The sequence below is a fragment of the Nannobrachium achirus genome, assembly GCF_963921795.1.
Source record: "Nannobrachium achirus genome assembly, chromosome: 21".
Lineage (NCBI taxonomy): Eukaryota > Metazoa > Chordata > Actinopteri > Myctophiformes > Myctophidae > Nannobrachium > Nannobrachium achirus.
The window spans coordinates 5,418,217-5,562,395 of record NC_137828.1 but is presented as its reverse complement, the minus strand read 5'-3'; the positions used below and the strand labels follow the sequence as shown (position 1 = coordinate 5,562,395).

Below are 144,179 nucleotides of genomic sequence, written 5' to 3'. Positions count from 1 at the left end.
GAGACAGCGTTTGGAGGGGCGGAGTTGTGACTGGTGAATTACGATGGAAAATATGAACCCTTGTTGTAAGAACAAAACAAAGTTGTCCTTTAAGCGTGAGACTATGATATGTGCTTGCTATTTGTTATGTCCATCAATTGAATACCAAGGACTTCCAACGTAACCAAGACTGTAAAAGGACTTATTTGGGATGTTCTTTTTAGGCAGGGTGGTTAACCCATTCAGGCCTAGAATTATTGACTGCTTTAACTATTGAAACATAGCAGATATACAAGCTCACAGCGCGGCACCGAGTGCCGCGCTGCGAGCTTGTAGTTCATCAATGTCAAAATCATGAGATTTTTTTGCAAATATTTGAATATCTCATTTTTAAAGTGAACATTTGTAACTCAAATATTTTGTTCTGGGGGGTCCCTGACAATATTTTGAGATGGAGGTCCGTGGCCAAATACATATCGTTGTGGGGGTCCTTCACATGAAAAGGTTTGAGAACCACTGACATAGTAGTCTCTCAAGAACAGACTAACTGAGCTCCAGTTAAGTGAAAAGGACCTTTTCTTTGACGATGGCTGGCCAGATTGCTGACATAGAAAAATCGTTTTTTCAAAAAAAAAACCTTAGAAGGATTCAAAAGACACTTATAGAATCAGGTCAAAATTCTCATTTTCACAATTTTCCAAAAACAGCAGATCTACAAGCTCGCAGCGCGGCACTCGGTGCCGCGCTGTGAGCTTGTATATCTGCTTTTTTTCAATAGTTAAAGCGTTCAATAATTCTAAATGGTAAATGGTAAATGGTGCATTTATATAGCGCTTTTAATCCAAAGCGCTTTACATAGATTGTGCATTACATTCACCCATTCACACACACATTCATACACCGGTGGCGGAGGAAGCCATGCAAGGCACCAACCTACTCACCGGAGGCAATTAGGGGTTCAGAGTCTTGCCCAAGGACCCATCGACATTAACTCAGGGGGAGCCCGGATTCGAACTGGGAACCCTTTGGGATTTATACCCTTCGTGCTCTAATACCAGTTTCTCTACCCCTGAGCTATGCCGCCCCCCACTTTAGTCCTAATTAGTCCTAATTCTAGGACTAAATGGGTTTTTAACTGTACTTGTACTGTACTACATCTATGTATTGACTATAATTGTAATGTTCCCCATTTTTGTCTAATAAAATGTTCAATCACTCAAAGGCACCAAACAAAATGCCAGTCAACAAAGCGGTAAAAAAAGAAGACAATCTTTATTTCAATATTTTTTTCAATCCCGTCATAATAAAGTGAGACAATCTTAATTCAAACCCAATGAGAATGTTTTGGCAGAAAATGGAAGGCAAAATCTATTCTACACAGAACCAAACAAGGCAGGAGGGTGAAGGGAGAGGGAATGGCTTCCTAAATGCAGTTTCACAGTCAAAAGTTTACAGTTGAAAAATACAATAAAATCAACAGGTTGTCATTAAGACTTAGAAGACCTATACTCAGCCAGTGGTTCTCAATCATTTTGAACTGAGGTCCCCCCAAATAGTCATTTTGAACTAGGGACCCCCCACCCCTGATAAATACTTGGAATTGTAGGAATTGAGACATTACATTTAGTTTGACTCGGTTCCACGCATAAATATTGCGAAAATAGCAGATCTACAAGCTCACAGCATCTCACACTGTTTGGCGTTGTGATCTTGTAGATCTGCTACTTTCAAAAATGTTTGCCTCTTTCTGCTATTCTTTGACAATTTGGCAAATGTTGTTTATATTGTAGTTTGTTGATTCATTCGACGCTGTAATGGACATGTCATTATTAGGTCTGAAAAGTATGTCACTTTACTGTCGTCTGGGGACCCCCACAAAAAAAAAAAAAAAACGTGTGGGGACCCCCTGCGGGTCCCGACCCACAGGTTGAGAACCACTGACCTACAAGACCTACTAGGCTACCAAATAAGCACAATGAAATGCGTGATATGAGAGGAAGAAGCAGGGTTGGTTTTTCTGGGTCAAAGGTTTAGAAATACTTTATACGATGGATTCACCTTTACCTGCACAGCTTAGAATTATTGAATGCTTTAACCAGTGAAAAATAGCAGATATACAAGCTCGCAGCGCGGCACCGAGTGCCGCGCTGCGAGCTTGTAGATCTGCTATTTTTGAAAAAGTCGTGAAAATGTGTGCAAATCTTTAAATATATGTATCTTCAAAGCGAACGTTTGTAACTCAAATTTTGCTTCCCGGGGGTCCCTGGAACTAGATATTTTGAGATGGGGGTCCGTGGCCAAATAAATATCATTTTGGGGGTCCTTCACATGAAAAGGTTTGAGAACCACTGACATAAAAGTCTCTCAAGAACAGACTAACTGAGCTCCAGTTGAAGTGAAAAAAAAATAGCAGATCTACAAGCTCGCAGCGCGGCACTCGGTGCCGCGCTGTGAGCTTGTATATCTGCTGTTTTTCATTAGTTAAAGCATAAAATAATGATACACTATAATGTGTACCCGTTCTAAATGGGTTAAGAAAAGAGTAACGCCTCCTTTAAAACATTCATCAGCTTTTGTTAGTCGCTTTACTTTAGAGAGAGAGGGAATCTGTCTCCTAAGCTCGCCTCACCAGGCTTTCTGGGGGAAAGCCTGGTGTTCGTTCACAACAGGCCGTTTGGTTTCCGCCTAAAGCGCGGAAACCACTAGAAGAAGCGGCGTCACTTTAATTTGGTTCCCCCCAGTTTGTTTCCCCAATCCCTATTAAAATGCTGCAGTAGCCTAGTGTAGTCTTGCCAGTCGCTGAGTTGGACTAAAAGATGCATATACAAGATCTACAAGCTCACAACACGTCGCAAGGCGAGCTTGTTGATCGGCTATTTTTTGGCAAAGACATTTGATAATGAGACTGTATCAAGTACGTATATTATAAGTACCTTTTACGATCAATTACGATCTCCACGATACGATTATCGTGAGTGTTTTTTTATCACAATAAACAATAATATCGCGTATCGTCACATCCCCAGTCCTAATGGCTCTCCGGTGACATCATTGACCATTCATTATATAATTAAACACACACACACACACACACACACACACACACACACACACACACACACACACACACACACACACACACACACACACACACACACACACACACACACACACACACACACACACACACCATGTCATGAGGAATCAATAGGAAAAACAAGTCATTTTGGGGGTGAACTACTCCTTTAAGTGAAGATGCGTTAATGTACAAAGTTGTACACCTCTAGAAAAAGAGAACGCGCCGCTATTAGATTCCGTTCTTTCCAACAAGAAACAGGTTCACAGAATAAAAAAAATCACACCCGTGTGAACTGAGCGGTGGTTGTGTGTGTGTGTGTGTGTGTGTGCGCGTGTGTGTGTGAGAGAGAGAGAGAGAGAGCGAATATTGCAGTTGATGCTCAGACTAGACTCAAGAGCACCCTCTCTGGTCACTGAGTGGTAGTTCAGGCTACATACACACATACATACATACATACATACATACATACACGGATACACACACGGCCATGCTATGGAGCGGTCTACCACCGCTCAAAAATAAGCGTCCTGCACAGCTCATAAACAACCTTGCTTTTAAAAGCAATGGCTGGTGGAGGTCTGCGCCCCACGGAGCGCACCTTTATTGTAGTCGGCATACACAGTGTTAGGAATGCCTTTATGAAACAGGGACGGGGCGATGTGAAAACTGCATATCACGATTACTGTGACCAAAGAAATCACCATTTACGATATTATCACGATAATCAAAATCCATTATATCCTGGGGCGGAACATTTGCCAAGAAATAGCAGATCTACAAGCGCACAGCGTGTCGCGTTGTGAGCTTGTACGTCGGCTATTTTTTGGTAAAAGACAATTGATAGAAAGTGAAAAAAAAAAAAAAAATACTATCAAGTACGTATATTATAAGTACCCTTTACCAATTATAGAGGGTTTAAGTGGTACCGGATATGCAGTGAGGCAAATAAAGGTGAATTGATCCCAGTGCATGACGGAGGATGATATCACGATAATTTAAATCTCCATGATACGATTATCGTGAGTATGTTTTATCATGATAAACGATGATATCGCTTATCGTCCCATCCCTATATGTAACAGACTGACCGTGGGAGAGAATTCGTCTTGAGATAATTGGCATGGATTGTAGCGATTCGTTCTTAAGAACGAATAAGTGATTTGTTCATGAGAACGAATCGCAAGAATGAATCATGAACGATTCGCTCATTTATTTCCTTAAACTGTTAATGTTCACGTTCTCGTTCATAATTGCAGATCTACAAGCTCAAGCTAGGTGGGCCATTCACTTAGATCCTCACTCGTTTTCAGAGATTCCTAAAGTACTGTCTGTCACGGTGAATTAAAACCCAAAGAGATATATTTGTTTCTAGTCGCTTTGGTCGCTCTGGTCAGCGTTGGAAAAAAGTGCCGTTTTCACTAGTTTGGGTCCTGGGCAAACATCTAATCTCTCTTTTGGGTCACGGGCTAAAATGTTTGGGAACCACTTGCTGTACAGTATTTAATACTTCCATCATGTAACTGTATTTATTTGCTTTGACAGGAACGTATATCAGATGTCAATATCAGGGAACGACGGATCATTATTCGCCAAAGCACAAAGTGTATGGAACACCAACTCCTAGTCAGGCTACACAGGTCTTAAATGGGATTTAAAAAAGCAAACAGATGTTTATGCCTAGCATCTCTTATAGCGTCCTTAAAACAACCATTGGTCCTCTAAAATAAGTGGAACTACACTCCTATCTATCAAACTGTTGCCACACCTCCTCAATACACACATTTCAAGAAGGCCAGCTTTCTGCTTCCATCAAAGGTCGTCGAGCGGCAACAACTATGGAAAGCACGACTTGTCTCTCGGCACTTTACGTCTCCAGGCAAAAAAAAAAGAAAAAAAAAAAGAAAAAAAAAAAAGAAACGCACAATAATAAACAAGCGTTATTCATTTATGGCAGAAGTTCCTAATTGGGCACTTTTTCACTTGCTGTGCTGTGGACATGGACAGGATATGCAGTATTTATAGGGGTGGGGGTAAACAAAACGTTTCAGTATTTATAGGGGTGGAGGTAAACTAAACGTTTCAGTATTTATAGGGGTGGAGGTAAACTAACAGGATATGCAGTATTTATTAGGGTGGAGGTAAACTAACAGGATATGCAGTATTTATTAGGGTGGAGGTAAACTAACAGGATATGCAGTATTTATTAGGGTGGGGGTAAACAAAACGTTTGAGGCACAGTAAAAACAAATCCTGAGCGTTAGTTTAACTGTTAAGTACATTTAATTTAACACTCAGGACGTTGCCATGTTTATGATCGATGGTTTCAAAAGCAGCGTGCAAATCAATCCGCTTCGACTGTCTATTGTATTGTATAGGGCAGTGGTCTTCAACCCATTTCATATCAAGGTTCTGACCTGTACTGGACTGTACAGTATGCTATTATTGTATCTGAAGAAAATGCATTGTAAAGGACCTCTTGTTTTCGCTGAAGACGACGAAGGCGCGCCGTCTCAGGCGGACTTGATCCACGTGAGACACCGTCGAGCGAGCCAAAGCGAGCGAGTCGCCGTGTCGAGCGTTGGGAGGTCCGCTTGAGCAGACTCGGTGCTGTCCGAGTTGTTGTGTCACGATAGGGACAGAATCGATAATCTTCTGCCCCCCCCCGACTTTATGCACCTCCACGTGGTCCAAGTGAACACAGCGGAGCGCTCCCTACCTCCGGTTCAACAAGGCATTTCCTACGGACACCATAATCGCGTACTGCACAGCAGGTGTCAAGATGGCCGCTGGGGGTCTGGGGAGAAGGTAGTCTCGCGTGGCCAGACTGTCGACTCCCGCGATTTACAAATGCTCCCGTCATACAGTCTGGGACAACAGAGGGCAGGGACGTGCTGGGCCCCTGATTCAGCCCGGGAAAAAAGAGTTGTAGAGGCCCTCATTGTGCGCTATAGAGAAGCGCTGCTACTGCTATTCAAAGATTTACTGTACTGTAGAGTACTGTAGAGAGAGATCTCTCTCTACAGCGCTGCTGCTACTCAAAGATTTGCCATTTCGGATCATGACAAGTGACAAGCCAGTGGGCCGATCTACAAGCACACAACGCCTCGCACCGCGAGGCGTTGTGTGCTTGTAGATCTGCTGTTTTCACTACTTTTGTGCGATAGCCTTGTATGATGAAGCAGGGCTTTGCTTTGCGAAATAATTTACACATTTGAAACTTACAGATACAAGGTTTCTGCCCGACAGTGACGATTTACTTTGTTGGCCACCCAGCCCCCAAAATGGAATGAAGGCTGACATTTTATTTATATTTTTGTCCTAATGGCTGGCCTGGACCGGCCGGGAATGAACCGGCCGTTCGGGAGTTGACCCGCTTCTCTGGTGTTGTTGGTGTTACTTCCATGATGTTTTCAAATGTTTTCTTAAACTATACACGCATAACAAGAATATGCCGCTCGAATGACTGTCTGTACTAGTGTGTTTCTGTTATGTTTCCAATGGGACTACAGTTCCGTGCAGCAGCGGCTACTTCCGATACTCGCCGTTCGGGAGCTGCCGTTCCAGACTCTACATAGCATTTGGAGATTGTGGAATAGTTGTCTGGCTACGCGAGACTAGGGTGAAGGGGGAGAAGGGGGGAGCAGGAGGGTGAGCAAAGATGAAAAAACAAAACAAAAAAAGGAAGCAAATAAAAGAGGTTGATATGTCTTTGAGTTTCATATCACTGGATTTCTTTGACTACTATTCTACAGGTCTAATAACATCCTTCCTCCCCCCGACGTTAATCCGTCTTCTTCTCCCCGGGAGCCTTTTCCTCCCCCGCTGGCTCCTCACCTCCCCCCTCCCCCCAGTCCTCCTTGGCCCCGCCCCCCTCCAGGGCCACGCCCCCCTCCTCTTCCTCCTCGTCCTCCTCCTCCTCTTCGTCGGTGAGCCCCTCCCTCTTCATCAGCTCCATGTCCTGCGAGCAGAGATGCAACAAGGGGAATTAGAGAAAAGAAGATTCATTCATTTTTTTTTAGTGATTTTAACGGTTTTGATTTGCATGCATGCCCCCAGGTTGGACGTGGCAAAATATGTATTTTTAGACACAATAAGCCCATTCCCAAGATGCACCACAATCTTTCATGGGCAGATGTGACTTATGGGGGCTGGTGTATATAGTAACAAAGACATTGCTGGCTTATTGTGTCTAAAAAGACATATTTAGCCACTTGTACGCATGCCCCCACCCACTGAAATCAAAATACTAAAATCGCTAAAACAATAGAAAGCAGTAAATGAAAACATTTTAACACTCATCTTTTCTTTTCTCTAATTGCAATCTAAAATATAGCATATATAAAAATATAAAAAAATAGCAGATATACAAGCTTGCAGCGCGCTGTGAGCTGCGAGTTTTTTCAGGAAGAGAGTTAAATTAATCGACTAATTTCTTAACAGCAATACACCGATCTTAGATGAATTCACCCTTTGTCAAGTCCCGCCCGTTGTCCCACCCCTCTTCTCACCCATTGGTTCCTGTGTCTTGGTGGGACAAAAGTCCTTTCTCTCCATCCACTAACATTGAAATTCAGTTGCTTCTTCTTGTTATTCTATGTGTTCAATTCTCATTTAAACTTGGTTTCAGTAAAAAGGAGCCTCGCAGGTGCAGCATAGTGACTGGGCATGTTTTTAAATGTTTTTATTTCTCCAAAAACTGTTTTAGCAAATTCAACATTAAAAAGGCGGAACCAGGGCGGGACAAGGCAGAAAGAGCCTGCTGTTTGGTCATTCAGGGACCAATCAGAAGGCTGACAAATAGTCAGGGAATTTTAATAAAACCCTGGGAATAAATTCCTTACCAAACAATTTCTTCACCAATGTGTTCGTAAAGGTGTCCAGTAACATATCTAACAAAGATTGAAATTCAACATCCCTAGCAAAATGTTTGACAGCTAGGGTAATTCTGGGTCTCATTCACTTACTATACTCTGTACTATAAGGGAAAAAATCACTCCCATAAATCTGCTTTAAGTGGGGTGTGAGGGGTCTAACTAGGTGTTTTTAATTATTCTGAATCCATTGCAAGCATTTGTTTTGCACGAAAAACATTCTTTGGCCCAAAAATGGACCCCATACACCTTGTGAAAAGTGATGACTCATCACTAAACCATAGTTCTTTTGGGTCTGTTTTTAGCCCAAAGAATGTTTTTCGTGCAAAACAAATGCTTGCAATGGATTCAGAGTAATTAAAAACACCTAGTTAGACCCCTCACACCCCACTTAAAGCATATTTTTGGGAGTGATTCTTTCCCTTATAGTACATTTTGCTAGGGATGTTGAATTTCAATCTTTGTTAGATATGTTACTAGACACCTTTACGAACACATTGGTGAAGAAATTGTTTGGTAAGGAATTTATTCCCAGATTTGACAGTTATTCTGCTAATTCTCCCTGACTAAAAGGGTGAATTGTTATCGTCCCTACCTCTGATCCGTCGTCGGTCTCGGCGGTGCAGATCCCGTAGCACATGAGGCTGATGACGCCCAGCGGCAGACCGAACAGGAAGCAGCCCAGCACCGGAGAGCTGCGGAACACCGACTGTAGAGGAGGGGGGAAACAACAGTGTTAATTTTGTCGACTAAGACTAAGACTAAAAGACTACAAGATTTTTATATTTTGTCGATAAGACTAGACTAGACTAAAACAGTTTCAAAAGACTAAGACTAAGACTGTTATTTGTGTTATTCAAAAGACTAAGACTAAATCTAAGTCTAAGACTAATGGCTGCAAAAATTGATATTGGTATGTAACTGCAATGAAATTAAAGCCAAATACATCTTTTATGTATGGTTTATTTTGAACAAGTGACAGGCAGTAGAAGACAATGACTTATTCAGAGTTATGTGGTTATATTAGGCTAAAAAACGTATCCTAAAAGAGAAAGACTAAAAGTCTGAGACTAATCCCAAAAGACTAAGACTAAGACTAAAATGTTTTGATATTTAGTTGACTAAGACTAGACTAGACTAAAACAATTTCAGAAGACTAAGACAGGACTAAGACTAAATGGTGTGTTATTCAAAAGACTAAGACTAAATCAAAATTTCCTGAAAAAATTAACACTGGGAAATAAAAACCAAAAGGGGAAACAATCAACAACAGAATGGAATGGAGATGCAGCCCTGGCAGGGACGTGCTGGGCCCCTGATTCAGCCCGGGAAAAAGAGTTGTAGAGGCCCTCATTGCACGCTATAGAGAGAGATCTCTCTCTATAGCGCTGCTGCTACTCAAAGATTTGCCATTTCAGATCATGACAAGTGACAAGCCAGTGGGCCAATTACATGAGTTATATTTCGTCGTTGTTGGGTGGAAACCTCGTATGTCCAAAACCATTTTAAAAATGAAAACAGCTGATCTACGAGGCGTTGTGTGCTTGTAGATCAGCTGTTTTCACTACTTTTGTGCGACGGCCTTGTATATGATGAAGCAGGGCTTTGCTTTGCGGAAAAAAAAAAAAAAAGTACAAATTTGAAACTTGGAGATACGAGGTTTCTGCCCGACAGTGACAAATTACTTTGTTGGCCGCCCAGCCTGGACCGGCCCGGGAATGAACCGGCCGTTGGGGAGTTGTCCCTGCTTTTCCCAATGGCCAGCACGTCCCTGAGCCCTGGTTTGTATGTTCCATTCCCATCACACCCTCTGGTCAAACAGACAGCTCTTCCTCCCACAGAGAGATAGAGAGGAGACCACAGAGAATCCACTCCTCCTCCTCCTGTCTTTGACCATGTTCTGTTATGTGGTTTGTTTGCATGTTCTTCAATTATACGTCTTTTGTTGTGCCTCTTCCCCAGTGGGACGCAGGGGCGTCACAAAGGGGGGAGGGGGGGGGGGGGGGGAAGAGAGTGGGACTGCAAGGTGGAGGGGCCTTCATTATTTTATACTGTAGCTATTGAAAAATAGCAGATATACAAGCTCACAGCGTGGCTATTTTTGAAAAAGTTGTGAAAATGTGTGCAAATCTTTGAATATATGTATTTTCAAAGTGAACATTTGTAACTCAAATTTTGCTCCTATTTTGAGATGGGGGTCCGTGGCCAAATACATGTCATCTTGGAGGTCCTTCACATGAAAAGGTTTGAGAACCACTGACATAGTAGTCTCTCAAGAACAGACTAACTGAGCTCCAGTTAAGTGAAAAGGACCCTTTCTTTGACGATGGCTAAACCAGATTGCTGACATAGAAACATAGGTTTTTGAGCGGTGGTCACAACGCTCCTATACGTGGCCGTGTGTGTGGGTCTGTCTGTCTGTCTCCGGGTCTGTAGCCTGCAGTAACCTTTTCTGACCACACATGTTAAGGGAGGGGTGCTGTTGCACGCACACGCACACACACACACACACACACACACACACACACACACACACACACACACACACACACACACACACACACACACACACACACACACACACCACCGCCGCTCAGTTCACACGAGTGTGATTTTTTTCAAAAAATAGCAGATCTACAAGCTTGCAGTGCGGCACTCGGTGCCGCGCTGTGAGCTTGTATATCTGCTATGTTTCAATAGTTAAAGCATAAAATAATGATACACTATAATGTGTACCCGTTCTGAACGTTCCGTGATGTGGTCTGTTTTCAGTACCTCGGTACCTCCTTCGGTACCTCCAGAATAGTATCGTTCTTTGTAAGTCGCTTTGGATTAAAAGCGTCTGCTAAATGCCTAAACTGTAAACTGTACCTCCAGAATAGTATCGTTGCTCTCCACAATTTACACTGTAAGCATTTAGCAGTAGTTTTCAACCTTTTTTCATATCAAGGACCATTACTGTTGGAGCATGGAATTGTGGACACAATCTTCTATGTTTTGGTTCTCAGAGGTTAAATCTCACCAAATGGTGGTTCTGTGGCTAAAAAAATGGTCCTTGTTATGGAGGGGAAAGGAACTGGTTGGAATAACGGCTCTACCCAGGTTGGCAGAGGGAGAGCAGAGCCCAGGATTACAGTTTAGGCCATGGGTCTTTAACAGGGGGTCCAGGACCCCTAGGGGGTCCCTGGGGGGTCCTCAGAGTTACTACAGGGGGTCCTCCCAAATCTTTGAGTGATATAAAGTTTTTTCTCCTTTTTTTTATATTAACCACTTGAACCCTAGTGTCCATATTCTGAGAACTTTAGCCAAAAATAGCAGATCTACAAGCTCACAACGCCTCGCAGAAGAGCTTTAGTGTAGAGAGGAAGAAGAGCAGACTAAGTACAGAGTGAAAGGTTTATTAAGTATTGACGGCTCAAGTGGTTAAATATCTGAAAACACACATTGACAAGAATCCAAAATAAACTGATGATTGTGCTGTCAAACGATGAAACTATATGGAATCTATGAAAAGGTTGTGGGGGTCCCTGCTTCATCTCTCTCTCAACTAAGGGGTCCTTGGCCTGAAAACATTGAAGACCCCTGGCTTAGGCGATTGGCACTGGGTGAAAATAATGGGATACAAAAAAACAGAGTGCTTTACACAGCATAACAGCACAGTTACCATTTCAACACTGCACTGTTTGTTTCCTAAAAACACTTCTCCCACAAAACCCACATGTTGTCGAGGTTAGAAGAGTGGGAGGAGAAGAACCAGGGACGTGCAGAGAATGTTTGAGAGGCAGGGGCTGGGCTGGCATTTTATGCTCCCTCGAGCACCGTCCAATAACGAGCTGTATTAATTCATTTTTCAGTTGGAACTCTGAGAACACATCTTCCTGCTCTTACTTGTGCCACCATTATCATCGCTTTTAGAGCTCCGTTTGTTATAAATCGTATCTTGAATAGAAAGTCCAAAACGTGTTACTCCAAAATATCAAAAGTAGCAGATCTACAAGCTCAAAGCGCATAGCTTGCTGATCTGCTACGCTTGCTGCTTTGTGTGATGCTCTACAGTGTTCCCACACATCTTTACCAATTTATTTCCAAAACTTTTCCAGAATATTTAACCCGATATCCAGGACTATATCAAACATATAATTTTCCGAATGTCTGTCCGTCCGTCTGTCTGAGTGTCCGTCTGTAACAGTGTTTCTCCTCAGTGGCTGGAGCAATTGATCTGAAATCGCATCACCATTAGCATATGAACACACCTGACATAACTGTGAAGCCCGTTTGTCACTTTCACAAATCGTATGCTGTATATTAGCATTTTTCTGGTGTATCTACTATCTATTCTGCATCTAGCATGAGGCATATCTATTCTGCATCTAGCATGAGGCAACATGTTTAACCAGCTGTGTGTGTGTGTGTGTGTGTGTGTGTGTGTGTGTGTGTGTGTGTGTGTGTGTGTGTGTGTGTGTGTGTGTGTGTGTGTGTGTGTAGGCGGGTGGGCAGGCAGGCGGGTGGGCGGGGAGGGGGGTCGTTTGTCTTGCCCTGTTACAGATGTTGTCCAAAAATCATGCAGATCGGTACACAGTATCTCTATAGCCATTAAATGAAACGGGTATTTCTTACATTGATGCTCCTACATATTATCATGCAAGCACCAGTTAAAGTTACTTTCCATCCCTCATATACTGTGTGCACAGTGCACATCCCATAACCCACACACTACACATCATTTCGGAGCTCATATCTTTGAACGGGTAAGGGCTAGTAACAATAATTCAGCTCAATAACGAGTCACTTATTCCTATGCGCAATGTCCAAAGACAGGTAGTGTATGCCAGTGGTTCTCGACCTTTTCAGGCAGTGACCCCCGAAATAATCATATTTGAAGAGAGTTGAGGAATTTTGTATAACGCGGTTTTATTGTGAAAATAGCCGATCTGCATGCTCACAACGCCTCGCGTTGCGAGGCGTTGTGAGGCAATGTCTGCCTCTAATATTTAACAAAATCAATAACCAAAGACAAATGCATAGCTACTTTTCCCAGGACCTTCCAGGAGCCTCGATCAATTCCAAAACTTTTCCAGTGCTGGAAAAAATATTTTTATAATTTCAAATTATTTCCAGGAATTTCATGACCGTGGGAACCCTGGCTCTAGTATGATCGATAGGATGTTAACTTAAGGAAAACACAAAGCGTTTAAAACACAGACATAAAAGGTTTCTGCCCAGCCAGAGCAACATTATGTTCCCTAACCCTAGTGGAGGTTTTAACTCATTTTTGCATACGCGTCCTGCACGATCCGTGCATCATCGTGGACTCTGTATAAGAACATCGAGGCATCCAACACATTATTGCGTATCATTATTTTATGCTTTAACTATTGAAAAAAATAGCAGATATACAAGCTCACAGCGCGGCTGCGAGCTTGTAGATCTGCTATTTTTGAAAAATCGTGAAAATTAGAATTTTGACCTGATTCTATAACTGCCTTTTGAATCCTTCTAAGATTTTTTGATGTTTCTATGTCAGCAATCTGGCCAGCCATCGTCAAAGAAAAGGTCCTTTTCACTTAACTGGAGCTCAGTTGGTCTGTTCTTGAGAGAATACTGTGTCAGTGGTTCTCAAACCTTTTCATGTGAAGGACCCCCAAAATGATATTTATTTGGCCATTTGGCCAAAATATCTAGTTCCAGGGACCACCTAGAAGCAAAATTTGAGTTACAAACGTTCACTTTAAAAAATACATATATTCAAAGATTTGCACACACTTTCACGACTTTTTCAAAAATAGCAGATCTACTCGGTGCCGCGCTGTGAGCTTGTATATCTGCTATTTTTCACTGGTTAAAGCATTCAATAATTCTAGGCCCTAAATGGGTTAATCTAAAATGTAAAACAATGGATTGAGTTGCTTGTTGTCGTGGGCCTGGACTGAGACTGTAATCTAAGCTACACCCATGATGGTGCATCTCAGAGTTAGGGAGGAACCATCTAGTTGGCACACAAGTGAACAATGCTCTAAATGTATGCCTGGTTGCAGAACAACTCTATAGCTGTAGATGTCATTACAACACAGCACTGTTTACATTCCTGTTCCTCCCTCTCATTCACATCAACAACAGCCCTCTCTCCACAGCCTCTAAAGGGGAGCACACACTGGATGCGGTATCGATCGACGCACGTGAAGTGCAGCGCGGTAACCCCAACTGGATGCGGCGCGCTGCCACACAGCACATCCATTTCCCCACGGTGGGGAGAACCATGGGAGAACATGTTCACCGCTAACCTGACTTTCGCCAGATAGTTGCAGCAGTGCGTAACGCTCTGCCTTACATCTGGGATCTCTCGGCCAGACTCTATGTAAGGGGCGGGCCATTTTTTGAATTTCTGGAGCAGGTGATTGGATGTGGCCGTTTCTATCACAGTCTGGGAGTGCCAACTCCAACCACTCATATTGGCCTGTCTGCATGACGTTGCAGACAGGCAACGTCATGCACTCAGGCAACGTCACTCTATTGGCTCAGAGCCGCTCAGAGCCCGCCCATAGCTGCCGCTGATTGGTCCGGCCCGGGACTTTCCGAGTGTTATCAACGCTGGCGGACCGAGCCCAGATGGTAAAGCAATGCAACGCAATGCTGCCACCATCTGGCGAAAGTCAGGTAAGTTCACCGCACGGCAACGCTGGAAGAATAGAACGGTGGCGTATCGGCGCGGCAGGCGAGTTAGTTCATTGAAAATAATGGGGCCGTATGTTTTGACGCGCCGCTTCTGCGTCCGGTGTGTGTTCCCCTTAACCTTAACTGCTGTGTGCCGCTGCTGCTACTACCATCCAGAAAAGTAACAGTTTTGGACAGAAGAGGTTTTCCACCCGACATACTGTAAACTGTATTCTCAAATGTTGCTCCCAAGACAAACTGCAGGTCAAAAGGACAACGCTGCGTTGCGCTGTGGAGCACGCAGAGGCCTGAATCATGCATATTATTCTCTTCAGCGCTCAAAGCACAATCACAATCACCCAAGGGGTGGGTGTGTGTGTGTGTGTGTGTGTGTGTGTGTGTGTGTGTGTGTGTGTGTGTGTGTGTGTGTGTGTGTGTGTGTGTGTGTGTGTGAAACAGGCAGAAAAGCAACAAAAGCAGTGCTTGGACCGCCAGCGTCTCTGTGTTCACTTCCTGCATGCTGGACTCAACCAAAGACGGTAGATTTAGAAAGATAGTCTGGGTCCTTGGGGGGATAAAATGGTCATTTCGTGCAAATCACTCTAAAAGCACCAAGTTTTGCACAGATGTAGCCCAGGGCATGCTCTAATGATTTAGCTAGGGCGTCCGAGTCGGGAATCTTCAGGGTCGCAGTGGGTCACAGCGGCCAAATCAAGTTGGGCTCCCATCGACTTTCTATACAGGAGGAAAATACCCAGAAAAAAGAAATCTGCTTAAGTAGCATGTGAGGGGTCTAACTAGGGGTTAGTCATGATGCTGAATCCATTGCAAGCATTTGTTTTGCTTAAAATAACTTTTATTGGGCTAAAAAACGGCCCCACAAAACAATGGTTTAGTGATGATCACTTTTCACAGTTATGTGGGGCCGTTTTTAGCCCAAGGAATGTTTTTTTTGTGGCCCTAGCAGCAGAATCATTAGAGCATGCCCTGAGCTACATCTGTGCAAAATTTGACGCTTTTAAACTGATTTGCATGAAATTACCATTTTATCCCCATAAGGCCCCAGACTAATGCCACACCAATGTCAAAATGGTACACAGATGGCACACACATGGTCTCCAATGGGTAAAGATCAACTTAACATGATGGTAGACCTAGCACCACATATCAACCTACCATGATGGTACACCACAGATCAACCTACCATGATGGTACACCACAGATCAACCTACCATGATGGTACATCACAGATCAACCTACCATGATGGTACATCACAGATCAACCTACCATGATGGTACACCACAGATCAACCTACCATGATGGTACACCACAGATCAACCTACCATGATGGTACACCACAGATCAACCTACCATGATAGTAGACCGGGCATCAAAGGCCACCCTCTTCACCCTCTGGATGACGCTGTCGCCTCCGTAGGCCTGCGGGGGGCGATAGAGGAGGAGAGAGAAGGAGAAATGAGGAGGATCTTCCAGGTCTTCCATAAAGCTCAGCTGTGAACACCACAGATATAAATAGCTAGATGCCTCGTTCGCCTTTGCAGTTAATTGGAGCGATGTGCAAAAGTTCTTGTCCGGACTTCCTGGAAAAACTAAGGGATCGCTGTCAGTCAAAGTGACTACTGGCCAATCACAGCACGACTTTTCCGGGACTTATCCAAGGACCACAATTCAATTCAACAGAGCCAGTTCCGATGTTGCGCGGCTCAGCTGTTCTCACAGGCTGCGTACGTGAAGACCCGCCCCCACCTGCCTCTGATAGGCCTGTCAACTTCCCTATGTGTGACGCTCGCGGAAGCAATGAAGACGGAAGTGATGAAGATTCCCTTAGTTGCTAAATGCATACGCCCCCTAGCCGAAGGAGGCGTCTACCTTTCTATGTCTATGAGGTCTTCCACCAGTCCTGCGTGCTTCCTTAGCCAATTCCACCACTTTCTGCTGCTTGTTTCATCTGTGTCTCGATGTGCTTACACATTTTTTCCCTACCCTTGACAAATCGCAGAGTATTCACCCGTGCACGTGCACACACACAACTCTTGTAGGATGCGAAAAAGGTCCTTGTGTGTGCGCGCAATCGTCTGTGAGGAAACCTAACCCTTCTAACTGCAACATGCTCCGAGACAGACGTGGGAAGTGTTTTTTTTTCTTTTTCTTAAAAAAAAAAAAAAAAAAAAAAAAACTATGCTTATGGTTGTGTCATGATGTCATCGGTTGACGTCCCTCCGTGTGAAAATACATTTGATGAAATAGAATAGTCAAAGATTGCCTAGAATAGCCAAGAACGCCACCTAGCGTCCAAAATGTGTAAACACGTTCTGGGCACTGAATGGGTCGTTAAGATAAAAGTGATGGATAATATCACAATGAGAATTATTTTGATCTTTTCTTTCGTTGTAGTTTAGAATACAACCTTAAGACCCCTGATCCCTGTAGTTAGAGGTAGTTAGATTGTTTGTATGTATGAATAGAAGTTATAGTGACTCTTGACTTGACATTATTTTACGGAAGTATTGAGTTCTAAACAAAAGGACCAACTTTGGTAATTGGCTTAATATGAAACAAAGATTATTCTTGGCACACATTTGCACTGTGTGAAAGCCATCCCTAGAAGACGCTGTGAGATCTGCTATTTTTCAATAGTTAAAGCATACAATAATAGATAAAATGGTTCCAGGCCAACAGGCTGGCAACGGGCACCGCGTCCTGGGTGAGGCCAGCAGGCTGGCAACGAGTGATGCCTGGCATCATCTGAGCAGGAAGGAACTGGCATGGCTCTGTCTCTGTTTGGTTCCGTTGGCCTGCTTTGTTTTGCCAACGTTCAAAAATAGCCCAGTGCCTTCTGGGAAAAGTACTCAAATATTTTACTTAAGTAAAAGTATCAATACTGCAGTATAGAAATACTCTGTTACAAGTAAAGTCTGGAATTCAAAATGTATACTTGAGTAAAAGTACATCAAAATGTATACTTAAAGAATCAAATAAGTAAAAGTACAAAATGTTCAAAAATAGCAGATCTACAATCTCACAAGATATTGCGATGCTACACATTGTGAGCTTGTAGATCTGCTATTTTCAAATAGCCAATTAAAGGAGTAGTTCACCCCCAAAATGTTTTTTTTTTTTTTTTTTTTATTGATTACTCACAACATGGAGACTTGAGTTCAATAATACCTTTTTGGATTTGTCACATTCCCAAGACAAAAAAAAGAATGATTATAGTAAATTTATCCCCATTGATTCCAGATGGGGACCCAAATGCATTCGGGTCCCCATCCGGAATCAATGGAGGTACATTTATTGTAATCAAATTATTGTCTTTGGAATACGACAACAACTAAAAAAAACACACATGAATTCAAGTCTCCATGGCATGAGTAATCAATAGAAAGAAAAGTCATTTTGGGGGTGAACTACTCCTTTAAGGTATAAAATAGGGCTAAAGTGGTTAATGTATGTTTTATAATATTATAATTTATATCTGCAAAGTAACTAGTAATTAAAGTTTTCAAATAAATGTAGTGGAGTAAAAGTACAATATTTGGATCCGAGATGCAGTGGAGTAGAAGTCAAATTACTGGAAATACCACATCATTGTACTTCACCACTTTTCAACCTATCTTCATATAATTTTTTGGGGGGGAAAATGATGATGTCACAAGACGAACTTCCCACAGCTCTCCTAAGAGACTTGGACCGAGTAGAAAAAAGTTGTGCCATTTTATTATGAACATTAGTGAGGACCTATTATATGAAGATAGGTTGAAAAGTGGAAAAGTCCTCCTTTAAGTAAATGTAGTTAGTTACTACACCACTGCTGTTTGGTTGGCCTGGTCTGTTTTGCCAACGTTCAAAAATAGCCCAGTGCCTTCTGGGAAAAGGGCAGGCGATGGAGGAGGGATTATGGTTTCATATATCTGGGTGACTGACGTCACCCAGATTGACGTGACGACCTTACTGTAAAGGTTGGACCAGGGACGTGCAGAGAATGTTAGAGAGGCAGGGGCTGACATTTCTAAAAAGGGCCTTTGGGTGAAAATATTGAAAATAGCCGACCTCCAAGCTCACAACGCGTCGCAGCGCGACGCGTTGTGAGCTTGGAGGTCGTCTATTTCCAATGCTTGACATCACACTAAATTAAGCATATTAACACATTCCCCGCCATTTTAACATACCTTCGTACTCTACGGTGCCTCTGGTCTCCATAGACTTCCATGTAATTCATATTGCACGGATCATGCACACCCATGCCTAGATAATGCACCACGTGTGTCCACATTGCTCACAGCTTTCAAACAAAAAAATCCGAATGGAAATCCGTTCAGGCATTCATGAGATAGAAGCCATTATGTTTTCCTAAAATGTAAACAAAGATGGCTGCCATGTTTGATAGATGGGGTTGCTATGGGGGTTAAACATGCAATTTCGCGATTTCTATCATGCCTACTACATTTTTTGGGGTCAGAAAAAAAAATTCTCGGGACTATCGGGCCTGGCAGGGAAAGACATTGAAATAATCTCGGGACTATCGGGCCTGGCATGCAATGAGTTAAAGTCAATACTGGAGATGTGGCGTAACAACATGGATTTCTACACAGAGAGGGCAATTCTTTCAACATAAGACGCTGCATTCAAGTTCAGGAGAGTTTGGACAAGGCAATTCTCTTGAATGCTGCCTTCAGGTATGTCATGGAAAGAGGGGGCATTTGCGTTTCTTTCACCATAGTAAAAACTGAATTCATGGTCTGGAGAGGGCACTTTTTACAGACGGATAAAAGGGCAGGGGCTCAAGCCCCCTTTGATGTCTATGTGTGCACATGCCTGTGTTGGATGACTGGACAACGTTATTGTAAATGTTGGACAGGAAATGTTGTGTTTTTATGATCCAGATGTCGGCTACAGGAAGATTAGTGTACGGTGGTGACATACAGTAGCGTGTCATGCAATCCCGCGGGAACGACTTAAAATACACACAGAATTACAGCAGATTATCTACTGGGAAATAGAGGGAGAGGTAATAACGTTAAAACAACACGCGCACAAATCTCCACGTTTGAGCGAGACTGAAAAAAAATACTTACAGCCAGGCCTGGAATTTTGTTATTTTATAAAATTATGTCCTAGCTGTGTTGTCCTTTCTTTGATGGTACAAAGGCCAAACGCCAGGGCAGGAAGGCCATCAAATAAAACAACATTTTAGTCTATCTATACTATAATTTTGCGAATGTCTGAGTGACTGTCTGAGTGAGTGTCTGAGTGTCTGTCTGAAACAGCGTTTCTCCTCAGTGGCTGGAGCAATTGATCTGAAATCGCATCACCATTAGCATATGAACACACCTGACATAACTGTGAAGCCCGTTTTTCACTTTCACAAATCATATGCTGTATATTAGCATTTTTATGGTGTATCTACTATCTATTCTGCATCTAGCATGAGGCACATCTATTCTGCATCTAGCATGAGGCAAAATGTTTAACCAGCTCTGTGTGTGTGTGTGTGTGTGTGTGTGTGTGTGTGTGTGTGTGTGTGTGTGTGTGTGTGTGTGTGTGTGTGTGTGTATGTGTGTGTGTGTGTGTGTGTGTGTGTGTGTGTGTGTGGGCGGGCACGTGGGCGGGCTGGCGGGTGGGCGGGTCTGTTGTCTGGCCCTGTTACAGATTTTGTCCAAAAATCATGCAGATCGGTACACAGTATCTCTGTAGCCATTAAACGAAACGGGTATTTCTTACATTGATGCTCCTACATATTATCATGCAAGCACCAGTTAAAGTTACTTTCCATCCCTCATATACTGTGTGCACAGTGCACATCCCATAACCCACACACTGCACATCATTTCAGAGCTCATATCTTTGAACGGGTAAGGACTAGTTAAAATAATTTGTTGAATTTAAGGGTTAGGGGGGTGATAACCTAATCTGCAGTGAAATAGATACATGATGGTATTTACAATCTGATCCATGCTCAGCCCTGCACCAATCAAAGTCACTGGATTGGTTTAAAGATGGGGACTCGGGGGAGTTAAGATTTCAGAATCTCAACAAAAGACACTTCAAATAGCTGATCTACTGAACATCGACGTGTTGTCAGCTTGTAGATCACCCGCACGTATTTATGTGTCTTAGCTCATTGATTGCCAAGGCCCGAGTTTCCCGAGTTATTACAGTAGTCCCAGGCTGCCACAGCCCGAGTTTCCCGAGTTGGCAGCCATTTTTTTTTTTTCAAAAAGAAAATGTTATAAAAAAAAAAATCTAAAAATGCCTAAAATGTATTAGGCATGATCGCAATCGCGAAATTGCATGTTTAGCCCCATAACAAACACATCTTCCAAAATGCCAAAATGTTTGTTTTGTCTGACTTTGAAGGCTTGTATCTCATGAATGCCTGAACGGATTTCCAAGCGGATTTTTTTGTTTGAAAGCTGTTAAAAAGTACTACACATATGGTGCATGATCTAGGCATGGGCGTGCACGATCCGTGCACTAAAGATTGATCCGTGCACTAGAAATTTAGGAACGTGGCATCCTGGTACTTTGCGGCCATCTTGAAAAGGGCATTCAATGAGTTAACCTGTCTGGTGCCAACCCCGAGTTTCCAGAGTTTGGGTAGTTTTTGAAGAAAAAATAAATAAACATTTCAAAAATATTTTTTTGGACCTCAAAAAATGTAGTAGGCATGGTCGCGATCGCAAAATTGCATGTTTAACCCCCATACCAACCCCATCTTTCAAACATGGCAGCCATGTTTGTTGCGGTGACACGCTTCCTAGTTTCTTCTTTTTACGCACTGATTTTTGACATTGCACTATTAGGTTGTGTTGGTAGTTTCTGAGTATTTTTGCTTTGTTTAACAATGACAGTGAGATACTTGTTTGCACTAACTAGCATTGACTGCTATGGTCTCTTTTGCAAGACACTTCATGTATATATACTTATATATTATTCGCCCCCTCTATTGATGCACCTTCTCTTTATTGGTACTGTACTGCTCTTGTCTTTGTTTTGTTTTTTTCTCTCTTATCTATCTTTTCTTACGTCTCTGTAACTTTGTAAATAACTGTATACTGCTGTGCTACTACTGGACAACTGAATTTCTCCCTTGGGATAATAAAGGTATCTATCTATCTATCTATCTATCTATCTATCTATCTATCTATCTATCTATCTATCTATCTAAAACATAATGGATGCTATCTCATGAATGCCTGAATGGATTTCCAAGCGGATTTTTTTTGTTTGAAAACTGTGAACAGCGTGCATGATTAGGCATCGGCGTGCATGATCCATGCACTATGAATTACATGGAAGTCTATGGAGACCATGGCAACTTGGACCTTCAAAGAGATTTAATTGATAGCAACATAAGTGTTAATATTTGAATTGTTACCTTATGTACCGATTTTATTGTGCAAATAAATGAATAAAACTATGAGAGAGTGAGAGAGAGAGAGAGAGAGAGAGAGAGAGAGAGAGAGAGAGAGAGAGAGAGAGAGAGAGTAGTAGTAAAGTATGGAGTGGAACATGATCAGGACCTGTGCAGATCCGTTCAGAACAGACAGACAGAGAGAGAGAGAGAGAGAGAGAGAGAGAGAGAGAGAGAGAGAGAGAAAGAGTAGTATAGTAAGGAGTGGAGCATGGATCAGGACCTGTGCAGAGCAGAACAGAGACAGAGAGAGTAGTAAAGTAAGGAGTGGAACACGGATCAGGACCTGTGCGGATCCGTTCAGAACGCTGGTGATGAAGTGGACCAGCTGCTCCAGGGTTTCCGTGGGGCCGTCGGGGAGGAAGTACTGCTCGTTGGACGTGTTGAGGATCACCACGGATGGAACCGTCACCTCACTGAGACACACACACACACACACACACACACACACACACACACACACACACACACACACACACACACACACACACAGTTTGTAACCTCTTTTGACATCAAGGCATTTAGCAACACATTAGCGAGTTTAAGCTCGCTACGGCAACGGCAGTGACAACGGTAATCGGAAATGATCCGCGCTCGATAGATAAACCTGCCGTCGCCGCGGCCGCCTCTACTACGGCAGAAGGTCCCTTCCCACGTAGCGCCTACTCCGTCTGCTGCGTGTACGCGTCGCCATGGGAACCAAAGCGTTCAGTGAAAGGGGTGGGAACCCGTCACCGCCGAGGCTTTGCTTAACCATTTTGACCGCTACGGCGATTACGTCATAGCAGCCGTAGTCCGCCTGGCATTGCCGTATTGAAAACCATCTAGCTTAAACTCGCTAGTATTATCCTCGAAGCACGCCTCACTGTTGGATGGGAACAAAATGAGCAACACAATATCAAAGATCACATCGTAACTCACAGGAAGTGACTCCAAAACAACGATATATAACTACATATACCACTACTTTTGTGTGTCAGTCTTGATGAAGCAGGGCTTTACTTTGCAAAAAAAAAAAAGAAAAAAGAAAAACAAAAAAACATGCAAATTTGAAACTTGGAGATACAAGGTTTCTGCCCGACAGTGACGATAAAAAAAAATGTGTTAAAACAAAAAACTATGTTTTTCCTCCCATCTTTTTTCCATTTTCATACATTTTTGAAAAAGCTCCAGGGAGACACTAGGGCGACGCTAAAGAGCCGCGGGTTGCTGACCCCCGCCCTAGGGATACACGTACCCCCATTTGAGAAACGCTGTGATAAGTTAAGGTATGATAAGGTTCTGATAAGGTAAGGTCTGATAAGGTTCTGATAAGGTTCTGATAAGGTTCTGATAAGGTGTATCCAGAGTTTCCAGTAAGGCTAGTAAAGACACACTCACCCCATAATGAGACCGTTGATGTAGTCGTTTCCGTCCATGTGGCCAAACTGGAAGTCTCTGTGGAAGACAATTTAACATTCAGGCATTTAGCAGACGCTCTTAATCCAGAGCGACTTCCATTAAGCAAGGTAACACATCAATACATCAACAGTAGAGAAATAGTCATTTCTGAAAAACGGCCCTGACAAAACTGTGAACAGTGATGACTCATCACTAAATCTTTAATCATTAAAATCTTTAAAACTTTATGGGGACCGTTTTTAGCCCAAGGAATGTTTTTCATGCAAAACGAATGCTTGCATTGGATTCAGAATCCCGAAAAACACCTAGTTTGACCCCTCACATGCTACTTAAAGCATATTTATTCTTTGTATTATTTTACTGTATAGTAACGTCTATGAGAGCCCAACTTTGATGTTTCAGTAAACTATAGGATCATAGAATGCAGAGAGACAGCGTAGCGTCTAAGTAAACTATAGGATCATAGAATGCAGAAAGACAGCGTAGCGTCTCAGTAAAATATATAGAATGCAGAGAGACAGCGTAGGGTCTCAGTAAACTATAGGATCATAGAATGCAGAGAGACAGTGTAGTGTCTCAGTAAACTATAGGATCGTAGAATGCAGAGAGACAGCGTAGCGTCTCAGTAAACTATAGGATCATAGAATGCAGAGAGACAGCGTAGCGTCTCAGTAAACTATAGGATCATAGAATGCAGAGAGACAGCGTAGCGTCTCAGTAAACTATAGGATCATAGAATGCAGAGAGACAGCGTAGCGTCTCAGTAAACTATAGGATCATAGAATGCAGAGAGACAGCGTAGCGTCTCAGTAAACTATAGGATCATAGAATGCAGGAACTGGTGTTGTTGTAGGACCCAAGTGCAGGAACTCAGACAAACGCAGTAGATGAGGATCATAAACTTAGGTTTACTAATAAATTACATTATAGAATACAAATGATACAATTTAAAAGCTCTAATATCTAATGCAACAACTGAACTCATAACAATCAAAGGAGTAGTTCACCCCCAAAATGACTTTTTCGCATTCCTAAGATGGGGATGGGGACCCAAATGCATGGCCCTAGATCGGGACCCAAAATAAGGCCCTGGATGGGGACCCAAATGCATTTGGGTCAGAATCAATCTGGCTAAATTAAGATTAAATTTACCCCCACTGATTCTGACCAAAATGCATTTTGGTCCCCATTCAGAATCAACAAGGGTAAATGTACTATAATCATTGTTTTATCTTAGGAATGTGGAACATACAACACAATAATTATTGAACTCAAGTCTCCATGGCATGACTGACACACAAGGTGTGAGCCAGCACTGAACACACACACACACACACACACACACACACACACACACACACACACACACACACACACACACACACACACACACACACACACACACACACACACACACACACACACACACAGTAACAAACTCAACAGCTCATCACCAGAGCAGTCTCAGCTGGTCCTCACAGGTGACTGCACTCAGGACAATCAGAGTATTTGAGCAGAGCAAGGGAGGAGCAGAGACTCACTCTGTCTGAGACCAACAGTCAGTGTAGAAGGATTGTTGTAGAGACTCACTCTGTCTGAGACCAACAGTCAGTGTAGAAGGATTGTTGCAGTGGACTGAGACTAGTTTGGTTGTCTTCTGAATGCTCCAGAACCAGGCAGGATATTCAGCATTTGGTCAAAGGTAGGTCAAAGGCAGTCTTAAAGGGGAAAACCACCCAATTTCAATATTGAACAATGTCATTAGACGGTGAGCCACTGGGGTTGGTCGGTACCAACTGAGGGGAATAATGCTCATAGTGATTTTTGTCATGGTATACATGTCTAGAGTTAGAACATATGTGATAGCCTTGCACCAGTGGTAGCTTTATGGGTGCTATCATGCATTTTATTTTGTAAAACTAGGCAAAAATTACATGGGTCAATATATGAAAAGATACTACTTAACTCCCCTATACTATATAATATACCTTAGAGGTGTTCAAACCCCAAAATCAATCCAGTTATTTTTTCTTCTATTTCCACATAACTCCTAAGGTATATTAATGACATTGTTCAATATTGAAAATGAATGGTGTTCCCCTTTAACTGAATGCACCTTTTACATAGTTTGACTTTCATTGTCAGTGGAGAGAATACAAGCTTAATTTTGACCCAAACATGTTTTTTAGACAGAAAATGTACAGGAACACAAAACATTGCTTGAATTCATATCAATCTAGTTTTGATATCTAACTGAACCTCTGAAGGCATGCTCAGCACACCAGAACAACCCTATGCTACATTTATTTGAATAACAGCAGCTGAATATAATTATGAAGCATTTGAGTGGCTGAGAAGCCATTCACTTAGTTTTCAATGCTAGTATCCTTAAAGGACAATTTTTTTTCACAAGGGTTCATACTTTAGATTGTAATTAGAGGAAAGAAAAGATGAGTGTTAAAATGTTTTCATCAATTGTTTTAGCCAATCAGGCTAATCAGGGGAGTTTGATTTCAGTGGTTGGGGCATGTGTGCAAGTGGCTAAATTACACCCCTACTAAATGTCTTTTTAGCCACAATCTCAGCAACACTACTCGCCCACATGTCACACCTAACCATGAAAGGAAACCATGTGGTGCATGTAGGGGGCTTATTGTGTCAAAATACATATTTGCCCCCAACCACTGAAATCAAACTCGCTAAAACAATATAAAGTAAATGAAAACTTTATAACGCTGATCTCTTTTCTCTTATTACAATCTAAAATATAAACCCTTTGTTTTTTTTACAAGACTTAAGCCCGTTTGGTGTCTGCTGGGTTCAATGACGTGTCTGATGTTTGTTCATCAGGTGTCTTTTTGGGGGACTTAAAAGAAGGCTGTGAGACACCAACACCATTCCAGAATGAAGAGCTGCTGGGCTGCTGCGCTGCTTCTACTGCTCTGTCTGTGTGAGGCTGCTGGGGCTCAGGGTGGACCAGGCAGCCAAGCTGACCTCTGGACTGAGCTGAAGGAGCTTCGGGACATGGTGATGGAGCAGAGAGGGAAGGCATTGGAGGGAGAAGTCAAAGAGCTCAGAGACAAGGTGGCAGAACAACAGGTGCAGCTGAAGGAACAACAGGTGCTCCTGAAGAACATGGAGGCCAGAGCGACAGCCGTTGAGGGAGAAGCCAAGCAGCAGAAGGAATCAATGAAAGGTAAGGATGGTCCAGATGGAGCTTTAGGAACAGTACAGGCTGAAATGTTTCATATAGCAGTTATAAAGGGATAGTTCTAAGGGGAAAAATCCATGAATTCAAGTCTCCATGGGAAGAGTTATCGGTGGAAAATAGTCATTTTGGAGGTGAACTCTGCCTTTAACAAAAGTCATTAATTTATTATCTGATGATTTATTTTTCAGTAATGGCTGTCAAATTGAGTTCCTGTCAGTCCAGAATGGTTGCCACTGAGGGTCAGGTCACAGACTACCAGACCAGACTAACCGTCACTGAGGGCCAGGTTACAAACCATCAGACCAGGCTGGTTGCTACGGAGGGCCAGGTTACAGACTTGGAGAAGGAAAGTAAAGGTAATTTGAAGCTGATGTTCAGTGGATGCAGGCTGGAAAGAGCAGTGCTGAAACAAGATTTAACCCATTAAAACCAGGATACAGTCGGTGTAATTTTTAGTAATACAGTATACAATACAGTGTCACAATCATTATAAACACTTTAACCATATTTTATATGTTGGTGATTTCTTTCCATACAATATTTCAAATGTGTATTAGTTTAACGCAATGATTTGTTGTATTGATCATATAAAGAGTATTTATGACTTGATATCATTAATGCTAATATTGTGTTTTCAGCTCATGATGCTCTGCTGTCCACCATTGAAAGACGTCTCAATGCTACTGACAACCGCCTGAATGCTACTGACAACCGCCTGAATGCTACTGACAACCGCCTGAATGCTACTGACAACCGCCTGAATGCTACTGACAAACAAGTTCAGGCACTGAGGAGTAAGTACAGTATATTTATTAAACATGATGTTCTAAAATGAAGACTGAATACTGAACAAACATTATAATTATCCCCCCAAAATATCTTTGAAACTAGTAATGAATTGTAGTGAATTTAAAGGAGTAGTTCACCCCCAAAATGACTTTTGATTACTCACACCATGGAGACTTGAGTTTAATAATATTTGTAGTTTTTTGTCGCATTCCTAAGACAATAATTTGATTACAATTAATTTACCTCCATTGATTCCGGATGGGGACCCAAATGCATTCGGGTCCCCATCCGGAATCAATGCAGGTAAATTTACTATAATCATATTTCTTTGTCTTAAGAATGCGACAAATACAACACAATATTATTGAACTCAAGTCTCCATGGTGTGAGCGATCAATAGGAAAAAAGCCATTTTGGGGATGAACTACTCCTTTAAGATCAGACTCCATAGTTAAACAGAACCCCATCCCAAAGCTCTGGCAAACATTGTGTTGTGAGATTGTATATCTGCGTTTTTTTTTGTCATAGATTTGTTGTCGAGGGAAACACTAGCGCCGTTTAACTAGGTATATAATTATACACTAAGGTTTATGTGGATATTAATGGATTTTATTATTAATGATAAATAATTCTACATTAATTAGTATTGATGAATAATTCTACAGTAAGATTTACGTGGTCATTATTGATGAATAATGTGTAAATTATCTCATGATCTCAAGATGTTACATTCAGCTGGTCTGAATCAAAGTAGTGACAGTCTGACCAATGAGATGAAACCACCTGACCTTTATTGAAAGTTAAATTCATGTTTTTTTTTTTATTACAAATATTAAAGTATTACAATGATCGTTATGCTGGTTCTCCTAATCAGGGCAGTTGAGAGATAACAACTATTTCTAAATACTGCAGATAAACCTTTAGAGAGAAAGATCAGATCCTGTTTTATTTCATAATAAAGGAGAAGGATAGAGTCGTTAGGATGGAACGTTTCGATCAAACAGAGCTGAATATTACCAGTGTTGTGGACTCGATCCTTCTCTTTTATTGCCGTTTGTCCAGCACCTGGGCTAGAGTGGATTAATTAATCCATGCACTATCACCCTGTTATTTCATAATAAAACCATTCAAAGACCTCCTATAGTTGAATGTTCCAGCCTCCTCCTGTATGTCACAATGTCTGTCCCACTCTTACTGAACTTAGTCAACTAAGATCCTATTGTAGACTTAGTGAATATTTACTAACTCACACCAGAATGTTCTATGAACTTGAAGTACTGATGCACTATCACCCTGTTATTTCATAATAAAACCATTCAAAGACCTCCTAGTTGAATGTTCCAGCCTCCTCCTGTATGTCACAATGTCTGTCCCACTCTTACTGAACTTGGTCAACTAAGATCCTATTGTAGACTTAGTGAATATTTACTAACTCACACCAGAATGTTCTATGAACTTGAAGTACTGATGCACTATCACCCTGTTATTTCATAATAAAACCATTCAAAGACCTCCTAGTTGAATGTTCCAGCCTCCTCCTGTATGTCACAATGTCTGTCCCACTCTTACTGAACTTAGTCAACTAAGATCCTACTGTAGACTTGGTGAATATTTACTAACTCACACCAGAATGTTCTATGAACTTGAAGTACTGTAGCCACTGTTTACTTTCATCACTTTGTCTTGTTTAAGCTGATAGTTGGATGTAAGCTTCTGTATGGCAAGACAATATATTTAATAGCCTACATTTGATTGTTGTATTGAATTAATGTGTATTGAATTAATGGTATAATGGTATAATGTATGTTTTTATTAATATTCTAACCAATGTGATAATGTTATGTGTTGACAGACAAACCAGAGGTGGCCTTTTCAGCTGGCTTGGGTATTTCTGGTTCATTTACACCATCTAGTCTCAGCACTGTTGTCTACAGGAATGTCATCACGAACATCGGCAAAGCATACAATACATCTACAGGTGGGTTATGATTAATTCACTTTAATGAACTTCATAGAATCAATTAGTTTCATCAACTTACATCTATCAGACAGGTAAATATGACAGTAATGTACATAAACCTTCAAAGTGCGTTACCTATTTAAACCAATAGACTGGATGATGTGAGAAAAGTTAAATGCAGGAGTCTTCAACGTTTTGAGAGATGAAGCAGGGACCCCCACAACCTGTTAATAGATTCCATATAGTTTGATCTTTTGACAACACAATCATCAGTGTATTTTGGATTATGTCAATTTATGTTTTCAGATATTTAACCACTTGAACTGTGAATAATTATAAAACTTGATATTTCACTCTTTACTTGGTCTGCTCTTTTTCACCTCTACACAAAAGCTCTTAGCCGAAAATAGCCGATCTACAAGCTCACAATGCCTCGTGCTGCGAGGCGTTGTGAGCTTGTAGATCGGCTATTTATTTGGAGGACCCCCTAGGGGTCCTGGACCCCCTGTTGAAGACCCCTGATTTAATGCCATTGGTTTCAATTAACAATGATGATAATGTTTATCATGAATTAACAATGATATAAATCAGTGGTTCTCAAACATTTTAATATCAAGGACCTCCAAAATGACCGTGGACCCCATCTGAAGATCTACAAGCTCACAATGTGTTGTGAGCTTCTATTTCTAATAGTCTAATTATAGAATGAGGTTAAGGTATTTAAACTGATTTTGATGCTTTATGAAACATGTTGCTGGGGACCCTGGAACCTCCTCCAGGACCCTGGGAGGTCCTCGGACCCCACATTGAGAACCTGTTTTAAAATCATGTTTTGTGTGTTCTCTCTCAGGTATCTTCTCAGCACCATCAGGAGGAGTTTATCACTTCACATTTACTGCAGCTCACAACAAGTCATCAAGTTATACGTTTATCTATATGTATAAAAATGAACAGCAACTCATTGAGAACCGTGCATACAGTTATGGTGGAACTTGGGGATCTGTATCTAATGGAGTGATCTTAGAGCTGCAGAAAGGAGACAGAGTTTACATGAAGTTAGCTGGTGGGTACCAGCTCCATGATAACGGAAAAACATACAACAACAACAACATGTTCAGTGGTTTCCTGCTCTATCCTATGTAAGGACACTTATTTAGGATGGTTCAGGTTAAAGGAGGGTCAAACATCAATCATTGAAACCATGAACAAAGCATTGTTTAAATGTCTTGACCTTAATGTCTCTCTGTACTGCTCTTTGTTAGACTAAAGCATTGTTATCCTTAATGTGTGACGGTACTGTGATCTTTATGTTGGACTAATAAATCATTGTTATCCTTAATGTCTGACTGTACCTTTGTGCTGTTTACATTTAAAGTATTAAATACATGTTTAATTCGGTATCAGCCTAGACCCACTTAATAGAATATCCTGCATAATTCAAAAATGTATTTACATTTACTGGTCATCTGGATACATATCGGCTGCAGATTTTTGTTAACATGCTTTATTTTATTGCTATTTATGGGATGTATGAATCAAGACTTAAATCAAATGTGGAGTAGTAAGTAATCAAGTATCCTCGACATTCAACATGTTTCCTTACATATTAATGTTATGTCTGGCCCACAGGAACCTAAAGGGATATTTCACAAAAAAAGAAAAAAAAAAAGACTTTGGGTCATTTAATCAGGCTTTTGGGAACACACAGGACAGTGTTTGAATTAATTGCTTGATTCAGTATCTGGATATTTGATAGGCCTATTCATTTCATTTACACACACACACACACACACACACACACACACACACACACACACACACACACACAGCTGAAAAAGCTGAGACCAGTGTTAGAACAACCATCTGTTGTTGCTACATTACTTTGCTCATATTACAAACACAGCTCTCTAACCAACCACTTGCACCACATTATGGTAAACAATGGAAAACAAGACGTCCCAAGCTGGTCAACACTACTGTATGTGCACAGTGTTGGTGACCTTGTTGTATTCATGTTTTTCTGTAAACAGAAACTGAACATTGAACACAGAAAGTCGTGACTCAAGTCTTTGAGAGAAGCTCAACCTTTGAGGTTTGTACTTTTGTCTGATGTTGGAATACAGATTCATCCAAAAGAACAGCATCCCTGAAAACCTAGTGGTGAAAACCTAGTGGTGAAAACCTAGTGGTGGGCCTCAGGCACTTTTTCTATCAATTATTCTCACCCCATGGAGACTTGAATTAATGGATATTTATTGTGTTTTTGTCACATTAATAAGTGAATAATTTGATGAGCAGCAGTTGTAGTGCCCAGGTCCAATACCTGGAGCACGGATGCCGATGGTTGGCGATTCAGGTTCAGACGTGTGCTCAAGAACTGATGTCCAAACGTTTCCATATAGCATATAAATGATATTTATTCACAGTCCAAAGCCCTATACTTTATACTTCAAACAGATACAATAAATAAGCACATGGGGCCAAACGATACAGACCACCAGCCTTACAAAAACACAGTTGAAAAACTGTGTGCTGCCATTAGCAACAGCTGTGCTTGATTAGGGAGTGGTTTAAATACCCTGGCTGTAACCATGGCAACCTTGGCCTGGACCAATCCCTGCAGTGATGTCATACAGTATATAGCAAGTCAGAATGGCTCTTACAGCAGTGGTTCCCTATGGAGACACAAAGGTATGGGGTTATTTTTGTGCGAGAATTAATTCGTATTCGTACTTTGCCTTTTTTTACTCGTAAACATTTTTACAAAAAAAAATTACACGTAAACAAATTAATTTGAAAAAAAATATCCGTAAAAAAAAAAGGTACAAATGTTTTTTTGGAAGCTGCAGTGATTATTATGCCAAAACTAAACAAAAAAAAAAAAATTTCTTACTGTTTTACGAGTTGTTTTTTGGTTAATTCATCACGAATGCTTTCATCATCTGCACGACTACGAATCTCAGTCAGCAGTTAGGAAACTGCCAAAAATCACATGATCGGCAGAGAGCCAATGATGTGAGGCCTGTCCCACTAGCCAATCAAAAGGCTCCGGAGTTGGCATGGCAACCAGCTGTTGCCATGTCTTGTAAAAGTGAGTACTCTGGGCTTTCTTATCCATCATTTTAGCTAATTCCATCACCAGTCCCTATGGAAGTCTAAATGCTCAAAAAATAATACATAAATACTACAATGAAATGAATTAAAATAAATAACAAAATGATATAAATAAAAAATGCATAGTTCTATAGATCTAGGGAGTCATCCATACATTTTCAGATCTATATGCCAATCCCCATGTTAAGAGAAGTACTCTTTGTATTGTACTTCTTTTAAATAAAGGGGCCCCACCACTAAAGATAGGTTAAAAGTGGCAAAGTCATCCTTTAAGCTTTACACATTGTTATCCCCACGACCTCCTTCTTCTTTCACTTGCTCTAAGTTTATCTGTTAGGGAGAACGGGGTAAGATGAACCACGTTGTGCTTATATTGCCCTGGAAGCAAGAAAAAGTGAGATGGCAGTAAATTCATAACGTCTAGACATATTTCAGGATGTCTGCTATCAGTTGAAATTATAAGTACGTGTCTATGACAAAGGACCATAAAAAGTAAGTTGATCCAAGTAAAGGGATAAGTTGACCCATGTGATATTCTAAACTTTAACAAAGAATGTATGTACTTATCAGAAATATTTTAATAACACATGTCCCCTTTGCAAATAGTCCTATTTCCCTTCTTATGGTTATTTAAACCGTAAGAAAAACTATTAAAACCAATTAAATGAATTTTGTTATTCAGAACCTTTTAATATTTGCAATTATTAATACAATATTAAAAACTTCTCTTACGTTAGTGTATTCATCAAAATGAAAGATCATTCAGCATAATTTGAGTAGCAAAGACCTAATAAAAAAAAACTTTTTTATTAGACTTCTTGACGCGCAGCGTATATGGTGCAAAATGTCAGCATATATGCTTCAGGTCCCCGCGGATGGCAACACATGTGTTTATATATCTCAAGACCATTGGTCATATAACTCGGTGTTCTGTGTTCAGATAACCGAGGCCATTCCAATGGCACCATGAACTGTACTAAGACATTTCGGGAAGTTTGGGGGGCCGTGACAACCAGACAGCAAATACATTAGCAAGATATGAATATCTACGAAGAGTAGAGCGTCAACGTCTCTCTCTCTCTCTCTCTCTCTCTCTCTCTCTCTCTGACCCTCGTCTTGCCCTCCGTTGGCTCCCTCTTTGCGCTCCGCGCATGAAGCGTCTCCATTTGGACACGATTTGGCACAGAGAGCCGCACGCGCGAGCAAGGGCGAGAGACCCACACATCGGCCTATATTATATTAGGCCTATAGCCTATATATGATATACAGCTATACAAGTGACTCCTGTGGCACTTTCCTTTTATCTAACTGTGAGCAACTCCTCACAAATAATACACAATGTGCGATCGAGGGAGCGGTGATCAGAAATCAATGAGGGGAGGAGGCGGCCAGAATCGTCAGAAATCTAATGAGAACAGACGGGGGGATTTAACCTTTTATAAATAACTATGGATTTAACCTGCACATAGCTCTATATAGCCTACCACAATGTTTCATTGCCTGTATTTGAGACGGATGGATTCACACCAACAGGGAAGCGTTTGCGGTAGCGCATCGAAACCACCGTTTTTTTGTGGATTTGCATTCGTTTATTCGAAAAAGAATACGGATGCGTCTTCACACATGCCCAACCGCTGTGTATTTTCCAACAATACGTTATAGGATTCGTTTTAATCGTCATAAAACGTGCCTGTGTGAGGCCACATTCTCATAATATAATTCGGTTTAGTCGTGTGAATGGGAGGGGTGAAGTTGCCACATTCTTGCATATTTAATTGATACGTTTGCGCTCACACACATTGTCATCCGAAACAAGGAATCGCAGAGTCCACGTCTGTCCACGGGACATGTATCCAAGCTGCATAATGCCTCCTCCATCTCCCTGTGTTTAATAATTCTTCAAGTTCAACTCACAATGTAACCGCAGGACCCCCGCAAATATTTATCTGCGGTCGACGGTCGTAAACGGGCGATAAAAAAATAAAACCATGCAGCGGCGGGAGGGACTCGCAAAATCTACCAGCAATAAACCAGACAGCAAATAGGCCTACTTTAGCAAGATATGAATATCTACGAAGAGGACAACGTCAACGTCTCTCTCTCTCTCTCTCTCTCTCTCTCTCTGTCTCTCTCTCTCTCTCTCTCTCTCTCTCTCTGCCCCTCGTCTTGCCCTCCGCTGGCTCCTTCTCTGCGCTCCACGGCGCGCGTAAAGCGTCTCCATTTGGACATGATTGCACAGAGAGCAAGAGAGAAAGAGCGCGTGAGTGAGGGCGAGAGACCCACACATCGGCCTATATTATATAATTATATGATATACAAGTGACTCCAGTGGCACTTTCCTTTCATCTAACTGTGAGCAACTCCTCACAAATAATACACTATGTGCGATCGAGTGAGCGGTGATCAGAAATGAAATCAATGAGGGGAGGAGGCGGCCAGAATGGTCAGAAATCTAATGAGAGCAGACGGTCTGGAGGGGGATTTAACCTTTTATAAATAACTATGGATTTAACCCGCACATGGCTCTATATATTGCCTGTATTTGAGACGGATGGATTCACACCAACAGTGAAGCGTTTGCTATAGCGAATCGAAACCACCGTTTTTTTGTGGATTTGCATTCGTTTCTTTGATTCGAAAAAGAATACGGATGTGTCTTCACACATGCACAAACGTTGTGTATTTTTTGACAATACGTTAGAGGATTCGTTTTAATCGCAATAAAACGTGCCTGTGTGAATGCCGCCTGAATGTCGCCTTATACCCAGGGGGCAAACCAGCCTTTTTTTAGAAAAGTTGTCCACCAGAAATATTATCTATGACCCAGTAGGATCACAACCTATATGAAGTCCAATATGGCCGCCTCAATATTAGCCCCTATTAGTTTTAATGGGGGGTGAACAGGGCAAAATTTTAAACTGAGGGATATTTCCACGAAACTTCACAGGTTGATCAATGGTATACAATATGAACACTTTTTGTATTGCAAGTTTCCATGAAATCCAATATGGCCGCCACAATATGGCCGCCATAATGTAAGGACCCAGAAAATGTTGCCTCTAACTTCTGAACCAGATGAGCTAGAAACGCAAACTTGGTGTCTATTTCATGGTGTCTGACCATGGGAGACTCAATGGAGTGTCTGGACCTTTATTGTGCATATTTGCAAGATGGTGGATTCCCAAAATAGAGCTTTAACATAATTTCTACCATGATTGTTGACTGCTTTTGCAAATACAAGCAATATGAATCCATTTGCTAAGATTTATGGCACAGAAGGGGCTATTCTTGAGTTTGCATGTTGTCAAAATGGCTGTAAACGAGATATTATATTTCCTGTCCGATTCTACTGTATGTAGTTGTAGCAATGACTTCAGATAAAATCAGAGACCAAAACAATGTATCTTAGAAATTATTTTTTTATTTAAAAAAAAAAGAAAAAAAAGAGAGAGAATATCTCAATGAAATGAATGCAACTGCCTTTTTGGGTCTTTCACACATAGACATGCACATGCTTTCCAACAACTTCAGCTTCAGGGAAATTATAATGAACACGATTAAAACAGGCTGCATTATAATGCAAATAATTGCTAGTCACTATCACTGTCATGTGTACCTATCCTGCTGCATCTTGTCTCCAGTCCTTGGCAACGACACCCCAAGTAGCATGCAATTCCCTTCTTCGCACATGAACAGTTCTTCTGGCAGCCTTTGATACAGCTACATGATATTGCCTTGTCCATTGATATAGGCCAGGCTGGCTCTGTAGATGGACAGGGGACTGCCTTCCCATGGCGGCAGCATGATATAGGCATCTATATCATGCTGCCACCCACCTCCTAGACCTTCCAGAGCTGTGGGTGAGAACAGAACAGGATGCATATCTTCCATCACATGGTCTCAGCCCTTGGACTCGCACAGTGTCGTGCCCTGCCCTTTATTCACAGCCTGAGTGGCAGAGATACCACCAGCTATCCCTTTTTCACTGGAAAGAAGGCATGGTTCAAGACCAGCATGGGTCTAGATCTCCCTGCACTTCAGGAGTTTGGTGAAAATTCCTCTTATTCCCTCTCAGAGGATGTCAAGAATCAGGCTAGAGACCTCACAATAGCTGCATATGCATCAAAAGCTGACCATTCGGAGGACTTTGACCTGACAAGTTCCTAAATAACCGATCAACCCTGTTGAAGCTGCTGCCACCTACAGAAAATGCCTTTGGCCTGCACCTGAAATGAGCTGCTCTTGCAGCCATAATAGATAAAACTGCACACATCGCGAAGCCAGACATCCCTTGCTTCACTGAATATGGATGGTCTCTCAGTGATGGGAAGGCAGTCCCCTGTACATCTACAGAGCCAGCCTGGCCTATATCAATGGACAAGGCAATATCATGTAGCTGTATCAAAGGCTGCCAGAAAAACTGTTCATGTGCCATCCATCCATCCATCCATCTTCAACCGCTTATCCGGAATCGGGTCGCGGGGGTAACAGTTCCAACTGAGACTTCCAGATTTCCTTATCCTGCGCAACTTTCTCCACTCCCTCTGGGAGTATACCGAGGCGTTCCCAGGCCAGTCAGATATAATCCTTCCATCTGGTCTTAGGTCTGCCACGGGGTCTCCTCCCAGTGGGACATGCATCGAGGACCTTCCTAGGAAGGCGCTCGGAGGGCATCCGTACTAGATGCCCGAACCACCTAAGCTGACTCCTTTCCAAGTGAAGGAGCAGCGGTTCCACTCCAAGTCTCTCTCGGGTGATTGAACTTCATGTGCGAAGAAGGGAATTGCATGCTACTTGGGGTGTCGTTGCCAAGGACTGGAGACAAGATGCAGCAGGATAGGTACACATGACAGTGATAGTGACTAGCAATTATTTGCATTATAATGCAGCCTGTTTTAATCATGTGTTCATTATAATTTCCCTGAAGCTGAAGTTGTTGGAAAGCATGTGCATGTCTATGTGTGAAAGACCCAAAAAGGCAGTTGCATTCATTTCATTGAGATAATCTCTCTCTGTTTTTTTTTTTTTTTTTTTTATAAAAAAATAATTTCTAAGATACATTGTTTTGGTCTCTGATTTTATCTGAAGTCATTGCTACAACTACATACAGTAGAATCGGACAGGAAATATAATATCTCGTTTACAGCCATTTTGACAACATGCAAACTCAAGAATAATACAGGTATAAGTCCCTTCTGTGCCATAAATCTTAGCAAATGGATTCATATTGCTTGTATTTGCAAAAGCAGTCAACAATCATGGTAGAAATTATGTTAAAGCTCTATTTTGGGAGTCCACCATCTTGCAAATATGCACAATAAAGGTCCAGACACACCCAATAATAAAATTAGCTATTCCATTGAGTCTCCCATGGTCAGACACCATGAAATAGACACCAAGTTTGCGTTTCTAGCTCATCTGGTTCAGAAGTTAGAGGCAAAACCTAATATGGCGGCCATATTGGATTTCATGGAAACTTGCAATACAAAAAATGTTCATATGTATACCATTGATCAACCTGTGAAGTTTCGTGGAAATATCCCTCAGTTTAAAATTTTGCCCTATTCACCCCCCATTAAAACTAATAGGGGCTAATATTGAGGCGGCCATATTGGACTTTGTTGTACAAATTGACCGGGTTGTCCATATAGGTTGTGATCCTACTGGGTCATAGATAATATTTCTGGTGGACAACTTTTGATGTCGGGGCAAATGCAGCACACCTTCCTTTGCCCCCTGGGTATTAGTTTGTTCTTGAGAGACTACTATGTCAGTGGTGCTCAAACCTTTTCATATGAAGGACCCCCAAAATGATATTTATTTGGCCAGGGATCCTCATCTCAAAATATTTAGTTCATTACCACCATGATTGGGCAAAAAAGAACATTTTTGAAAAACCTTCTAAAAGTTGAAAATGTGGGATTTTCAGCAGATGTGCTGAATTTCCACAACATTACCTGTCATGTAATTTACATTTTCTTGACAACCAATTGACCAATCCTCATGGGAGTTGCATTTCTGGAATCAGCTCCTCTTGCCCGTTCTGGAGATATCTAGAACCGTTGAAAACGGACACAAAATCTAGATCTGCTACTTTAATGCATTTTCACATGAATCGTGGGCATTTTTGTGAAAAAGTAAATAAAAATGTGAATAAGGGCACTGCGACGTTGAGCAAGTGGCGGCTTAGACGTCTTCGCTTTGCTATTGTGTTTGTTCCAAAAGAAGAAACTTCCTCATTTCATCATTAATCATTCCATGACAATCATTTTGTTCAATGATGTTTGGCCTTATAGATGGAAATGTTTTCTGTGTGTTTCCTGAATTTTTAGACTACTCATGTAGTGTGTTACAAAATCATTCTCTAAACGTCCAAAACAGCTCCGTAATATTTTGCTTGCAGCCCTTGGACTTTTTGTATTTTGCCGAGTGGCCCCTAAGCCATCTTAAGTGCACTTTTAACCCAACCGATTTGGCCACGAATCGGTGGCGGAAGGCAGCGGAAAGCGTCTGTGCAGACAGGGAGATCATCGGCAGGTTTTCGGCAGCGGGTCGGGAACGCTATCGACCAGTATCGACGGAAAACTGGAAGACTGGAATTGCCCAGTTTTGTTGAGTCGCCCCTGGCCGTCGGTAGGATTGAGGGAGTTGTAGAATGGACCATTAGTTTGCTACTGCTGCAAAACCAAGCCAAAATAAACCAGAGCCATTTTCCCATCGCACATTTTTACTAATAGCATATTCACAATCTCAACTCTCAATTTCCTATACTAATCAACTCCAAACCAATGCTAGTAATAGTTGTAAGCACTTTGAGTTCGCAACTTGCTTAGAAAAGCGCTATAAAAATGCAATCCATTATTATTACTAGAAGCTCGGCCGCCCGAGCCAACTCGGGAACAATGTAAATAGGGGATGAATGCCCCGCCCTTTAATGCAAACCCCATTATACCTGTTGTCAAAGGATCTGTTTTGACCATCTGTTTGCGTGTGTCCATTTCTGCCCATATATGGGGATATCTATCTGTCCACGTCCATTTTATGTCCATATATGGAGATCTCTGTAGGACCCGTTTTGACCATCTGTTTGCCTGTGTCCATTTATGCCCATATATGGAGTTATCTGTCTGCCTGCGTCCATTTTATGCCCATATATGGAGATCTCTGTAGGACCTGTATTGACCATCTGTTTGCCTGTGTCCATTTATGCTCATATATGGAGATATCTGTATCTGTCTGTCTGCATCCATTTCATGCCCATATATGGAGATCTCTGTATCTGTTTGTCTGTGTCCCTTTATGCCCATTATGGAGATCTCTGTATCTCTGTGCCTCCGACTGTGTTGCAGACACAGTGCCGGTTCCCCCTTTAATGCAAACCCCATTATACCTGTTGTCATAGGACCCGTTTTGACCATCTGTTTGCCTGTGTACATTTATGCCCATATATGGAGATATCTGTATCTGTCTTTTTGCGTCCATTTTATGCCCATATATGGAGATCGCCCTGGCCAACTCGGGAACAATGTAAATAGGGGATGAATGCCCCGTCCATATATGGAGATCTCTGTAGGACCCGTTTTGACCATCTGTTTGCCTGTGTCCATTTATGCCCATATATGGAGTTATCTGTCTGTCTGCGTCCATTTTATGCCCATATATGGAGATCTCTGTAGGACCTGTATTGACCATCTGTTTGCCTGTGTCCATTTATGCTCAAATATGGAGATATCTGTATCTGTCTGTCTGCATCCATTTCATGCCCATTCGAGGCCGGGCACTGCACTACCTGCTGCGGCGGGGAACGCACGTGCCGAATTTGAAATAGGGAATGAATGCCCCACCCTTTAATGCAAACCCCATTATACCTGTTGTCATAAGAGCCGTTTTGACCATATGTTTGCCTGTGTCCTTTTATGCCCATGACTCATGTGGCGTACGTGATGTCAGAGCCTTTTATGAGGTGATGTCACAATGAGTCAGCGCTTGCGCCGATTTCCTCCGGAACAGCCTGATGTCAACAATCAGCCCGCATAAGGAGATTCCGAACGTTTCGCGCCGGTTCGGGAAAACCGCGCGTCGGGTCGGGTCGAGGCCCGGCACTGCACTCCGTGCCGCGGCGGGGAACGCGCGTGCCGAATCTGAAGCCGGTGGGACGAACGGTTCTCGAGATACGCGGATTACAGACACACAGACACGCAGAGACTTCTCGCATTTATAGATAGATTATTATTATTAAACCAATGCTAGTAATAGTTACGTGTGTTGTATTGGTAAGAGCAGAAAAAAACACAGCACATAGTAAAATCTCCGCTTCCCCTGCCCGATTGCCAGATTATGTGAGTGAAACAAGAGACCAGGTCTATGAAAACAAGCCCAAAAGAAAACGACCAGTTTCACCTATTGAGCTCTATTACATTAGCTATTTTCTAAAAGAATGTTGAAAGCAAGGCCAACTAAGCAACTACACTTCAGAAACAAGCCCAAACCAAAGTAACCCACAACTAGCAACATTATAAGAAAACAGGATCAAAGACGCTTATAACGAGCAGACCTGGCAACACAGTGCGCATGCGCACAACTGCGTACAGTAACTACAGTCGGTGTGCAGTCTGCTGGAAAAAAATTGCTTTGTTTTTTGCCGTTCTTTGCAGTTTGTGAACAGTTAGAAAGAGTGTCCTGTAGTATTTTCGGTGTGGAGGCACCTTTAAGTTGAGTAGCTCTGATCTAGAAAGATATCTATGAAGAGGTTTAATCTGCGTCACGATTCTCTAAAATATTTAGTGGGGGTCTCCTGCTGGGGGTCCCTGTAGTGGGGGTCCCTGTTTCATCTCTCTCAGCTATTAATATCAGGAGAGCAGATTGTTTAACATTCATATTTGAGCCAAACCAATAGGATATTAGTTTAACTGTTTGAAGAATTGTACAGTAAGCATATGCCAGGAAATAGCACCTGTCAAATAAACATTAGTAATAGTCTACAGACTCAAACATAAATAAGACTGAAACTGGTGAAACAGTTAATTGTTTATGCATAAACTTGATGAAAGTTTACAATTGTTTGTACAGGGTCAAAATGTCATCTTTAAATGGAAAATGCCAAATTGTGCCAATTTGATAAACTTTGTCAATGTGTCTCAGTAAACTATAGGATCATAGAATGCAGAGAGACAGCGTAGTGTCTCAGTAAACTATAGGATCATAGAATGCAGAGAGACAGCGTAGCGTCTCAGTAAACTATAGGATCATAGAATGCACAGCGTAGCGTCTCAGTAAACTATAGGATCATAGAATGCAGAGAGACAGCGTAGCGTCTCAGTGAACTATAGGATCATAGAACGCAGAGAGACAGCGTAGCGTCTCAGTAAACTATAGGATCATAGAATGCAGAGAGACAGCGTAGCGTCTCAGTAAACTATAGGATCATAGAATGCAGGAACTGGTGTTGTAGGAACCAAGTGCAGGAACTCAGACAAACGCAGTAGTAGATGAGGATCATAAACTTAGGTTTACGAATAAATGACATAATAGAATAACAATGATACAATTTAAACTCTCTAGTATCTAATGCAACAACTGAACTCAACAATCAAAGGAGTAGTTCAACCCCCAAAATGACTTTTTTTTCCCTATGGATTAGTCACGCCATGGAGACTTGAGTTTAATGTTATATTGTCACATTCCTAATACAAAAAAAGATTGATTATAGTAAATTAACCCCCATTGATTCTGGATGGGGTCCCAAAATAAGGCCCTGGATGGGGACCAGAATGCATTTGGGTAAATTTAAAGTAAATGTACCCCCATTGATTCTGACCAACATGCATTTGGGTCCCCATTCGGAATCAATGAGGGTAAATGTACTATAATCATTGTTTTATCTTAGGAATGTGGAACATACAACACAATAATTATTGAACTCAAGTCTCCATGGCATGACTGACACACAAGGTGTGAGCCAGCATTGAACACAGTAACACACACACACACACACACACACACACACACACACACACACACACACACACACACACACACACACACACACACACACACACACACACACACACACACACACACACACACACACACACACAGTAACAAACTCAACAGCTCATCACCAGAGCAGTCTCAGCTGCTCCTCACAGGTGACTGCACTCAGGAGTATTTGAGCAGAGCAAGGGAGGAGCAGAGACTCACTCTGTCTGAGACCAACAGTCAGTGTAGAAGGATTGTTGCAGACTCACTCTGTCTGAGACCAACATTCAGTGTCTGTAGAGAGGTTTGTTGCAGTGGACTGAGACTAGTTTGGTTGTCTTCTGAAAGCTCCAGAGCCACGCAGGATATTCAGTGATTTTTCAAAGGTAGGTGAAAAACACTCTTTTAAAGGGGAAAACCACCCAATTTCAATATTGAACTATGTCATTAATATAGGCCTACTTTAGAGGAGTTGTGTGGAAATAAAATAAAAAGTTACCCAACTTCTGTGTTGCCTAGAACTGGAGGATTGATATTGGGGGGTTTTGTTGCAAAGTAGACCTACGTGTGATGTCATCACGGTGTACTTTGCAATACAAACCCCCAAATCAAACCTCCAGTTCTAGGCAACACAGAAGGGGGGGAACATTTTATTTCATTGAAAAAATGAGTGATGTCCCCCTTTACTGAATGCACCTTTTACATTGTCTGGAGAGAATGAAGCTTAATTTTGACTCAAACATATTTTTCAGATGGAGAAAATTTAAAGGAACAAAACATTTGTTGGTTTATGTAATGAATTCATATCTAGTTTTGATATCTAACTGAACCTCTGAAGGCATGCTCGGCACACCAGAACAACCCTATGCTACATTTATTTGAATAACAGCAGCTGATTATATGACACATTTGAGTGGCTGAGAAGCCACTCACTTAGTTTTCAGTGCCAATATCATTAAAGGACAACTTTGTTTTTTCAGGGTTCATATTTTAGATTGTAATTGGAGGAAAGAAAAGATCGAGTGTTAAAATGTTTTCATTTACTTCTTTCTATCGTTTTAGCCAATCAGGCTAAATATGTATTTTTAGCCACAATGAGTCGACAAATTCTTGGCAACACTACTAGCCCCCATAAGTCACACCTAACCATGAAAGGAAACCCTGCGCTGCATGTAGTGGCTTATTGTGTCAAAAGACATATTTGGCCACTTAAACGCATGCCCCCAACCACTGAAATCAAACTCTCTAAACTGGCTAAAACGATAGGAAGTAAATGAAAACATTCTAACGCTCATCTATTTTCTCTAATTACAATCTAAAATATCAACCGTTCTTGTAAAAAAAAAAAAAAAAAAAGTTGTCCTTTAAGACAGGTTGGTGTCCGTTGGGTTCAATGACGTGTCTGATGTTTGTTCATCAGGTGTCTTTTTGGGGGACTTAAAAGAAGGCTGTGAGACACCAACACCATTCCAGAATGAAGAGCTGCTGGGCTGCTGCGCTGCTTCTACTGCTCTGTCTGTGTGAGGCTGCTGGGGCTCGGGGTGGACCAGGCAGCCAAGCTGACCTCTGGACTGAGCTGAAGGAGCTTCGGGACATGGTGATGGAGCAGAGAGGGAAGGCATTGGATGGAGAAGTCAAAGAGCTCAGAGACAAGGTGGCAGAACAACAGGTGCAGCTGAAGAACATGGAGGCCAGGGCGACAGCCAGTGAGGGAGAAGTCAAAGAGCTCAAAGAGCTCAGAGACAAGGTGGCGGAACAACAGGTGCAACTGAAGGAACAACAGGTGCAGCTGAAGGAACAACAGGTGCAGCTGAAGAACATGGAGGCCAGGGCGACAGCCAGTGAGGGAGAAGTCAAAGAGCTCAAAGAGCTCAAAGAGCTCAGAGTTACGGTGGCAGAACAACAGGTGCAGCTGAAGAACATGGAGGCCTTGGAGGGAGAAGTCAAAGAGCTCAGAGACGAGGTGGGGGAACAACAGGTGCAGCTGAAGGAACAACAGGTGCTGCTGAAGAACACGGAGGCCAGAGCGACAGCCAGTGAGACAGAAGCCAAGGCCAGGGCGACCGCCAGTGAGAGAGAAGCCAAGCAGCAGAAGGACTTAATGAAAGGTAAGGATGGTCCAGATGGAGCTTTAGGAACAGTACAGGCTGAAATGTTTCATATAGCAGTTATAAAGGGATAGTTCTAAGGGGAATAATCCATGAATTCAAGTCTCCATGGGGAGAGTTATCGGTGGAAAATAGTCATTTTGGAGGTGAACTCTGCGTTTAACAAAAGTCATACTTTTTCTTTTTTTTTTTCAGTAATGGCTGTCAAATTGAGTTCCTGTCAATCCAGAATGGTTGCCACGGAGGGCCAGGTCACAGACTACCAGACCAGACTAACCGTCACTGAAGGCCAGGCTACAGACCTCCAGACCTCACTAACTGCAACCCAGAACCAGGTTAAAGACCATCAGACCAGACTGGTTGCTACGGAGGGCCAGGTTACAGACTTGGAGAAAGAAAGTAAAGGTAATTTGAAGCTGATGTTCAGTGGATGCAGGCTGGAAAGAGCAGTGCTGAAACATGACTTAACCCATTAAAACCAGGAAATCATCTGTGTCATTTTTAGTAGGCAATACAGTGATCATTATAAACACTTTAACCATATTTTATACGTTGGCGATTTCTTTCCAAACAAGATTTCAAATGTCTAGTTTTATTAGTAACGCAACAATTTGTTGACATTTGTATTGATCATATAAAGAGTATTTAAGACTTAATATTATTAATGCTAATGTTGTGTTTATTTCAGCTCATGTTGTTCTGCTGTCCACCATTGAAAGAAGTCTGAAAGCTACTGACAACCGCCTGAATGCTACTGACAACCGCCTGAATGCTACTGACAAACAAGTGCAGGCACTGAGGAGTAAGTACAGTATATTTATTAAACATGATGATCTAAAATGAATACTGAACATTGCAATTATTCTCCCAAAATATCTTTGAAACTAGTAATGAATTTAAGGTCAGAATCCATAGTTAAACAGAACCCCATCCCAAATCTCCGGCAAACATTGAGGTAAAATGGCAGTTCTACAAGCTTGCAATGTGACGTGTTGTGAGCTTGTAGAGCTGCTGTTTTTGGCAGAGATTTGATGTCGAGGGAAACACTAGTGTTGTTTATTAAGAATATAATTATACAGTAAGGTTTAAGTGGATATTATAATGGATTGTATTATTAATGATAAATAATGAATGGTATAATGTATGTTTTTATTAATATTCTAACCAATGTGATAATGTTATGTGTTGACAGACAAAACAGAGGTGGCCTTTTCAGCTGGTTTGGGAAAAACCTTTTCACCATCTAGTACCAGCACTGTAGTCTACAGGAATGTCATCACGAACATCGGCAAGGCATACGATCCATCTACAGGTGGGTTATGATTAATTCACTTTAATGATCTTTATAGAATCAATTAGTTTCATCAACTTACATCTATCAGACAGGTAAATATGACAGTAATGTACATAAACCTTCAAAGTGCGTTACCTATTTAAACCAATAGACAGGATAAGGTGAGAAATGTTTAATGCAGGAGTCTTCAACGTTTTGAGAGATGAAGCAGGGACCCCCACAACCTGTTAATAGATTCCATATAGTTTTATCTTTTGACAATACAATCATCAGTGTATTTTGGATTCATGTCAATTTATGTTATCAGATATTTGACCACTTGAACTGTGATGAATAATTATAAAACTTGACTTTTCACTCTTTACTTAAGTCTGTTCTTTTCTCCCTCTACACAAAAGCTCTTTGCCGAAAATAGCCGATCTACAAGCTCGCAGCTTGTAGATCTGCTATTTTTGGCTAAAGTTCTCTGAATGTGGACGCTATAGGGTTCTAGTGGTTAATATAAAAAGGAGAGTAGAGTTTCTATTACATAAAAGATTTGGAGGACCCCCTAGGGGTCCTGGACCCCCTGTTGAAGACCCCTGGTTTAATGCCATTGGTTTCATTTTAACAATGATGATAATGTTTATCATGAATTAACAATGATAATCAGTGGTTCTCAAACATTTTAATATCAAGGACCTCCACATTGACCCTGGACCCCATCTGAAGATCTACAAGCTCACAATGTGTTGTGAGCTTGTAGATCTTCTATTTCTAATGGTCTAATTATAGATTAAGGTTAAGGTATTTAAACTGATTTTGATGGTTTATGAAACATTGCTGGGGACCCTGGAACCTCCTCCAGGACCCTGGGAGGTCCTCGGACCCCACATTGAGAACCTGTTTTAAAATCATGTTTTGTGTGTTCTCTCTCAGGTATCTTCTCAGCACCATCAGGAGGAGTTTATCACTTCACATTTACTGCAACTCACCACAAGTCATCAAGTCATATGTTTATCAATATGTATAAAAATGAACAGAGACTCATTCGTAACTATCCACTATCCATCCATAGTAGTGAAGGTGAAGGTTTGGTATATCTATCTAATGGAGTGATCTTAGAGCTGCAGAAGGGAGACAGAGTTTACATGAAGTTAGATGGTGGGAACAAGCTCAATGATCAAGGAAAAACATTCAACCACAACATGTTCAGTGGTTTCCTGCTCTATCCTATGTAAGGACACTTATTTAGGATGGTTCAGGTTAAAGGAGGGTCAAACATCAAACATTGAAACCATGAACAAAGCATTGTTTAAATGTCTTGACCTTAATGTCTCTCTGTTAGACTAAAGCATTGTTATCCCTACTGTGTGACTGTACTGTACTTTGTTAGACTAATAAAGCATTGTTATCCTTAATGTGTGACTGTACTGTACTTTGTTAGACTAATAAAGCATTGTTATCCTTAATGTGTGACTGTACTGTACTTTGTTAGACTAATAAGCATTGTTATCCTTAACACGTTGCAAGCCGCGGCAGAACCCTCTGAACAGAGGTAGCGCCGAAGAAATAAGCCATTTATTTACAAACATGTTTTAAAAAAACAAAGCCCACATGATAACAACACGTACTGGAGTGCTCGACACAGCGTACATATTCATCCTGCAGAGGTCGGCGATCTTACTTTGGCGAGGCGGAGGGGAGATCAATTCCATTCGTTTACGTGCGGCGAAGCAGGGAAAGGAGCGATAGAGAAGCGGCGCCCGAACGTGATTGAAACCGCGATCCACGAACAGAGACAAAGACCAGCCATCTTGTTTGAGCTTCTTGCTGAGTTTCAACACTGGGGAGAGGATGAGGCTCCTCCTGGCCAGCCATCCATCCAGAATGTGAGTCAACGGCGTGGCCTGCTGGATATTAGGAGTATCACACCCAGCACCAGAAAATGACTGTCAGAGCATATTAACCCTTTCAGATCGCTCCAAAAAGACACAGAGAAGAATTTCCGATGTTTTTTTTTATTTTATTATAATTTATATCAAAAGTCCGGGAATAGACGGCGTGGCTGATGGGACCCAGTAGGAAGTCCGAGGGAGTACGGCCAGGCTTAGAAGGTGTTAATGTGTGACTGTACTGTACTTTATGTTAGACTAATAAAGCATTGTTATCCTTAATGTGTGACTGTACCTCTATGATGTTTTTAAAGTGTTAAATACATGTTTAATTAAATACATGTTTAATTCACTATCAGCCTAGACCCACTTAACCCATTTAGTTTTATGCTTTAACTATTACAAAATAACAGATATACAAGCTCAGTGTGGCTGCGAGCTTGTAGATCTTCTATTTTTTGAAAAATCGTAAACAAACAAGTCTTTGAATTTATGGACCCGATTCTATCTCCTAAATCTTAATATAGGTTTCTGGAAGAACCTGTTTCTATGTCGGTGGTGCTCAAACCTTTTCATGTCAAGGACCCCCAAAATATGTGTTGTGTGCTGGATTCTAATCAACATTTATAGCCTACATTCAGTGGTGTGAAGTAACTAGGTGCATTTACTCAAGTACTTTACTTAAAGGCCCGCTGACACGCCCCGAAATAATAATAGTATGATACAGTAGGTCACGTGGTCTCTCTGAAAACGCTCTGAAACAGTCTGAAGCTCATGTCACAGTGGAATCTTCCCCTCGCTCCCCAACAACAGCTGACCAGTACAGTAAGTAGTCTAAGTACAGTCAATTAATTTGATTGGCTTATAATTGCGCATTCCCACAAAATATAAAAATATTAACTCATATTTTAAGACGTCCTCGGAATTCCGAACGCAATGGTGTGCCATTCAAGGACGCCGGACGCACCGTTCGGCCGGTATCGCACATTCCCCACCGAAAAAACGGAAAAAATTCAGCATATGCTGAATTTCTAAAAACTTGCCGGAAAAATTCTTCCATACAAAAATGTTATTTGCATTACGATCGTGTCGTCGAAATACATAACCCTTCATCGTGGGATTTCAAAAAGGGCAAATCTACAAGCTCGCAGCGCGGCACTCGGTGCCGCGCTGTGAGCTTGTATATCTGCTATTTTTCAATAGCTAAAGTATAAAATAATTAAGGCCCTTCCACCTTGGGCCCTGGTAAGTCAGTCCCACTCCCCCCCCCCCCCCCCCCTTGTGACGCCCCTGCCCACAGCCTGCAGTCGAAAGCAGAGTTGAAATGCAACACTTTGCGTCGCTACCTCTGTTCATTCAGACATTCAAAGACGTACATTACTTAATCAGTTGCTATTTAACATAACAAATAAGGTGTTTGTAGTCATGGGTTATTGTCGTTTAGGCCAATACAGTCCATTCATATTTAAATTGGTTTGAAACGGCTTTCTGTGGTCCAGCAACCATGGACATGTTCCTTATTCCTCTGCTGTGACCTTATATATTCCTATGTCGTATTGTTATAAAAAGTGTAAAGGTCTACATATTTTTCCAATGCAGATCCAGGCCTTGTTGATGGATTGGAAGAGATTTCGAAGCTCTGGGTCCAAAACGGAATTAATATTTAATGTGTAAAAATCTGCTGGATGTCCATTTAAGTGAATGGTTCCATTAGAGGCGGCTGTGATTCTGGTCGGAGGTCTAGGCGGAGACAGCGTTTGGAGGGGCGGAGTTGTGACTGGTGAATTACGATGGAAAATATGAACCCTTGTTGTAAGAACAAAACAAAGTTGTCCTTTAAGCGTGAGACTATGCTATTTGCTTGCTATTTGTTATGTCCATCAATTGAATACCAAGGACTTCCAACGTAACCAAGACTGTATAAGGACTTATTTGGGATGTTCCTTTTAGGCAGGGTGGTTAACCCATTTAGGCCTAGAATTATTGACTGCTTTAACTATTGAAACATAGCAGATCTACAAGCTCACAGCGCGGCACCGAGTGCCGCGCTGCGAGCTTGTAGTTCATCAATGTCAAAATTATGAGATTTTTTTGCAAATATTTGAATATCTCATTTTTAAAGTGAACATTTGTAACTCAAATATTTTGTTCTGGGGGGTCCCTGACAATATTTTGAGATGGAGGTCCGTGGCCAATATCATTGTGGGGGTCCTTCACATGAAAAGGTTTGAGAACCACTGACATAGTAGTCTCTCAAGAACAGACTAACTGAGCTCCAGTTGAAGTGAAAAGGACCTTTTCCTTGACGATGGCTGGCCAGATTGCTGACATAGAAACATCGGTTTTTAAAAAAAAAACCTTAGAAGGATTCAAAAGACACTTATAGAATCAGGTCAAAATTCTAATTTTCACAATTTTCCAAAAATAGCAGATCTACAAGCTCGCAGCGCGGCACTCGGTGCCGCGCTGTGAGCTTGTATATCTGCTATTTTTCAATAGTTAAAGCGTTCAATAATTCTAGGCCTAAATGGGTTTTTAACTGTACTTGTACTGTACTACATCTATGTATTGACTATAATTGTAATGTTCTCCATTTTTGTCTAATAAAATGTTCAATCACTCCAAAGGCACCAAACAAAATGCCAGTCAACAAAGAGGTACAAAAAAGAGGATAATCTTTATTTCAATATTTTTTTTCAATCCCGTCATAATAAAGTGAGACAATCTTAATTCAAACCCAATGAGAATGTTTTGGCAGAAAATGGAAGGCAAAATCTATTCTACAAAGAACCAAACAAGGCAAAAGGGTGAAGGGAGAGGGAGAGGGAATGGCTTCCTAAATGCAGTTTCACAGTCAAAAGTTTACAGTTGAAAAATACAATAAAATCAACAGGTTGTCATTAAGACTTAGAAGACCTATACTCAGCCAGTGGTTCTCAATCATTTTGAACTGAGGCCCCCCCAAATAGTCATTTTGAACTAGGGACCCCCCACCCCTGATAAATACTTGGAATTGTAGGAATTGAGACATTACATTTAGTTTGACTCGGTTCCACGCGTAAATATTGTGAAAATAGCAGATCTACAAGCTCACAACGCCTCCCACTGCTTGGCGTTGTGATCTTGTAGATCTGCTTCTTTCAAAAATGTTTGCCTCTTTCTGCTATTCTTTGACAATTTGGCAAATGTTGTTTATATTGTAGTTTGTTGATTCATTCGATGCTGTAATGGAAATTTCATTATTAGGTCTGAAAAGTATGTCACTTTAAGTGTGTGGACCCCCTGCGGGTCCCGACCCACAGGCTGAGAACCACTGACCTACAAGACCTACTAGGCTACCAAATAAGCACAATGAAATGCGTGATATGAGAGGAAGAAGCAGGGTTGGTTTTTCTGGGTCAAAGGTTTAGAAATACTTTATACGATGGATTCAGCTTTACCTGCACAGCTTAGAATTATAGAATGCTTTAACCAGTGAAAAACAGCAGATATACAAGCTCACAGCGCGGCACTCGGTGCCGCGCTGCGAGCTTGTAGATCTGCTATTTTTGAAAAAGTCGTGAAAATGTGTGCAAATCTTTGAATATATGTATTTTCAAAGCGAACGTTTGTAACTCAAATTTTGCTTCCCGGGGGTCCCTGGAACTACATATTTTGAGATGGGGGTCCGTGGCCAAATAAATATCATTTTGGGGATCCTTCACATGAAAAGGTTTGAGAACCACTGACATAGAAGTCTCTCAAGAACAGACTAACTGAGCTCCAGTTGAAGTGAAAAGGACCTTTTCGTTGTCAATGGCTGGCCAGATTGCTGACATAGAAACATAGGTTTTCTCCAAAAACCTTAGAAGGATTCAAAAGACACTTAAAGAATCGGGTCAGAATTCACGATTTTTCACGATAAAAAAAAAAATAGCAGATCTACAAGCTCGCAGCGCGGCACTCGGTGCCGCGCTGTGAGCTTGTATATCTGCTGTTTTTCATTAGTTAAAGCATAAAATAATGATACACTATAATGTGTACCCGTTCTAAATGGGTTAAGAAAAGAGTAACGCCTCCTTTAAAACATTCATCAGCTTTTGTTAGTCGCTTTACTTTAGAGAGAGGGGGAATCTGTCTCCTAAGCTCGCCTCACCAGGCTTTCTGGGGGAAAGCCTGGTGTTCGTTCACAACAGGCCGGTTGGTTTCCGCCTAAAGCGCGGAAACCACTAGAAGAAGCGGCGTCACTTTAATTTGGTTCCCCCCAGTTTGTTTCCCCAATCCCTATTAAAATGCTGCAGTAGCCTAGTGTTGTCTTGCCAGTCGCTGAGTTGGACTAAAAGATGCATATACAAGATCTACAAGCTCACAACACGTCGCAAGGCGAGCTTGTTGATCGGCAATTTTTTGGCAAAGACATTTGATAATGAGACTGTATCAAGTACGTATATTATAAGTACCTTTTACGATCAATTAAATCTCCACGATACGATTATCGTGAGTGTTTTTTTTTTATCACAATAAACAATAATATCGCGTATCCTCACATCCCCAGTCCTAATGGCTCTCCGGTGACATCATTGACCATTAATTATATAATTAAACACACACACACACACACACACACACACACACACACACACACACACACACACACACACACTCCATGTCATGAGGAATCAATGGGAAAAACAAGTCATTTTGGGGGTGAACTACTCCTTTGAAGTGAAGATGCGTTAATGTACAAAGTTGTACACCTCTAGAAAAAGAGAACGTGCCGCTATTAGATTCCGTTCTTTCCAACAAGAAACAACAGGTTCACAGAATAAAAAAAATCACACCCGTGTGAACTGAGCGGTGGTTGTGTGTGTGTGTGTGTGTGTGTGTGTGCGCGCGCGTGCGTGTGTGTGTGCGTGTGTGTGTGAGAGAGAGAGAGAGAGAGCGAATATTGCAGTTGATGCTCAGACTAGACTCAAGAGCACCCTCTCTGGTCACTGAGTGGTAGTTCAGGCTACATACACACATACATACATACATACATACATACATACACGGATACACGGATACACACACGGCCATGCTATGGAGCGGTCTACCACCGCTCAAAAATAAGCGGCCTGCACAGCTCATAAACAACCTTGTTTTTAAAAGCAATGGCTGGTGGAGGTCTGCGCCCCACGGAGCGCACCTTTATTGTAGTCGGCATACACAATGTTAGGAATGCCTTTATGTAACGGGGACGGGGCGATATGAAAACTGCATATCACGATTACTGTGACCAAAGAAATCACCATTTACGATATTATCACGATAATCAAAATCCATTATATCCTGGGGCGGAACATTTGCCAAGAAATAGCAGATCTACAAGCTCACAGCGTGTCGCGTTGTGAGCTTGTACATCGGCTATTTTTGGGTAAAAGACAATTGATAGAAAGTGAAAAAATATATATACTATCAAGTACGTATATTATAAGTACCCTTTACCAATTATAGAGGGTTTAAGTGGTACCGGATATGCAGTGAGGCAAATAAAGGTGAATTGATGCCAGTGCATGACGGAGGATGATATCACGATAAATTAAATCTCCATGATACGATTATCGTGAGCATGTTTTATCATGATAAACGATGGTATCGCTTATCGTCCCATCCCTATATGTAACAGACTGACCGTGGGAGAGAATTCGTCTTGAGATAATTGGCATGGATTGTAGCGATTCGTTGTATTGTATTCATGTAACTGTATTTATTTGCTTTGACAGGAACGTATATCAGATGTCAATATCAGGGAACGACGGATCATTATTCGCCAAACCACAAAGTGTATGGAACACCAACTCCTAGTCAGGTTACACAGGTCTTAAATGGGATTTAAAAAGCAAACAGATGTCTATGCCTAGCATCTCTTATAGTGCCCTTAAAACAACCATTGGTCCTCTAAAATAAGTGGAACTACACTCCTATCTATCAAACTGTTGCCACACCTCCTCAATACACACATTTCAAGAAGGCCAGCTTTCTGCTTCCATCAACAGGTCGTCGAGCGGCAACAACTATGGAAAGCACGACTTGTCTCTCTGCACTTTACGTCTCCAGAAGTCTTGTTTTTTTAATCAGGCAAAAAAAAAAAAAAAAAAAACATACGATAGAAAAACAAGCGTTATTCATTTATGGCAGAAGTTCCTAATTGGGCACTTTTTCACTTGCTGTGCTGTGGACATGGAACAGGATATGCAGTACGTATAGTGTAAACTAAACGTTTCAGTATTTATAGGGGTGGAGGTAAACTAAACGTTTCAGTATTTATGGGGTGGGGGTGAACTAAACGTTTCAGGCACAGTAAAAACAAATCCTGAGTGTTAGTTTAACTGTTAAGTACATTTAATTTAACACTCAGGACGTTGCCATGTTTATGATCGATGGTTTCAAAAGCAGCGTGCAAATCAATCCGCTTCGACTGTCTATTGTATTGTATAGGGCAGTGGTCTTCAACCCATTTCATATCAAGGTCCTGACCTGTACTGGACTGTACTGTACGCTGTTATTGTATCTGAAGGAGATGCATTGTAAAGGACTTCTTGTTTTCGCTGAAGACGACGAAGGCGCGCCGTCTCAGGCGGACTTGAGCCACGTGAGACACCGTCGAGCGAGCCAAAGCGAGCGAGTCGCCGTGTCGAGCGTTGGGAGGTCCGCTTGAGCAGACTCGGCGCTGTCCGAGTTGTTGTGTCACGATAGGGACAGAATCGATAATCTTCTGCCCCCCCCCGACTTTATGCACCTCCACGTGGTCCAAGTGAACACAGCGGAGCGCTCCCTACCTCCGGTTCAACAAGGCATTTCCTACGGACACCATAATCGCGTACTGCACAGCAGGTGTCAAGATGGCCGCTGGGGGTCTGGGGAGAAGGTAGTCTCGCGTGGCCAGACTGTCGACTCCCGCGATTTACAAATGCTCCCGTCATACAGTCTGGGACAACAGAGGACAGGGACATGCTGGGCCCCTGATTCAGCCCGGGAAAAAAGAGTTGTAGAGGCCCTCATTGTGCGCTATAGAGAAGCGCTGCTACTGCTATTCAAAGATTTACTGTACTGTAGAGTACGATCTCTCTCTACAGCGCTGCTGCTACTCAAAGATTTGCCATTTCGGATCATGACAAGTGACAAGCCAGTGGGCCGATCTACAAGCACTACGAGTAAGATTTACTGTACTGTAGATACTGTAGAGAGAGATCTCTCTCTACAGCGCTGCTGCTACTCAAAGATTTGCCATTTCGGATCATGACAAGTGACAAGCCAGTGGGCCGATCTACAAGCACACAACGCCTCGCACCGCGAGGCGTTGTGTGCTTGTAGATCTGCTGTTTTCACTACTTTTGTGCGATAGCCTTGTATGATGAAGCAGGGCTTTGCTTTGCGAAATAATTTACACATTTGAAACTTGGAGATACAAGGTTTCTGCCCGACAGTGACGATTTACTTTGTTGGCCACCCAGCCCCCAAAATGGAATGAAGGCTGACATTTTATTTATATTTTTGTCCTAATGGCTGGCCTGGACCGGCCGGGAATGAACCGGCCGTTCGGGAGTTGGCCCGCTTCTCTGGTGTTGTTGGTGTTACTTCCATGATGTTTTCAAATGTTTTCTTAAACTATACACGCATAACAAGAATATGCCGCTCGAATGACTGTCTGTACTAGTGTGTTTCTGTTATGTTTCCAATGGGACTACAGTTCCGTGCAGCAGCGGCTACTTCCGATACTCGCCGTTCGGGAGCTGCCGTTCCAGACTCTATAGCATTTGGAGATTGTGGAATAGTTGTCTGGCTACGCGAGACTAGGGTGAAGGGGGAGAAGGGGGGAGCAGGAGGGTGAGCAAAGATGAAAAAACAAAACAAAAAAAGGAAGCAAATAAAAGAGGTTGATATGTCTTTGAGTTTCATATCACTGGATTTCTTTGACTACTATTCTACAGGTCTAATAACATCCATCCTCCCTCCACCCGACGTTAATCCGTCTTCTTCTCCCCGGGAGCCTTTTCCTCCCCCGCTGGCTCCTCCCCTCCCCCCTCCCCCCAGTCCTCCTTGGCCCCGCCCCCCTCCAGGGCCACACCCCCCTCCTCTTCCTCCTCGTCCTCCTCCTCCTCCTCTTCGTCGGTGAGCCCCTCCCTCTTCATCAGCTCCATGTCCTGCGAGCAGAGATGCAACAAGGGGAATTAGAGAAAAGAAGATTCATTCACGGCTTTCTATTTTTTTGGGGGGATTTTAACGGTTTTGATTTGCATGCATGCCCCCAGGTTGGACGTGGCTAAATATGTATTTTTAGACACAATAAAGCCATTCCCAAGATGCACCACAATCTTTCATGGTCAGATGTGACTTATGAGGGCTGGTGTAAATAGTAACAAAGAAATTGCTGGCTTATTGTGTCTAAAAAGACATATTTAGACACTTGTACGCATGCCCCCACACTGAAATCAAAATACTAAAATGGCTAAAACAATAGAAAGCAGTAAATGAAAACATTTTAACACTCATCTTTTCTTTTCTCTAATTGCAATCTAAAATATAGCATATATAAAAATATAAAAAATAGCAGATATACAAAGCTTGCAGCGCGCTGTGAGCTGCGAGTTTTTTTATTCTAAAATGTTTCAGAGGTAATGGAAAACCTGGCAGAGGGAGGTAAATAAATAAACCAATCTGTCAGGAAAAGCGTTAAATTATCAACACATTTCTTAACAGCAATACAGCGATCTTAGATGAATTCACCCTTTGTCAAGTCCCGCCCGTTGTCCCACCCCTCTTCTCACCCATTGGTTGCTGTGTCTTGGTGGGACAAAAGTCCTTTCTCTCCATCCACTACCATTGATATTCAGTTGCTTCTTCTTGTTATTCTGTGTGTTCAATTCTCATTTAAACTTGGTTTCAGTCAAAAGGAGCCTCGCAGGTGCAGCATAGTGACTGGGCATGTTTTTAAATGTTTTTATTTCTCCAAAAACTGTTTTAGCAAATTCAACATTAAAAAGGCGGAACCAGGGCGGGACAAGGCAGAAAGAGCCTGCTGTTTGGTCATTCAGGGACCAATCAGAAGGCTGACAAATAGTCAGGGAATTTTAATAAAACCCTGGGAATAAATTCCTTACCAAACAATTTCTTCACCAATGTGTTCGTAAAGGTGTCCAGTAACATATCTAACAAAGATTGAAATTCAACATCCCTAGCAAAATGTTTGACAGCTAGGGTAATTCTGGGTCTCATTCACTCAGACTCTGTACTATAAGGGAAAAAATCACTCCCATAAATCTGCTTTAAGTGGGGTGTGAGGGGTCTAACTAGGTGTTTTTAATTATTCTGAATCCATTGCAAGCATTTGTTTTGCACGAAAAACATTCTTTGGCCCAAAAATGGACCCCATACACCTTGTGAAAAGTGATGACTCATCACTAAACCATAGTTCTTTTGGGTCTGTTTTTAGCCCAAAGAATGTTTTTCGTGCAAAACAAATGCTTGCAATGGATTCAGAGTAATTAAAAACACCTAGTTAGACCCCTCACACCCCACTTAAAGCATATTTTTGGGAGTGATTCTTTCCCTTATAGTACATTTTGCTAGGGATGTTGAATTTCAATCTTTGTTAGATATGTTACTAGACACCTTTACGAACACATTGGTGAAGAAATTGTTTGGTAAGGAATTTATTCCCAGATTTGAGAGTTATTCTGCTAATTTTCCCTGACTAAAAGGGTGAATCGTTATCGTCCCTACCTCTGATCCGTCGTCGGTCTCGGCGGTGCAGATCCCGTAGCACATGAGGCTGATGACGCCCAGCGGCAGACCGAACAGGAAGCAGCCCAGCACCGGAGAGCTGCGGAACACCGACTGTAGAGGAGGGGGGAAACAACAGTGTTAATTTTGTCGACTAAGACTAAGACTAAAAGACTACAAGATTTTTATATTTTGTCGATAAGACTAGACTAGACTAAAACAGTTTCAAAAGACTAAGACTAAGACTGTTATTTGTGTTATTCAAAAGACTAAGACTAAATCTAAGTCTAAGACTAATGGCTGCAAAAATTGATATTGGTATGTAACTGCAATGAAATTAAAGCCAAATACATCTTTTATGTATGGTTTATTTTGAACAAGTGACAGGCAGTAGAAGACAATGACTTATTCAGAGTTATGTGGTTATATTAGGCTAAAAAACGTATCCTAAAAGAGAAAGACTAAAAGTCTGAGACTAATCCCAAAAGACTAAGACTAAGACTAAAATGTTTTGATATTTAGTTGACTAAGACTAGACTAGACTAAAACAATTTCAGAAGACTAAGACAGGACTAAGACTAAATGGTGTGTTATTCAAAAGACTAAGACTAAATCAAAATTTCCTGAAAAAATTAACACTGGGAAATAAAAACCAAAAGGGGAAACAATCAACAACAGAATGGAATGGAGATGCAGCCCTGGCAGGGACGTGCTGGGCCCCTGATTCAGCCCGGGAAAAAGAGTTGTAGAGGCCCTCATTGCGCGCTATAGAGAGAGATCTCTCTCTATAGCGCTCTCTCTATAGCGCTGCTGCTACTCAAAGATTTGCCATTTCAGATCATGACAAGTGACAAGCCAGTGGGCCAATTACATGAGTTATATTTCGTCGTTGTTGGGTGGAAACCTCGTATGTCCAAAACCATTTAAAAAATGAAAACAGCTGATCTACGAGGCGTTGTGTGCTTGTAGATCAGCTGTTTTCACTACTTTTGTGCGACGGCCTTGTATATGATGAAGCAGGGCTTTGCTTTGCGAAAAAAAAAAAAAAAAAGTACAAATTTGAAACTTGGAGATACGAGGTTTCTGCCCGACAGTGACAAATTACTTTGTTGGCCGCCCAGCCTGGACCGGCCCGGGAATGAACCGGCCGTTGGGGAGTTGTCCCTGCTTTTCCCAATGGCCAGCACGTCCCTGAGCCCTGGTTTGTATGTTCCATTCCCATCACACCCTCTGGTCAAACAGACAGCTCTTCCTCCCACAGAGAGACAGAGAGGAGACCACAGAGAATCTACTCCTCCTCCTCCTGTCTTTGACCATGTTCAGTGATGTGGTTTGTTTGCATGTTCTTCAATTATACGTCTTTTGTTGTGGGGGGGGGAGTGGGACTAAGTTACTAGGGCCCAAGGTGGAGGGGCCTTCATTATTTTATACTTTAGCTATTGAAAAATAGCAGATATACAAGCTCACAGCGTGGCTATTTTTGAAAAAGTTGTGAAAATGTGTGCAAATCTTTGAATATATGTATTTTCAAAGTGAACATTTGTAACTCAAATTTTGCTCCTATTTTGAGATGGGGGGTCCGTGGCCAAATACATGTCATCTTGGAGGTCCTTCACATGAAAAGGTTTGAGAACCACTGACATAGTAGTCTCTCAAGAACAGACTAACTGAGCTCCAGTTAAGTGAAAAGGACCCTTTCTTTGACGATGGCTAAACCAGATTGCTTACATAGAAACATAGGTTTTTGAGCGGTGGTCACAACGCTCCTATACGTGGCCGTGTGTGTGGGTCTGTCTGTCTGTCTCCGGGTCTGTAGCCTGCAGTAACCTTTTCTGACCACACATGTTAAGGGAGGGGTGCTGTTGCGCACGCACGCACGCACGCACGCACGCACGCACGCACGCACGCACGCACGCACACACACACACACACACACACACACACACACACACACACACACACACACACACACACACACACACACACACACACACACACACACACACACACACACACACACACACACACACACACACACACACACACACACACACACACACAACCGCCGCTCAGTTCACACGAGTGTGATTTTTTTCAAAAATAGCAGATCTACAAGCTCGCAGTGCGGCACTCGGTGCCGCGCTGTGAGCTTGTATATCTGCTATTTTCCAATAGTTAAAGCATAAAATAATGATACACTATAATGTGTACCCGTTCTGAATGTTCTGTGATGTGGTTTGTTTTCAAGTTCTTCAATTACAGGTCTTTTATTGTGCCTCTTCTCCCCAGCGGGAGGGCCAACGTCAGGGCAGGGCACCAAGGGACATTCTTGGATACGGTACCTCCAGAATAGTATCGTTCTTTGTAAGTCGCTTTGGATTAAAAGCGTCTGCTAAATGCCTAAACTGTAAACTGTACCTCCAGAATAGTATCGTTGCTCTCCACAATTTACACTGTAAGCATTTAGCAGTAGTTTTCAACCTTTTTTCATATCAAGGACCATTACTGTTGGAGCATGGAATTGTGGACACAATCTTCTATGTTTTGGTTCTCAGAGGTTAAACCTCACCAAATGGTGGTTCTGTGGCTAAAAAAATGGTCCTTGTTATGGAGGGGAAAGGAACTGGTTGGAATAACGGCTCTACCCAGGTTGGCAGAGGGAGAGCAGAGCCCAGGATTACAGTTTAGGCCATGGGTCTTTAACAGGGGGTCCAGGACCCTAGGGGGGTTGGCCCTCCTCCCAACGCCTCGTGCTGCGAGGCGTTGTGGCCTTGTAGATCAGCTATTTTCGGCAAAGAGCTTTGGTGTAGAGAGGAAGAAGAGCAGACTAAGTACAGAGTGAAAGGTTTATTAAGTATTGACGGTTCAAGTGGTTAAATATCTGAAAACACACATTGACAAGAATCCAAAATAAACTGATGATTGTGCTGTCAAACGATGAAACTATATGGAATCTCTGAAAAGGTTGTGGGGGTCCCCTGCTTCATCTCTCTCTCAACTAAGGGGTCCTTGGCCTGAAAACATTGAAGACCCCTGGCTTAGGCGATTGGCACTGGGTGAAAATAATGGGATACAAAAAACAGAGTGCTTTACACAGCATAACAGCACAGTTACCATTTCAACACTGCACTGTTTGTTTACATTCCTAAAAACACTTCTGCCACAAAACCCACATGTTGTCGAGGTTGGAAGAGTGGGAGGAGAAGAACCAGGGACGTGCAGAGAATGTTTGAGAGGCAGGGGCTGGGCTGGCATTTTATGCCCCCTCGAGCACCGTCCAATAACGAGCTGTATTAATTCATTTTTCAGTTGGAACTCTGAGAACACATCTTCCTGCTCTTACTTGTGCCACCATTATCATCGCTTTTAGAGCTCCGTTTGTTATAAATCGTATCTTGAATAGAAACTTCATAAGTCCAAAACGTGTTACTCCAAAATATGAAAAGTAGCAGATCTACAAGCTCAAAGCGCATAGCTTGCTGATCTGCTAGTCTTGCTGCTTTGTGTGACGCTCTACAGTGTTCCCACACATCTTTACCAATTTATTTCCAAAACTTTTCCAGAATATTTAACCCGATATCCAGGACTATATCAAACATATAATTTTCCGAATGTCTGTCTGTCCGTCCGTCTGTCTGAGTGTCCGTCTGTAACAGTGTTTCTCCTCAGTGGCTGGAGCAATTGATCTGAAATCGCATCACCATTAGCATATGAACACACCTGACATAACTGTGAAGCCCGTTTGTCACTTTCACAAATCGTATGCTGTATATTAGCATTTTTCTGGTGTATCTACTATCTATTCTGCATCTAGCATGAGGCATATCTATTCTGCATCTAGCATGAGGCAACATGTTTAACCAGCTGTGTGTGTGTGTGTGTGTGTGTGTGTGTGTGTGTGTGTGTGTGTGTGTGTGTGTGTGTGTGTGTGTGTGTGTGTGTAGGCGGGTGGGCAGGCAGGCGGGTGGGCGGGGAGGGGGGTCGTTTGTCTTGCCCTGTTACAGATGTTGTCCAAAAATCATGCAGATCGGTAGACAGTATCTCTATAGCCATTAAATGAAACGGGTATTTCTTACATTGATGCTCCTACATATTATCATGCAAGCACCAGTTAAAGTTACTTTCCATCCCTCATATACTGTGTGCACAGTGCACATCCCATAACCCACACACTACACATCATTTCGGAGCTCATATCTTTGAACGGGTAAGGGCTAGTAACAATAATTCAGCTCAATAACGAGTCGCTTATTCCTATGCGCAATGTCCAAAGACAGGTAGTGTATGCCAGTGGTTCTCGACCTTTTCAGGCAGTGACCCCCGAAATAATCACATTTGAAGAGAGTTGAGGAATTTTGTATAACGCGGTTTTATTGTGAAAATAGCCGATCTGCATGCTCACAACGCCTCGCGTTGCGAGGCGTTGTGAGCGCCAATGTCTGCCTCTAATATTTAACAAAATCAATAACCAAAGACAAATGCATAGCTACTTTTCCCAGGACCTTCCAGGAGCCTTGATCAATTCCAAAACTTTTCCAGTGCTGGAAAAAATATTTTTATAATTTCAAATGATTTCCAGGAATTTCATGACCGTGGGAACCCTGGCTCTAGTATGATCGATAGGATGTTAACTTAAGGAAAACACAAAGCGTTTAAAACACAGACATAAAAGGTTTCTGCCCAGCAATAACAACATCATGTTCCCTAACCCTAGTGGAGGTTTTAACTCATTTTTGCATACGCGTCCTGCACGATCCGTGCATCATCGTGGACTCTGTATAAGAACATCGAGGCATCCAACACATTATTGCGTATCATTATTTTATGCTTTAACTATTGAAAAAAATAGCAGATGTACAAGCTCACAGCGCGGCTGCGAGCTTGTAGATCTGCTATTTTTGAAAAATCGTGAAAATTAGAATTTTGACCTGATTCTATAAGTGCCTTTTGAATCCTTCTAAGATTTTTTGAAAAACCCTATGTTTCTATGTCAGCGATCTGGCCAGCCATCGTCAAAGAAAAGGTCCTTTTCACTTAACTGGAGCTCAGTTGGTCAGTTCTTGAGAGACTACTGTGTCAGTGGTTCTCAAACCTTTTCATGTGAAGGACCCCCAAAATGATATTTATTTGGCCATTTGGCCAAAATATCTAGTTCCAGGGACCACCCAGAAGCAAAATTTGAGTTACAAACGTTCACTTTAAAAAATACATATATTCAAAGATTTGCACACACTTTCACGACTTTTTCAAAAATAGCAGATCTACTCAGTGCCGCGCTGTGAGCTTGTATATCTGCTATTTTTCACTGGTTAAAGCATTCAATAATTCTAGGCCCTAAATGGGTTAATCTAAAATGTAAAACAATGGATTGAGTTGCTTGTTGTCGTGGGCCTGGACTGAGACTGTAATCTAAGCTACACCCATGATGGTGCATCTCAGAGTTAGGGAGGAACCATCTAGTTGGCACACAAGTGAACAATGCTCTAAGTTTATGCCTGGTTGCAGAACAACTCTATAGCTGTAGATGTCATTACAACACAGCACTGTTTACATTCCTGTTCCTCCCTCTCATTCACATCAACAACAGCCCTCTCTCCACAGCCTCTAAAGGGGAGCACACACTGGATGCGGTATCGATCGACGCACGTGAAGTGCAGCGCGGTAACCCCAACTGGATGCGGCGCGCTGCCACACAGCACATCCATTTCCCCACGGTGGGGAGAACCATGGGAGAACATGTTCACCGCACGGCAACGCTGGAAGAATAGAACGGCGGCGTGTCGGCGCGGCAGGCGAGTTAGTTCATTGAAAATAATGGGGCCGTATGTTTTGACGCGCCGCTTCTGCGTCCGGTGTGTGTTCCCCTTAACCTTAACTGCTGTGCCGCCGCTGCTACTACCATCCAGAAAGTAACAGTTTTGGACATAAGAGGTTTTCCACCCGACATACTGTAAACTGTATTCTCAAATGTTGCTCCCAAGACAAACTGCAGGTCAAAAGGACAACGCTGCGTTGCGCTGTGGAGCACGCAGAGGCTTGAATCGTGCATATTATTCTCTTCAACGCTCAAAGCACAATCACCCAAGGTGTGTGTGTGTGTGTGTGTGTGTGTGTGTGTGTGTGTGTGTGTGTGTGTGTGTGTGAAACAGGCAGAAAAGCAACAAAAGCAGTGCTTGGACCGCCAGCGTCTCTGTGTTCACTTCCTGCATGCTGGACTCAACCAAAGACGGTAGATTTAGAAAGATAGTCTGGGTCCTTGGGGGGATAAAATGGTCATTTCGTGCAAATCAGTCTAAAAGCACCAAGTTTTGCACAGATGTAGCCCAGGGCATGCTCTAATGATTTAGCTAGGGCTCCCGAGTCGGCAACCTTCGGGGTCGCCACAGCGGCCAAATCAAGTTAGGCTCCCATCAACTTTCTATACAGGAGGAAAATACCCAGGAAAAAAAACTGCTTTAAGTAGGATGTGAGGGGTCTAACTAGAGGTTTGTCATGATGCTGAATCCATTGCCAGTATTCGTTTTGCACAAAATAACTTTCATTGGGCTAAAAAACGGCCCCACAAAATGATGGTTTAGTGATGAGTCATCACTTTTCACAGTTATGTGGGGCCGTTTTTAGCCCAAGGAATGTTTTTTTTGTGGCCCTAGCAGCAGAATAATTAGAGCATGCCCTGAGCTACATCTGTGCAAAATTTGACGCTTTTAAACTGATTTGCATGAAATTACCATTTTATCCCCATAAGGCCCCAGACTAATGCCACACCAATGTCAAAATGGTACACAGATGGCACACAAATGGTCTCCAATGGGTAAAGATCAACTTAACATGATGGTAGACCTAGCACTACATATCAACCTACCATGATGGTACACCACAGATCAACCTACCATGATAGTAGACCGGGCATCAAAGGCCACCCTCTTCACCCTCTGGATGACGCCGTCGCCTCCGTAAGCCTGCGGGGGGCGATAGAGGAGGAGAAATGAGGAGGATCTTCCAGGTCTTCCATAAAGCTCAGGTGTGAACACCACAGATATAAAGAGCTAGATGCCTCGTTCGCCTCTGCAGTTAATTGGAGCGATGTGCAAAAGTTCTTGTCCGGACTTCCTGGAAAAACTAAGGGATCGCTGTCAGTCAAAGTGACTACTGGCCAATCACAGCACGACTTTTCCGGGACTTATCCAAGGACCACAATTCAATTCAACAGAGCCAGTTCCGATGTTGCGCGGCTCAGCTGTTCTCACAGGCTGCGTACGTGAAGACCCGCCCCCACCTGCCTCTGATAGGCCTGTCAACTTGTGATGAAGATTCCCTTAGTTGCTAAATGCATATGCCCCCTAGCCGAAGGAGGCGTCTATCTTTCTATGTCTATGGTGAACACCACCAGTTAGTCCATGGGCCATGCCAGATGTCCTTATCGTATATGAAAGGTGGCAAGGTTACTTATCATTTTTTAGACATTCCTTGGGCCAAAAAAGGACCCCACAAAACTATGGTTTTGAAGCAAATAGTTGAGTTACAAATGTTTGCTTTTAAAACATCTATTCAAAGATTTGCAAAAAATAAAAATAAAACACACACATAGCCTACTAAACATGGATACAAACCCATGAAAATGCAAGTTATTGTCTTAAGATAAAAGTGATGGATAATATCACGATGAGAATTATTTTCATCTTTTCTTTCGTTGGAGTTTAGAATACAACGTTAAGACCCCTGATCCCTGTAGTTAGCGGTAGTTAGATTGTTTGTATGAATAGTTGGAAGTTATAGTGAGTCTTGACTTGACATTATTTTATGGAAGTATTGAGTTCTAAACAAAAAAGGACCAACTTTGGTAATTGGCTTAATATGAAACAAAGATTATTCTTGGCACACATTGCATCCCTAGAACAGGGGTTTTCAAAGTGGGTGACGGGGCACCCTGGGGTGCCGTGACGGTAGTCCATGGGTGCCGCAAGATAATTTGATAATATTTGGAAATTATTTGGAGGAAAAATATTTAGTATCATTTTAAACTTGAAGTACAAAGTTATTTTCAGTCAGTTCTAACTAAAATTGCTGTTATCTCAACGTTTTCCTCACAACATAATCATTAAAATATCGTCACTGTCGGGCAGAAACCTCGTATCTCCAAGTTTCAAATGTGTACGTCTGTTGGCAAAGCAATGCCCTGCTTCATCATACAAGACTGTCGCACAAAACTAGTGAAAACAGCCGATCTACAAGCACACAACGCCTCGCGATGCGAGGCGTTGTGTGCTTGTAAATCTGCTGTTTTCACGAGTTTAGTACACTTTATAGATGTTAAATACAAAACAAACGGTTTTGGACATACAAGGTTTCCACCTGACAACGACGATATGCTATAAATATAAGGTGCTGGGAGTGAAAATTATAATGTAGGGGTGCCTCGGATTAAAACAATATTTATGGGGTGACCTGAGACAAAAAAGTTTGGGAACCCCTGGCCTAGAAGACGCTGTGAGCTTGTAGATCTGCTATTTTTCAATAGTTAAAGCATATAATAATGGATAAAGTGGTTCCAGGCCAACAGGCTGGCAACGGGCACAGCGTCCTGGGTGAGGCCAGCAGGCTGGCAACGGCCAAAAGGTTTGCATCAAGCGATGCCTGGCATCATCTGAGCTGGAAGGAACTGGCATGGCTCTGTCTCTCTGTTTGGTTCGGTTGGCCTGCTTTGTTTTGCCAACGTTCAAAAATAGCCCAGTGCCTTCTGGGAAAAGTAAAAAAGTAAATGTAAAAAGTATCAATACTGCAGTATAGATATACTCTGTTACTCAAGTATTACTCAAAATGTATACTTGAGTAAAAGTACAAACGTATTGGCATCAAAATGTACTTAAAGTACCAAAAGTAAAAGGACTCGTTGTGGAGAATGTCACATTTAAAGTTTTCATGTATAAAAAAAATCTCACAAGCGACACATTGTGAGCTTGTAGATCGGCTATGTTCAAATGGATTACTATAACTAAACACACATAAATGTATTTTTAGTTATAATAATCCAAATCTACAAAGTAACTAGTAACTAAAGTTTTCAAATACATGTAGTGGAGTAAAAGTACAATATTTGGATCCGAGATGCAGTGGAGTAGAAGCAACATTACTGGAAATACTCAAGTGAAGGTCAAATACCAAATAATTGTACTTAAGTGCGTAGTAAGTAGTTACTTTACATGTTGGTTGGCCTGGTCTGTTTTGCCAACGTTCAAAAATAGCCCAGTGCCTTCTGGGAAAAGGGCAGGCGATGGAGGAGGGATTGTTTGGATTATGGTTTCATATATCTGGGTGACTGACGTGACGACCTTACTGTAAAGGTTGGACCAGGGACGTGCAGAGAATGTTAGAGAGGCAGGGGCTGAAATTTCTAAAAAGGGCCTTTGCGTAAAACTATTGAGAATAGCAGACCTCCAAGCTCACGACGCATCGCAGTTTTGAGCTTGGAGGTCGGCTATTTTCAATGCTTGACATCACACTAAACTAAGCATATTAGTCAATACGCATATTAGTCAATACTGGAGATGTGGCGTAACGGCATGGATTTCTACACAGAGAGGGCGACTCTTTCAACATAAGATGCTGCATTCAAGTTCAGGAGAGTTTGGACAAGACAATTCTCTTGAATGCTGCCTTCAGGTATGGCATGGAAAGAGGGGGCGTTTTCATTTCTTTCACCATAGTAAAAACTGCATTCATGGTCTGGAGAGGGCACTTTTTACGGACGGATAAAAGGGCAGGGGCTCAAGCCCCCTTTGATGTCTATGTGTGCGCATGCCTGTGTTGGATGACTGGACAACGTTATTGTAAATGTTGGACAGGAAATGTTGTGTTTTTATGATCCAGATGTCGGCTGCAGGAAGATTAGTGTACGGTGGTGACATACAGTAGCGTGTCATGCAATCCCGCGGGAACGACTTAAAATACACACAGAATTACAGCAGATTATCTACTGGGAAATAGAGGGGGAGGTAATAACGTTAAAACAACACACGCAAACATCTCCATGTTTGAGCGAGACTGAAAAAAATACTTACAGCCAGGCCTGGAATTTAGTTATTTTATAAAATGATGTCCTGTGTTGTCCTTTCTTTGATGGTACAAAGGCCAAACGCCAGGGCAGGAAGGCCATCAAATAAAACAACATTTTAGTTCATTAAAATAATTTGTTGAATTTAAAGGGATATAACACTTTCAAAAAAACTTTTGGTAATTTTATCATCTAATCAGGCTTTTATGAATACCCTGAACAGTTTTTAATTAGCTTGATTCAATATTTAGATATTTGATGTAAATGTTACCAGGCCCTCCAGGCCCAGGGCCTCTCCCCACACACACCCATTGTAACTTCAAACTTAATTTTAACCTTGATAGATTCATTAAAAACACCCATTATTTTTTTTCTGGTGACTCATAATACCATCCTAATACGTGAGCAGACCGTGTTTTTTCCATAACTTTTTTCATTTATTTTTAATAATTATTTTTTTTAATTTAATTGTTTCCATTTTACCAAATAATTATTAAAAATAAATGAAAAAACACGGCCTGCTCACGTATTCGGAGGGTAGTATGAGTCACCAGAAAGAATAATGGGTGTTTTTAATGAATCTATCATGGTTAAAATGGAGTTTGAAGTTACAATGGGTGTGTGTGGGGAGAGAGGCCCTACCACTGCTCCCTGTTGAAAGTGGAATATCCCTTTAAGGGTTAGGGACGATAACCTAATCTGCAGTGAAATAGATAAATGATGGTATTTACAATCTGATCCATGCTCAGCCCTGCACCAATCAAAGTCACTGGATTGGTTTAAAGATGGGGACTCTGGGGAGTTAAGATTTCATAATCTCAACAAAAGACACTTCAAATAGCCGATCTACTGAACATCGACGTGTTGTCAGCTTGTAGATCACCTGCACCTATTTATGTGTCTTAGCTCATTGATTGCCAAGGCCCGAGTTTCCCGAGTTATTACAGTAGTCCCAGGCTGCCACAGCCCGAGTTTCCCGAGTTGGCAGCCATTTTTTTTTTTTCAAAAAGAAAATGTTATAAAAAAAAATTCCAAAAATGCCTAAAATGTATTAGGCATGATCGCAATCGCGAAATTGCATGTTTAGCCCCATAACAAACACATCTTTCAAAATGGCAAAATGTTTGTTTTGTCTGACTTTGAAGGCTTGTATCTCATGAATGCCTGAACGGATTTCCAAGCGGATTTTTTTGTTTGAAAGCTGTTAAAAAGTACTACACATATGGTGCATGATCTAGGCATGGGCGTGCACGATCCGTGCACTAAATATTGATCCGTGCACTAGAAATTTAGGAACGTGGCATCCTGGTACTTGGCGGCCATCTTGAAAAGGGCATTCAATGAGTTAACCTGTCTGGTGCCAACCCCGAGTTTCCAGAGTTTGGGTAGTTTTTGAAGAAAAAATAAATAAACATTTCAAAAATATTTTTTGGACCTCAAAAAATGTAGTAGGCATGGTCGCGATCGCAAAATTGCATGTTTAACCCCCATACCAACCCCATCTTTCAAACATGGCAGCCATGTTTGTTGCGGTGACACGCTTCCTAGTTTCTTCTTTTTTCGCGCTGATTTTTGTCATTGCACTATTAGGTTGTGTTGGTAGTTTCTGAGTATTTTTGCTTTGTTTAACAATGACAGTGAGATACTTGTTTGCACTAACTAGCATTGACTGCTATGGTCTCTTTTGCAAGACACTTTATGTATATATACTTATATATTATTCGCCCCCTCTGTTGATGCACCTTCTCTTTATTGGTACTGTACTGCTCTCGTCTTTGTTTGTTTTTTTCCCTCTTATCTATCTTTTCTTACGTCTCTGTAACTTTGTAAATAACTGTATACTGCTGTGCTACTACTGGACAACTGAATTTCTCCCTTGGGATAATAAAGGTATCTATCTATCTATCTATCTATCTATCTATCTATCTATCTATCTAAAACATAATGGCTGCTATCTCATGAATGCCTGAATGGATTTCCAAGCGGATTTCTTTTGTTTGAAAGCTGTGAACAGCGTGCATGATTAGGCATGGGCGAATTACATGGAAGTCTATGGAGACCATGGCAACTTGGACCTTCAAAGAGATTTAATTGATAGCAACATAAGTGTTAATAATTGAATTGTTACCTTACATACCGATTTTATTGTGCAAATAAATGAATAAAACTATGAGAGAGAGAGAGAGAGAGAAAGAGAGAGAGAGAGAGAGAGAGAGAGAGAGAGAGAGAGAGAGTATAAAGTAAGGAGTGGAGCATGGATCAGGACCTGTGCGGATCCGTTCAGAACAGACAGAGAGAGTAGTAAAGTAAGGAGTGGAGCATGGATCAGGACCTGTGCGGATCCGTTCAGAACAGACAGACAGAGAGAGAGAGAGAGAGAGAGAGAGAGAGAGAGAGAGAGAAGAGTAGTATAGTAAGGAGTGGAGCATGGATCAGGACCTGTGCAGAGCAGAACAGAGACAGAGAGAGTAGTAAAGTAAGGAGTGGAACACGGATCAGGACCTGTGCGGATCCGTTCAGAACGCTGGTGATGAAGTGGACCAGCTGCTCCAGGGTTTCCGTGGGGCCGTCGGGGAGGAAGTACTGCTCGTTGGACGTGTTGAGGATCACCACGGATGGAACCGTCACCTCACTGAGACACACACACACACGCGCACGTGCACGTGCACACGCACACGCACACACAGAGCTTGTAACCTCTTTTGACATCAAGGCATTTAGCAACACATTATTATCCTCGAAGCGTGCCTCGCTGTTGGATGGGAACAAAATGAGCAACAGAATATTAACTCATTGGCTGCCCCTAGATGGAGCCAGAGTTATCCCCTCTGGCTGCCCAGGTCCACCACCATTCTATTGCATCATGACGTCACTTGGTCACATGACCGTAGTCAGGATGTTGTTGTGTAACATACTGTATGGGCCAGTGTAGCATATAGCTGTTGTTTGCCGATCATAATTTGGTAATTTTGCCGCACCCCGCCACAGTTTTAGCCATAAAAAATACATCAATACATCACAGGAAGTGACTCCAAAAGTCCAGTTCCCATGCCAACATGTTCAAAATAAAACAGCATGATGGCAAATATACATTGCTCTCTATTCAATAACAGTTGCACTAGTCGAGGTATTGATGTACCGTAATTTGATTTAACAATTTACAGATAAGCAGGTTTACACAAAGTCTGTGAATGTTTTATCATTGACCATAATACTAAAATACATATTCCCATTTTCTAGGTTTTTTTCACATACCCAGTGCAGTACCCCTGTGTAGCTTTAGGGCAGGGGTCGACAACCCAAATATGTTGAAAGAGCCATATTGGACCAAAAAAAAAACCAAAAAAATCTGTCTGGAGCCGCAAAAAAATTATAAAAGCCTTATATATCGTTGTGTGCTTGCAGATCTGCTGTTTTCACTACTTTTGTGTGTCAGTCTTGTGTGATGAAGCAGGGCTTTACTTTGCAAAAAAAGATAAAACAAAAAAACATGCAAATTTGAAACTTGGAGATACAAGGTTTCTGCCCGACAGTGACGATAAAAAAAAAAAAAACGTTAAAACAAAAAAATATGTTTTTCCTCCCATCTTTTTCCATTTTCATACATTTTTGAAAAAGCTCCACTAAAGAGCCGCGGGTTGCTGACCCCCACCCTAGGGATACACGTACCCCCATTTGAGAAACGCTGTGATAAGGTAAGGTCTGATAAGGTTCTGATAAGGTATATCCAGAGTTTCCGGTAAGGCTAGTAGGGGTCCAACCTATGTTCCCCAGGTTCTATGTTCCCCACCTCACAGCATTAGTTTAGTGAGGTTAGGGTTAGGGTTAGGGGTAGGTTTAGGTGGTAAGAAAGTGGGGAACATAGAACCTGGGGAACATAGAACCTGGGGAATAGAACCTGGGGAACATAGAACCTGGGGAATAGAACCTGGGGAACATAGAACCTGGGGAACATAGAACCTGGGGAATAGAACCTGGGGAACATAGAACCTGGGGAACATAGAACCTGGGGAACATAGAACCTGGGGAATAGAACCTGGGGAACATAGAACCTGGGGAATAGAACCTGGGGAACATAGAACCTGGGGAACATAGAACCTGGGGAACATAGAACCTGGGGAACAGAACCTGGGGAATATAGGTACGGTCCCGGCTAGTAAAGACACACTCACCCCATGATGAGACCGTTGATGTAGTCGTTTCCATCCATGTGGCCAAACTGGAAGTCTCTGTGGAAGACAATTTAACATTCAGGCATTTAGCAGACGCTCTTAATCCAGAGCGACTTCCATTAAGCAAGGTAACACATCAATACACCAACAGTAGAGAAATAGTAATTTCTGAAAAACGGCCCTGACAAAACTGTGAACAGTGATGACTCATCACTAAATCAGTTTTATAGGGACCGTTTTTAGCCCAAGGAATGTTTTTCGTGCAAAACGAATGCTTGCATTGGATTCAGAATCCCGAAAAACACCTAGTTTGACCCCTCACATGCTACTTAAAGCATATTTATTTTTTGTATTATTTTACTGTATAGGTCTATGAGAGCCCAACTTTGATTGGCTCCCACAAGTTTCCAAAGACAAATCTGCGATGTCCCTATAGCCAAAAATGTTCCGTATGGCATATTGGCATAACAATGGCATATTGTTACCAGCTAATCTCCAGCGCTGTTGGCCCGGTCGCTGCCAAACTGAGCACACACACTCCCTGGATGCCAATTCAGAACCTCTGCCCAGCATTTTTAACATGGGCCTGTTCTAGCGCCACCAAGAGGCCAATTTGTGCAAAACTACCTTTTGGCCAGTACTCTTACAGATTTTGACAAAAAAGTCACGCACATCGGTAGACAGTATCTCTACAGTCATGTGATCGACATGGATCTGTCTGATTGTCCATATTCCATCCTGATTGGCTGAGATTGGCTTTCAAAGTTCGTAAAATTGGTCAGTTTTGAACAAAATACCTCAAATCATGATGACCTGTGTGTTCCTTACCGGTTGAAATGCTCCCTGTACTCCTTGGCCACCGTCTGAATGAGGCTCTTTAATCTAAGGATCACAACGAGAAGGGATTCAATGAATAAAATATTCATTTAGACACTTTAACCATTCATTAAGATATAAGGGGATGGACATTGGTATCGGCCAATGTCAAAAATCGGCAGGTATCATATAAAACCGTCCGAATCGGTGACCGGCAGGTCACTGACATAAATACCGGTTTTATGCCAATTGTGTCTATGGCACTGCACAGCATGATGCTCTGGTCCTGTGACTAAAGTAAACATTAGCAAGTAGCAGCCAGTCTACTTAGTGGCAGCCTACAGAATACAGATGGCGCTGGTTACCTTTGCAATGTAAGGATATATTCCATAATCCTGTGTCAATGTCGTCTCCAAAAAAGGAGAAAAAAAGCCTGTGTCACCTGCTTTCCTCCTGCCTAGTCCAGACGGTCATATTAGACTGGATATTGTCTGTGATTTTTCTAGTTCTCAGCTAAAGAAATCGGTATCGGAAAAATCGCTTTTGGCAGGTCAGACCTTCATAAAACCGGTGGATCGGTATCGGCCAAGCAATCGGTCCATCTCTAAGATTAACCCTTCATGCAATGATATTGCATTGTGGTTGGCAGTGAGGCTCTGCTCTAATTATAAACAGATGTGTAAACATACGCTAACACAGAATCTGATATCACATACACCCCCCAGAGCAGAGGATACGTTACAGATGTACATAAAACATGAACTTCCAATAACATCATAATTATCACAATCATGGAATAACCGTAGTACAATCCAGATGTTATCCTGTTACAGTACATTCCATTCCAACTGAAGCTAAATGCCACAGGGAGGAGGCCGGGGAGGTGGAGGATTTATTTTTCCAACACCGACAGCACACAACCGGCTTTGACAGCTGAACATGTTCAGCTGTCAAAGCAGGTTTATTTCACAAGGTGTGTGTTTATTGATTAATTGATTGATTGATTGATGGATGGATCATACCTGCCACTCTCCTCTGTGGGGTCCTTCTCGTCGATGACTGCGATGGCCACCAGTTTGCCTGCAGACAGAGCGGCACAAAGACCAGCGTTACAAACCACACCAGGTGCAGTAGAGCAGTGTTTCTCAAGCGGAGCTACGTGTACCCCTAGGGGTACGCATGTAGTACTGCAGGGGGTACGTGAAAAAGATAGAAAATGTGAATATGTATTTTACTGTTATGGTTAATGATAAAACATTGACAGTCTTTGTGTGAACCTGCTCATCTGTACATTGTTAAATCAAATTGCATCAACACCTTGACTGGTACAACCGTTATTGAATAGAAAGCAATGTTCGTTTGCCATCATGCAGTTTTATTTTGAACATATTGGCTTTGGAACTGGACTTTTGATGTACATTTTCTAAGTAAAAAGCTGTAGTCAGGGGAAGGGGGTACTTGCCTTCAGAAATCATTAGGCTATTTAACTCCATCCGTGCCAGATGCCAAAATGGCTCCAAGGTAGATGTGCCAGGATTTTGTATGTTTTTCTTTACTATGCAATGAAATTAATTTTTTTAGAAACAGACACAGTTGTTGTGATTCAGTGGCAAAAATAATTTTGTCAATCAGACAAATGGTTCCAGAGATAGAGCTGTTTGAATCAAAAAAAAGTGTCCATCCACTAGAATGGACACACATTTTCTCAATCAGCTAAACGAGGGAGCCAACACACAAACAGAGAAAAGCATATCTCTGATCTCAGGTCATTTTGACATCTTTAAAAAAAATGTTTTTTTTTTTGTTTGTTTTTTTTCTATACAAAAAACACAAAAGACGTCAAAGACGTCATTGGCACCCAGGGCTTTTGAAAAAAGACGTCATGAGACGTCATTGGCACAGAATGAGTTAAGCTATGTATGGCTATAGCAGATGACAACGGTAACAAGAAATGATCAGCGCTCGATAGATCAACCTGCCGCCGTCGCAGCCGTCTCTACTAAGGCAGGAGCTAGCTTTCCACGTAGCGTCTACAACGCCTGCTGCGTAGACGCGTCGCCATGGGAACCAAAGTGTTCAGTAAATGTGGTGGGACCCCGTCGCCGACGGCTCTTTGCTTAACGATGCGGACCGCAACGGCGATTGCGTCATAGCAGCCGTAGCCCCAACTCACGTTGCGGTTGTAGAAACTGGCTCCTTAAATTCCACAGTATAAGGGTGGGACTGCAGCCAAAAAGGTCTGAGAACCACGGCAGTAGAGAAGAGATAAAAACAACCTCTGGGAGGAGATACAGTAGATTACCTCTCACGCCGCGTTAATTTAATCAACTAAAACTTTGGTGATAAATGTTTGTCCACAATCTCTTTTTTTACCAACGAAAACTAAATAAAAGCAAAGCTATCATGACTAAAGCTGAGCATAATTATACACATAAAAACTAGACTAAAATGTCAGGGAGGGACTATAGTGGAGAAGACTTCCAGTAGAACTAAAAGACAAGTCGTTTTATGTTTGGTTGCGCTCGGGTGCTGCACTCTGAAAATAGCCGATCTACGAGCTCACAACGTGTCGCAGCGCGACGTGTTGTGAGCTTGTAGGTCGGCTATTTTCAGCATGCAGCCAAGTACCGTATAAATCAGGAATCAAGGGCCGCCAAAATGCAGTTTAGTCGACTAAATCAACTGCAGATTTACAATAGGACTAAAATACTATAATATTTAGTCCACTAAAACTAGACTCAAAATAAAACATTTCAGATGACTAAAATATGAAGGAAACAAAATTGTACATTTTATTCAAGAGACTATGACTAAATTGAACTGAATCAAAAAATGGCATCAAAATGATCACTGGTCCAAAGTACAAAGGATATCGGTTGTAACAAATGTGAGAGACTTATCGGCTCATCACTGAAACATTGAATGCCAAGGCCCGAGTTTCCCGAGTTATTACAGTAGTCCCAGGCTACCATGGCCCGAGTTTCCCGAGTTGGCAGACATTAAAAAAAAAAAAAAAAAGATTTTTTTTTCAAAGAAATTTCCAGAAATGCCTAAAATATATTAGGCATGATCGCAATCGCGAAATTGCATGTTTAGCCCCATAACAAACATATCTTTCAAAATGGCAAAATGTTTGTTTTGTTTGACTTTGAAGGCTTCTATCTCATGAATGCCTGAACGGATTTCCACATTATGGTGCATGATCTAGGCATGGGCGTGCACGATCCGTGCACTAAAAATTGATCCGTGCACAAGAAATTTAGGAACGTGGCAGTGAGGAACTTGGGGGCCATTTTGAAAAGGCAGGGAATGAGTTAAAGATGGTTCCAAGAGGAAATGCATGGTCACCCATGGTTCTATTCTGGTGCAGTTCTGCTGACCATAAAGCTCATAACATGACAACATGCTGGTATTAAACAGCTGCTGCACAGCTCATAGGCTGCTGTGGTCAGTCTGAGACAGGGACACTGGTTTTAATGAGCGCTACGTTGACCCCTGGTGGTCAAAACATGATTTTTGTTTCCAGGCAAAAATACAGTAAAGTAAAGGCAAGAAAGTGATTTAGTCCATAATTCTCAGATGGCCCGTTTCATACAGGGTGAAGCTCATATACCAACCTGTCTCTCCCAGTTCATAGAGGGTGAATGAACCTGTCTATAGCTCATATAACAACCTGTCTATAGCTCATATAACCTGTCTAAAGCTCATATACCAACCTGTCTCTCCCAGCTCGTACAGGGTGAATTAACCTGTCTAAAGCTCATCTACCAACCTGTCTCTCCCAGCTCATACAGGGTGAATTAACCTGTCTGAAGCTCATATACCAACCTGTCTCTCCCAGCTCATACAGGGTGAATCCATCGATCTGCAGGTATCCTTGGAAGCGCTCTTTGTTGACCCAGGAAGACAGACTGCCATCCTCGTACTCTGCAACACAAACACACAACGTCTTACACAGAGATACGGACACGAGCACACACACACCTCCCAGCCCAACAATAATCATTCTGGCCAAATTTCACATTCATAAGTCTAAATTTAGTCTCTCTAAGCCATTATTCATGTTATTTGAGATTGAAGCCAAGCAGTATATTCAAAGAATGTGTGACTCAAAAAATAAGAAGGCTGAAAAAACTATTCTTTTGTGTTCACATTTTAATATTTTCGTTTAGTAATTCCCCCTGGCTATGATTTGTTTTATATTGATGTATTGATAACTCGTCGTTTGTGTTTGTGTTGTACTGTACTGTATTCTCTGTTTCGTATATTCTTGTTAACACTTATGTTGCTATGATTTTTTTCTCTGCACACTGCACACTGCACACTGTTCACAGCTTTCAAACAAAAAAATCCGCTTGGAAATCCGTTCAGGCATTCATGATTTATCAGCCATTATGTTTTCTTCAGATGTAAACAAACATGGCTGCCATGTTTGAAAGAATGGGTTGGTATGGGGGTTAAACATGCAATTTCGCGATCGCGATCATGCCTAATACATTTCTGGAGGTCCCAAAAATTTTTTTGAAAAAAATTTTTTTTGAAAAAAAAAAAAAAAAATGAAAAAAACGGCCCAAACTCGGGAAACTCGGGGTTGTCACAGCGGTAGTACCTTTACAAACTCGGGAAACTCTGGGTTGGCACCAGATGTGTTAATTGTATGTCATAATGTTTGAATAAAGATTTATAAAAAAAAAAAAAGAAAAAAATAATCCCAGCCCAACAAGTAAGGTGGAGATATGCCATCCGTTTAGACTACAGCAGTGTTTTCAACATGGGATGGGACGATTCATATCATGATTATTGTGACCAAAGAAAACGCAATGTACGATATTATCGCGATAATCAACATATCCCCAACATCCATTATCCTGGGGCGGAACATTTGCCAAAAAGTAGCAGATCTACAAGCTCACAACGCGACGCGTTGTGAGCTTGTAGATCGGCTATTTTTTGGCAAAGATATTTGATAGAGAAGTAGAAGTACATATATTATAAGTACATTTTACCATTTATAGAGGGTTTACGGATATGCAGCTCTGCAAATAAAAGGTGAATTGATCGCAGTGCATGACGGAGGACGATATCACGATAAATTAAATCTCCACGATACGATTATCATTGAGTGTCTTTTATCACGATAAATGATAGCTTGTAATTAGGCATGGGACCAAATGCAGGTCCCATCCCTAATGACAAGCTAACGCCTGGTTAAAGGCTTGTTTAAAACCCCCTCCCCAAGGTCACAGCATACACAGTAGTTAAGCTCCACAACTCATCTACATGCAGCACAAGCTACTTTACTGCTCGCTCTCCACATGCAAATCCAGGAAAATGAGAACGGAAAGGAGAGAACAAAATAGATATATAACACGTCTTGTTGTTAACTCATATGCTGCCATTTAACAATACCTTCGTACTCTTTAACTGCCATTCGTCTCCATAGACTTCCATGTAATTCATAGTGCACGGATCATGCACACCCATGCCTAGATAATGCACCACGTGTGTCCACATTGCTCACAGCTTTCAAACAAAAAAATCCGAATGGAAATCCGTTCAGGCATTCATGAGATAGCAGCCATTATGTTTTACACTGTTGTGAGCTTGGAGGTCTGCTACCTGAGTTGTATGGGGGTTGTATGGGGGTTAAACAAGCAATTTCGCGATCGCTATCATGCCTACTAACGTTTTTGGGGTCCAAAAAAAAAATTTTGAAAAAAAAAATTATTATTATTTTTTTTTTTTTTTTTTTTTTTTTTTTTTATTCACGGGATTCACGGGCGTGGCAGGGTGGTACAACGGGATTTTTAAGGGATTCACGTTTTTGGCAGTTAATGAGTTAATATAAGAAAGGGGAAAAAAACAAGTTCATATCACACAAAGATTTGGAGGACCCCCTGTAGTAACTCTGGGGACCCCCTAAGAGTCCTGGACCCCCTGTTGAAGACCCATTCTAGGACTAAAACCAGGTCAAGGTCTTCAGCTTCATGCCAGCGGCGGTAAAAAAAGACAAAAAAGACGTTGTGAGCTTGTAGATTGGCTATTTTTGTCTAAAGTTCTCAGAATATGGAAGCTAGTCTTCAAGTGGTTATTATAAGAAAGGGGGAAAAACAAGTTCCTATCACACAAAGATTTGGAGGACCCCCTGTCGTAACTCTGAGGACCCCCTAGGGGTCCCGGACCCCCCTGTTGAAGACTCATGCTCTAGGACTAAAACCAGGTCAAGGTCTTCAGCTCCATGCCAGCGACGGTAAAAAAAAAGACAAAAAAGCCAGGTCAAGAAAAGTCACACACGCTATCGAATCCAACAGAAACCACATAAATACATACAATATCTGCTGTCGGGCCAAAACCTCCTAACTCCTAAATGTTCATTTTCGAGAAAATGAGCTCAAGTGGAGTTAGGAGGTTTTGACCGAAGGGTTTTTTACTACTTTCCATTGATTCAATATTATTTTAACCAACACTCAGCTGTAAAGGGTGTTCAATAGCCCTGATTTATGCCAAACTCGTTCTTCTGCTATACCACCAAAATGTGGAAAGCCTTACCGAAGGCCATAAAGGAGTGTGGATCACTAGCATCCTTTAAAATTGCCCTGAAAAACCACTTACAGGCAGCAGCCGTTCGCAACTGGTAAAAAGACAAACCTAGCCCAACCCTACCCTCCCCTGCCCCTTCTTTGTATATACTTACTGTTTGTTCAGACTTACTGTTTTCTTTTTTTTATCTTTCATTTTATTTGTATTTACATATTTACTGCAAAGTACTGTGTTCTATTCATCTGTCATTCAATGTTATATGAGATACTTCAATGGTTTCCTGTGGAAATAAGCTTAAAGTGATCCCTGACTAATACGACAAATATGCCTTAATACATTATAATTGTCCTCTATAACTACAATGTAAAATTAAAAACACCTTAATTATTTTATTTCTTCTAGAAATAGCTAATCTTTCACTCAACAGGGGAAATGCCTGTCGCAAGTTGATGATGTCATAAATGTCATGTGTGATCTATCCCTATGGAATTTATGGCATGCATGTGCAAATAAAAACAAACTTAATACTTCATATGGTTAATATGAGCATCAACTCAATATTTCAAATGTGTTTTTTGCACATGCATGCCATAAATTCCAGAGGGTTAGATCACACATGACATTTATGACATCATCAACTTGCGACAGGCATTTCTCCTGTTGAGTGAAATATTAGCTATTTCTTGAAGAAATAAAATATTGAAGGTGTTTTTAATTTTATATTGTAGTTATAGAGGACAATTATAATGTATTAAGGCATATTTGTCGTATTAGTCAGAGATCACTTTAAGTCTTTTCATGGATCTCCTTTTAGTAGACCTTGTACCAGTGAACTGTACCGTCATGAAACTGTACCTTTTCCTATGCAAACTTCTAATAAAGACTTCAATCAATCAAAAAAAATCAAAAACCTCAAAAATTGAGGTTTTGGCCAGACAGCGATGATATACTGTATGCATAACACCATGAGATGTCACCCTCTCCTCTCGCCTTACAAAGTCAAAGTGTGAATTTTATCTCATCTATAAGTCCTCATGAAATGTAAATCAGGCTGTCAAAGAGTTCTCTGTGCGGTTTGGGAATTATGCAAACTGACCCTGGTCAAACTTTCCCTTAAAACCCATGCCATCAAAGCGACAGTGTGTAAAGCCACCAGGCTGTCTCTACAGAAAGCTATTGTTAGATTATACCCAGGAGTCTGGAGGCAGCTTACCTAGTATAGGCAGAGAGCAGCCTAGTATAGGCAGTAAGAGGATCGGATGGCCTTCCCACCATCTAGAAGTTCACTGATCCTTGAGCCAGTCACAGCTAGCATAACATGTCCATCGTTGAGCAGGTAAGTCACGTGCTTCAAGTTCTCAGTAGCTTGTGTGGTTTTCATATACAAACTAGACAAAGTGCTAGTTTCGTGGGACAGCGTTGTTGATGGAATATGAAAAATGTGACAAAATAGTCTTGATCACATGACCACATAGATAACGTGTACCGATTTGCGTGATGTTTGGATAAAATATGTAGGAGTAAAAAAGTGCTTTGCTCACACAGACATAATCGTCTCTGACCGGTAGAAACCTCATTATGTCCAAAACTGTTACGTTTCAGGATTCAAATTTGAAAATAGAAAAAGTAGCAGATTGACAAGCTCGTTACTTTTGATGCTTTTGTGTGACGATATGATCAAGTAGGATATTCATTTACAAAAAAGAGGAGAAAAAATCAAACCTCGGTTCGAAGTGGAGCGGTGAATCTGTGTGTGTGTGTGTGTGTGTGTGTGTGTGTGTGTGTGTGTGTGTGTGTGTGTGTGTGTGTGTGTTTGTGCCAGCACAACAGCGCCCCTCCTTTAACTTGTGTGGCCACTCAAGGTATTGCCATGCTACGGACATACCCAGCCAGCCAGCCAGCCAGCCAGCCAGCCAGCCACATAGCCAGCCAGCCACAGACATACCTGTTGATTGGGAGCGCTTTCACCGCTCCAAAAACAAGTTAAAAAGAAAATAGGGTTCTGCAAGACTAGACAGCAACGATATATTCTTTAAAAATAACCAAGTAGAATGAGTGTTCTGAATTTGCAGCCTGAGTATACAAAAGGCAGGGTAGGGAATAATTAACCCCAAATTGCCAGTGAAATGATGGTACCTTCCAGAAACAACTGGTATGATGCGTGACTCTAAAGTCTAAATTGCCTCCTCACAATAAATCCCGAGTGCAATCATAACCTAATGCAGGATCTTTACTTGTTTTTTTGCACTTTAAAGGAGCTATAGTCAGCTTTTTCTTGAAAAACGGACGCTAAAAAAAAATAACGTTTTAAAATATTTTATAAAAAAGATTTAGCTTCATATATGTGTTTCTATTCAAAAATGACCACAAAAGGCGTAGAATAATGATAAAATAATCATTTTGTCCGTTGTCAGGCTGCCTTTGTTTACATCCCTCTTCTATTATTTTATATGGATTGATAAGGAGTCGGTCTTTATCATTATTTTACGCTTTTTGTGGTATTTTTTGAATAGAAACACATATATGAAGCTTAATATTTTTTATAAAATATTTACAAAACAATATTTATTTTATTTTAGCGTCTGTTTTTCAAGAAAAGTTGACTATAGCTCCTTTAAATGTAAAATGTGCACTCAAGATTTCCCTATGCGGACGTGCTGTTTGGTGGAGAACGTAAATGTAGGAGAGAGATACAGAACCATATACTGAGCTGATGTTCAGGCAAAGACTCACAGACCTGCTGTAATGCTCTCAGAGCAGAGCTGTCAAAAGCCTTTGACACCATGGATCTGCAGGTTAATGCATATTCAGAGCACAGAGGCTCCTGTCAGTGAGAATCATTCTTTGACACATGCTAGTGGATTCTCTCTCCACGGCTGAAGGGATCACCGAGCTGCCTGTACAGAACCATTACTGTCTCTCAAAACCACTCCTGATATTTAACCCATTCAGGCCGGGTACACATTTTAGTGTATGGGAGGGGCTTACAGTACATGTACAGTATGTATCAACATATTTTTTTTTGTAGGCTAATTTCTGATTTGGGCCTAACTATAGGTTAGGCCTAAATGGGTTAAGCCATTTGGACCCGGAAACGCAGATCTGTACCACTTTGGATTTGAACCGCTTTAATCATTATTTTATGCTTTAACTATTGAAAAAATAGCAGCTATACACAGTGCTGTGTTCTACCTGTCACGCGAATATACTCAGTATGCTGTGAAGATTCTTTTCTTCTAAAAAGACTATGCCCTTGTGAACCTTTCAAAGTAGCGTATCTGATCTGCATTTTGCACTGGCGTCTGCGCTGGCCACACGAATAGCCGAGGATCATAGATTATAGTATGCCCTCAAAAAAATTCTAGAACACACCACCAAGCTCGCAGCGCGGCACCGAAGTGCCACGCTGCGACCTTGTAGATCTGCCATCTTTGAAAAATCGATAAAATGTGTGCAAGTCTTTGAATATTTTTTGACCTGACTCTATGAATGTCTTCTAAATCCTTCTTCTAAAATCAGTGCTTTCCAAACTTTTTCATGTCAAGGACCCCCAGAATTACGTGTATTTGGCCAAGGACCCCCATCTCAAAATATGTTTTTCCAGAAGCAGAGATTTGAGTTACAAAAGTTTGCTTCGGAAAAACTATATTCAAAGATTTGCAAACATTTTCAATATTTCTCCAAAAAGTAGCAGATGTACAAGCGTGTGAGCTTGTATATCTGCTATTTTCCAATAGCTATGTCCAGGTTTTAAAGGCTTAATGTCCTTTTTTCCCCCTCGTAGATGTAAAGGGAACGGGGCTGCTGAAGCGTCAGGCGAGCAGGGATTCAGCGCTGCGTGTCCAGGGTTTCCTGCAGGAAAAAGTCTTGACCAGGGGGGGATCTCATCTCAAATTTTTTGATAATTAATTAATTAATTCGAGTAATTAATTCACTTAATTTTTTATATTAATTCTTATTTTTGCCCTATAAAAAACACATGAATGTGCCCATGATGACGGAAAACACAACTACATGCTATCATTCACATTTATTCAACATTGAATAACTACGTTTTTCACAGGACAGTGTAACTTGTTTTTTTCCCCCAGGTTAATCAACCAGCACTCGTGCCATATAAATAGAAGTCTACAGCACAGTAAAAAAAAAAGAAACATTGGTGTAAAGTAACTAAGTAGATTTACTTAAGTACTGTACTTATACTGTACAAAGGAGATTTTCAGGTATTTGCACTTCACTTGAGTATTTCCTGCATTCAGGAGATACCAGCCCTTATGTTTTCTTCAAATGTAAACAAACATGGCTGCCATGTTTGAAAGATAGGGTTGGTATGGGGGTTAAACATGCAATTTCGCGATCGCGATCATGCCTAGTACATTGTTGGAGGTCCAAAAAGTTTTTTTGAGAAAAAATTTTTTTTTTGAAAAAAACATTTTTTTTTTTATTTTTTTTTTTAATACCCTTGGGGGGGCGGGGGGGTTTTCAGGCCGGGCGGGGCGCCTGGCCTGTAAAGTGCTGCAGGAAACCCTGGTGTCATCTCGCCCTTGTGCCGCCGCCTTCTGCATCCCTGACAGGCGATAATACGCCGTCAGTTACCATGGAAACCACCGCCTTCCAGAGCAACCTGCACACCAGAGTCAGTGCTCCCCCTTCCCTCAATGACCATACATGAAGCTACAAAGCATTTTATTTTTTAGGTTTTAGAAGTTTTTTTACTGATTAGGTGCGTGGTCTGGTCTACATACTGTATGGCAGGGGTATTCAACTGGCGGCCCGCGGGCCAAATGCGGCCCGCGGGGACCTTCCTTGTGGCCCCTGGAGCAATTTTGAAAAAAAGAAAAAAAAAAATTGAAAAAAAAAAAAAAATCTATTTTTTTTCTTTCGTGGAGACTAATGAACGTTATAGGTATGGTTTGCGCGATATGGAACGTGAGCTTCATTTTACCATAATCACAGTAATCCCTAATCATATTCCATCATATTCAAGTGAAGAGACTCCAGTCAGAGCACTGCAGCAGAGTGGAGTGTGTGTGTCTGCGACCCACCTGATCCTCGGTGAGCATCGTTAAAGCATCAAAGAAGGCAATTGTGTGTGCACTGTCAATAAGGTCGACATCTACTCTAAGATAGCATCAAAGCCAGGTTGGCCATCACTAGTGTGATGTAGTTAGCACTAAGTAACAAGAAAGCATGTGTACAGTTGTCAACTTGAACATAAATTAAGCACATTAACATGAAAAGTATTCTACTTGAAAAGTATTCTGCTTTTTAATGTAGTTAGATGAAAATGTGCTTGTTTGTGAAAATGTAGTAGTGAAAATGTGGTCGTGCCCGTTGGTTCAAGTGTTCATTAGATTAATAGCTGGGGGGGGGGGGGGGTGGATACGTTAGTGCGGCCCCCGGCCCCTTGGGTTTCTGTCAATGTGGCCCCCTGGACAATTGTGTTGAATACCCCTGCTGTATGGTATTGTTTTCTCTAGATTGATATTCCTATGCATTTGTTATATTATTGTTGATACTGACATATTATCTTGCTTATTATATTGATGTATTACCTGCTTTTGTAAGCCGCTTTGGATTAAAAGTGTCTGCTAAATGCCTAAACTGTAGACCGCAGTGCTGTTTGGGCTCGTATTGTTGTTTCTGTTAAAGTTGCTTGTAAATACTGGTGGTTGCGAGTTGCTGTTTTTCATTCTTTTAGGGTTTAGGCTTGTTGCTAAAGTTTAGTTGCTTGTTTGGGTCTTTTTTTTTCCTAAATGTTGTTTCTAAACCAGTGGTTCTCAAACATTTTCATGTCAAGGACCCCCAGATTAAATAGTCTCCAATCCAAAAAGCCCCTCAATTGGTCTTTTCATTGCCGTCGCCTGTACCCGAGAGGTATGCAGGAACTCAGCTTCCCATGATGCTTTGGGAGGTGACATCACCAGGCAGTGAAAAGCCTTGACGGACACCACGATACAAGATTTATGAATTAAAAATAAATGTATATTAAAAATATATATTCAAATATTCCCTTCTTTTTACAATTATATATGTATATATTTCATATAGCAGATCTAGAAGCTCACAACGCCTATCGGTAGATTGTCTGTTTGAAATGAGTTTCGTATAGACCTGAAGGCTTTTATTCCTCTCGCCAGAATCTGTCAACAACTGCTGTCTGAAGCCCGTATCAGAGTCTACGGTGGAGAGCTATCCACCGCAAATTTGAGGTGGAAAGCTTTCCACCTCAAGTCAGAAAATAAGTGCAGGCCATCATAGTCACGACCCACGGTGAAGTCCTTTACCCCGTCTAGACCGGTTCAGGTCGACCAATCAGTGAACGGGGTGTAGAGCCTGTCTGTCTGATAGTAAAAACAGAGAGATGTGTTGGGACTCGCGGTGGAAAGCTCTCCACCGTGAGGAATGATGTAACGTTGTAGTTTCATGACTCAAAAAGACTCGAAAAGACTACACCGTGGTGTAAAGCCTTCCACCGCGGACCCGACTATGATACAGGCTTAACGCGCGTTCCTCTCCTTCAGGACATCCTCCGTATCAGGGTGCTGGAGGACTCAGAGGAGAGCGGGGTGTTCGTGGTCAACGTGTCCTGTGGAGACCCCCTCCTGCTGAGGTTCTGGTGGAGGAGGAAGACACCCTTCAGCAACGGAGAGGTGGAGCAGACCGACGTCACATGGGCCACGGTAGGTAGGGCTGTCACAATTATTACATAATCGTCTAATCGTGATTGTTTGACATAATCGTGATTATTTTTCATAATCGTCATAATCGTTTCCATGTTGAAAAATGTTCAATTTTTTTTTTTTTTTTTAAAGGTCAAAAATTGTGGAAATAGCAGATCTACAAGCTCACAACGCGTCGCATCGCGACGCGTTGTGAGCTTGTAGATCGGCTATTTCCACTATCAAAGTTATTTTTTAAGTAATAAGTTGTCAAATATGTCAGTAATGTATTTGTATGTTTAGGTTATGTGTCATATCTACCATGTACAACTTCAAAGCCTAAAAGCCAGACAGAAATGTAATTATCAACGACAAAAACACAATTAAATCGTTAATCGGCAATTATTTGAGTGACAATTAATCGTCATGTAAAATGTCATATCGTGACAGCTCTAACGGTAGGGGTGGTCGTGTTTTTGCGACCGTCAGGTTGCAGTTACTATCAAAACCTCGACCAGCTGCCCGTCAGTCAGTCCGTCAGTCAGTCAGTCTGTCTGTCACACGTCACACTTTTGCCCTGCTCATATCTCCGCAACTGTTGCCCCGATCCATGCCAAATTCTGCACACACACACTCCTTGCCTGCCAAACTACAACCTCAAATCTCACATGGCCTTCTTCTAGTGCCACCATGAGGCCGATTCTTGCAAAACACATTTTTGGACACTGCTCCTAGAGATTTTGCCCTAAAATCACGCAAATCGCTACACAGTATGTCTACACTCATGTCATCAACATGGATCTGTCCCATATAGCGACACCATCAGGCTGATTTTTTCAAACACATTTTTGGACACAGCTCCTACAGATTTTGCCCTAAAATCACGCAAATCGCTACACAGTATGTCTACACTCATGTCATCAACATGGATCTGTCCCATATAGCGCCACCATCAGGCCGATTTTTTCAAACACATTTTTGGACACTGCTCCTACAGCTTTTGCCCTAAAATCACGCTGCGACCTGACGGCCGCTTATCTCCCGATTAGGGAGTCTTACTGGTCTAAAGTACTCCAAATCCAACTTAGTACTCTTCTAGCTTTATTGACTACAAATGAGAACAGTTAGTGATGTCACATCCACCATCTTTGAATATATATATTTTTTAATTTATTTTGTAACTCAAATATTTGCTTCTGCATGGGGATTCTTGATACATAATATTTTAGACGGGGGTCGCCGGCCAAATACATATAATTCATGGTGTAGAAACATGCGTTTTTCAGAAACCTTGCACATACAGATGTTAACGATTTTTCGCAGCGCGGCTGTGAGCTTGTATATCTGCTATTGTTCAATAGTTAAAGCATAAAATAATGGTTGAAGTGGTTCAAATCTAGAGCGACAAGATGCATTAACCCATTTAGGCCTAGAATTATTGAATGCTTTAACCAGTGAAAAATAGCAAATATACAAGCTCACAGCGAGCTGCGAGCTTATAGATCTGCTATTTTTGGAAAAAGTTGTGGAAATGTGTGCAAATCTTTGAATATATGTATTTTCAAAGTGAACGTTTGTAACTCAAATTTTGCTTCTGGGGGGTCCCTGGAACTAAATATTTTGAGATGCGGGTCCGTGGCCAAATACATATCATTTTGGGGGTCCTTCACATGAAAAGGTTTGAGAACCACTGACATAGTAGTCTCTCAAGAACAGACTAACTAAGCTCCAGTTAAGTGAAAAGGACCTTTTCTTTGACGATGGCTGGCCAGATTGCTGACATAGAAACATTTTTTTTTTTTCAAAAACCTTAGAAGGATTCAAAAGGCACTTATAGAATCGGGTCAAAATTCTAATTTTCATGATTTTTTCAAAAATAGCAGATCTACAAGCTTGCAGCGCGGCACTCGGTGCCGCGCTGTGAGCTTGTAGATCTGCTATTTTTCAATAGTTAAAGCATAAAATAATGCGTACCCGTTCTAAATGGGTTCAATGGGTTCATCACGATACCAACGATCATCCCATCCCTAGGTGATGGAGTCGGAGCTGAGTTTCGTGCTGAGGGCTGTGCACCGCGAGCCGGGCCTCCCCAACGCCCACTACTGGGGTCCCTTCGTGCTGGCGCTGTGCGTGGACGCTCGCCTCTTCCGCTTCCGTCTCCCCGAGGGGGAGGCGGAGAGCGGCCGCGGCGTGCGGGAGATCATGGAGGAGCGAGGAGCGCTCACCCTGCACCGCTGAGGAGGAGGAGGAGCCACGTGCACATGTGGCGGAGAGAGTCGCAGCCCCAGCCTGATATGCCCTCGTTCCATAGGGATGTCCCTTTGGAGTAATGGTTAAGATATTGGACTTTCACGCAGGAGACCCGGGTTCGAAGCCGGGTGGGGAGGTTCGCAATCGCATCACCTCCATTACATTGGTGCCGTGACCCGGATCCGGGCTTCCCCGTAGGAGGAGGTCAAAGGGGGGTGAGTGTGACGGAGAGAGTCGCAGCCCCAGCCTGAAGCTTCAAAAGTCTAGTATCTGCTCTCGTTCCATAGGGATATGCCTTTGGAGTAATGGTTAAGATATTGGACTTTCACGCAGGAGACCCGGGTTCGAAGCCAGGTGGGGAGGTTCGGATCACCTCCATTTTATCCGTCTGTAAAAAGTGCCCTCTCCAGATCATGAATGCAGTTTTCACTATGGTGAAAGAAATACAAATACGCCTCCTTTCCATGCCATACCTGAAGGCAGCATTCAAGAGAACTGCCTTGTCCAAACTCTCCTGAACTTGAATGCAGCATCTTATGTTGAAAGAATTGCCCTCTCTGTGTAGAAATCCATGCCATTACGCATCTCCAGTAATCACTTGATTATGCTTAGTTCAGTGTGGCATCAAGTACCAAAAATAGCAGACCTCCAAGCTCACAACACGTCGCGCTGGGACAGGTTCTGTGCTTGGAGGTCTGCTATTTTCTATATTTTCACCAAAAGGCCCTTTTAGAAATGTCAGCCCCTGCCCCTCAGACATTATCTGCACGTCCCTGCTGACAGACAGCTGAAAACCTGCAGCTCATGTCCAAAAAACTGACTTCAGAACATGTGTTTGTCGGTATTTTACTTATTTTACAAATAATTCGGCGTCATTCATTTGGTGTTAATGTAACATACCGGTAGTCTATTGTGTGTTATTGTTTAGCTTTCACTGTGGACTTCTGAAGATAAGCTTTCAGATAAACCAGTAAGTCTGTCTGTGCTTGGAGGAAATTACACCGAAACCGTCTCAGACAGTCCTCCTGAGATGATGACTCAAGACTTCTGTTACCCATTCAGAACGGGTACACATTATTGTGTATAATTATGTTATGCTTTAACTATTGAAAAATAGCAGATCTACAAGCTCACAGCGCGGCACCGAGTGCAGTCTCAGACAGTCCTCCTGAGATGATGACTCAAGACTTCTGTTACCCATTCAGAACGGGTACACATTATTGTGTATAATTATGTTATGCTTTAACTATTGAAAAATAGCAGATCTACAAGCTCACAGCGCGGCACCGAGTGCCGCGCTGCGAGCTTGTAGATCTGCTATTTTTTTATTTTTTTTAATCTTGAAATTTTAAATTTTGACCCGATTCTATAAGTGTCTTTTGAATCCTTCTAAGATTTTTTTGAAAAACCCTATGTTTCTATGTCAGCAATCTGGCCAGCCATCGTCAAAGAAAAGGTCCTTTTCACTTAACTGGAGCTCAGTTAGTCTGTTCTTGAGAGACTACTATGTCAGTGGTTCTCAAACCTTTTCATGTGAAGGACCCCCAAAATGATATGTATCTGAAAATATTTAGTTCCAGGGACCACCCAGAAGCAACATTTTAGTTACAAACGTTCGCTTTGAAAATACATACAGTATATTCAAAGATTTATGCACATTTTTTTTTGCCGCGCTGTGAGCTTGTATATCTGCTATTTTTCACTGGTTAAAGCATTCAATAAGTCTAGACCTAAATGGGTTAACTTGTAGTGGAAACCAGACTAGAGGATCAGGCCCCAGAAGATGATGTCTTTGGCCCATGGCCCACACGCCCACGCAGGCCCGGTCCGTCCGTCCGTCCGTCCGTCCGTCCACCCCCGGATGAAATGTGCACACGCCCACCCCAAGAACAAACCAACCACAACATGGTGGGCATGACCATAAAAGGGCATGACCATGAAAGACAATAGTGGCGCCAATGGCAAGAAGTTGAGCCAAGAGCACTGCGGGTGTGGTGAGCAACATGAAAGAGAGAGAGAGAGAGAGAGAGAGAGAGAGAGAGAGAGAGAGACTGCGAGAAGGGAGGTGGTGGAAAAAGTACAATTTCTTTTTACTTAAGTAAAAGTATCAATACTGTAATCTAGATGTGCTATGTTAGGGTGCCCTCACACCAAAATACCTAGAGTGGAATCCGCCAATGCATTTCAATGAGAATGTAGCATTTTTTTGCAGAAATCCTCTACTGGCAAAAAACGCTCCATTCTCATTGAAACGCATTGGCGGATTCCACTCTAGGTATTTTGGTGTGGCACCCTTACAAGTAAAAGTCCGGAATTCAAAATATATTTGAGTAAAAGTATGAAAGTGTTGGCATCAAAATGTACTTAAAGTACCAAAAAGCAAACCACAAAATGCTTGAAAATAGCAGATCTACAAGCTCACAACGTGGCGCATTGTGAGCTTGTAGATCTGCTATTTTCAATCAGCCACGGTATAAAATAGGGCTAAAGTGGTTTATGCATGTTTTTATATTGTCATTTATATCTGCAAAGTAACTAGTAACTAAAGTTTTCAAATAAATGTAGTGGAGTAAATGTACAACATTTGGATCTGAGATGTAGTGGAGTAGAAGTAGAAGGGCAGAGAGAGAGAGAGAGAGAGAGAGAGAGAGAGAGAGAGAGAGAGAGGGAGAAGGCGAGCTGAAAACATGCCTCCCCAAATATTCCTGAACTAGAAGAACGGCCTAGTTTTTCGAGGGAAAAAGTGTTCTTTTAGGTCAATGTATTTGAAGAAAATGTCAAAGAAAACGTCTCTGTCGCTTCAACAAGATACTGGAAGAATATGGGTCAAAATATACCTGCTACCAAGCGTGTACACAACTGTAAAACCAGATAAAGTACACCTGTTAACAACAGCTACCACATCCATCCCCTCTCGGTGCGTTCACAGTCACACCCGAGGCAGAGTTGCCAAGACATTTTTGTGTTGTATGATTTTGTTGGGACAAAATGTGTTCATTCACTTGTTCACCTATTCCAGGGGTGTCCAAACTCTTTTCAAAGGAGGCCACGTTAGGTAAGGGATAAATACTGGCTCCGTGGGGGTTGTTCATATATAACATCCCGACGGACTGATAACTTATCAGTTCGAAGGGATGTTATATATGAACAACCCCCAAGGAGCCAGTATTTATCCCGCTTATTACCCGGCTACTAAATCAAATTAATAATTTTACTCAAAACTAAAAACAAAAAGTATTTCCTTGTTTACAGACGGCTGGAAGTGTTCCACAAGTGTTGCGCTGGGCGTCCCTCCCAGCGCGACACGGTCGCCTTGGAAAACAAGGAAGTGCTGATTAGATAAGGTCCATTTTCTGGTACTACGTCGTCTATTTCTCGCTTAAAATATTTTTAAAAACATTCTTCAGAGCAACGTTTAGTTGTAAATGTCGCTGTGTGTTTGTTTTCATGGCTGACATGTTGGATACAGCACAAGATTCACGCAGTGCGGCTTGACTGCAGCAGCTGCTCTGAGTCTTTGAGTAGGCAGCGGTCTGTTATAGAGCGGAGCGGTCTGCTATCCAGAAATAACAGACCTCTGATTTCAGCGCTCGACCAATCAGAATCAAGCTTTGAAACAAGCCGGGTAATAAACAATATTAAAACACCCAAGGGCCAACTATATCTCCTGACACAATGCACTTTTGGTCGGACCATAACAAAGCACATGCATATGCATCACATTTAAATGATTTTATTTAACTACTGTATCATCATCACCATTTACTAGGGGTGTAACGATATAGTATCTGTATCGAAATGTAGTTTTTAACTTAAAAAATCAAAGTATATCGAAATGAAAACAGCTAAAACTGAATCGTATCGTTTTATTTTGTATCGTATCGAATCGGCAGTGCAAAGAATCAATTGTATCGATACTACCTACTTGTGCATTGTACTTAGCATTTTTAAGAAGGACAAATGAAAAGGAGGGGTTTAATTACTTTTCCTTTCCATATAGCTATAGTGTGTAATCTCTGGGTTCATGTCAAGGTGCAGGTTTGTCAATATACAATGACCATGTATTTGGCAGATTATCACTGTGTTTACTTATTTATATCCATAATAACACATGTTTCCCTTAATAACCTGCACTATCCACACCTTTCACACAGATTTAATTTCTTTGCTAAATAGTTACTAAATTGATGTTAAATCATTGAATCAAATCGTAGAGTTATTGTATAGTTCATTTGCCATGAATGAACCAATATCGTCCATGTATCGTATCGTCAACCATGTATCGTGTATGTATCGAATCGCTATTAAAATGTATCGTTACACCCCTACAAGATAGATTTTTGTGTTCTTAATTGTGTAATTTTGCTGGGACAAAATGTGTTCATTCACTTGTCCGCCTATGGGTCATGCTGACAGTCACTGTACACATGCTACGGAAACAATAACCCCGTTTTAATCTAGCAGCTGCAGGTGTGAGATGATCACAATTGAGCAACAACATTTGTCTATTTCATGACTATAGCCCCTTTTCCACTGGCCCAACTCCACACCACTCCACTCCGCCCACTTGTGCCAGGTTTTCCACTACAAGGACCTGGGTAGAGTGGTGTGAAAGTGGTACTAAACTTGGTATTAAAAAGTATCCAATCTAGAGTGGGTCTGAGCTAGGCCAAACAGGGCCAAACACTTCATAATGACTGATCACTCACTGACTTTTCATTTAGACCACCAGGATATAGTTGTAATACATGATAATAGATTCTATTGTGTTATAACCACTATTATAATATATTATAGTGTATTATAATTAGGATAGTTGTAATACAAATTTATATTGTGTTATAATCACAGTTAAAAGGGAGAGAGAGAGAGAAAACCAGGTGCTTTTCGGAGAATACGAATAGTAAAAACAAGTCAATATGGTGCTCTTGGATCGACGGGATCAATTCATCAAAAAGAAAAAAGTGATCCAGGCACTCAGAAGTTAAAAAGGGAGGAACAACCTTTATTGCAAATCAATGTGTTTCTTTCCGATAGGTGTGGTGTGGTGTGGTGCTAAAGCTGCAGTTGAAAAGGGGCTTTTATGCTTATATATGTAAACTACAAGCTCTCCATCCCAGCTACAGGGTGCATGTCTATTATGTCTCTGGTTGAGTTGCTGACAGTTTCATTATTGGTCAAAATCAAATATTCACCCCAACTAAAAAGGCAAGCTGATTGGCTGTTGAGCGAACATGAGGATCAGGCGTTCACTCAAATCATTCATTTGCATCGACTGGGTCGCGTCATTCAATTTGCATCTTGGCAATGACTTTGTATGTAATCGCCGTCGCTGTATGAAAGAATATCTTCGCCTCCTGTGTGAACGCAGCTTTACCCTCATAGATATACACCTGTTAACAACATTAGTACAAACTCACCATCGTATGTGAAGTGGGCTCCGTCCTTGAAGACCACAACAGAAGGAAGCTCTGGCAAAGTCACCGACTGATGGAGAGATAAAAACATATATATGTATATAGTTTTACATAAAATAAAAAAAGAAATGTCCATAAATCATCATCCTTTATACTTTGTTTAATTTAGGTGTAAAAGTGAAACATATGGGACAGGATGGCTGGCAGCAAGGCGGCTGCTGCAAACTGTTAAATCAATGCATACACAGAAAAGAGGACTTTCAAGAGTGAAATGGTTCCATTTCATAGACAACAGCTTAGCCTAAAGCCCCTTTTCGAGTGCAGCTTCAGCACCACACTACACCACACTACACTACACCACACCACATTTTCCATTACACAAAAGTACCCCTATCGGTAAGAAACAAATGGACCCTTTTAACTGTGAGTATAATAAATAATAAATTTGTATTACAACTATCCTAATTAGAATGCACTATAATGGATTATAACTGTGATTATAATACACTATAAAGTATTAATGTATTACTAAGATAATTATAATACACTATATTAGATTATAATAGTGGTTATAACACAATAGAATCTATTATCATGTATTACAACTATATCCTGGTGGTCTAAATGAAAAGTCAGTGCGTGATCAGTCATTATGAAGTGTTTGGCCCTGTTTGGCCTAGCTCAGACCTACCCTCGAGTGGATACTTTTTAGTACCACGTTTAGTACCACTTTCACACCTCTACCCAGGTCCTTGTAGTGGAAAACCTGGCACAAGTGGGCGGTGTGGTGTGGAGTGGTGTGGTGTTGGGCCTGTGGAAAAGGGGCTTAAGTAAGAGTGAAAAAAGGTCTCATTTCACCATCTTACCTCTGGTAGGACGTCCTCTGAGGCAGAGAAGAAGTAGGTGTAGACGATGAGTTCTGAAGCCACGTCGATGTACTTCTCCTGCACAGAACATCAACAAACATTTATTTATCCTTTGGGTTTTATAATGGATCTCTTAGTCTCTCTAGTCGCTCTCAGCCATCATCATGGTTCAGACGCTTACGGCTTGAAACTTCTTTATATATGGTTGCTATCAGGTGGAAACCTTGTATGTCCAAAACCGTTTGTTGTGTTTTTATCATTTTAAAAATGACTTGAACTAGTGAAAACAGCCGATCTACTGTACAAGCACACAACGCCTCGCACCGCGAAAACATACACATTCGGAGATACAAGGTTTCTTCCCGACAGTGACAATATATAATAACACTTGGCCATGAACATGGTGACATAAACATGTGTCATCATCAGATCGATAGGCAGGCGTTTACTGCTGCAGAGACAGCTCTGTGGGAAAAGTGTCTTCAAAATATCATTTTGTCATGTATGTATGTTGATGTGTGAAAGGACAGAGTTTGTATTGACCTACCTTGAGGGGAGACTCTCTCTAAGGTAGAGTGACATAGAGTTTGTATTGACCTACCTTGAGGGGAGACTCTCTCTAAGGTAGAGTGACATAGAGTTTGTATTGACCTACCTTGAGGGGAGACTCTCCGCCCACGTAGACAAACAGCACGTCGTGTCTCTTCATCATGTGGTCAAACATCTGCTTGCTGGGCAGAGCGCGCACTGCTGGCCTGGAGGGGAATTACACCCAGACACATTACTACATTACAGTAGTTGGTTCAGACCAGCGGCGTAGCCAGGATTTACCAACTGGCGAGGCCAGTGAGCACAGATGTGAGCTTGAACATCGGCTACTTTAAAATAGCCAACATTTAAATATTTACAGTCGCTCACAACGCTCACAACGCCTCGTGTTGCGACTTGCGAGGCGTTGTGAGCATGTAGATCTGCTATTTTCACAATAGAACCGTGTTATACAAAATGTAATGCCTCAACTCTTAGTGCTCGTCAGGGTGGGGGGGAGCCCCAGTTAAAATATCATTATTTGGGTCGCGGCCTGAAAAGGTTGAAAACCACTGATTTAGAAGACATTTGTAGAATTGGCCTATATCACTTTGTCATGTCAAGGACCCCCAAAATGATATGTATTTGGCCGTGGACCCCCATCTCAAAATATGTTGTTTCAGGGACCCCCATAAGCAATGATTTGAGTAAAAAAATTATCGCTCTGAAATTGGGTCTTGCCCAAAGCTAGATGCATAATAGATACAGGCAGAGAGGCTCTCTGCTTGGGCCCTCTCTTACAGTATGGAATTATGGTGCCACCTAGTGGGGGATCCATGTTACTTGCTCAAATAAGGAGCCAGGCTTTTGATCAAGTCTTCAGTCATGGGTCTATATCAAAATAATCATATTTTAACTGGGGCTCCCCCCCACCCTGACGAGCACTAAGAGTTGAGGCATTACATTTTGTATAACACAGTTCTATTGTGAAAATAACAGATCTAAATGATCACAACGGCGTTGTGAGCATGTAGATCTGCTATTTTCACAATGTTGCTTGATTCTAATATTTGACAATTTGGCCAATGTTTAATTTGTAATTTTAGAAGTATTAAAAAGTCCTTAAATTGTCCCTTTAGAAATGTGCAGATACCCTCTATACACGTAAACTGTATGTTGGTTTGTTTACAGTTATGTTGCACATTAATCATCTGGGAATCCTCCAAAATAACGTGGGGACCCCCCTGGGTGGTCCCAGGGCTATGGCTCTGATGATACAGAGGTAGGAAGAAGACTCAGAAAGACAGAACACAGAACAGGGATTCAGTGATGATTTTGCACGCAGATTTTGATCATAGTATTTTGAATAAAACATTTATTTTTAGTTTTAGTCATCTGAAAAGTTTCAGTTTTAGTCTAGTTTGTAGTTGACTAAATATCATACGATTTTAGTCGACTTTGTCAACAAAAGAAAATATTTTGGCGTTGCCTTGATGGCGTCATAATGGCAGATGTTACACTCGGTTGCGCGCTGAAAATAGCTGATCTACAAGCTCACAAGGCGTCGCAACAAAGTGCAACGAAACATAAAATGACTTGTCATTTAGTCCTACTGGATCTCTTCTCTACTAATCCCCATCTAAACATTTTAGTCTAGTTTGTATTTGTTGACGCATTATACATGAAAGGCTTTTATGTTGATGTTGGAAGAAATGGAACGCTTCCACTTACCCCGCCACCCTGTTGGCGAACTCCATGATGTCGTCTTTTGTTCTCGGACCCTTGTAGTTATAGGCCAGATCACCCTTTAACCTGAGAGAGAGAGAGAGAGAGAGAGAGAGAGAGAGAGAGAGAGAGAGAGAGAGAGAGAGAGAGAGAGAGAGAGAGAGAGAGAGAGAGAGAGAGAGAGAGAGAGAGAGAGAGAGAGAGAGATAGATAGATAGATAGATAGATAGATAGATAGATAGATAGATAGATAGATAGATAGATAGATAGATAGATAGATAGATAGATAGATAGATAGATAGATAGATAGATAGATAGAGAGAGAGAGAGAGAGAGAGAGAGAGAGAGACAGAGTGAGAAAAGATAAAGGAGAGAGGGAGTGTAGGGAGAAAAAGCATAAGGAAGATCACTTCATTGTGATACTAGTATTCAGGGTTTTATGCCACTCAAGGAGGCGAGGAATTAATAATAATTTAGTGTGAGAATCTATGCTGTGGAACTGCTTCACATACTGTGTGACAAAACACAAGGGTATCAAAGGAAACAAAGGCCACAGCAAAAAAGAAAATCACACTAATCAAAACTCTCCTCATCTCAATCATGATCATCAAAACACTAATCATTGTCAATATCTGTAGCAGGTAAAAGAGCTCTTTTTAAACACTAGTGTGTCTAAACTGAGCAACAAGCCGTTTCTAAAATAAGATGCTCTGGGGGATTGTAGGCTGTACTCTACGCCATATTGAACATGATCACATCCTAAAGACAAAGTTCTATTTCCATTTCCCTCGGTACAGCTGTGAAAACAAGGGAGCTAACTAACAAACAACTACCGGTAACTAACCAACTAATTAAAGTAACGGGAGACTTGTTCTCCTATGTTGAGCAGAACACATTAACGAGGTGATTTATACAAGCGAGAAGGGGGAGTTTCAGCCATGACTGCCATGGTTGCATCATCATCATCACCACAGCAGAGATTTAATGAGCTCATGGGAGACACAAAGAGGTGGAAGTCTTTATCTTTCTATTGTCCTGGGGAAGAGAAGAACTGATGGTCTCCTGTAGTCTGTCTGGGAACGCTTCGTCATTTCACTTGGTTTAATGTGACGAACAGGGACGTCCTGGGCCCCTGATTCAGCCCGGGAAAAAGAGTTGTAGAGGCCCTCATTGCGCGCTATAGAGAGAGATCTCTCTCTATAGCGCTGCTGCTGCTACTCAAAGATTTGTGACAAAGTGACAAGCTAGTGGGCCAATTACATGAGTTATATTTCGTTGTTGTCGGGTGGAAACCTTGTATGTCCAAAACAGTTTGTTTTGTATTTATCATTTTAAAAATGATTTAAACTAGAGAAAACAGCCGATCTACAAGCACACACCGCGAGGCGTTGTGTGCTTGTAGATCTGCTGTTTTCACTACTTTTGTGTGACGGCCTTGTATGATGAAGCAGGGCCTTGCTTTGCGTAAATAATTACAAATTTGAAACTTGGAGATACGAGGTTTCTGCCCGACAGTGACGATTTACTTTGTTGGCCGCCCATGCCCCCAAAATGGAACGAAGGCCGACATTTTATTTTGTATTTATTTTCCTAATGGCTGGCCTGGACCGGCCGGGAATGAACCGGCCGTTCGCGAGTTGTCCCGCTTTTCCCAATGGCCAGCACGTCCCTGATGACGAACCTTGTTGTGAGATCCTGTCGGCAGTTTCCTACAAATGAGTTTTTTGTAGGGTAAAAAGCGTACAGGGAGCCTCATTATGATGGGAGGAGGATGATTAAACTTGCTGTCATGTCTGATGAGCAGTTCTGTCAAGTCACCACCAGGGGGTGCAGCTGGGTTCTGAACACAATCATAAATTACTGTTTTAAAAAAGAAAGAAATGAAGGCAACTGCACACCAGGGGGAAAGCAGCAACTCACTAATGAGGCCTGTACGTTGTTAAAGTTAACATAAATGTGGGAATACTGTCCACTGTGGACAATCTAAACACTCTATAACAAAGTTTGAATGTAACAATAGTATGTGTTAAGATATGAAAGACCTCATCATCCTTTACGATCAAGCTGCCAAAAAAAGCATATGAAATGTACACAGGGATATAACAGCTATTTCCGGGGTCTTCAACAGGGGGTCCTCAGAGTTACTACAGGGGGCCCTTCAAATCTTTGTTTGATGGATTTTTTTTCTCCTTTTTTTATATTAACCACTTGAACCCTAACGTCAATATTCAGAGAACTTTAGCCAAAAATAGCAGATCTACAAGCTCAACGCATCGCGCTGCAAGCTGTTGTGAGCTTGTAGATCGGCAAAGAGCATTTGGTGTAGAGGGGAAAAGAGCACACTAAGTACAGAGTGAAAGGTCAAGTTTATTAAGTATTGACGGTTCAAGTGGTTAAATATCTGAAAATACAAATTGACATGAATCCAAAATACACTGATGATTGTGCTGTCAAACGATGAAACTATATGGAATCTATGAACAGGTTGTGGGGGTCCCTGCTTCATCTCTCTCTCAGCTAAGGGGTCCTTGGCCTGAAAACGTTGAAGACCCCTGTCCTATTTAGTTTGGAGATCACCTGACTAGCGTTTTGACGAGTTTGTCATTCACGCCGGCGCCATCGCAACACCTCCCCCTTATTTAAAAAAAAAAAATTGCAGATCTGCACTGATCTCAGAAACAGCCCCTATAGAATCCTCAAGACTGAAATCAGTCCCCAAGACTGAGAACTTTTATTAGAGGGTTCCCACCCATTTTTACCAATTAATTTCCAAAACTTTTTCAAAACTTTTCCAGAATATTTAACCCAATTTCCAGGACTAAACAATAATTCAGCTCATAACAGGTCGCTTACTCCTACAGTATGCGCAATGCCCAAAGACAGGTAGTGTATGCCAGTGGTTCTCAACCTTTTCAGGCCGTGACCCCCGAAATAATCATATTTGAACTGGGGACGCTGACGAGCACTACGAGTTGAGGAATTTTGTACAACACGGTTTTATTGTGAAAATAGCCGATCTACATGCTCACAAGTAGATCTGCTATTTTCACAATTTCTGCCTCTAATATTTGACAATTTGGCCAATGTTACATTTGTCATTTCAGAGTTATTAACAAAATCAATAACCAAAGACAATGCATTGCTATTCTTCCAGGACCTTCCAGGACCTTTGATCAATTCCAACACTTTTCCAGTACTGGAAACATTCTAATTTCAAAATATTTCCAGGAATTTCATGACCGTGGGAACCCTGTTATTACTACTGGTAGTGTGAACATGACATTTGCCGCTGATCAGACAAGTGGTTTGCAAAGGATGGGGCAATAATCGTTAATATCGTTTATACTATAGTGATTAAAAAAACACTGACACTGACAATTTACCTTTTATTTCCCGAGCTGCAAATCCAGTGCCACCTAAACCCTCGATAATTGGTAAAACAGACCTGGGAATAACGTACTTGATACAGTCTTTTCAAATCTCTTTGCCAAAAAACAGCCGATCTACAAGCTCACAACGCGTCACGTAGCTTGTAGATCTGCTATTTTTTTGGCAAATGTTCCGCCCCAGGATAATGGATGTTGATTATCGTAAATCATGATTTATTTTGTCACACTAATCGTGATATGACATTTTATAACAACATGCGATGCAATAACACTATAAAGGACAATTAGTTTATGTTGCTGTTGTGGAGGTCCTGGATATTTGACAACAACAGCAGAGTCCCTGGAGGATGAGTTCCCTCAAGGAGCCTTCATCAGAGCAAAGCCCAGAGGAGAACACAAGGCAGCAGGAGAGACAAGGGTTTGTCACCATCGGTTACACATCTCTATTCAGAAACATTGCTATTCAGAAGATTGACTTCCATTATTCTAAATGGAGGTGTCACCTAACCCTAACCTAAACCCTAACCTCAGTGGGGGTATTTCTGAATAAGGATGTCTCTAAGGTCTGCCCCTGTCAGCATCCCTATCGTTACTTCAACCATTAGTGTATGCTTTTAACTATTACAAAATAGCAGAGCTTGTAGGTCTGCTATTTCTTGAAAGATGGTGAACATTTGTGCAAGTCTTTGAATATTTTTTGACCCGATTCTACAAAATGTTTTGATATATTCAAAGATTTGCAAAGAATGTCAAGATTTTTCAAAATAGCAGATCTACAAGCTCGCAGCGCGGCACTCGGTACTCGGTATAGAGTTTCAATCAAGCCCCCAGAACCCTGGGGGCGCCCTGAAACCAAATGGACATGTTGGCCGTTTTGAGGTACTGCAGTTGGGTCTACTCACATGAACACGCGTCTAGGCTTCTTTGTATTGACGCGCGTTCATACCGGAAGAGCTCATTCATGAAGCGCGTCCATGAACACAAATTATGACGAAAAATGCGTCACAGTGGCCCCACTACGTCACGGTTTTACTAGCCGGAAGGAGGGGTGAAAACGCCTCATGCGCTGGGTGAGCAACTCAATGCAAGTGGACGGGCGGGGATATCTGTGTCCTCTCTATTCTTATTATAACTCTATGGTTTCAATACATTGCACTCTAAAAGCATAGAGGGTATTCACCTGACATTATCATTCATAAGAGAAAAGCCCAGGGGAGAATACAAGGCAGGAGGAGAGAGAGACAAGGGTATGTCTTTATGCAACATCACACATTGTAAGACTTCCTTTTGTCCTCATCCCATTTAGACCTGTTACTCCTTTACCAGTGGTTCTCAACCTGTGGGTTGGGACCCCCAGGTGGGTCCCTACATTGTTTTGAGGGGGTCCCCAGATGATCAACTTAATGTGAAACATTGTTTTCTCACTCAACAGTGAACAAGCCAACATAAAGTTTAAGTGTGTAGAGGGTATCTGCACATTTCTAAATCGACAATTTAAGGACTTTTAATACATCTAAAACAAAATAGTTTAAATGCATTGAACTCAATGCCTTTAATTAATTCAATGTCAAATTATTTGTATTATTTATTTTTATCAAAGGTTCAAATGTACATCATAAGACAGTGACTTTAGAGACATCAGTAAAGCTGTTAATGATACTCACAGTTTTATTGTAGGGTAGCCACGAACACCAAACTCTGATGCAATGCCTGCAAAAATAGAAAATAAATCAACTCAGACAGGCTATGAGCAGCACAGAAGAATCCTCATGGTTACTGTCACTTTAACTCTGACCATGTCAATTGTGACTTTACTGTCAAATGTCAAAGGACACATCAAAGCATTTCAAAGGGCATGCACACCAAAGGTCCGCGGCACACTGGTTGAGAAACTGGTTGTGACGAATTGTCAGCTGTTTCCACTATCAATGTTCTTTTTTTAAAGAACATTTGACAACTAAAGTTGTCAAATATGCCACTAAATTATTTGTATATTTAGGTCATGTGTCATATCTGCCATGTACAACTTCAAAGCCTAAAAGCCAAACAGAAATGTAATTGCCAACAACAAAAACACAATTAAATGGTTAATCACAATTATTTGAGTGACAATTAGTTGTCATGTTAAAATGGTAAATGGTGCATTTATATAGCGCTTTTATCCAAGGCGCTTTACATAAATAGTGCATTACATTCACCCATTCACACACATTCATACACTGATGGCAGAGGAAACCATGCAAGGCACCAACCTGCTCACCGGGAGCAACTAGGGGTGTCTTGCTCAAGGACTCTAAGGCCATGGCTACACGGAGCTGGATTTTTCATATATCCTGGTTTTTCAGATATCCACATAGAAAAATATCTAGGTCCACACGACAAAGATATCTAGGTCTAACAAGCACACACACAGTAAAGCCTTCAGGGATATCTGGGTTCCCTGTCTACATGGATCCAGTGAATCGGATATTTTTCAATGTCTTCACTTATTTATCCGGTTTAAAAAATATCCAGCTTTGCGGCCGAAATATAAGACATTAAAGGAGCTATAGTCAACTTTTCCATTGTAGGGCCGACACTTTGTTTACATCCTAGTCTATAGACTAGAATGTAAACAAAGAGTCAGTCTGACAATGGCCAACATGATTATTTTATCATTATTTTACGCTTTTTGTGGTCATTTTTTAATAGAAACACATATAATATTATGAAGCTTGTTTTTTTTATAAAATATTTTCGAAACATTCTTTTTATTTTAGCATCTGTTTTTCAAGAAAAAGTTGACTATAGCTCCTTTAACTCAGGGGGAGCCCGGATTCGAACTGGGAACCCTTTGTTCTCTAATGACGGTTTCTCTACATTTCGAGCTATGCCATATGATCATAAAATGGCATAATCGTGACAGCCCTATCTGTTCTAAATCCATGGTCTTATTTGGGATGTTCCTTTTAGGCAGGGTGTTTAAAGGACAACTTTAGTTTTTTACAACAAGGGTTCATATTTTAGGTTGTAATAAAAGAATATAAAAGATGAGTGTTAAAATGATTTCATTTACTTCTTTCTATTGTTTTAGAGAGTCTTATTTCAGTGGTTGGGGGCATGCGTACAAGTGGCTAAATATGTCATTTTACACAGAATAAGCCCATTCCCAAGATACAACGCAACCTTTCATGGTTGGATGTGACTTATGGGGGCTAGAAGTGTTACTGTAAATAGCAATAAAGAAACTGCTGTCTTATTGTGTCTAAAAAGACATATTTAGCCACTTGTACACATGCCCCCATGCGTACGCATGCCCCACATTTTAGCACGGTAAACGCAATAAAACAATAGAACGAAGCAAATGAAATCATTTTAACACTCACTTTTTCTTTTCTCTATTTACAATCTAAAATATGAACCCTTGTTGTAAAAAACTAAAGTTGTCCTTTAACTGTACTTGTACTGTACTACATTTCAATTGTATTGACCATACTTTTACTGTTCTCCATTTTTGTCTGATAAAATAATCATTAATCAATCATGCGTTCTAAAGATCTTATGTTGCTACGTGTATACAGTATACTGTCTATTAGCTCAACTCTAAAACAACACGGATGCTTTCTCTGTTTTAATATTTAATGTGGGCTCTGAATGAGAAAGTCTAGTAGAAGTGAAGCCAGGACTTTAACCCTGCAAGGCCCGAATTAATTTCTACTGGTAAAAAAAAAAATTAAAAAATCAGATGGTGTTTTAGGAGTCCTAATCACAGGAAAATGTCATGTTAAAAAATTAATAATGTTTTTGTAAGGTTTTATAGCGATAAATCATTGCATTTTGGGGATATTTTTCACAATAATAACATATGTACATGTTCTAGACATTCTAATGATCACGAAAAACAATATTACAGGCATTTTACTTGTGTTTTAGTGAGGAATAGCTTCAGTTAAAAAGTGAGATGTTGTTCGTCCAGACGCTGGAATTTCAACTTCTCTGGGAGGTGTGAATGTCCTTCTCTGTGGGGGGTATTTATATGCAAATATCCTGGCCAATGGCATTGTCATACTAAACAATAGGATTTAATGGTGATGTTAATGTGAAAAAAGAACAGGAAAACGAATTATAACATTTTTTAAAAAATGATTTAAAAAACGTTGCCAAAAAGCAACGCTGGGCCTTGCAGGGTTAAGCTGTGTTCAAACAAAGAGGCTGCATGTCATGTGAGGAAACAACAGGTCCACAACGTAATGGACACCCAGGGTTCAGCTCTGTAGGGAAACCCTGTCCATAGGGGTGCCACGGTCCAGTCAGCCCGCGGTTCGGTTCGTATTTCGGTTTTTGGCTCACGGTTTCGGTACAGTTAAAAATTGAAAATGAAAAAATAAAGAATCCAAAATGTTCAGTTAATTTTAAAGATGGGGTGCAATCATTTGTTTCCCCCCTAAAACAAGATAATCAGTTATTATGATTGTACTAGGTCAGGGGTCGGCAACCCAAAATGTTGAAAGAGCCATATTGGACCAAAAAACCCCAAAACAAATCTGTCTGGAGCCGCAAAAAATTATAAAAGCCTTATAAATCGTTGTTGTCGGGTGGAAACCTTGTAAGTCCAAAACTTCGTTTTGTATTTATCATTTAAAAAATGAACTAAACTAGTGAAAACAGCCGATCTACAAGCACACAACGCCTCGCGGTGCGAGGCGTTGTGTGCTTGTAGATCTGCTGTTTTCACTACTTTTGTGCGTCAGTCTTGTATGAAGCAGGGCTTTACTTTGCGAAAAAAAAAAACATAAAAATGTGAAACTTGGAGATACAAGGTTTCTGCACGACAGTGATGATAAAAAAAAACGTTAAAACAAAAAATAAAAAAAATTCCCCCCATCTTTTTCATACATTTTTTAAAAAGCTCCAGGGAGCCACTAGGGTGGCGCTAAAGAGCCGCGGGTTGCTGACCCCCGTACTAGGAGGAAGATTTTCTCTAAAAAAAAGTGTACAGAATGAGTTAAAATTATGTTTTTATGTGGCCACACCCCAAAAAATTAAGAAAGTTGGTTCATTGGGTATGGGCTGTTCGGTTGGGTACTACCCAGGGGGCAAAGGAAGGTGTGCTGCATTTGCCCCGACATACAAAGTTGTCCACCAGAAATATTATCTATGACCCAGTAGGATCACAACCTATATGGACAACCCGGTCAATTTGTACAACAAAGTCCAATATGGCCACCTTTAGTTTTAATGGGTGGTGAATAGGGCAAAAAATTAAACTGAGGGATATTTCCACGAAACTTCATAGGTTGATCAATGGTATACATATGAACATTTTTTGTATTGCAAGTTTGCATGAAATCCAATATGGCCACCACAATATGGCCGCCATAATGTAAGGACCCAGAAAATAGGTTTTGCCTCTAACTTCTGAACCAGATGAGCTAGAAACGCAAACTTGGTGTCTATTTCATGGTGTCTGACCATGGGAGACTAATTTTATTTTATTATTGGGTGTGTCTGGACCTTTATTGTGCATATTTGCAAGATGGTGGACTCCCAAAATAGAGCTTTAACATAATTTCTACCATGATTGTTGACTGCTTTTGCAAATACAAGCAATATGAATCCATTTGCTAAGATTTATGGCACAGAAGGGACTTATACCTGTATTATTCTTGAGTTTGCATGTTGTCAAAATGGCTGTAAACAAGATAGTATATTTCCTGTCCGATTCTACTGTATGTAGTTGTAGCAATGACTTCAGATAAAATCAGAGACCAAAACAATCTATCTTAGAAATTTTTTTTAATTAAAAAAAAAGAAAAAAAGAGAGAGATTATCTCAATGAAATGAATGCAACTGCCTTTTTGGGTCTTTCACACATAGACATGCACATGCTTTCCAACAACTTCAGCTTCAGGGAAATTATAATGAACACATGATTAAAACAGGCTGCATTATAATGCAAATAATTGCTAGTCACTAACACTGTCATGTGTACCTATCCTGCTGCATCTTGTCTCCAGTCCTTGGCAACGACACCCCAAGTAGCATGGATGACAACTCTTTCAACTTTGTGAGCCTGGACACTGTAGATGGTGTGTAGAATTACCCTTGTGTCGGCCTCCTGTTGTGTTGACTCTAGTGCAGGGACATCAACAACACACCCCTCCTTGATCACCACACTCCTTGTCTCTTCTTTAAATCCTCCACTCAGGTAAAGATGAATTGTACCAAGAGCAGACTTAAGTGTCTCATTTTGACACCATTCTTCACAGAGGAAAGGTTTGCTTTGTTTTCAGAGACAGCAAAAAACTCTTGAGGATCAGGAGCTGTATATTGTGCAGAGACTTCATATTCTTTTGCAGGTTTTGAATACCTGCAAAAGACATACCTGTGTTCCTGCTCAGCTGTCTTAAGACAGGGTCCACTGTACCGGTCACAGCAAAAGTGTATGATGTCTGTGTTCTTTACCAGGCTCAAAAAGTTGACAGAGTTGTCATCCATGCTAATGACACAGACATCATCATCATGTGCCTATATCATGCTGCCACCCACCTCCTAGACCTTCCAGAGCTGTGGGTGAGAACAGAGCAGGATGCATATCTTCCTATCCATCACATGGTCTCAGCCCTTGGACTCGCACAGTGTCGTGCCCTGCCCTTTATTCACAGCCTGAGTGGCAGAGCTACCACCAGCTATCCCCTTTTCACTGGAAAGAAGGCATGGTTCAAGACCAGCATGGGTCTAGATCTCCCTGCACTTCAGGAGTTTGGTGAAAATTCCTCTTATTCCCTCTCAGAGGATGTCAAGAATCAGGCTAGAGACCTCACAATAGCTGTATATGCATCAAAAGCTGACCATTCGGAGGACTTTGACCTGGCAAAGCTGAGAGTGTACAAGTTCCTAAATAACCGATCAACTCTGTTGAAGCTGCTGCCACCTACAGAAAATGCCTTTGGCCTGCACCTGAAAAGAGCTGCTCTAGCAGCCATAATAGATAAAACTGCACACATCGCGAAGCCAGACATCCCTTGCTTCACTGAAATATGGATGGTCTCTCAGTGATGGGAAGGCAGTCCCCTGTCCATCTACAGAGCCAGCCTGGCCTATATCAATGGACAAGGCAATATCATGTAGCTGTATCAAAGGCTGCCAGAAAAACTGTTCATGTGCGAAGAAGGGAATTGCATGCTACTTGGGGTGTCGTTGCCAAGGACTGGAGACAAGATGCAGCAGGATAGGTACACATGACACTGATAGTGACTAGCAATTATTTGCATTATAATGCAGCCTGTTTTAATCATGTGTTCATTATAATTTCCCTGAAGCTGAAGTTGTTGGAAAGCATGTGCATGTCTATGTGTGAAAGACCCAAAAAGGCATTTGCATTCATTTCATTGAGATAATCTCTCTCTTTTTTTCTTTTTTTTTTTAATTAAAAAATAATTTCTAAGATACATTGTTTTGGTCTCTGATTTTATCTGAACTTTCTGAAGTCATTGCTACAACTACATACAGTAGAATCGGACAGGAAATATAATATCTCGTTTACAGCCATTTTGACAACATGCAAACTCAAGAATAATACAGGTATAAGTCCCTTCTGTGCCATAAATCTTAGCAAATGGATTCATATTGCTTGTATTTGCAAAAGCAGTCAACAATCATGGTAGAAATTATGTTAAAGCTCTATTTTGGGAGTCCACCATCTTGCAAATATGCACAATAAAGGTCCAGACACACCCAATAATGAAATTAGCTATTCCATTGAGTCTCCCATGGTCAGACACCATGAAATAGACACCAAGTTTGCGTTTCTAGCTCATCTGGTTCAGAAGTTAGAGGCAAAACCTATTTTCTGGGTCCTTACATTATGGCGGCCATATTGTGGCGGCCATATTGGATTTCATGGAAACTTGCAATACAAAAGATGTTCATATGTATACCATTGATCAACCTGTGAAGTTTCGTGGAAATATCCCTCAGTTTAAAATTTTGCCCTATTCACCCCCCATTAAAACTAAAGGCGGCCATATTGGACTTTGTTGTACAAATTGACCGGGTTGTCCATATAGGTTGTGATCCTACTGGGTCATAGATAATATTTCTGGTGGACAACTTTGTATGTCGGGGCAAATGCAGGTTTCCTAAAAAAAGGCTGGTTTGCCCCCTGGGTATACAGGGCCATTCGGTTCGCTATACCGGTTCAGTTCAGTACTGTGGCACCCCATGAGGAAACAGAACAGGTCCATGTAATGTAATGGACACCCAGGGGTCAGCTCTGTAGGAGAACCCTGTCCTCAAACAGCAGACTGACCGTTTACACCAGGGGTTTTCTAAGTGGGTGACGAGGCACCCTGGGGTGCCGCGATGCCAGTCCAGGGGTGCCGTGAGATCATTTTATGATATTTGGAATTCATCAATATCACTACGTCAATATCACTTCACTATGCTTAGTAAAACAGACCTGATTTGCACTGTACTCGATGGGTTATTTTTCTCTAAAATTTTTATCCCACGATTTTTGTAACCCATTTTTTTCACCCGGTGCCAATTGCCTAAGCTGTGATCCTGGGCTCTACTCTCCCTCTGCCAACCTGGGGAGGGCCCCGAACTGAGCTCATGCTTCCTTCAATGCATGAGGAGTGAGCAGGCCGCTTCTTATCACTTGACAGGGGGAGCTTCCCCGGTTGGACGTAGCGCGTGGAAGGAACACGTTATTCCAACCAGTCCCATTCCCCTCCATCAGGCGCCCCGGCTGGCCAGGGGGAGGCTTTATAGAGACCAGGATTACTGCATGTTTTTGTGAGGGTATCTACCCTAGGAGACACGGGGAGAACATGCAAACTCCACACAGATAGGCCCTTTTGCCAACCCCACCTAGGGTGTGGGCACTGATGACGCGGAGGAGGGAACACGCCCCCAGCACCCACAGTGTCCCCCGGCGGGAATCGAACCCAGGACCTTCTAGCTGTGAGGCGACAGCACTACTGACTGCGCCACCGTGCCCCCCGATGGGTTATTTTTCCATCTACGACAACTCTCATGACCAAGCTTGTAGATCGGCTATTTTTTTGGTGAACCTTCCCCCCAGAATAGGCATGCTGGGGTTCAAGTGGTTAAACATCAAGTATAACTTTATTTTCAGTTTCTCACCTACACAGACATGCTCAATACTACAGGAACAGAGAACACTTCTGGCTGTATGACTGTTTAATAGACTGTAGAGCAGGGGTTTTCAAAGTGGGTGACGGGGCACCCTGGGGTGCCGCGACGGTAGGGGTGGGCAATATAATCGATATGGCAATACATCGTGATAGTTTATTTAGCAATACTGTATCGATACTTCAGGCCATAGTATCGTGATACTTTTGAGGAAAATAAAATATGTTCCCATGCATAGGAACCAATGGTAGAAATCCGGTACTGACACTCCGCTGCCTCTAAATGTCGCTGTAGCTACTTCCCCTTCACAGGTTCAGTGAGTGAGGTCTCTCGAGAAAATGGCTGGAAACGACGAAAACAACAACATTAGAGCAGCGCCTTCAGCTTTTAAAGCTGATATATCGCAATAGTATTGCATCGCAAAGATTTGCAATATATCCTGATACTATTGCATCGTGACCTAAGTATCGTGATATGTATTGCATCGCGAGATTCTTGCCAATATCCACCCCTACGCGACGGCAGTCCAGGGGTGCCGCGAGATAAGAATTGATTATATTTGGAATTTATTTGGTCACTTCAAAATATATTTAGTATTATTTTAAACCTGAAGTGCAAAGCTTATTCCAGTCAGTTCTAATTATTTAGTTTTCCTCGCAAAAACAAATCGCTAAAATATGCAATAAATATAAAGGTGCTGGGAGTGAAAATTCAGAATATAATGTAGGGGTGCCTCGGATGAAATATATAGGGTGCCCCGAGCCCAAAAAGTTTGGGAACCCCTGCTGTAGATGCAGCAGAGTGTTCTGCTCAAGGTCGGCTCACTCGGCTGATCAGAGTTTCTGCACCAAAGCGTGTTCAAACAGAATGATATACTGTACCGGTCTGTCTGGCCAGCTTGAGTTATGAATGATAATATCATGCATAATAGGAAGACTCAAAAGAATACTTGGCTTTACAAGATGTTGTTTTTTTTCTCCTCACCAGAATATGCGGTGGCGTCCATCTTCCCCACTCGCACCGGCGATCCAGAGCTCTTCAACTCAGCACCGACTTCAAGCCAGATGGGATCCAGTTTCTTACAGTAGCCGCACCACGGAGCATAGAACTACATGAGCAGAGAACAAACAACATTTAGTTTAGACTAAAGTCAAGTCTTGTCATTGTCACAGCATCATGTCCAATTCAAAACTAGCATATCTACAACCTCACAGTGCAGCACTCGGTGCCGCGTGCATCTCGGTGCCGCGTGCATCTCGGTAAACAATCGCTGTTTCAAAGACCATCCCATCAACATCCACTGCTTTTCAGTCATGTTATTAAAGGGATATTCCAATTTTAAAAAGAAGGTGGTAGCTGTTTGGTCATTTTATCATCTACTCTGGCTTTTGTGAACACCCTGGACAGATTTTAATTTGCTTTATACAATATTTAGATATGTGATATTCATTATATCAGACACTCCTCATCCAGGGCCCATTCCTATACAAACCCATTGTAACTTCAAACTCCATTTTAACCATGATAGATTCATCAAAAACACCTGTCTTTTTTCCTCTCCCGTCTTTTAAGTCCTTACTTATTGTAAATCGCTCTGGATTAAGAGTCTGATAAATGCCTAAATTGTAAATTGTTTAGGTTTCATCTGAGCATACCGTCTAGGCCGAACTGACAAAAACCTCATCTGCAGTCTGGGCTTTTGTTCTACGCTCTCATACAATATGTTCTATTCTGGGTCAGAACAACTGCTTCTGTTGCAGGATATCTGGACTACTGATCCACGCTTTTGTTTTCTCTCGGCTTGATTACTGCAACGCACTTCTCTCTGGTCTGCCAAAGAAAACAACTGACAGATTACAACTTGTTCAAAATGCAGCAGCCAGAGTTTTAACAAAAACTAAGATAAGAGAACATATTACTCCAGTTTTAGCGTCGCTACACTGGCTCCCGGTTGTTTTTAGGATTGATTTTAAAATTATTTTACTTGTTTATAAAGCTCTAAATGGTCTGGCACCTTCGTACCTCTATAACTGCCTGCATAGATATGTTCCAACCCGCCCACTCAGGTCCTCTAGTGCAGACCTACTTGAGGTGCCAACAATGACATATAAAAAATATGGTGAAGCAGCTTTCTGCTTCTATGGACCGACAGCTTGGAATAAACTACCACTACACCTAAGACAGGCAGCCTCGGTGGATAGCTTTAAAGCACAGCTCAAGACCTATTTCTTTACTCTTGCTTTTAGCTAAATTTTTTAATCCCTGTGCTGCTATTGACGTCCGCACGGCTCTGAAATTGTTCTTCAATGTTCTATGCCTTTATTTTTTCTTGCTTTATTGTAATCATTTTACTTATCTCTTTTTTATGTATTTTTTATTTCTAATTTACTTTTTCTCTGTTAAGCACGTGTGCTTCATTTTATGCTCTGTAAAGCACTTTGAGCTGCATTTCATGTCATGAAAGGTGCTATACAAATAAAGTTTTATTATTATTATTATTATTACTTGACATGTTCCGAGTCAAGTAAGAGAGACAGAGCTTGGAGTCTGCAGTCATAAAAACGACAAGACTCTGTGTGTAATAATCATCCGAACCAGTGGTGTAACGAAAAAACATGGATGCATGGATGCACCTGGGACGTATCCTCAGTGATGTAGCCCAAGCTCATCTGGGTTTCGGGTCTCGCAACATCATACCCCTCACCTGGGTGACCCAGCTGGGGTTGATCAAGTCCCGACTTACGTCCCAGTAGCTACCCACGATCAGTCCCACTAGGGAAAGACAGGACCATTCACTCCACCACTCCAGAACTACTCTGCCGAGACTGGGAAAGGAAATCTGGTGCTTGGAAGGACTAGGCTCTGTGGATTTACTCCTGTCCGGGGCCCTCCTACGTCTGACCAGGTCCAGGACATGTGCGTTGCACCAGACTTCAGCCCCAGACATTTCACTCACTAAAAGTAACTTTAGTGAGCATATTTACTGTACTTTTTTTAATTTTAATTTATTTTTTTTATTTATTTTACTGAAATATTTTCAATTTTCAGTACTTTTTCTTCTACTCCACTACTATCTCAGAGGCAAATATTGTACTTTTTACTCCACTACAATTATTAATTATTATTAATTATTAATTAAACTTGAGTTACTTTGTAGATTCTGATTGTTATTACCAAACATAGGCTACATTAGCAACTTTCAGATGACATTTTGAAAAACATTCTGCACTTTCCATTTTTGGTATTTCCATTTTTATACCAATACTTCTGTACTTTTTACTCAAGGACATTTAGAATGTGGGCCTTTACTTGTAACAGTGTGTTTCTACATTGCAGTATTGATACTTTTACCAATTAAAAAAGCCCATTCTAAAAATCCCTTCTAAATCCAGTAGGCATTCAGAAAAAACTTTTATGTTGCTATATATACCAGGGGTGTCCAAACCTTTTTTCAAAGGGGGCCACGTTAGAAAACATTAAAACACCCAAGGGAGACTACATCTCCTGACAAAATGTACTTTGGGTCAGACCATAACAAAGTCACATACAGTAAAAATGCATTGCATTTAAACGATTTTACATATCATGATCAATATTTAATATCAATGGACTTTTGTCAGGTGTGTGCTCGATCTGAACAAAACACAAATAACTCAGCCCTATTTCACATTAATGTAACCAGACATGCAAGGTAAAGAATACAATGAGATATCCTTTCTTTGACCCCTTCAGAATGAGACACAGGAACAAGGAATCCTGACTAATTATACTATAAAATATTCTTGTTTGACGGTGCTGGCGGGTTGTTTTATAGTACAATTTAGGAATGAAGCCGTGGGCCGTATAAAATGTGTCCTCGGGCCGCATTTGGCCCCCCGGGCCGCGCTTTGGACTCCCCTAGAGATATGATGAGCCAGAGGCTCAGACACCACGAGCTCTGATATAAACCCCTTCACAAAGCACCCCGGCTTCACCCTCCATGCATGACTTATCATTCACTAAACACACACACACACACACACACACACACACACACACACACACACACACACACACACACACACACACACACACACACACACACACACACACACACACACACACACACACACACACACACACACACACACACACACACACACACACACACACACACACACACACACACGACCTGGCGTTTGCCAACGGGTCTGAGGCCCTAAGCTAGATGCAGAATAGATATTCCAAGATTTGAAACTCTTTGCTTCTGGGGGGTCCCTGTAACAAGATATTTTGAGATGGGGGGTCCGCGACCAAATACATATCATTTTGGGGGTCCTTCACACGACAAAGTTTGAGAACCACTGATATAGGCTGATCCTACTAAATGTCTTCGACAGTTTTCTTTAAAAAAAAAAGAAAGAATAAAAATGTATGTTGCTATAGTGGTTCTCAAACTTTGTCATGTCAAGGACCCCCAAAATGATATGTGTTTGGTCCACGGACCCCCATCTCAAAATAATGTGTTCCAGGGAACCCCCCCAGAAGAAAAGATTTGAGTTACAAATGTTCACTCTAAATGTGGGTCATGGAATATCTATTCTGCATCTAGCTTAAGGCCTCTCAGACCCGTTGGCAAACGGCAGGTCGCGTCCCATACACCCACCCCCCCTCCTTCACCCCCCAAACACCCCACTTCCGTACGGGATGAAGCAGACAGCGGGGCCAGTGCCATGGGGCAGAGCATCGCTGAATGGACCTAGACCAGTTTGTTTTGGTGTGTGTGTGTGTGTGTGTGTGTGTGTGTGTGTGTGTGTGTGTGTGTGTGTGTGTGTGTGTGTGTGTGTGTGTGTGTGTGTGTGTGTGTGTGTGTGTGTCTGAGTGTGCATGTGTGTGTGTGTGTGTGTGCGCGCGTGTCACTCACATCCACCAGCCAGACATCATCAACTCTGGTGTCTTTAAATCTGTGGGGGAAAAAAGAACAGAAACGTTTGCATAAGTTACAGTTGTGTTGTGCTGCTTTGACCAGTATTAGCCTCGATTTGAACCGACACACTCTGTTATTGTATTAATCCAAATTATAATACATCTTTCCAAGATACACATATTGGATTGTAAACCATGCAAAATGCAGATGAGGCGAATGCAAAGTTATTATGACACGTATTAGAGGAAATTTCATTCCAAATACATGACATGGGACTATATTGCAACTTTTCATAAGAACCCAACAGCCCCCCAAAAAAGCAACACAGAAAAAAAATATTTTATAAAAAAAAAAGCTTCATATATGTGTTTCTATTCAAAAATTACCACAAAAAGCGTAATATAATGATAAAATAATCATTTTGGCCATTGTCAGACCGACACTTTGATTACATTCTAGTCTATAGACTAGGATGTAAACAAAGTGTCAGCCCTACAATGAAAAAGTTGACTATAGCTCCTTTAAGTTCCAGCAAGTTATGCAGAATGTTTTGCAGGTGAAAAGGATACTGGCAACTGTATTATTTGGTGCAAACGCAGCTTTAAAAGACTGACTGACACACGCTTGCTGCTGCAATTCACCAAACGCTTATATTTGCAGCCAACAAACTGAAGACTCGGCATCATGTGACCATCATTACAGGAAGGAAGGAAGGAAACTGAGGTAAGGAGCACACAAAAACTGTCAGAAATAAGCCTGTCACAATGATTACACCAGTAAGACTCCCTAATCGGGAGATAAGCGACAGCCAGAGATATGAGTAGAGGAAAAGTGTGATGTGTGACGGACAGACAGACCGAGAGCCGGTGGAGGTTTTCATAGTAACTGCGACCTGACGGTTCCAATAATCCCAATTATTTTGTCATAATTGTTGCCATGTTGAAAAATGTTGCTCAAACATTTTCAAAAACAGTGGAAACAGCAGATCTACTAGAAGATCAGCTATTTCCACTGACATTTTTTCAAGTATAAATTGTCAAATATGTCTATAATTTATTTGTATATTTTGGCTATGTATCACATCTGCCATGTGCAACTTCAAAGCCTAAATGCCAAACAGAAATGTTATTGTCAATGACAAAAACACAATAAAAATTGTGTTAATCACAATGCAGCCAACAAACTGAAGACTCTACGATCATCATGTGACCATCATTACAGGAAGGAAGGAAGGAAACAAGGAGGTAAGGAGCACATACAAATGGACAAAAATAAGCCTGTCACAATTATTACACCAGTAAGACTCTATCAGAGTCCAGGGTGAAGAGCTATTTACTTCACCAAGGTGTAGTTTTCTAGCTATCACCTAAAATACATAACAAAGCCTAGGTGATAGCTAGGAAACCACAACGCGGTGAAGTGAATAGCACTTCATCCTGGACTCTGTTAGACCATTAAGACTCCCTAATCGGGAGATAAGCGACCGTCAGGTCACATACACAAACTTTAGGCGAAGGCAATGGTAGCCAATCAGGAGGGAATATGGGAAATGGGACAGATCCATGTTGATGACATGACTTTAGAGATACTGTGTACCGCTTTGCATGATTTTAGGGCAGAATTTGTAGGAGCAGTGTCCAAAAATGTGTGTTGCAAGAATCGGCCTCATGGTGGCGCTAGAAGAGGGCCATGTGAGAAATGTGAGGGTTGTGGTTTGGCAGCCAAGGAGTGTGTGTGCAAAGTTTAGCATGTTTCGGGGCAGCGGTGGCGGAGATATGAGTAGGGTAAAAGTGTTAGGTGATGTGTGACGGACAGACTGCCAGTGGAGGTTTTGATAGTAACTGACTGTGACCTGACAGTCGCAATAATCGTCAAATCGCAATTATTTGACATAATCCCAGTTACTGTCATATTCGTTGCCATTTTGAAAGATGTTCATATATTTTCAAACATTTTCAAATATAGTGAAAATAGCAGATCTACAAGTATAAAGTTGTCAAATATGTCAGTAATTTCTTTGTATATTTTGGCTATGTATCATATCTGCCATTTGCAACTTCAAAGCCTACAAGCCAAATAGAAATGTAATCGTCAACGACAAAAAACACAATTAAAATTGTTAATCACGATTATTTGAGTGACAATAATTGTCACATAAAATTACATAATCATTACCAGTAGTGCTTTGGGGGCCGGACGGGACCGGACGCCGTGTGGCCGGAAAAATTTCCCCACATGCACGCGCACGGACGGCACCGAACGGTGCACGAGCGTGTAAACGCGTGCCGTGCATACGCCCCCTCCCCCCGCGAGAGCCGCGACAACCCCCCACCCCGCGAATCCGCGGTAACTACAAGCAATACTTTAATCAGTGGCTACTATTGCATAACAGGTTTCTAGTGGTGAATGTGTGAGCGTCCTCAAGCCTCTATTCATATGGATATATAGCCACTTTAACACCTATAGGTTTCCAGCTGTGATGTGTGTCGATGTGTGAGTGTCCTCATACATGGCTCCATATTACTGTGGTATTTAGTGTTTGAGATTCGTTCAAGGCAAACTTTGTTTCTCTATCCTACTGCAGTATTTTCATTTTATAAATGAATTAAAAGAAAGTAGAACATCAAATCTTAAGTAGCCTAACAATGCAAATGTAATTAAGACTAGAAAACTATTGTTTTTTTTTCTTTCTATCTAAATAGCCTCTAGAGGCACGTGCACGCGCGTGCACGTGACGTCAATAAATGACCGTCCGCCCGGGAAAAAAAATCCCAAAGCACCACTGATCATGAACGCCCTATGCAAAGGGTTTTCAAACTTTTTTTAGACTCAGGGCACCCCTGTAAATAACTTCATCCACGGCACCCCTGAGTTACACTGTTAAAGGACAACTTTAGTTTTTTACAACAAGGGTTCATATTTTAGATTGTAATTCAAGAATATAAAAGATGAGTGTTAAAATAATTTCATTTACTTCTTTCTATTGTTTTAGAGATTCTTATTTCAGTGGCTGGGGGCATGTGTATAAGTGGCTAATATGTCATTTTACACAGAATAAGCCCATTCCCAAGATACAACGCAACCTTACATGGTTGGATGTGACTTATGGGGGCTAAACGTGTTACTGTAAATAACAATAAAGAAACTGCTGGCTTATTGTGTCTAAAAAGACATATTTAGCCACTTGTACACATGCCCCCATGCGTACGCATGCCCCACATTTTAACACGGTAAACGCGATAAAACAATAGAACGAAGCAAATGAAAACATTTTAACACTCACTTTTTCTTTTCTCTAATTACAATCTAAAATATGAACCCTTGTTGTAAAAAAACAAAGTTGTCCTTTAATCTTTAGAATCTTACATCCTATTGGAGAAATATCCGTTTCCATCAGAACTGACTGGAAATAACTTGAACCCCAGCATGCCTATTCTGGGGGGGAAGGTTCACCAAAAATAGCCGATCTACAAGCTCGCAGCGCTTGTGACGCGTTGTGAGCTTGTAGATCTGCTATTTTTGGTGAAGAGAGGTGTCATAGATGGAAAGATAACTCATCAAGTGCAGTGCAAATCAGGTCTGTTTTACTAAGCATAGTGAAGTGATATTGATGAATTCCAAATATTATCAAATTATCTTGCGGCACCCCTGGACTGGCATCACGGCACCCCAGGGTGCCCCGTCACCCACTTTGAAAACCCCTGCCCTATGCCTATGGCTGACACACGCTGGCTGCTGCTATTCACCAAGCACTGATATCTGCAGCCAACAAAAAACATGTGACCGTTATTACAGGAAGGAAGCTGAGGTGAGGACAGGAAGACATAAAAACTGTCAGAAGGGGCGCCTGCTGGCCTACCGGTCCAGGCGCACAGGAGAGTGTTTTCTGCAGGTCTTTTAGGCCGAGTGTATCAAAAAAGCAACTGAGTTAAGGTGGAGACGACCTCCCGTTGATCAGACCAGGTTAACATTCACCAGGTTAGCATTCACCAGTGTTGGCAGGTTAGCATTTCACCAGGTTAGCATTCACCAGTGTCGACAGGTTAGTATTTCACCAGGTTAGCATTCACCAGTGTCGGCAGGTTAGCATTTCACCAGGTTAGCATTTCACCAGTGTTGGCAGGTTAGCATTTCACCAGTGTCGGCAGGTTAGCATTTCACCAGTGTCGGCAGGTTAGCATTCATCAGGTTAGCATTCATCAGGTTAGCATTCATCAGGTTAACATTTCACCAGGTTAGCATTCACCAGGTTAGCATTCATCAGGTTAACATTTTACCAGGTTAGCATTCACCAGGTTAGCATTCATCAGGTTAACATTTCACCAGGTTAGCATTCATCAGGTTAACATTTCACCAGGTTAGCATTCACCAGCGTTAGTTTTACTGAGGTTAAGGTTAGGTTTAGGTGTATCTTTGTCCCCCCGACTTTTGGCACCTCCGTGCAGCCAATCACAACCTTCCGCTGCCTTAACCCAGATGCGTAAAAAACACTCGGACTAAAAGACCTGCAAAATACACTCTCCCCCAGGCGCATACGACATAGGCTCATTGTAGCCTGACAGCATGTCGCTGGTTCGATTCCCTATCCCGACTACCTTTTATGTGTGTCACTTTGCCCATTTCCTGTCAGTCTGCTGTGCTGTCAATAAAGACCTGTCAGTCTACTGTGCTGTCAATAAAGACCTGTCAGTCTACTGTCCTATCAATAAAGACCTGTCAGTCTGCTGTCCTATCAATAAAGACCTGTCAGTCTACTGTCCCATCAATACAGACCTGTCAGTCTACTGTCCTATCAATAAAGAGCTGTCAGTCTACTGTCCTATCAATACAGACCTGTCAGTCTACTGTCCTGTCAATAAAGGCCTGTCAGTCTACTGTCCTGTCAATAAAGACCTGTCAGTCTACTGTCCTCTGTCAGTCTGCTGTCCTATCAATAAAGGCATAAAAGCCCCAAAACACATCTTAAAAAAAGAAAAACAGAAACAGCATCTCTTACGTATCATCCAGATCTTCCACCACTGCAAGCACCGAGGATCCCAGGAAGAAGAGAGACACCACCACTGCAGGGGACAGAGGAAACAAGCAACCGTTAGGCCTGTCGCAATCATTACATAATCCTCTAATGGCAATTATTTGAGGTAATCGCAGTTATTTTGCATAATGGTCATAATTGTTTCCATGTTGAGAAATGTTCATATAGTTTCAAACACTCAAAAAAAAAGTAGTGGCTATTTATTTCCACAATAAAATTGTATAAAAAAATTAAGTCAAATAATTACAACAATAATGGCATCCCAAGTGTTAAATGTGAAACAACAACATTAGCAGCATTTGTGCACCAGTTTTGTGTAGGCTAAATGCATTTTATATTTCTATATTTATAAGTTTTATATTGTAATCAGCTAAATAATGCAGTGTTTTTAATGGCACCTGTCCTTTTTAAACAGCTGTGAACACGGTGAAAGCTGAATAAACATGAGCATACAGTACCCCCTCCAACTGTATATATTATGTTCCCCATGTTGAACTGTTTTTATTACATTTTGACACTTGCTTTGGCGATGCAAACGTATGTTTTCTCACACCAATAAAGCTCCTTTGAATTGAATTGAACTGAAGCATCTTCGGCTAAACTGTGTCAATCCTATTCTTCCTAGCCTTGGTTGCAAAAGAATGATAAACAAGTACTTTTATAGGTCAGCTACACAGATGATTATCCTTCTTATAGGCGCCTTTGGTTGTAATGAATGATGAAGTAAAGTAAAAACATGAACTTTTATAGTACAGCTACACAGATAGATCTAGCCGTGAATGCTGCGCTGTCAAGACTGATAGCTTTTCATTTCTCAATCAGAATACGGTGATTTTGGTAAAAGGGCCTTTCTGTGTGGAGTTTGCATGTTCTCCCCGTGTCTCCTAGGGTAGATACCCTCACAAAAACATGCAGTAATCCTGGTCTCTATAAAGCCTCCCCCTGGCCAGCCGGGGCGCCTGATAGAGGGGAAAGGAACTGGTTGGAATAACGTGTTCCTTCCATGCACTACGTCCAACCGGGAAAGCTCCCCCTGTCAGGTGATAAGAAGCGGCCTGCTCACTCCTCATGCATTGAAGGAAGCATGAGCTCAGTTCGGGGCCCTCCCCAGGTTGGCAGAGGGAGAGTAGAGCCCAGGATCACAGCTTAGGCAATTGGCACCGGGTGAAAAAATGGGTTACAAAAATCGTGGGATAAAAATTTAAGAGAAAAAAAAAAAGAATACGGTGATTTACAGTGTGAAATGCCTTCTGGAGGTCCAGCATGACCATGCCGCAATATTTGCCCAAATTCACCTTCGCATTTAACAACACTGACTGTCACTGAACAAACACTCTATAGCAATGATTACTATCACAATATAGAGCTATTTAACACTGTTACTGAGCAAACACTAGGGCAATGATTGATTACTGTCACAATATAGAGCTATTCAACACTGTTACTGAACAAACACTCTATAGAAATGATTACTATCACAATATACAGCAGTTTAACACTGTTACTGAACAAACACTCTATAGCAATGATTACTATCACAATAGAGCTATTTAACACTTATTTTCAACCAAAGAAAATCACTTCTGGGGGTCTAGCATGACCATGCCGCAATATATGCCCAAATCCTCCTTGCATTTAACACTCACTATTCCTGAACAAACACTCTGTGATGCAATGATGATTCAATGAGTACTGTCACAATATAGAGCTATTCAACGCTTATTCGTAACCAAAGAAAATCACTTCTGGAGGTCCAGCATGACCATGCCGCAATATATGCCCAAATCCTCCTTGCATTTAACACTCACTATTCCTGAACAAACACTCTGTGATGCAATGATGATTCAATGAGTACCGTCACAATATAGAGCTATTTAACACGTTAATCGTAAAACAACAACAGCAGCAGCATTGATGCAGCAGCCTTGGTTGTACTGAACTGAATGAAGCATCATCCTAAATAAACTGTGAGGTCCTATTCTTCCTAGCCTTGATTAAAATTAATGATAAACATGTACTCTCATAGGACAGACAGCTAGACAGATGCAACCACGAATGCTACATCAAAACAATATCACAGCCAACAAAAGCACAAAAGAAAACAATACATAAATGTACCTGGTTGTACTGAAGCATCAGCTAAAACTGTTAGTTATATTATCCTTATAGCCTCGGTTGCAATATAAACATGTACTTTCATAGGACAGACAGCTACACAGATGTAGCCACGAATGTTACAAACAAAACAAATATTACAACCAACATATGAAGCACATAAAACAATAAATAAATGTAATGAACTGAAGCAGCATCAGCTAAACTGTGAGGTCCTATTTTATCCTTCCTAGTCGCCTCCTCGGTTGTAAATGAATGATAAACATGTACTTTTATATGAAAGACATCAAGACAGATGTAGCCACGAATGTGGTGTCAAATGCCTTCTTGGGGTCCAGCATGACCATGCCGCAATATTTGCCCAAAAACACTTCACATGTAACAACACTGTTACTGAACAAACACTCTGTGGCAATGAGTACTATCTCAAAAGCACAAAAAAATGTATCTAGTTGTACTGAAGCATCGGCTAAAACTGTGAAGTCCTATTGTATCCTTCCTAGTTGCCTCCTCGGTTGCAATGAATGATAAACATGTACTTGTATAGGTCAGACAGCTACAGAGATGTAGCCACGAATGCTACCAACAAAGCAATATTACAACCAAAGCACATAAAACAATAAATAAATGTCATGAACTGAAAGCATCCTCAGCTAAAACTGTGAGCTCATATTTTATCCTTCCTAGTTCCTAGCCTCGGTTGCAAATGAATGATAAACATGTACTTTTAAATGAAAGACAGCTATGGTATAGACAGTAGACAGCTGTAGCCACAAATGCTACAAACACAACTATATTACAACCATCATTATATGAAGCACATAAAACAATAAATACATGTAATGAACTGAAAGCATCAGCTAAAACTACGAGCTCCTATTTTATCCTTCCTATTTGCCTCCTCTGTTGCAGTGAATGATGATAAACATGTACTTTCATATGAAAGACAGCTAGACACAGTAGACAGATGTAGCCACGAATGCTACCAACAAAACTGTATTACAAACAACATATGAAGCACAAAAAAACAATAAATAAATGCAATGATCTGAAAGCATCCTCAGCTAAACTGTAAGCTCCTGTTCTTCCTACTAGCCTCGGTTGCAATGAATGATAAAAATGTACTTTCATAGGACAGCTACACAGATGCAGCCACGAATGCTACCAACAAACAACCCAGCCTGTGGTTTGATATGGATATAAAACAGTAAATAAAGCATTAATACCTCCACAAAGCCTGCTCTTGTTCCCTGGTTCTGCCATCATCTTCTCTGTTTCTGTTTCTGCTGTGAGGAGTTGTTCTTCATACAGGAAATACTGGCTGAAAGAGGGAGCACACGGCTTCTGGGCATGCGCCGTATAGTGTTAGCCCTGAAACATGATATGCGTCATGGATCCACTTTCACCAGCTGTTGAGCAGTTTTAAACATTTGTCACCTACGTCCAAACAAACGTTCACATTTAAAAAAAAAAAAGACTTCCTGAAGGCGCAAACGTGTAACAATATGGAACGCTTAAGCAGAATTGCCCGTATCTTCTCTATTGTTTAATAAGAAGTATTTAAATCCAATCGACGGCCATTTTCTTGGATCTTTCTCACGCGACCCCATCGGCCGTGAGGTGTACTGCACTCTGATAAATTGAAATCCTTTTTAGAAAATCTCGATCAATCACATTAAAATGCTTCTTATTAAACAATAAGGAGGATATGGGTAATTCTGTGTAGGCGGACCATATTTCGGCATCCGTGAGCCTACAGTAAGCTCGTTATTTTAAAAAGGTTAAGGTTTTTGGAGTCATAAGTGGCAGATTGGCTAAAGTTCTTTTCACCAGGGTGGAAGGCATTCATGACGGTATAGCGTTACGGACGCCTAGCGTTATAAGGAGTTTTCCTCAACGCTATGTCACTAATGATTCGCTGTACTACAGAAAACGCTGCTCGCCTCTCTTCTGTTGTAAGAATAACAAATAGGGTTTCACTACTCACCAAAACAAAAACTTTTTTATGGAGATGAAAGTCTATTTTCCTTAGTGGCAACACTCTGAGCCCCCATCTCACGTCTAAAATACACTTTATGGACAGAAAAGAACACATTTCACTGGAAATTGTAGCTATTCCACAGCGCCCTCTACAGATCTTGTCAATAGAAATGTCCATTGACCAGGTTTTCCGCTTCAAGTGAAATATTGTCTTTTCTCGTCATAAAGTGTATTTTAGACGTGAGGTGTGGAATTCAAAATGTTGCCACTAAAGAAAGTAGGCTTTTATTTCCATAAAAACGTCTTTGTTTTGGTGAGTAACGAAGTTATATTTGTTATTTTTACCACAGAAGAGAGGGTGAGCAGGCTTTCTGCAGACGCAGCGGATTATCAGCAACATAGCGTTAAGGAGAACTTCTAACGCTATGGACCAGAGCTGGGCATGCGCCGTGTCGCGCGAGCTGCGGAAAACGGCCGATCTACAAGCTCCACGACGCTCGCTTCGTGACGCGTGGTGAGCTTGTAGATCGGTTGTTTTTTTCCACGGCTCGCGCGAGACACACTTTCGCTCGTGAGCTCAAGTGGAGTTTACGCAGTATCCAGTGTTGTTGCCATGTCCGCTTATTATAAGAGACTTTGGGGCTTGATTGTTCTGTATGAGTTGGGCGGGGGGGGGGGGGGGGGGGGGGTCATGTTTTTATGATTTATTGATTGACTGATTTATTGATTTATTGAATACTTTATTGTTGTGCGGTTTTGGGACTTAGTTGGGCTTTCTTCCTAAATGTTGTTTAAACCAAAGGTTCTCCATATTTGTTTATGTTTGGAACTCAGTTCTTATATGACGCGATATGAAAAAAAGTCTATGGGAATTCAGAATGGGGGGGAACAAAACGCAAACCAGGTATAGGATGTGTAAATGACGTCAACCTTCACTGCTCTACAAGTCCACTTCTTTTGTAGCCTGATTTCAGACTCTGAGAACCAGTCGGATACAGGTCACTTCGCCAAAAATCCAACTCGCCAAATCAACTTGCTAGGACACCTCGCCAATGAGCAGGGTTGTCAATTGGACTGTCAGTCCAGGAGAATCCAGGAGATTTATTTTTAGGGGGTGCATGTGTAGTGATACGCGGACTCGCCAGTCCAACGCACAACCAGTCGTGCTAATAGGGCTGAGCCCGATTAGCAGGGCTGTTGTCGCTGGTTCATGGCTGGGTGCTACATTCACCCCCCTGGTCCTTTGGAGCGCGCCCTCGCGCTTCACACATCACGCCGCGGACCGTCACACACGACGTGGCACTGTTCCCTCACGCGAGGACATCACGCTCCTCATCCTGCCGACAACGCCAGATGTCGTGATACGCGGAAGCGGGGATTGAACCCAGGACTCCCACTCGCCAGTCCAAGGCACAACCAGTCGTGCTAATAGGGCTGAGCCCGATTAGCAGGGCTGTTGTTGCTGGTTCATGGCTGGGTGCTACACATGGAACTCCCCAACAGGGTCTGGTGGTCCTCCCCTCAAAACTTCTTAACAGATAAATATTTTCCTGTGTTTTGTTGAATTTTGTGCATGTTTGATACTTTTATCAGGTTTGCTTTACTAGCATGGGTACAATTTCAGCCTTAAAATGCCAAATGTAGGTGTACAGATTTGATGACTGAAGCAAAGTAAAACATCCTTAATAATGACTTATCATCCGGGGGTCCTCCCCCAGGAAATAATTGCCAATCATCCTGGCAAATCCAGGAGCATTGACAAGCCTGCACAATGACTCATTGGGCAGGCTTGTCAATGCAATATGGGGTCTTTTAAAGACCCCATAGTGCCATGAAATAAAAACATATGAAATATAAGGATTTGATTTTGCCGTTAAATAAACACATTTATAAAACACTACAGTAGTTCATGATTCATCATGTGCTCAAATCAAATGTGTCAGGAAGGATACTGCGTAACAGTGTTGCCACATTGTGAGAGAAATAAGCAAACCAGGTCTATGAAAGTAAGCCCAAAAGAAGTTGCCTGGTTCCAGACCATAGACCCGTCCACTCTCTGAGCGGACTGGTCGTTAACCCGTCACGTCGCCAAAAATCCAACTCGCCAAATTGTCCACGCATCAGACCTAGAACAATAGTCTGGTTGCCCATAGCAACCACACTAATAATAATGAAGAATAACAATTTAAGTTAAATGTACAACTTAGCTGAACCTTTAGTAAATTAATACACACATTTACACACATAAAGAAGGCAAGTGGATTCTCCATAAAGAACAAATACAGGTTTTATTAGAAAATACAGAATAATTGAATAATAAACTTTTGAAATATCAGCAACAATTCCATTCCTGAATTCTAAAATACCTTCTGGTTGACAATAGTTGTAATAAAAAAGTCTGAATTACACAAGCATTGAAAATATGTCCAATCTCTGTAGAAGTCCAAGATCATTTACTTTTTTTTTCTCTCTCAGTTTCTCACAAATTCTCATCTCTTGTAGAATGCCTAAGAAAGCATATTCCAGTAGAGAATCCAAAATGTTGACTTCTGTCTTTCCACTTTTGATTGTCATAGTGCCCAGGCAAAGAGGACGAGATAGTCAATGAATAGGAAAGGACATCTGATTTTAACAGTGATACGAGTGTATATTCTACAGTTGCAGCAGCTGTCAAGTCAAGTCAATATGACTAATAGAACACATTTACAAAAGCAGTGTTACAACTAATATATCTCTGGAATATCGTCACGTGGCAGTCAAGGAGCCATCTCAGAGCTGTACATCACACTGAACCCAGACTGGAAGTCCTCCAGGGAAGCATTTTAGTCCAAGAATTATTGAAGTTGGGAGAGAACAACGCTTTTGACAGGAAGGGGAGTTTGGAGATTGGGTGGAAGTTTGCTGGATCTGTGGAGTCCAGGCCAGGTTTTTATGATAATGTGTTGGACTATGTCCTGAGATCAGGGATCTGTTGGTGATAGACAGGACACTGGGGCATAGGCTGTCAAAAGCCTCCTTGGCTAGGTGTGAGGGGATGATGTCCACTGAGCAGGTTGTGGGTTTCATGAGGGAGACAGTGGTCAAACAGGCAGGAGAGGGAGAGTGGCTTGAAGTGGCATAGAGTGGCAGTTGGCATGGGAAGGGTGAGATGGTCGCTGGGGGTGGGTGGAAGGTTTGACCTGATGGAGGCTACCTTGTCCATGAAGAACAGGAGGAAGACTTCACAGGTGGTGTGGGAGACATCCAGGTTGGCATTTACGCTAGGGGTGAGAATGAGATTTATGGTGTCCAACAGAAGAACCATTGGCCTATGGCCGTTTGCTGCGATGAGGTTTGAGTAGCAGTGGGTTCTTGCAGCAGTGACTGTGGCTTGGTAGGTGGTCAAGAAGTCACCCAGTGTTTCATACCTGTAGGGGCAGCAGTGGCTCAGGAGGTAGAGCGGCCGCTTGGGAACAGGAAGGTTCCCAGTTCGATCCCAGGCTCCCCCAGAGTTACTGAAGAAGTGTCCTTGTCCTTGAAATGCAAATGCCCTCCTTGTCCTTTCCATGCTGTAAGCTACCTGAATGCAGCATTCAGGAAAATTAATGCCTTTTCCAAACTCCCCTGAACTTGAACGCAGCATTGTAGTCATTTCAGCCCCTTCCCCACTAACAGCCCCTTCCATTCAGAAACATTCAGAAGCCATTCAGAAAATTGACTTCCATTATTCTAAATGGAGGTGTCACCTAAACCTAACCTAAACCCTAACCCTAACCTCAGTGGGGGTATTTCTGAATGGGGATGTTTCTAAGTGGGGGTGTTTCTGAATGGATGTCAGCCCCCAACATGGGTTCTCTGCACGTCCGTCGTACTTGTCATTGGTCATTTACTTTGAAGTTGCCCTGCATGATAAAAAAATATAATAAAAGCAGTTGAATATAATGATCCAACATCAATGTGTCCATTTAGTCTTTTCATCCTCAGGAAAGAAAGACAAAGCTAAAGAAGAAGCAGCAGGACATTCTCTACATGCTGGTATAAGAATCAGTCCAGTTCTACATCAACCCAAGATGTTCAGAGAGGAGCGTGTCCAGACCACAGAGGATCACTATCATTGTTGAACACGCTTCAGGTCCTTTTTGCCTCACCGTGTCGATGACAAACCGTGCCTTGTCATTTCTCATCTGCTTCTCATCAGCCATCTCCCGCTCAGCGTCATTTAACACTTTCATTGAGAAAAGCTTGTCCACGAGACAGTTGATAGTGGGAAGGGAAATGCTGCCAATTAAACTGTCCCTCATAGAAAACAGTCTCTCTTCTGCTGGAAGAATCAGTGTGCGTTGAACTTGTTGTTTTCTTAAAGTAGCAGCTGAAAGTTCTACCTCCCGTTCCCATGGACAGTCAGAGGTCTTACTGCTTTTTAAAAGTAGACAAACAGAACTAAACCTTTGCTTTAAAATCACGTCAAATGTTTCAATGTAATTTGGATAGGATGATTGATCAACTACAAATTCTGCCTCATTTGGTTGAATTTTGATGGAATTATCTTGAGGGGAAGTGGAGAGGGTGTATTCTTGCTTTGGGATTAGTTTACAGGGAGGGTTTCCAATGTAGATTTCTTCTCCATTTAATTTCCTCCTTTCCTTCAGCACTTCACTCAGCACAACGTTCCTAGGCAGCAGCAACACTTTCAGTATTGAACTAGGATGATCATCATCAAACGGTGGTGTATAAAACAGTGACACCAATGTCTGGACTGGCCTTTTCTTTTTCAATTTCTTGATGATGATGCCAAATAAAGATAACCCAGTTACATCTATGATGACATGAGTTTCTGTGATCGTATGGGGTTTGATCAGCTCAAAGCTATCATCATCCTTCACATGGACAACAGACAAGAATTTGCCTGCACCCGTGGAGAGGATCTCACAATGTGGAAAGCGTAGCTGACACACAGACCTCTGAGAACCTTTCATGTCAAACAGTGTTCCTGCAGGCCTCTTGCCTTCTATCTGGGATAGAATCCTTCGGTGCCATGGGACTGTCCTGTAAGTCACATCTCCCTCTGTCTCCATCTTAAACCCCAGGTTGGTCACGCTGCATTGGAACAGTCCTGCTTGGGTAGAGTGGAACCTGTAGCTTTCCTCGTTTTCCACAACAATGATATCAGGTGTAATTTTCTGTGTTTTGCCCAGTAGTGTAACATCATTTAAGCTGTGGGAGCGCTTTGCTCTGAAACCTGTCTTGTTCTCTAAACATGGAATCAGTGAGGGTAAGCTGTGAGAACGAGGCAGAGAGATGGATTCTTCTATTCTCAAACCACTGAAGCATGAACTAAGATCAGTTTCATCTTGGAGCACCAATGAAGGATGGGGAGAGGGCAGTGACTCTGTAACAGCATGGTCTGTGGTCGACAAATCAAAGGCTTTGTCACTTGACATCATTTCATCTGGGGAATCATGGGAGGACTGTTGTGATGTGGAAGACAACATGGGGGAGACTATAACAACGGAGGGATACATGTTGGATGAAATTACCTCCTGTGGGGCATCTTGGGAAGAGGGAGTATCAGACTCATCTAAAGTTGCAGATGGAAGCAGAGGGAGGTTTGATGAGGGAAGATCAGTCTCCTTCAACTCCTCTTCTCTTCTCTCTCTGTCTTGTGTTCTCTGTGAAGAAACCATGTGTGGTCTGCTGAGTGTGGAGCCAGAGGATGTGCTAGGAGATGGAGAAGGGATTCCAGCGATTGAGTGATGCTTGGAGGGATCCGGTGGAGAGATTTGGGGTTGAGATTGGATGGGAGGGTTATCACCAGGCATCCCTGTCTCCTCTGCAGTGTCTTCTATCTGGCTATGCTCCACTCTTGTTTTGTCTTCTACATCTAACTCTTTCCTCTCATGTGAAGTGTCTTCCATCGCACTATGCGTAACTCCTCTCATACGCTTCCACATTCTTCCAAAGAACGTTACTCTGCTCTTTTCTTTCTTCTGACCTAAAGTGTCTTCCATATCAATATGCTTCACTCCTTCGGCTGTGGAGGAGGAGGCTGTGAGACGTCCTTTTTCCTTTACATTGCTCAGCTTCACTACTTTTAATTTAGTCCCAGAGACATCATGGGGACGAGTATTTCCCTAAAAAAGAGAAAAGTAAATTAAATCATGGACATTTACCTTATTAACCACATTGACACACTAGTAAATGGCACTCAGCCTAAACAAAAGATATGCATTCACAACCCCTTATAATACTACAGAAGATTTATTCAGACAAAAAACGGGCCAGGCTGTGAAGTTTCTATATTTCACTATCGGGCCAGGCCGGACTCTGAGAATTTTGCGCTGTGAATTACACCCTAGACTTGTAAGCATGTACGTGTCAATATGTGCATAGCTAGAATAGAGGGGGTGTGTGGGAGGCAGGACCCTAGGATATGGGTTCTCACACTGTGGTCTCACGTATCTATTCACGTTATTCCTGGCCCTCTCTATGGAGGCTGCCATTTTCTTTTACAGAGGGCAAAACATCTTTTCACTTCCTCCCAAGTAAGGAAGTGACAGGGAATTGTCTGTTGCCAGATTTTGCCAAAGAAATAAGCCCAACAGAAGCAACTAGGCTATACTACTTTACATTTACATTTGAAAATAGCAGATGAGCAAGCTCACAATGTGTCACATTGCAACATATTCTGAGCTTGTATATTTGCTATTAAAATATAAATTTGAATAGTTTTGAAACATACTAACAACATAAATCTGTGTGGCGGTCCCTGGCACCAAATATTTTCAGATGGGGGTCTGCGACTGTGGACAAATATGTTAATCTGGGGTCCTTGATATGAAAGGATTTGGGAACCACTGGTTTAAAAAAATATTAGAAAGTAAGCCCAATAAGCAACTATACTATTTTTCAAAAGACACTAATTGCTTATTATAAGCAGACATGGCAACCTAGGTACATTCAGAGCCTAGAGCGACAACTACTGACACTTTAATGCAAGGACAACAGGAAACCAAATGATGTTTTTCAGGCCAGCTTTTTCGGCTTCCGCCTCTTTCAGGATATGAACAGGAAGCCGGGGGCGGGGCCAGGAATAACGTGAATAGCAACACTGAAAGCGCAAACTCTCAGTGGTCGTGTCATGAGTAAAGTAACCAATGAGCTGGCCCTAATGAGCCGAGGGTTTTTCTAGACACCAGACTGCCACACAAACTTGTGATGTGTGTGTTGCTGTGCTCTTTACTTTTTCTGGGTTTGTTTTAATCAGAGCTCAAGTGCAGAGCTGAGTGCACCAGTGAAAGCGTGCGCTCAAAAGTAATACATACATAAATACGTTCTCAGAATGTAAATAGCGGCACCAAACGGACCAGGGGCTAGGCCGGGCCTGAATTCCATGGGCCCGGGCCCATGAGCGCCTGTGGAATTGTATCCAGCACCAATGGTGCCATTCAAATGGCACAAACCCCCCCGGATATAACAGATATAATATTATTATATTATTAGTTTATTATCAGTTATTACTGAGATTTGGTTGGGTTTTGACCACATACTATAATACCTTTTCCTGATAAATATCCTATATATTACACGTTTTACAAATAATACAAAATGTAAAAGAAAAAATGGCTTAACTACTGTAAAATCACCTTTTCATCAAGAGGAGATGTTGATCTGTGACGTATGGACGGCATCCACTTCACAAGTGACTGTTTTATGCTCAGCTGCTCACCGTCATCACTGCCCATCTGACCAGACTGTTTCATCCCTATAGAAGAACAACCAACACACAATTATTACACATGATGAGTATAGAAGACATGAGGTCTGATACATTGTTTTATTGTACATAAATATCACTGTAAACTCATTTAACCATATTCACACCTGTGGCCATTTTGTTCTTACATCATACTTGGAGGTGGCTGACTCAAGCCCGTATCATAGTCGGGTCCGCGGTGGAAGGCTTTACACCGCGGTGTAGTCTTTTCGAGTCTTTTAGAGTCATGAAACTACAACGTTACATCATTCCTCACGGTGGAGAGCTTTCCACCGCAAGTCCCGACACATCTCTCTGTTTTTACTATCAGACAGACAGGCTCTACACCCCGTTCACTGATTGGTCGACCTGAACCGGTGACTAGGATGTCCTGCACTTATTTTCTGACTTGAGGTGGAAAGCTTTCCACCTCAAATTTGCGGTGGATAGCTCTCCACCGTACACTCTGATACGGGCTTCAGTGGCTAACCTCGCGTCACCAGTCTTTCCACCCTGGAGGAAAGCCTGATATTCACATAACTGACTGTTTCGTGGCCAAAGTATTTTGTCTGTTTGTAATTAAAACACACAGGTAAAACACAGGTTCACACATGAAGAAACACAACAGACAGAGAGAGAGAGAGAGAGAGAGAGAGAGAGAGAGAGAGAGAGAGAGAGAGAGAGAGAGAGAGAGAGAGAGAGAGAGAGAGAGAGAGAGAGAGTGTGTGTGTGTGTGTGTGTGTGTGTGTGTGTGTGTGTGTGTGTGTGTGTGTGTGTGTGTGTGTGTGTGTGTGCGTTAGTCAGAGGCTAACCTCACATCACCAGTCTTTCCACCTCAGAGGAAAGCCTGCTGTGTGGTGGTGGGAATAAAAATGTGTCAAAATATCTTAAAAAAAAAAAAGGACATAACATGTTCAAAGTTTGAATAATGATTTAATGAAAATGTTTTACATGTTTTGACACAATAAAGTATAAAAAAAAAGAGGAAAGCCTGCTATTCGTTTACAACGGGCCGTTTGATCCGTTAGGCGTGGCCTAAACTGGAAACAGGGAGAAGAAGCGGCATCGCTTTGTTGTTACCCCCCACCCCCCACCCCCCTGTTTGTTTCCCCAATCCCTATTAAAATGCTCGATTAGCCTAGTGTAGTCCTGCCAGTCCCTACGAGCTAGACTAAAAGATACATATACCAAACGGATTTTCAGCAAAACTACGCCAAATCAAGGGGTTTATTAGGTAGACCCCTAAAATGATGTCCTTGCGTGCAGGGGAATTATTTTGGGTTAACATTGTTTCTGGTTTGATATTTCGAACATGACGTAGGCTGTTTCCGCTCCCGACCGGATCAAACCCCGAAATTCGAAGTGATCCCAGGTTAGTCAGAGGCTAGAATCTTACCCCTCCTCTTCCTCCTCTTCTCCTCCAGCTCAGACCTCTTCTCATACATCACGTCAACATATTCCTCCTGTATTTCACACAACAGACAATGAGAGTTCAACCATTGGTTGGAGCTAACTTTAACGTCTTGTTTTTCCAAAATAAAAGAACAGATCAGGACCTCTAGTTAGGTTTTTCACAAATGTGTTCATAAAGGTGTCAACTAACACCTCTGAACTTTCTCAATCACAACTCCCTTTGGAAACTTTGTGGGAGCCAATCAAAGTTGGGGGTATCGGGATACCTGGGCCTGGGATTAAAGGGAATAAAATCAAAAAATGGCCAATATGAGCGTATGAGGTGTGTAATTAGGGTATGTTTGGGCTGCTGAATCCATTCCAACCATTAGTTATCAGTTAAAATGACTCCTTGGCCATAAAATAGGCCTAATTGGCTAAGGCTTAGCCAATCATGTAATTCGAGTTCACCTGTGTCCTGTTAGTCCCTATGTTTTAAACCCTTTTAAGTGTTCCTTGTCAGATTGTATCATGTGTCCTGTGTCATGTATCCTGTGTGTCATGATGTGTGCTTACCCACCTGATCTTGAATAGTTTTCATGAATTCAAACCCTACTCCAACCATTTTTTTTATTGCAAATATTATATGTCTCGTGGCCTATTTTATGGCCAAGGAGTAATTATTACTGATAACTAATGGTTGGAATGGATTCAGCAGCCCCAAAATACCCTAATTACACACCTCATACGCTCATATTGGCCATTTTAATTTGTTTTCCCCCTTTAATCCCAGGCCCTCGGGATACCCCCAACTTTGATTGGCTCCCACAAAGCCCTCCAAGGGAGTTGTGATTGAGAAAGTTCAGAGGTGATAGTTGACACCTTTATGAACACATTTGTGAAAAAAGATTTTGATTTTGATTTAGTTCCCAGATTGGTTTAACTTTTGGCTAATTTGACCTAACTACTCACTAGGTATAAGTGAACAGTTTAATGTAAATACAACTCAGTGGTGTAAAGTAACTAAATACATTTACTTAAAGGGGGCCTGTCACCTAAAGGGTTACTGTCACTTTAAGAATCATCTTACAAAACAAGTTAATATTTTTATGATGTCATTGTGGGGATGCATAATTATAAGCCAATCAAATGAATTGGCTGTATAGCCTGACTGTATGACTACTTACTGTACTGGTCAGCTGTTGTTGGGGGGTGAGGGGCAGATTACACTGTGACATGAGCTTCAGACTGTTTCAGACCGTTTTCAGAGAAGCTCATGTCACAGTGTAATCTGCCCCTCAACCCCTTTAGGTGACAGTACCGCTTTAAGTACTGTACTTAAGTAGACATTTGACTTATTTGTAGTATACTTGAGTATTTCCAATTTCCAATACTTTTACTTCTACTCCACTATATCTTGGATCCAAATATTGTACTTTTACTTCGCTGCATTTATTTGGAGACTTTAGTTACTACTTGTTATTTTGCAGATTTGTATCCACAAGCTTGTATATCGGCTATTTACAAAAGATTTGTACACATTTGGGGCATTCTGTATAATGAGTACTTTTACTCTTGGTACTTTAAGTACATTTTGATGCCAATACTTTGTACTTTTACTCAAGTACATTTTGAATTCCAGACTTTTACTTGTAACAGAATATCTACATTTTAGTATTGATATTTGATTGATATAAGTAACGAATGTGAGTACTTTTTCCACCACTGATAGAACACTGTTAACTCATAAACCCTAGCTTCCCTATTCTGGAGTCAAACATTCTGTGAAAATAGCAAATGAAACACGGTGATACAAGGTTTCTGCCCGACAACAACGATAACCACATTAACCCTTTATACATAGTTGAACGGCGTCTCCAGGGCTCTGAACTAGGCCCAATTCTTTATTCTCTCAACACCAATATGTTTGCCTAACATAGCTGATCTAAAAGCTCACAGCAGGTTGCATTGTGATTCATTGTAAGCTTGGAGATTGGCTATGTTTGCTAAATGTTCACCTCAGAATAAGGACGCTAGGGTTCATGTGGTTACCTGACATCCTTATTTGATACATTTGTGACCATTTTAAAACATGTTAGTGTTTATGCTTTAATGTTTGCAGTTAAATGTTAGACATAGATGTAGCTCATGTATTCATTAGAACATGTAAATAAATGTCACAGAGAAAATATTAGGTTCTTACAAAGCTGTTAGCTGACTTAAATATGTTCCTCTCTATGTCCTGAGCATCAGTCAGCAGGTCCTTAAAGTCCTCAGCTGGGTCTACTGTTGACATGGCCCCTACACTGCTCACCAACACACAGAGAATGAAAGAGACAAAGTCAGACATCAGATTCAACTCATCATTCAATAAGTGATAATTGTTCAGCTGGTCTGGGGTCTAGAAGACGGTGAGAACACATTGTATTGGTTCTGCTCTCTGTGTGATGAACACTCACAGCCTGCGGACTTCGATGTCACGGCTCCTCTGTGTGATGTCTTCATGCCAAGATTTCCTAATGTCTGCTGCAGAGAGAGGGAGGGCTGTGATGGAGTCCATGCTGAGAGAAAGACAATGATAGAAAAGACAAAGAGTCATAGAAAGAGAGAGAAATAATAAGGAACACATTATAATTATGATATTATGTCATAATGTTCTATTGCTTATCTGTAACTGTAATAGTGGAAAGATGTCTGAACACTGTGTGTGTGTGTGTGTGTGTGTGTGTGTGTGTGTGTGTGTGTGTGTGTGTGTGTGTGCGTGCGTGCGTGCGTGCGTGCGTGCGTTATAAAAACATAAAACCACCACCACCACCACCACCACGCTCATGATCATCATCATCATATAACTGACTGTTTCGTGGCCAAAGTAATTTTTCTTTTTGTTAGTAAAACTCAAAGTAGAACAGTTCTACATTATAAATCATTTCAACGTGAATTAATTCATTGTGGCTATCAGTTGAGGTTCACACATGAAGAAACAACAGTACCTTGTGGAGAAGATCTTCGTCATATTGCATCTGCATCTTAAATTCTCAACAGCGTTCCTGGAGCCACAACCTCCACATTCCCAGTCCTTATGATAGATAGATAGATAGATAGATAGATAGATAGATAGATAGATAGATAGATAGATAGATAGATAGATAGATAGATGATAGATAGATAGATAGATAATTACAAAAAATAAAATAAAACCATACAGAAAAGGTTGTTAATTTTAGTGTTTGTTAATTAATATAATACATCAGTTTACAGTTTACAGTTTAGGCATTTACAGACACTTTTACTCCAAATTGACTTCAATAAGCAGATAAAACATCACAATAATAAACAAGATAATATGTCAGTACATCAACAGCAATAACAAATGCAAATGGATATCTATCTAGAAAAAACACAATATAATCAGTAAAGAAAAAGTTCTAAAAAAAAATAAAAATAAAATAATGCTAACTAGCTTCATGTATGGTCATTGATTTTTCAGTAGTGCATGAACTATTGCAGGGGTCTTCAATGGGGATACTGTAGGGAGCTGCACGCACGCACGCACGCACGCACGTTAGATTTCCATGGCGCATTTGGGACCCTGACGCATGATGTCATGTTCCAATCACTTGAGGAAATCCATCTGCCTCAGGTGTACATTGACATTGTCAAGGATGTCTACAAAGACAGTTTTATCCAAGTGATTTGCTGTAACCAGCTGACTGAGCCAATCCCTCTGAAACTGGGAATCAAAACGGGCTGCCCTTGAGCACAGTGAACTTTGTGCTGGCCATTGACCGGTGGCTACAATGGATGGGCTTTGCGCACCCATGGATGTCCGCTCTCCCAACCCCGTCCAGGGGTACGCAGACGACGTGCTAGCGTATTCCCGCAGCAAGGAGGTACTAAAAGACATGCTCTCCAGAACCAACAGCTTTTTGGAGTGGTCTGGGCTGGAATGCAAACAGGCCAAATGCGCTGTCTTTTATGAGAGGCGTAGCGGAGGGACCGTGCAAAATCAGACCCCAACATTCACTTTCAATAACATCCCAATCAGAGAGTATGAGCGCCACGAAACATACAACTACCTCGACCACAAATTTAACATCGCCGGAGAGTGGAGTGCGCAAGTGGACGAGATTGTGAGCGAATACACAACCAGGCTCGACCTTATCCACTCATCCCCCCTGCCCCTCGTTATGAAACTGGAGGCTATTGGACAGGTGGCAATGTCCAAAATACAACATATTTTTGCCAATGTTCATATTCCGAGGAAGGTCCTGTTTGAACTGAATAACAAGACTGTGCAGCGAGTGAGAGAGTGGTTTGGCCTGAATACACACACAACACGAGACATCATATTCCACAGTCAGCGCGAGGGAGGGCTAGGGGTTCTCGATATTGAATGGACGTATATTTCCACACGTCTCTCCCACCTACTCAACATGCTTAACAGTGATCGGACCGGACAGTCAGAGAGCTTGCCAGAGCCTCTCTCCTCCTCGACATGGAGCGGTGCAAAGTGCCATGGGCGAGAGACCTGCCCTCCAGCTTCCTCGGTTTAAAAAAGAAACAAAGTGGAAAGCTGGACACCAACGCAGCTGAATTTTGGCGTAAATTCTGACTGGCCGGACTTAAATGACTTGTGCAACTGGAGCAACGTCTCCATCCACTGGAGACGAGACGACGCGGAGCCTGTGTGCACCACAGAGGCTGTCATTACTGACCAAGCAGTCTCTGTGTGCGCAACAGTCTGCCGGGACGACGGTACGTTGTGCGCTCTGCCTATATTAAGCACGCTCCTCTCCTTGCGCTACAGGAACAAAAGTGGAGACAGCGCTGGACGGGACTTCGGCTGCAGGGGACCACTCAGTCAGCTGACCACTCAGTGTCCCATGCATTCATCCCTCAAAAACGCAGCTATTGATGATGAGATCCTCATCTTCACGGTGAAAGCACGTCTACAGGTACTGCCCACCAAACTCAACCTCTCCATCTGGTATCCAATAAACATGACTCTTTCTGCCTACATCATGGACAGCAGCACATGATAGAGTCTATGTCTCACATCCTCAATGGTTGTCACTTTTATAAAGGACTTTACACAGCCAGACATGACAGAATTGTCAACATCATAATGAAATCAGTTTGTTCCACTTCTTCTTCTGCTGTGTTCCACTGTAACATCCCAGTGAAACCACACGTTTGAAAACAATAAGCCCTATGCTTTTGTAAATATTTCTGCAAATACACCTGATATAATTAAAATTGATGAGGAACGCAGGGAAGTTGTCCTACTGCAAGTAGGCTGTACTTTTGACTTTAGCCTGGAGGAAACCTTCCTCACTAAGCAGCTGAAGTATCAGCCACTAGTACAAGCCATTACTCAGATGGGTTACAGTTGTCAGCTTGTTGTCTTTATATTTGGCAGCTTAGGCCATGTCCATAGGCTAGTGGCCTGAGGATAATGGTCCAAGTGCAGCGCAAAGCAGATGGCTAAGTACTGCTCAGTCTGCTCCATTATCTAGGCAGTGGCTGCATTTGGAGGAGGAGGTGCTTTTTGTAACCATAAAAGTGATGTTTTGTTTTGTGTTTGTTTTTTCAGTAACTGCATGCTAAATATCCTGCTTGTTTGAAAATAGTGATGCATGATCATATGAAGTTACTTCATCTGGCAACTGAAAATATTTGAGAAAATAAAATATGGACTCGAATAAAGAATTTAAATATGTGTGTGTGTGTGTGTGTGTGTGTGTGTGTGTGTGTGTGTGTGTGTGTGTGTGTGTGTGTGTGTGTGTGTGTGTGTGTGTGTGTGTGTGTGTGCACTGGCGCCTATTCAATAGAGCCAAGGGGAGCAATGGCTCCCCCTATTTGCCAGTAGGGGGAGCCCGGCTCCCCCTCCCTGCTTTTATTTATTCACGATCATATAATCACAAAATGTGATTAAGAAGAAGAACGTCAGAAATTCACCTTGTTTGACCCTTTGAAGCACCCATAGCATGGCTTCTAAGTTCTAAACCAATCACAGCGAATGGGGGGCGGGAGGTATAGGTCTACTGTGTTATTATGCCAAGCCTGTGCCTTTAAGGGGGCGGGCTTAGGAGCAGTACGGGATGACGTTGACGCTGTGTTTTGGGACCAGCGCGGAAGTGAATGTGCGGGTGTAATGCTGGGGAGAATATATTAGTGAGAAGTTAAGTTAATACAAGTGGATTAATAGTGAAAAATATAATTAATAATATTAAATCCCGAAAGACACTAGGAGGTGCTCTTATTGGGCCCCTCATTGATTACGGAGTCCTTGTCTGGTATCGCGACGCCCCAGCTGCCTTAAAGCTAAAGCTCCAAACAGCCCAAAACAAACTAATTAGGGTTGTGCTTGGTCTCCTTGGTCTTTCGGGATTGGTCTCCCTCCTCTGACCCACCTTACCGAGCATCACCACGAAAGCGTGGGGTGGCTCAAAGTAGCTGACAGAGTACAGCATCTTGCAATGGGCCTGGTGTACAAGATACACTACACCTCCAAGATTCCCATGTACCTGACAAACTACTTCTTAAAGGTCAAGGATGTTCACGATCATAACACCAGAGGCAGCTCCACTAATCATCATCAGCGTAGATTTAACACTAAACAAGGCGCTAACTCGTTCTCCTGCTATACCATCAACATGTGGAACGCCCTTCCACAAGCCCTAAAGGAGAGCAAATCCCTAGCCTCCTTCAAAATTGGTATGAAAAGTCACCTTCAGACAGCAGCTACCCGTGACTTGTAAATAGACTAAGCCCCCATGCTCCCCCCCCCCCTTTTTCTTTGTATTCTGCCTTTTGTATTTGATGTTATGCTTTTGAAACTGATATTATCCTAGATAAAGTACTATGTTCTATCCGTCTGTCTTTCAATGTTATATGAGATACTTAAAGTGTGGTTCCTGTGGAAATAAGCCTCGGCTTTCTAGGATCTCCTTTTAGTTGACCTTGTACCAGTGATTTGTACTGTCATGAAACTGTACTTTTTTCTATTGCAAACTTCTAATACATTCTTCAATCAATCAATCAAAAAACATGACGTTTATGCTGTATGTTCCTGCCTGGCCCTGGAAGTAATAAATCATCGTTATCTACACAGAAGTTGTATGGACTATTTGAATAAGTTACCACATGACACGAGCCAAGTTATTGCTACAAACAGTGGAAAAGGTAACAACTGGTTTCTCAACCAATCAGTGACTGTCTGAACCTCGGCTGACAGAGCGCTGCACAACAACAAACATGGCATGCATGGCTTTATCTAAATAACAGAATGAAACAGTTGTTTCACAGTGGAATATGCTACCTGGGGTTAACTACAGACATCCATAGGACATGTGGATAGCTTTTACATTTACCATACGTGAACTAAACTTGTTGACGCAAAGAAGCTGGATGACATGGCACGTTGTGTTGTGTGCCTCCAAGGAACTTTCTTCTGGGCACCTCAATATAAAATTGGATATTTTCTTGTCATTTTCTCAAGGTAAGACATGGCTTTATTTAACTAACTGTTCACTGTGGAGCCTCTTCTCTCCTCCTCTGTGTGTGTGTGTGTGTGTGTGTGTGTGTGTGTGTGTGTGAGTGAGTGATTGAGTGAGTGAGTGCGTGCGTGCGTGTGATGAGATGCTTGCTTGCTTGTAAATATTGGTAGCTGCTGGTTGCAGATCTTTGGTCATGGTTGTGGACTTGTGGTCAGTGTGGTTGTGTTGTGCTTACATTGTGTGTTGGCTTGTTGGGTGCCCCGCTGACCGCAGGGCCGACTTTAGAACCGCAAATATCCGATTTTTCGCGGCGCCGCTTTGCGGCGCCAAACAAAAAAAAAAAAAAAAAAAAATCCTGGATTTGTGCTCCCCCTAGTGGGGACAGAGTTAGGCGCCGGTGTGTGTGTGTGTGTGTGTGTTTAATAAAGAAAAAACATAATTTGTCTATAAATATTGAAAGAAATATGATTCTGTCTCTTTTGAATAGCTTGTATACATGATCATTGTGCACATGACAGATTGATAGTGATAGATTGATAGTATTGAAGTTGATTCTCAGTTAATAAGGTATGTTCATAAAAGGCAGTGGTACAGCCACTTGTACATGCATGTTTAAAATAAAAGCATGAATATATTAATCTATTATTTTAAAAGCATATTGAATGCACAATAACATAGTATGTTCATACACACGAAACACAATTTTATACATATAAAATATTTGTTGTTGCCCCACCCCTATCCTACGTAGATGGATATCAAAGGTATCTAAGATTGTGTAGCTTTATTATACCTGTTTACATGTGTGATTTTTCTTTCTTTCTTTCTTTCTTTCTTTCTTTCCACAATATTTCTTTCTGATGTTTTTGAATCTTGCCCTTTGACCATATTGTATTACAAAAACAAAAACTAACAGTAACATGGCTAAACAAAAGAGAAAGAAAAAAGAAACTAAAACTAAAACTAAGGATTTAAAAATGCATATTTTTTATGAAATTGGAAGAAAAATGTGGTTGGAAAAACAATTCTGAAAATAAAAATAAAATAAAACTATAATAACCTTGTAACCGGGAGGAAGGGGAGGTGTTGATGTCTGATCCATGGACTTCATCTCCATCTGACCAGACTGTTTCATCTCTACAGAAGAACAACCAACAAACATTCATTACACATGATGAGTATAGAAGACATGAGGTCTGATACATTGTTTTTATGACTGTACATTAATATCACTGTAAACTCAATTAACCATATTCACACAGCGGCCATTTTGTTCTTACATCATACTTGGAGGTGGCCCCTCCCCCTCCAGTATGAAGTAAGAGTTAAATGGACACAGTGTGAACATGTTAGTTTAACCACATCAACCCTAGACTCACTATTCTGACCAGGATGTAATAGATTATTGTTTCGATGAATTGAGTACAAAGGACCCCAATGGAAACAAGCCTAGGCTTTCTTGGGTTTAAAATCCTCTTAGCAGACCGTGTCTTGAACGGTACTTTACCTTAGTTTATCTTTTTTTATTTTTGTTTGTGCAAACTGCTAATAAAGTATTCAATCAATCAATAGATATTCTCTGAAGATTATGCAAATAATCTGCACTGATCTACAAGCTCATCATGTTGAGAGCTCGTAGAGCAGACATTTTCAGCTAAGATGGAGTATTAGGGGAAAAGGAGGGGATCAAGTACAGACCCCTGGGGGATCCCGTGTCAACAAAGGAGGGGGAGAGAGAGAGAGAGAGAGAGAGAGAGAGAGAGAGGCAGGGCAGTGTGTGTGTGTGTGTGTGTGTGTGTGTGTGTGTGTGTGTGTGTGTGTGTGTGTGTGTGTGTGTGTGTGTGTGTGTGTGTGTGTGTGTGTGTGAGAACTGTGAATCTTACCCCTTCTCTCCCTCAGCTCAGACCACTTCTCACTCACCGGTCTGCTGTATTCCTCCTGTATTTCACACATCAACAGACATTGAGAGTCAAACTACATCAAGATGTTAACAGACTGTTCCTTAAAGGGCCACTTCACCTCTGGTACAACCAGATCTTATTTTATTGTTGTTTGGGACACAATCAACACAATCCTGAGTTATTCTTTGTGTTCAATCTGTGTTTTGAGATATTTTAGTATGTCAGCTGTGCTAGTGATGCATTTTGCATCATATGATGCAGCATGATGATGCAAAATGCATCATATGATGATGCAAAATGCATCATATGATGCAAAATGCATCACTAGCACGGCTGAAATACTAAAATATCTCAAAACACAGATTGAATACAAAAGATAACTCAGGATTGTGTTGATTGTGTCCCAAACAACAATAAAATAAGATCTAGTTGTCCCAGAGGTGAAGTGGCCCTTTAACATTGGTTGGAATTAACTTTAACTTCCTGTATTTCCAAAAAAAAAAGACTGAACAGATCAGGACCTCACTAGGTATAAGTGAACAGTTTAATGAATTACCGTAGCAGATCTACAAGCTCACACTGAGCTTGTAGATCTGGAGAGGGACCATAGAGGGACCTAGAATAGACCCCTGAGGAACCCTGTTCAGTTTAAGTATGTGAGGTTTAAATTGTTAATGAAGCTAAAGTACAAGTTAACAACGTGTCACATCGCGAGGCGTCGTGAGCTTGTCTTGTAGATCTGTATTTTCACTACTTTTGAGTGACACTTGTATGATGAAATGGGACATTAAGTTATGTGTGTGGGGGTGTGGGGGGGTGAAACAGGGTGATAGAAGGTTTCTGCACGACAACAACGATTGAACGGGGTCCCCCAGGGCTCTGAAAGCTATACTGTGTAAGTTGCTCAACTAGTGGTCAGTAGCGGTATAGCAAACCGCGGTCGCGTCAGATTTTTTCAGCCGTTTTTCGCAACGGACCGGGCCTCAGACCACCGCGTCTGCCTTGCCGAGACGCATCTGTAGAGACGTCCCGCATCCCTCTCCGATCAGGTGTTCAGGAGTTACGGACTCCTTCACCAGAGTAAATGCTGTTGTTATGTTGAGGCAAGCTACTTCCTGAGAAGACAGCAAGACGCGCTGTGATTGGCCGGCAGTGTATGATCCGCACTGTGACTGGCCGGTAGTGTATGATGACGTAATTTTGACGCGAAATCCGGACCTCAGCCTGGATTTCAAAAAACATATTTAGAAAAGCCTTTCAGGGCTGAAATGAATTGAGTGGGTGTTCTAAAACTTTAGCGATTTAATAGTTAGATCAAATTTAAGATTTGTTTAATTGAAAAAGTTGCATAGTATAACTTTAACTAGGCCCAATGCTTTATTCTCTCAACACCAAATCTGTTTGCCTAAAATAGCTGATCTAAAAGCTCTCATCGGGTTGTATTGTGATTCATTATAAGCTTGTAGATCGTCTATTTTCGTCGAATGTTCACCTGAGAATAAGGACGCTGGGGTTCATGTGGTTACCTGGCATCACTATTTTGGATAGATTTTGGATCATTTTAATTTATTTTATTGTGTATTTATTTTTGATGTCACCGAAAGATGAGCAGTTCAATATTTGACATGTATTTGGAACCGCTACATGTATTCATTAAACTATGTAAATATATGTCATGGGGAGAATATTAGGTTCGTGATCAGATTATGTCTCATGTTTGAACAGATAATCTGTTTCATCACAGCAGAGCTACACCGCCAAACTAAATGCAATATCATTGCATAAATGTAAATATCATTGCAATAAATGGTATGGCTAATCTAAAATGGTGTGGTTAATCCTGAGCTGAAGCCTGAAGTATATCAAATAATTAATAGTGAATATATACGCTTAAGCAACAAAACATTGCTTATTTTTAAGTAGTGAAAGTGTATTGCCTTTTTTAACTACATATGAGGGGCTGAGCACTTTGGCTCATCAGTACCATAACATAACAGGGTTCTCACAATTATTCATGTCAAGGACCCCCAAATTGACACTTATTAGCCCAGCCCCAGGGACCCCCATTTGAAAAGATACACCAGGGACCAGATTTTTTACAGACCTCTCACTGATTCCCAACCATTTTAATTCCAAGGACCCCCAGTTTGACATGCATAAGGCTACAGACCCCCATTTAATGGCATTTCTATCTCTGGGACCCCAATTTATATTGTAAAATCAATGTTACTTTAACTCTGAGAGTGTACAAATAGAACCGGGTCCATTTGGTTAGCCTGCCCTAAGGGTTCCTAACTATCATTTAGCTGGGAACCCCTGGAACCTGGGGGTCCCCGGATCCCACTTTGAGCGTCATAACATAAAGAAAAGGACTCCTAACTCTATGGACCAGAGCTGTGTTACCTTAAGGTAATGTTAGCATCCACACTAGCTGCAACAACATGTTTCGCCGATAGGCTTGATGCGCTGTGGTGATATGCGACCGCTTTATTGCATCATTTGCAGAAAACCGTGCTTTATCCCACGCTTCCATTTGATTGTTTGTTTAAATGTAAATGTCTGATCCCGAAATGCTGTCT

General features: G+C 41.6%; 1 protein-coding gene across 1 annotated transcript; it reads right to left on the bottom strand.

The window, feature by feature from the left end:
- Positions 1-55,730: 55,730 nt before the first annotated feature.
- LOC308307226 (protein disulfide-isomerase TMX3-like) lies at positions 55,731-122,406 on the bottom strand (the record flags this gene model as incomplete). The annotated part of the gene is made up of 17 exons (XM_080752399.1): positions 122,323-122,406; positions 118,946-119,009; positions 113,947-113,986; positions 110,028-110,151; positions 101,570-101,615; positions 96,523-96,603; positions 94,919-95,018; positions 94,264-94,341; positions 93,401-93,467; positions 76,357-76,455; positions 73,551-73,608; positions 72,541-72,594; positions 71,713-71,769; positions 70,043-70,172; positions 64,380-64,448; positions 57,490-57,603; positions 55,731-55,910 (listed from the first exon to the last, which is right to left on the bottom strand). Exons 1-17 carry the CDS (start codon positions 122,360-122,362, stop codon positions 55,731-55,733), a joined length of 1,401 nt encoding a protein of 466 aa, XP_080608525.1. The 5' UTR covers positions 122,363-122,406.
- Between the last annotated feature and the right edge of the window lie 21,773 nt (positions 122,407-144,179).